Source organism: Salminus brasiliensis, chromosome 7 (genome assembly GCF_030463535.1).
Source record: "Salminus brasiliensis chromosome 7, fSalBra1.hap2, whole genome shotgun sequence".
Lineage (NCBI taxonomy): Eukaryota > Metazoa > Chordata > Actinopteri > Characiformes > Bryconidae > Salminus > Salminus brasiliensis.
The window spans coordinates 43,330,006-43,462,761 of NC_132884.1; the positions used below are offsets into that span (position 1 = coordinate 43,330,006).

At 43.1% G+C, this 132,756-nt stretch overlaps 4 protein-coding genes across 9 annotated transcripts; 2 read left to right on the forward strand and 2 right to left on the reverse strand.

Moving 5' to 3' along the window:
- The first annotated feature begins 19,185 nt into the window (after nt 1–19,185).
- Nucleotides 19,186–32,934, forward strand: psmf1 (proteasome inhibitor subunit 1). The gene is made up of 7 exons (XM_072683234.1): nt 19,186–19,400; nt 22,429–22,581; nt 22,672–22,754; nt 23,394–23,582; nt 30,898–30,951; nt 31,869–32,027; nt 32,562–32,934. Exons 1-7 carry the CDS (start codon nt 19,272–19,274, stop codon nt 32,611–32,613), a joined length of 819 nt encoding a protein of 272 aa, XP_072539335.1. The 5' UTR covers nt 19,186–19,271; the 3' UTR covers nt 32,614–32,934.
- A 17,879-nt stretch (nt 32,935–50,813) lies between these two features.
- tmem74b (transmembrane protein 74B) lies at nt 50,814–56,336 on the reverse strand. 2 transcript variants are annotated; one of them, XM_072684939.1, is made up of 3 exons: nt 56,171–56,336; nt 56,016–56,085; nt 50,814–55,582 (listed from the first exon to the last, which is right to left on the reverse strand). In XM_072684939.1, the coding sequence occupies exon 3, from the start codon at nt 55,518–55,520 to the stop codon at nt 54,870–54,872; it is 651 nt and encodes a 216-aa protein (XP_072541040.1). In that variant the 5' UTR covers nt 55,521–55,582; nt 56,016–56,085; nt 56,171–56,336; the 3' UTR covers nt 50,814–54,869. The 2 variants fall into 2 exon arrangements, with proteins under 2 accessions (XP_072541040.1, XP_072541041.1); XM_072684940.1 differs by lacking the exon at nt 56,016–56,085.
- Nucleotides 56,337–59,292: 2,956 nt separating this feature from the next.
- On the forward strand, nt 59,293–63,536 carry blcap (bladder cancer associated protein). Of its 2 annotated transcripts, none has more exons than XM_072683235.1 (2): nt 59,293–59,399; nt 62,525–63,536. In XM_072683235.1, exon 2 carries the CDS (start codon nt 62,665–62,667, stop codon nt 62,926–62,928), a length of 264 nt encoding a protein of 87 aa, XP_072539336.1. In that variant the 5' UTR covers nt 59,293–59,399; nt 62,525–62,664; the 3' UTR covers nt 62,929–63,536. The 2 variants fall into 2 exon arrangements, with proteins under 2 accessions (XP_072539336.1, XP_072539337.1); XM_072683236.1 differs by having other exon boundaries at nt 59,298–59,390.
- A 2,258-nt stretch (nt 63,537–65,794) lies between these two features.
- On the reverse strand, nt 65,795–116,839 carry ripor3 (RIPOR family member 3). 4 transcript variants are annotated; one of them, XM_072684944.1, is made up of 23 exons: nt 116,631–116,839; nt 100,174–100,282; nt 95,465–95,608; nt 94,986–95,064; nt 94,852–94,875; nt 94,709–94,762; nt 94,387–94,531; nt 90,927–90,995; nt 90,563–90,606; nt 89,607–89,732; nt 87,135–87,280; nt 82,562–82,691; nt 82,017–82,229; nt 80,514–80,912; nt 79,425–79,570; nt 75,263–75,461; nt 74,072–74,201; nt 71,521–71,682; nt 71,034–71,192; nt 70,038–70,240; nt 68,727–68,810; nt 67,379–67,469; nt 65,795–66,207 (listed from the first exon to the last, which is right to left on the reverse strand). In XM_072684944.1, the coding sequence occupies exons 2-23, from the start codon at nt 100,269–100,271 to the stop codon at nt 66,107–66,109; spliced, it is 2,946 nt and encodes a 981-aa protein (XP_072541045.1). In that variant the 5' UTR covers nt 100,272–100,282; nt 116,631–116,839; the 3' UTR covers nt 65,795–66,106. The 4 variants fall into 4 exon arrangements, with proteins under 4 accessions (XP_072541045.1, XP_072541044.1, XP_072541043.1 ...); XM_072684943.1 differs by lacking the exons at nt 94,387–94,531; nt 94,709–94,762; nt 94,852–94,875; ... (2 more) ...; nt 100,174–100,282; nt 116,631–116,839 and having other exon boundaries at nt 71,034–71,195; nt 90,927–90,986; XM_072684942.1 differs by lacking the exons at nt 94,387–94,531; nt 94,709–94,762; nt 94,852–94,875; ... (2 more) ...; nt 100,174–100,282; nt 116,631–116,839 and having other exon boundaries at nt 82,562–82,724; nt 90,927–90,986.
- Between the last annotated feature and the right edge of the window lie 15,917 nt (nt 116,840–132,756).

The following is a 132,756-nucleotide window of genomic DNA, read 5'->3' on the forward strand; positions in this document are numbered from 1 at the left end:
CCCTCAGCATCACAGCCCCAAACACTCCAACACACTACCGTCTTCACCAGGGGTACTATAGTGTCAAGGGTTTCCTGTGGTATCCAAGGTTTTTATGGTTTCCAGGGTCTCTGTGGTTTCTTTATTAGTGGTATCCAGGATTCTGTTATACTGGGTCTCTGTTGTTGTTTTTTTGTTGTTGTTTCTGTGTTTCTATGGTATCAAGGGTTTCTGTGGTATACTGGGTCTCTGTGGTTTGTTTGTTTCTGTGGTATACATGGTGTCTGTGGTATCCAGAGGTTCTGAGGTATACTGGGTTTCTGTGGTTTCTTTGTTTTAGTGGTATCCATGGTGTCTGTGGTACACAGAGGTTCTGTGGTATCTGTGACCCTGTGGTATCCAAGGTTTCTATGGTTTCCAGGGTCTCTGTGGTTTCTATATTAGTGGTATATTAGCTTTCTCTTTCTCTTTCCCCACATCACTTGGTGGTGGCTGGTTGTGCATGTGTCAGTCCTCATCCTCGCAGTGTTGAGAGCATTACATGTGTTAGGGGTTGGGTAATTGGCTATCGCTGTCTAATATTAGGAAGGACAATTGGGTAAAAATGTAGGCCGGATGCTTCGCAGCGAGATGCAGAAGAAAGCAAATCATCCGAACACTGGAGAGAAAAGATTACAGGAATTATGGGAAGATTTATTCTGTTATACTGGGTCTCTGTGGGGTTTTTTGTTTCTGTGTTTCTATGGTATCAAGGGTTTCTGTGGTATACTGGGTCTCTGTGGTGGATAAGATAAGTAGAGAGAGAGTTTTATCTGATGCTCACTCTCCCATTTAACACTGCTGAGGTAGAAGCCTAGTCCTGTAGCTGTCTTAAAAATGACTGAACTGTGTTAATGAGTGTCAGGTGGTTGCTGTGGTACCTCATGTGGTTGGTTAAGTGTTACTATTGTTTTATATCATCTGTCCACAAGAAGGGTGGACAAACCTTTGCACTCATTCATTTTTAAATCCAGTCTGGAGTCTCCTCTTGAAGAACTTCCCCAGCTCCCAGCCTGGATTCTCCTCCATCCACACCACAAACCCACTGTACACACATGCATGTGAGGCCGTGGGAGAAGAACAGTGTCCAGCTGATGTATGATCCACCTTCTAAATCAGTCAAATCTGACTGGAACCCACTTTCGTAACGCAAACGCTTGAAGAACAGAATCGCAGCCCAGACGAGCAGACAAATGTGACATTTGCGGATGTGAAGGCCTGAACCTGGCCGGCGTCCGGTGAGCGCTCGGAGCGTGTTCAGGGGAGAGTTAAAGGCACCCATGTGCTCATGACAACCCGTTAAATGCGCACCAGATGCGGCGCTGCGCTGTGCGAGACTTTGGCCGCTCAGTGGCACGCCATGCGGCCTGCGCCACCCGTGTCTGCTCAATGTAGCCCAGGCGCCCCACGAGCCTTCTTAGCCACTGCTCCATTCCACGCCCCTCCAACATAAGCACCCCCACGCCAAACCAGTCCCAAAGCCAGCTCCAGCTCTGTCGTAAATGCCAGGGGACTTACGGCCCTGCTGCTTCCAGTTTGTTGACTTGTCTCTGGTTTTCCTTCAGGCCTCTGTGGGGCGTTTCGGCGAGAAAGGGGGCAGCCGAGCTGTTTTTGCCTGGGTTTTGTGTGTGTGTGTGTGTGTGTGTGAGTGTGTGTGCGTGTATGTGTGTGTGTGTATGGGTGTGTGTGCGTACTTGGAGAAAGAGAGATTCAGTGTCGAGCTCAGAGGCTGTGATGTTTTATAGCAGCACTGTACTGAGTACTGGTGTTCACTGTAGGTGGCCTTTAGAAGTGGTTTTGGAAGATTCCCTAAAGTAGTGTAAATAGCCCTGTACCACCAGAGCTCTGAAGTCGTGGAGTCATCCTGTGGCAAACATCATGCCTGTTTTGGGAATTCCAGGTCTCTGCGGTTTTATCAAGTCCATCCAAAACTATCACGATCCAAGGCCAGGAAAAGGTTTCAGCTTCAGATTCGTAAATAAATAATAAAATAAGAAATACATTAACAATCTAGTTATGGATTCTCAATTAAATGATTAAATCATTTCTGGAAATTTGGTATCCACACCATGGCCGTGAATTTCTTAGTGCCCCCCAAAATTACCGTAAAGGGTTGAAGAGATATGGCTACATTGCGAGAGGCATACCGTCTCAAACTTTGGCCGCAGAATATACGGTATTAGCGGGGCTGGGGAGTAGCGTCAGCTGCACAGGTAGATTTACCTGTACAATCTTATCCACTTTTACATCAATCATTCAATAAATGTTAGACCTTCAGTCTGACAATTACACACGTTTTGACTGCTGAGAATCAGGAGAGAGGGGCTGTTAGCATTAGCTTAATTACTAGCATTATAACAGCCTGTTCCCCACAGAACACGCTCAAGTCTGTCTGACCGAACGCCCACTGATAAGCGTTTAGCCAAGAATGACTTGGTTTTTGGATCTGTAGCCAATCGCTAAGCTAGTCTTTTCTTAGCTAACTCAACGACAAATCAGCTGCTGTTGACTGACTGACACGAGTACTGATGTGTTTGGACCTGTAGTCAGCTAGCTCAGCTTAAAGAGGTTGGCTAGCTAACAGGTTAAACAGCGGTTAGTGTTCCAGCTAACTGAGGCTCAGGGAATGTCGAGGGAAAGGTCTTCAAAGGTTCAGGCACATCTCACTGAATAGTTCTGTTCCAGGTTTGCTTGCTCTCCCTTTCATTGGTGTAGCTAAACTTGAAAACTACAGTAAAACACCCGTTTCCCCACCTTAAACGCACACCCACAACCTACACCTCAAACTAAACTTAACCTGCTACACCTCAACATAACCTACTACACCTCAACCTCCACCTTAAACTAAACTTAACCTGCTACACCTAAACATAACCTACTACACCTCAAACTAAACTTAACCTGCTACACCTCAACATAACCTACTACACCTCAAACTAAACATAACCTGCTACACCTCAACATAACCTACTACACCTCAAACTAAGCCTAACCTACTACACCTAAACATAACCTACTACACCTCAAACTAAACATAACCTGCTACACCTAAACATAACCTACTACACCTCAAACTAAACCTAACCTACTACACCTTAACATAACCTACTACACCTCAACCTACACCTCAAACTAAACCTTACCTACTACACCTAAACATAACCTACTACACCTCAAACTAAACATAACCTGCTACACCTCAACATAACCTACTACACCTCAAACTAAACTTAACCTGCTACACCTCAACATAACCTACTACACCTCAAACTAAGCCTAACCTACTACACCTCAACATAACCTACTACACCTCAAACTAAACTTAACCTACTACACCTCAACATAACCTACTACACCTCAAACTGCACCTTAAACTAAACATAACCTGCTACACCTCAACATAACATACTACACCTCAAACCAAGCCTAACCTACTACACCTCAACATAACCTACTACACCTTAAACTAAACTTAACCTACTACACCTCAACCTACACCTCAAACTAAATATAACCTGCTACACCTCAACATAACCTACTACACCTCAAACTAAACATAACCTACTACACCTCAACATAACCTACTACACCTCAAACTAAACATAACCTACTACACCTCAACATAACCTACTACCAGAACCAGGAAAAGGTTTCAACTTCAGATTCATAAATAAATAATAAAATAAGAAATACATTAATACATCTGGTTATGGATTCTCAATTAAATATGAAAAGAATGATACACACATTTTCATGTGTTCATTAGTATCATTTTGGGAAATCATGACATCATGGCTGTGCATTTCTTAGTGCCCCCTAAAAATGACCGTAAAAGGGTTGAAGAGATATGATCTCAACATAACCTACTACACCTCAATCTAAACTTAACCTACTACACCTAAACGTAACCTACTACACCTCAATCTAAACTTAACCTACTATACCTAAACGTAACCTACTACACCTCAATCTAAACTTAACCTACTATACCTAAACGTAACCTACTACACCTCAATCTAAACTTAACCTACTATACCTAAACGTAACCTACTACACCTCAATCTAAACTTAACCTACTACACCTAAACGTAACCTACTACACCTCAATCTAAACTTAACCTACTACACCTAAACGTAACCTACTACACCTCAATCTAAACATAACCTACTATACCTAAACGTAACCTACTACACCTCAATCTAAACTTAACCTACTACACCTAAACGTAACCTACTACACCTCAATCTAAACTTAACCTACTATACCTAAACGTAACCTACTACACCTCAATCTAAACTTAACCTACTATACCTAAACGTAACCTACTACACCTCAATCTAAACTTAACCTACTATACCTAAACGTAACCTACTACACCTCAATCTAAACTTAACCTACTACACCTAAACGTAACCTACTACACCTCAATCTAAACATAACCTACTATACCTAAACGTAACCTACTACACCTCAATCTAAACATAACCTACTATACCTAAACGTAACCTACTACACCTCAATCTAAACATAACCTGCTACACCTAAACATAACCTACTACACCTCAATCTAACCTACTACACCTAAACATAACCTACTACACCTCAAACTAAACCTAACCTACTACACCTTAACATAACCTACTACACCTCAACCTACACCTCAAACAAACATAACCTGCTACACCTAAACATAACCTACTACACCTTAACATAACCTACTACACCTCAACCTACACCTCAAACTAAACCTAACCTATTACACCTTAACATAACCTACTACACCTCAACTTAAACTTAACCTGCTACACCTCAACATAACCTACTACACCTCAAACTAAGCCTAACCTACTACACCTCAACATAACCTACTACACCTCAAAATAAACTTAACCTACTACACCTTAACATAACCTACTACACCTCACCCTACACCTTAAACTAAACATAACCTGCTACACCTCAACATAACCTACTACACCTCAAACTAAACTTAACCTACTACACCTCAACCTACACCTCAAACTAAACATAACCTGCTACACCTCAACATAACCTACTACACCTCAAACTAAACCTAACCTACTACACCTTAACATAACCTACTACACCTCAACCTACACCTTAAACTAAACATAACCTGCTACACCTCAACATAACCTACTACACCTCAATCTAAACATAACCAGCTACACCTAAACATAATTTAGGGTGAGGTGTAGTAGGTTTAGGTTAGGTTGAGGGGTAGTAGGTTAAGTTTAGGTTGAGGTGTAGTAGGTTAAGTTTAGGTTTAGGTGTGGTAGGTTAAGTTTAGGTTGAGGTGTAGTAGGTTACGTTTAGGTGTAGTAGGTTAAGTTTAGGTTGAGGTGTAGTAGGTTACGTTTAGGGTGAGGTGTAGTAGGTTTAGGTTAAGATGTAGTAGGTTAAGTTTAGGTTGAGGTGTAGTAGGTTAAGTTTAAGTTGAGGTGTAGTAGGTTAAGTTTAGGTGTAGTAGGTTAAGTGTAGGTTGAGGTGTAACCTACTACACCTCAAGCTAAACTTAACCTACTACACCTCAACTTAACCTACTACACCTCAACTTAAACTTAACCTGAAGTGGTGTGCAACAGGATCCGAGGAACCTTTACCCTCGGATGGATGTGTCAGCAGTGTTACCCAATCAGAAGCGAGAGGCAGGCACCCTATAGGATTCTAATAAAGGCGTCCACCAATCAGCTCGGTGTGTTTAAAGGATCACAGGTCTTTCGTGTTAGACGCTCGACTCACAGCTTTAAGTTAAACTTTGATCTTTACCTTATTAACACAATGTTTTTAATTATTATATAATCAGGAACTAAGCGTTTGATGCACATTAAGGTATTTGTGGAGCATAGATGTGTTTGTGGACTCTGTGTGCCTGAGTGTATGCATGTGTGCTAAGCAGGTATTCTGTTTACTCCAAGCAGACATTCTTCGTTTCTGGGAATCTGTAATATGGTAGGACAAATTCATGGCAGAAATGTAATGTAAACAAGCTGGTTCATATTTTGGATGGTCAGTTTTCACTTTGGGACTGTTGACAATTTTTATGGACGGCTTCTTTTATCAACTTCTTCTACATCTCAGAAATCTTTCAGCAGGAAAACTCGAGCGTTTCTCATTTCTCTCCAGAGCTTCCTACAACGACATGAAGTTCATCTCCTCTTTTCTGCTGAGGAGCGTTTAGAAGATGTCGGTTTGATGTGAAACGCTGGGTTCTAGATAAGCTCCCCCAGTCAGAGCTGGAGTTCTACAGGGGAGGTGAAGGGAAACAGACGTCTGAAGCTCTAATAAAAGCTCCTCACAGAAAGTTCTTCACCTAATGGTGATGAAGACGCTGCCTGATGCCTGAGACACTGTTCTACCAGAGTTCTGAGAAGAGTTCGGCTCTAGAACCTGCTTTTAAAATCAGATCATTAAAATGGTGGAGGGATACATGCTGCAGGGTGTAGTGCAGCTACAAAAAGTAGTCCCTAAAGAGAACTGGATTAGTTCAGATTCTCCACTATTTTACCACTATCGTCATCATCATCATCATCATCATTCCATATAAAACTCAGAAGACTCGTGTAGGTACGTTTCAATACAATGAGGCACAGTTTCACACCGGCCGCTGTTTATTGTGGTCTTCTTTGTCTGTAATGGAGATAAATGCGCTACTCTGTAATATTAACCGTAATGGGGAGTTTACTCTGCAGCCAGACGGCCTGAACTAGATTTATGGACGCATCCAGTGCGTTACTTCTTTACTGGCCTATCCACGGACACGCTATCCTCAGGTGGAGCGCAGATGTTCAAAGTACGGAAGTTTTTGCAGAAAGACGAAACACTAATGCCCGACTCAAAAGCCTGGGAGGTGGACCAGAGGTCCTGCTGGGAGAAGACTCCTCTCCGTCCCATCCTGTTTGAATTATTTCTCTCAGCAGCGGGATAAGGCGCAAATTCTTTGCTTTGACCAACGGTTGCTCTTTACCCAGAACTTACCGTGGTGGCTACCGATTGGACCTGCTGCCGAGCAGGAAGCCGTTAATCTGCTGCCCTGTAAAAGAGAAATTGATTTGATGGACAGCGTGTTTAAAGGATTCCGATATGCAGACATGAAAGAAAGAGGTCTACGAAGAGCGTTCACTGCTGAGTGGCGTGAAATGAGTTGAGGTGTGGTCCATTATGTGTACCTCTCATAAAGAATCACACGCCTCATGGATTAGTAACTTATGCGTTTTTTGGGAGGTTATATGTTCATTAATGTATCTAGCTGATGTAAATACACCGATCAGCCATAACATTAATACCACCTACTCATTTCTACACCCACAGTCCATCCTATCAGCACTACTAACCGTACAGGAGCACTGTGTAGCTCTATAAGTCCGGACCATCTCCATCTGTGTCTCTGCAGACTTCGTTATCAGCCTCCTCCTCTCATCCTGTTTGTTCTTCAGTGGTCAGGATCCCACAGAGCAGACTGTAGGATTTGGGTGGTGGGTCATTCTCAGCACTGCAGCAGTGCTACTGGACTGAGAATAGCCCATCAACCTGTCGGCAGCATCCTACAAGGTGGACCAGGTAGGAGTATCTAATAGAGTGGACAGTGAGTGGACAGACAGACACAGTGTTTAAGCCCAACACACACCAGCCCAACACTAACACAGCTTTGGCTAATTGTTTATCAGAACAGTAGCTGTGTGAGCTGGGATGGCCATATTTTGACACACAGGCATCCGTCATGGTTAGGATGTTGCAGCTGAGGGACTTATGTAGGCTTAAGTTATTGAAGTGTGTGTGTGTGTGTGTGTGTGATTATAGGAGGGAGTTACTTATCTAAATAAAATCATGAAACTATATTAATGAACATTGTGGCGTGAGGAGGCGGGAGCGCCACCCTACACCGTCTTAATGCCGTTCAGGCTAACGAGCCAGGTGATCGGCATAAAAGGTCAGGCTCAGTCACATGGGAGGTGAACTCTGAGAGAACACAGACCGAGCTTCCAGAGTCTCGCACTAAACAATATACCGTGTAGAGACCATTTAGAGCCCCACTTGGGCTGGATGAGTTTTCGTTTGGGTGGGGTGGAGGGTGTGTTTAAATAAAGGTGTGTTTGTGTCGTCTCTGCTGCCTATCAGGTCACGTCCCCAGGGGTCGTGTCACAACATTCATAAATAAACATTTAATCATTCAACAAAAGCAATAATAAATAGCTTTAATATCCTGTTTTGCTAAATCAGCTCCTTTTTACGTAATATTTTTTGGCGTTAAAATAAAAATATTAATAAATACATAAAATAATAATAAATCAGGTCAAGTCAAGCTGATCTGTGTTTATTTACATTTGGGTTCAGGCGTTTATGGTCAGTCAGCTGTGGTGGGAAGCAGTTTGACTAACTGTTGCTTTAGAAGAAGGTACATGTAGGCCGACAGAGGGTATGCACGTGACCTCACAGGTGGCGGGAGTCACTGCGGCCACGCCCACAAAGTGGCAAAAGACTAATGTGTGAATTGTGTGAACGCTGCCAACACAAAACTGAGAAAGAGCTGCTTTGAGACTGACTGTACAAACAGGAGGGGAAAAGAGAATTTCAAGTTCAAGTAAGAGAGAAAGCAAGCAAGCCTGGATGAGCCAGTCGACTAACTGAGCCGGAAAACAGTGGAAACCCTCCTATGACCGTTCTCTCCACTCTGTGTTCTCAGGTGTGAGGCGTTATGTGATCTGAGCCTCAGGTAGCTGGACGTTCCTGGCTACACATTGCTTTCCATGGACTGTTGGGTTCGCTTTCCATGAACGGGTCGTTGTTCAGTCCAGCTGCCGTTAACTTGAGCAGATAATAGCTGGTGTCAGTCCTGGTTTCCTAATGTTTACCACTCAGTCTGACATGAACGTGACGTCAGTGCATTTCCTTTATAATGGCAGGGAGAGGGCGGGGCTTAAACAGATGCTTTGAAAGCTGTAAGACTAAATTTCATTTTAAAAAAATGGAAAAAGGACATTCTCAGAAAAGAGGACATCTGGTCACCCTAGTCATTTTAGACAGTTTGTCTCCGTTCTCTGGTCGGCCTAGCATTAGCCTTTAGCCTTTTTGTTTTTTTTCTATTTTTCTGAACTAATCGTTCTGCTTAGCTTTGAATGGCTTTCTCTAGTGGGTGGGGTTTATGTAAATTACAGGGGTGTAGCTATTCAACTATGTGGATAAACACAGTTTCACATTCTAGGACACCTGTGAATGTCTTCCTCAGGCTCGTTTGCTTTTACATAAAGCAGCTTAATGTAAAGTTTTACATTAACAGTGATTTTACACTCTCCACCTGTAGCAGGGAGCTGATGAGCAAAACAGACGAATTCTCACATCATGCTGCTTTAACAAGACAGTGCGACACTGACAGTGTAATAGTAGTAATAGTAGATTTACATGGGGTGTTCCTATTTTAATGGGCTGGGAAATCTAACTTTACCTGCGGGGATCAGAGGGTTAGCTCTGTGTGTGCAGGCCAGACATCTCACGGTGGAAAGGCTTTTCTCTGAGGTGCAGAAGAAGTTCAAGTGCTTAGCTGAGATATACACACCCGAAGGTCATTCCGAAATCAGAACCATGTGCTGCACCTGGGCTGAGAGTGTGTGTGTGTGTGTGTGTGTGTGTGTGCGTGTGTGTGTGAGTGTGTGCGTGTGTAAGTGTGTGTGGTGTGTTGTAAGTGCTGAATGCCGGGGAACATTAGTTAGTCTTGAGAGTTGATCCCTCAGCTATTAAGACAATATATCTGGTGTTGATTTTGCTCAGAAGCTGCGCTTAGACGGCTGTGGCTGGGGGTCCACGGGGGTTTTAGACCTTTAATTAATTAATTAATTAATTAATTTTTGTCTGAGCATCAAACCAGAAATGACCAACAACATCAGAGCAGATATCGTTCTGTTTGTAGTCGAATTAGATATATACTGAAATTCTGGTTGTGTACAGTGACGTGAGAACACTTGGCCCGCTTGCTGAAGCGTGATTAGTTGTATATGAATGTATAATGTACATAACGCCAAAACTAAAAATCAAACACATTTAAATTTATGGCTCATTTTCATGCAGCAAATCAAATTTAAAGATGGTAGCAAAATGCATACACATGCAAGTCAATGTTATGTAATTTGCATGTCATTTAAAAGTGTGAGTGTACATTTACTGTATTTACTTTATAGTTACAAGTCTAACTGACAACATACTGTAATAAATAACACCTAAGATCCGCTAAGATCTAGCACATTACAATCATAAAAAGCCAAAAACACAACTCCAATAAAAATAATAAATAAATACATACGATAATTTGAATGATAATTTAAAAATAAAAAAACAGCTTTATTTATAATCAAATTTTACTCCCAAATTCAAAATATTATCGTTTGTTTATAAATTCAGATTTCAAAGTCTGAGTTTATGTTTTTTGCTCCTCCAATAATAAAGTTTAAAAGGTTTCTCTTAATCCATTTATGCTGTTTGTTTGACAGGTTGTCAGTTTATTTAAGGAACTGTTCTCAATTTGTGACACGTATAAAACTCTGAATGTGTAGTGGCTATACTGTACACATAATGAAAATGAAATTGGGCCTAGTGTAGAGCCCTGTGGTACACCACAAAGTACATGATCAGAATGAAAATCTCTTTATTTCCCAAAGTGTGTTACACATGCAAGGAATTTTTCTTGGAGAGAGCAACACAAGTATGACATGTAAACCCAAGAGAGAAAAGTACACTAAACAATAAACAGAATAAATAATAATAAAGTTACAAAGTACAAAAAGTGATAGAGGGATTTAAAGATCTGTACTAATACAGGTATGTATACTACATATCCTGATGTAGCCTAAGTGGATGTATATATATATATATATATATATACTAATGTGTACAGACAGTTACAGATGACGGAAACATTTACAGAAAATGAACATCTGTACAGCTGTGCAAATAATCCTAGTGAAAATGAGCAACATGTTCTGTAGCAGCACTGAGCTGCAGTGAAATAGCCTTTATATATATATATATACAGTGAGGAAAATAAGTATTTGAACATCCTGCAACTTTGCAAGTTCTCCCACTTAGAAATCATGGAGGGGTCTGAAATTTTCATCTTAGGTGCATGTCCACTGTTAGAGACGTAATTTTAAAAATAAATTCCAGAAATCACAATGTATGTATTTTAAATAATTTATTTATTATCTCCAGATGAAAGAAGAAGAACCACCAGAAGAAACCCCTCCATCTTCTTCACCTCCTGCAAAACCTCGTATTTGTCGGAATGGCTGAGCTCTTTCAGCTGTAGTTGAGTTTACAGAGAGTGAAGCTCAGGGTTTGAGCTGCTCTCCTCACTGGTTTTACAGATGAAACTGTAAGTCCTGTCCTTCTGTAACTACAGTCCCGTCCTTCTACTACAGCCAGAGGAACTGAGACAGGCCTAAGTCTGAGCTTCTGAACTAATATAAACACTGCTACTCATACTTTTGACTGCTTTCTGTAAGAACTACAGAACACATTACTGTACTTTTACTTCAGTACTTAAGTAGTGAATTTTAGAATAAACTACTCGCAGTACAATATTAATTACACACTGCATAATTTGCACACCACCCCTAATTTATGTATTATCCTCTGTCTGTACTGTGTTGTGTTGTCTGTCTGCACTTGTATTGTGTTGCATTTGTGTTCTGTATGCACTGTGTCTATGTTGCACCATGGTCCTGGAGGAACGTTGTTTGGTTTCACTGTGTACTCTGTATGTAGTTAAAATTACAGTAAAAACCCACTTGACTTTATATGTCTATTATGATCAATTGTATCAAACGTGTCACTCTGGCACAATATGACCCATTTGGAAATCTTTACTTCCACTAAGTAATGCTTGCTGCAAAAATACTAATAGCCACTAAAAAAGTACTGAAGCCCAAAGTAACTTCCAGAACTTCTAGAACTGTGGATAGCAGGATTCCACAGAGGCCAGGGTCTGAGGTTAGGTCTTAGCGTCTCTGGCGAAGCTTCAAAACGTAAATAGAAACACAATCACTGGGTTTCTATGCAGTGGTGAATAAAGAAATATAGGAGACTGTCTGTCAGATGAGCGCTTATGTGGAGTGTGACCAACAGGGTAGTTGTTTTTTGGGCTGAAAGGGGGTTAAAAAGGTAATGGGTCACAGGATCAGACAGGTGAGGGCTGTCAATATGAAATGCAGTATGGGCAACATGCCCAGGCTGGCTTAGCTTTCACATAATACGTTTCTTTCATCCCTTCATCATGCAGTAGATTTTATGGATGCATGCAACAAAAGACAGGTCAATTGGACAAATGAAATGCATTATGGTCAGTTTTGACCTGGGCAGAACATTTATTTGTAAAACATCAAAGGCACCATACTCTATGTAATGAATTCCAGAAATATTAGATGATAAAAATGGATTTGAGGAAAAACAATATTCGCCGGGTCACTAAGGATTCTTCCCGACTGTGTGGGGAAGGTTCTGGCACAGATTACTGATTACCTGTTTAAAATGTAATGGGATAAAAGGGGTTAGGTTCCTGATGATTAAAGATGTATTCTATTATTTCTGTTTTACTCGTCTCTTCAAGGTCAGATAATTAAATCCAAACTTCAGGAAGATCCACCTTAAACACATCCAGATCATTAGAACTGTGTAAACCAGGAGGGACGGATGAACAAATCTTGGCCCCCTGGAGCAAAAACCACTGTAAGGCCTCCCCTCAAGATCATGATGGTTTTTCACTAGCTCCAGCTTTGGGATGAAACTGAGATTGCCTTGTTGCTTGAATTTCCAACCCCACCTTAAAATGGTCCAGCAGTTAGATTCAGGCTCCTACATTTACATTTATGGCATTTAGCTGACGCTCTTATCCAGAGCGACTTACATGGTTGCTTGTATTACAGAGGAGGGCCAGTGTAGTGTTAGGAGTCTTGCCCAAGGACTCTTATTGGTGTAGAGCAGCGCCGAGTCACCAAGACCAGGAATCGAACCCCAGTCTCCCACGTTTTTTGGCAGCTCACTGGCAGGTAGTGGTGTTATCTGTTGCACCAAACCAACCACATAGGAGCTTTTCAGCTGAATATACTCAAACTAACAGCAGACTCTCAGTGGATCCCTCTGGAGAACTGTCAGTCAGACAGCCTGTCAGTCAGAGCAAAGCTGTGGAGAGAGAGGACTGACTGACTGGCTGTGGTTTTGGGGTCGTGTCACGGCCCAGAGAAATGAAAGCAGAAAGCAGAACAGAAAGCAGAGTTGTGGGCCAGGCCTGAGCCCCTGTGAAATGAAGACGGTAACAAGCCAAACATCGAACAGATCAAGGCCTGTACCTCCGCCTCTGCCGTCCTGCCTCTCCGTCGTCTGCATCCCCAACCTCATGCCATCGACCCCCTTCGTTCAGCCAAGGACAGAAAGCTGAGGCTGCAGTGGGCCTGGCTCAGCAACACTGGACAATGGAAGACTGGAGAAACAGGAGACTGGCCTGTAAATGTAAAGGACATTAACTGTGTTACTGGGCCTCCAGTATCTCCCTGTTTAGGTTTCTTAAGTGAGTTTTGGGGAAAAGTGCTAACAGAAGGTCTGGGTCAGATTGATGATATGTTTTATAGAGCTGAATTGATCCCACTGTCCTCCTGAACTCAACAGAATAAGAAACCCTGGAGAGCGTAAAGGAATTGTCGTAAAAATGGGTAATGGGTTTTAAGAAGACATTTGATCTTAAGAACGGTTGCTGGAGGAGGCCCATGTTCACATATCCACACATCCAGCCTCCACTGGAGCAAGTTTTAAAGAAAGCTGAAGCCCATATGTGTGTAGGAACGATGAGTCAGTGGTGACAGGTCAGACCATCAGATTCTTCCAGATGATTCTTTTAAGCACTCCGTGTTTTTGCTCTTCGTAAATGTTTGATGCACACAGTCATGTCCTGTGCGAAGAATCCATCCCAGGTCACGGCATGAGGCGTGAAGCTCAATGCTCACTATTAAAGACATTCCTCCTCCTCCTCCCAGACCCAGTCCTGCCGCTCGTTACCGCACCACACCAGGTCATGAGGCAGCGTGGGGCCAGTCTGGCTTTGACGTGAGAGTGTGCGGCTCATTTTTTATGATAATGATACATCAAGTCTGGGTTTCATTAGTGACCTGGGTGCAGTCCCTCAGACATGGTGGCCCCATTCTCACAGTGTTTTTAGGCCTGTAGCTTGGAGACCATCTCCACAACTTGCAGACTGAGCTCTGAAATCGGCTGAATCTGGTTCGTTTTCTTCTTAGTTGGAGAGACATGGAGAACGTTAGTACCTCCAGTGGTCACCTTCTACATTCCTCATCTGTCTAAATCAGTACAGGTTCAGGTTCAGGCTCAATGAGGCTGCCTCCAGGATCCCACGGCCAGTTCTTAAGATTGTTGTGGGTAAATTGCTTGATTTTCCAGCATTTGTAAAGAAAAAAAATCATACAGGCACAGTTGCAGCTAATGATACCTGATGTCTCTTTGATGTATCGTTCATACGCAGTTGTGGCCAGAAGTTTACAGACACTCATTATGGGCATGAAGGTCATGGCATTGTTGGTTTTTTAATGATTTCTTTAAGGTCTTTTGGGGGACAGAATGAGTGACATAATACATGTTTAATAGAAAAACAGGGACTTGGTGTAGAAGATTTAATATAGGGTCAAAATAGGGTCAAATGTATTCAGACAGCACAACTAATATTTGGTAAAATGTCCAGTAGGAGGTTGCACCTTGACCGGATGCTGTTGGTGTAATGTCTCCCTCTGCTGGCCTCAGTGGGGAGCTTATGGCTCAAGTCATGAGCTCTAATTAGCAAGGACTAAGCTCCACCCCTCACCTGAAACTCCAAGCACACAGGTGCTGTTGATTAGGGGACTGATTATGACTCCTCAAAAGCACCTCTGTTTGGTGAGCTCTTGGTGGAGTCACTGTGACCATACTTAACTCGCTGGCGCAACTTGGAGGGTTTGCATGTGATGTACCGGCCTACCTGTTTTTGACCTCTGCCTGATGGTGGGTTTTGCCTTAGCCCAAATAAAGACTCTCTGCACTTGCAGTCTGCCTCAACCAGAACAGTTACAGCTGGTAGCATCAGCAAGCTTCTGGTGAAATTATGGGGATATTTCATAGATATTAGACTTTCCTGGCAGAATTTAGTTCATTTAAATGTGCTGGTTTTCTGCTACGGACCTGACTTTTAAGCACAGACCACATGTTTTCAATAGGGTTGAGGTCAGGACTTTGGAAAGGCCATTCCAAAAGCTTGAGTTTACCCTGTTTTGCCCTTTTCACACCACCTCTGACGTGTTTGGGGTCACTGTACTGTTGTACACCCAACTGTGACCAAGTTTACAAACGTTAAGCTGAGGAATTCGGAGCTAGTCCTCCTTCTTCGTTATTTCACCCACTTTGGGTAGAGTACCAGTTCCACTGACAGCCCTAGAGCATGATACTACCACCACTAGGGATGCACTGATCTGATACTAGGATCGGATATCAGTCCCAATACAACAAAATTAGCTGGATCAGGTATCGGATAATTAGTCTGATCCTAATCCTGATATTCTACGCTTTATAACCCAGGATCAGAGCAACCTACAGGCATCATACACAGATCATAGCAAGCAGCAGGACTCCCCCTATCTAACCAGCATGATGCCCTCGACCCGTCATCAGCTATCAGCGAGTAATCCAGCTCGTCTTCTATGTAAGGAGAACTGAGAAGGGAGGGGCTGCTCGCGCCACTTTAGTCTCATAGACTTCAGAATAAAAGTCCTGAGCCCAGACAGCGCTGTGCCAAGGTCCAGCAGAGTTATTAATTTTAGTGACCAATAATCAGAAATCAGGTTAATTTATTTTAGTTGTTTTACAAAGTTAGTAAAGGGATGACTACCCTGATGATCAACCCTGAGGCCTTAAGTCTGGTGGTCAGTTATATGGTTTATTAATTCAGCTATGGTATCGGATCGGTATCGGGTGTTCTTGTTTCGGTATCTGTAGCATAACAGAAAAAGATGGATCGGTGCATCCCTAACCACCACCATGCTTAACAGATGATATAGTGTTCTTTAGGTTAAGCGCCTTACCACTCCTTAAGCTCAGTGGTCTCATTTGACCATTAAACGTTCCTCCAGAAGGCTTTTACTTGTTTGCGTGATTCAGCCGCAGGAGTTCTCTTGATTGCAGACTTATGTTATGGTGGGCCATGAACTGGTTCACCATCTGAACCAGTTTTCCTCCAATGGGTTATATTCCAGAGCTTCACAGGGTGGCTACACTTCACAATAACTTGTACTTGCTCCAGATGTTTGAAGCCATGGTCTTGGAATCTGCAGATGTTTAGAAACTGCTCCAAGAGACATTCCTGAATTGTGTAAATCTACGATCATCCTTCTCAGATCTGCTCTGAGCTACTTGGGCTTTCTCCTTGTTCTGTGTGTTGCTCAGTCCCATGAGTGCTGTCAACCAAACCCTTTTGATGTGGCCCAGGGCAGCTACCAGCTGCAGTCCAGCATGATCATTAGCAGGAAGTTAAATTGTGATGTGATCAAATTCGAATGTATGTCCTCATTCCTAGCGAGAAATAAAATACTTCAAATAAATCAAATAAGTAATAATATATCAATTAATCAATCAATCAATCAATAAATCTATAGTACAAAATTCACACCAGCAAGCGACAGAGTGACCAGCGACCATTCATTTTCTATGGGAGTAGACAATTAGTAGCCACGGTTTAGCCACAAGTAGCCGGCATCATGGCGACCGTGACAATCGACAAGTTGAGAACCACTGACCGGGGTGGGCAACATCATGATTGTCAGTGCCATTGGTCGGGATCCCAGGGCCCAGCTCTCCTCACCTAACCCACATCTATATCCTCTACCAAAGTTACAGTAAACCTTCACCCCCGCTATGCTCACCTGCTGTCAGTCATCATGTTCCCCTGCAGCTCGTCTTTATATTCACTTACTGATGGAAACATGTTGTCTAGAATTGAGCTTTTTGACATTTTCTTGGGTACCGTTGACCAGCTGATACCAAAGGTCAATGGTACCCAACAGCAGGAAGACGTTTGGCCCCAGAACTCGTAGAGGTTGGCAGAGGTTCACAGAGGCTTTGTAAACACTGTAAATTAACTTTGTCTATAACAAGGCCTGGGCTGGATGGCAGACGCAGCTTCTGAAATTAACTTCTGTGCAATGTGTTTTCAATGGAGTTCAAGTCAAACCAGATGGCGGTGTTATCATTCCTGCTGGTTGGGGAAAGTCAGGCGAAGCCCCATGATGGAATTGGAGGCCGCATTCTTTAATGATTTATTTCAACATGGCAAACCATTAGAGGGTGGAATTCGTGCCTATCTGTGTGTAAAATCCATGTTACTGTAAACAAGCACTGTTTTGGTTATTAGGGGTCTGTCTGCTGCCCAAACAAGACATCACAGTGGTCAACTCTGAGCTGTTGGGTTTCTGTGGTGAAGAAATGAGGCTTCACAATGGAGCTACAGAACTGAACATTAAAGAGGGAATCGGGTCGAGTCCTTCTATCAATCATCACGTCAATCATACTGATCATTTTTGTTACATGTGTCAATGCCTGTGGAGCACATGGTTCAATTCCCTTCCATTTTACAGAAATGAAGCCAAACTGTCCGCCTGCACAGTAGACTAGAGGCGGGGCCAGACTTGCATACTTATTTGGTAGACCCGCCCCTTCTCCCTGACCAAGCCTCAGTCATCTTAGCTTATCAGGAACATATACACTACATGGACAAAAGTATTGGGACACCTGCTCATTCATTGTGTCTTTTTTTGTATTTGTATTGAAGAGAGTTTCTCCTGCTTCTGTTGGAGTAACTGTCTCTACTGTCCAGAGAAGAAGACTTTCTACTAGATTTTGGAGGAGGAGCATTGCTGTGAGGATTTGATTGCATTCAGTGACAAGAGCGTTAGTGAGGTCAGGATGTTGGATGATGTTCACCACCCCACCTCATCATCCCCAACTCCCCAACTCATCCCATCCAAAAGTACTGGATGGAGCTCCTCCACCATCATTCCAGAGAACACAGTTCTTCCACTGCTCCACAGCTCCTCAATGCTGGGGGGCTTTATACCCCTCTAGCCCACGCCTGGCATTATTAGGCAGCATGGAGCCAATAGGGTCATGATGTTGATCTGCTCCAGAGAGTCCTATTCTATTGACAGTACTTCTCTACAGGGACTAGACAAGCTGTGTGTGTGCATTTGCACATCTGTGTCAGCAATGGCTGCAACCTAAAATAGCTGAATGCATTCATTAGGAGGGGTGTCCACAAATATCTGGACATGCCCAAACTTTCACTTGCCACTGTGTCATCATATAGCCCCTCCTCTGCTGAATACTGTCCTTAAAATAGCTCTAAATAAAATAGAAATATGTCACAACATGGTAAACAAACAAACAACACCTTTTATCGGTCTCTATAAGAGCATGAGAACTGTTACAACACAATTTTGGCTTTATTTATTAGTTTTATATTATCGTTATGAAACATTTTAACATTTCATGCATCATATTGTATAGAAATATGATATTAGTGCCACTGTTTCACTGTTTGAGAGCAGAAGGGTTTTAAAATCAACAATGCCATCTACAGGCTACAGCAACATTCTGTATAAGCTTAAATTGAAGTACAGACCCTTCTTTGTTTAGGGGTTTATTTTCTTATGGAACGGAAGGTTAACCCTTTAAAGGCAAGTGTATCATAATTGGGTTTTTGAGATCAGTGTGAAAGTTAAATAACTCATTATCGGAAATAATTATTCAATAAAATGAAAATAATAATAATAATAATAATAATAATAATAATAATAATCCTGCAGTGAGCAATACATAATACATTCCGGATGTATCGAATACACTACAAAATAAAAGTCATCTACGCAGCGTTATTTAATTTCTTTTTTTGCAAATAATTCGTCAGAAGATCAGAATTCCAACTGTCTGATCAATTACTTAATTATTAATTACTCAGTTTGGGTTTTAATGGGTTAAAGGTGTTTTAAGCAGCAGTGTATGACCTGTGTGTTCTCGGGGCCGTCGGAACGAAACACGCGCGGGTTGTGTGTTTCACTCCGGACTCCTTTCAGCGCTGGGACCGGAGCGCAGATGTAAACAGAACCGCTGGGAGGTGTTTTGGTTTCGGTTCTGCTGGTTCTGCTGTTTCTGCAGCGTCATGGCGGGTCTGGAGCTCTTATACAGCAGCGTGTCGAGTTCTGTAGCAGCTCCTCAGGATGCGGCTGTGTGCTTTGTGCACTGGGAGATCATAAAGAGCGGGTTCAAGTGTTTGGGGTCTGGAGACGAGGTGGGTGAAGGAGCTGCGGGGGGTCGGCACTAGACCTCCAGATCAGCTGCTGGGGGATCAGAGCAGATCTTTAATAACACTCAGTACTCTTACTGCTGCTGGAGGATCAGAGCAGATCTTTAATAACACTCAGTACTCTTACTGCTGCTGGAGGATCAGAGCAGATCTTTAATAACACTCAGTACTCTTACTGCTGCTGGAGGATCAGAGCAGATCTTTAATAACACTCAGTACTCTTACTGCTGCTGGAGGATCAGAGCAGATCTTTAATAACACTCAGTACTCTTACTGCTGCTGGAGGATCAGAGCAGATCTTTAATAACACTCAGTGCTCTTACTGCTGCTGGAGGATCAGAGCAGATCTTTAATAACACTCAGCACTCTTACTGCTGCTGGAGGATCAGAGTAGATCTTTAATAACACTCAGCGCTCTTACTGCTGCTGGAGGATCAGAGCAGATCTTTAATAACACTCAGCACTCTTACTGCTGCTGGAGGATCAGAGTAGATCTTTAATAACACTCAGTACTCTTACTGCTGCTGGAGGATCAGAGCAGATCTTTAATAACACTCAGTACTCTTACTGCTGCTGGAGGATCAGAGCAGATCTTTAATAACACTCAGTACTCTTACTGCTGCTGGAGGATCAGAGTAGATCTTTAATAACACTCAGTACTCTTACTGCTGCTGGAGGATCAGAGTAGATCTTTAATAACACTCAGTACTCTTACTGCTGCTGGAGGATCAGAGTAGATCTTTAATAACACTCAGTACTCTTACTGCTGCTGGAGGATCAGAGCAGATCTTTAATAACACTCAGCGCTCTTACTGCTGCTGGAGGATCAGAGCAGATCTTTAATAACACTCAGTGCTCTTACTGCTGCTGGAGGATCAGAGCAGATCTTTAATAACACTCAGCGCTCTTACTGCTGCTGGAGGATCAGAGCAGATCTTTAATAACACTCAGTACTCTTACTGCTGCTGGAGGATCAGAGTAGATCTTTAATAACACTCAGCACTCTTACTGCTGCTGGAGGATCAGAGCAGATCTTTAATAACACTCAGCACTCTTACTGCTGCTGGAGGATCAGAGCAGATCTTTAATAACACTCAGCACTCTTACTGCTGCTGGAGGATCAGAGCAGATCTTTAATAACACTCAGTGCTCTTACTGCTGCTGGAGGATCAGAGTAGATCTTTAATAACACTCAGTGCTCTTACTGCTGCTGGAGGATCAGAGTAGATCTTTAATAACACTCAGTACTCTTACTGCTGCTGGAGGATCAGAGTAGATCTTTAATAACACTCAGTACTCTTACTGCTGCTGGAGGATCAGAGTAGATCTTTAATAACACTCAGGACTCTTACTGCTGCTGGAGGATCAGAGTAGATCTTTAATAACACTCAGCGCTCTTACTGCTGCTGGAGGATCAGAGTAGATCTTTAATAACACTCAGTGCTCTTACTGCTGCTGGAGGATCAGAGTAGATCTTTAATAACACTCAGCGCTCTTACTGCTGCTGGAGGATCAGAGTAGATCTTTAATAACACTCAGGACTCTTACTGCTGCTGGAGGATCAGAGCAGATCTTTAATAACACTCAGCACTCTTACTGCTGCTGGAGGATCAGATCTTTAATAACACTCAGCACTCTTACTGCTGCTGGAGGATCAGATCTTTAATAACACTCAGCGCTCTTACTGCTGCTGTAGGGAGTGAAAATGATGAGCTTGCTGTTGTTTAGGTGGGTAGTGGTGTGTCCCTAAGTGTGTGTAGCACAGTGACACAGCACTGAAGGAGGACGAGCAGCACGGTTCTGTGTATTTCTGTTTATCATGTAAAAAATATGCACTAATAACATCATCCATAATTAATAACTAGTGCATAAAGTTAGCTACCAGATTCATATCAGCGTAAGCAGATATGTTCTTGTTGTATTGTACCTGGAAAGTCATGGAAAATAAACATGATATAACTATAATACTGAATAGTCCTTCAAAATAAAAAAATTAGTCCTTAAATACTTAAAGTACTTGAAATGTTGTAATGAGCTCCTGTTGTCATTTTATATTATAAAAATTAATTTTATATAATAATATAAAACAACTAAATATTCCCGAAAACAAATTATGGGATTTTTATGGGACAGACCCTTCGTTGTTTAGGGGTTTATTTTCTTATAGAACGGAAAGTTAACCCTTTAAAGGCAAGTGTATCATAATTGGGTTTTTGAGATCAGTGTGAAAGTTAAATAACTAATTATCGGAAATAATTATTCAATAAAATGAAAATAATAACAACATACATAAATTTTATAATAATAATAATAATAATAATAATAATAATCCTGCTGTGAGCAATGCATAATACATTCCAGATGTATCGAATACACTACAAAATAAGTCATCTGCGCAGCGTTATTTAATTTCTTTTTTGCAAATAATTCGTCAGAAGATCAGAATTCCAACTGTCTGATCAACCAGTTTGGGTTTTAATGGGTTAAAGGTGTTTTAAGCAGCAGTGTATGAACTGTGTGTTCTCGGGGCCGTCGGAACAAGCTGTTGATGACAGGGTTGTGGGTTCGATACCTGGGCTCTGCAAGCTGCCACTGTTGGGCCCTTGAGCAAGGCCCTTCACCCTCTCTGCACCCCGGGCACCTTAGCAAACACGGGCATGCATGCTCACTGTAAACTGTGTGTGTTTCACTGATGTGTGTGTGTGTGTGTGTGTGTGTGTGTGTGTGTGTGTGTGTGTGTGTGTGTGTGTGTGTGTGTGTGTATGTGTGTGTGTGTGCGCTTAGTGCATGGATGGGTTAAAGGCGGAAGCCAAATTCCACCTGTGTTCATCACTAATGGGGTACATGGTTGTCTTGTCTTTTGTCAAAATATTTGAGATCTTGCAAACTGGTTAGTAGAACAATGCTTGGTACCAGATTTCTTCTTATATCTTCAGGTCTGTTCGGTACTAGATAGCAGGCTGTGCTCACAGCATTCCACCGACTAAAGCTCAGATCCCTCTCAATCCTACAGCCTCGAGACGGTGAGAAGAAGTCGGAGTTACTTCCTGCAGACTGGAACGCGAGCCAGGAGCTCTACACACTGAGATACAGATCAGATGATGGCAAGTCCAACCTGCTGCTCAAGGCCATCACAGTGGACTCCACCCTGATCTTCAACTTTATGGTAATTGCTGCTTAGTATAAGAGGGCCGTACGATTCCGAGGCGTTTGCTCAAGTTTATTCCTGAGCCCTTTTCTGTCCCCTTTCTGACAGGACTCCGCTACGGACAAAGTGACAGACCTGACCATCACTGTTTCTGATTATGTGGACGAGGCCAGCCTGCGGACGTTTGAAAGGTTGGTTTTACAGGCAGTAAGATGCTGTAGTTCATCCGTAATCACTCTGTCAACATTGTGCCCTTGAGCAGGATACCTAACTCCCTAAATACCTGCTACAGCGTTAAAGCTGCAGATGTGAAAATGATGATAATGTAGATTTTAATAGTATCAGTAATGCTAGTTGGGTGATGAATCATGCTTGACACGGCAGTAAGATGCAGAGTCGGGGGTTCGGTGTGAATCTGAGCTTCACTGTAGAGAAACTGACCCACTCTGATCTCTCTACAGTGAAGGTTAGGTGTCGGTTGCCATGACTACAACACAGATACAGCCCATAGTTTATTTCCTATCCAAACCCACCAGTGCAGCTACAACACGAGTCTTCTGAGTTTTATATGGAGTGATGATGATGATGATGATGATGATGATGATGAAGGTAAAATAGTGAATAGAGAATCTGAACTAATGCAGTTCTCTTTAGGGACTACTTTCTGTAGCTGCACTACACCCTGCAGCATGTATCCCTCCACCATTTTAATGATCTGGTTCTAAAAGCAGGTTCTATAGTAGAGGTTTCTCTACTTCTCACAGAAGGTGAAGCAAATTAAAGCATAAATAAGTTATACTCGTTAACACAGAGCTCTTATCTGTCCTTAGTGTGTTTAAGAACACAGAAGACCTGGCCAAGAAGCTGAAGTCATCACTGCTGCCCGCAGCAAAGGCACAGAGTGGTGAGAAGAAAGAGAGGAGAGAGAGACCTCCAGCTGCAGACACTCGGCCCAGTCCAGACCATGATCCTCTCCGCATCCCCCCCAGAGTCCCCCCAACCGCACATCCCCCAAACTGGTGAGTGACGTGTCTTTAGTTCTTTTTGTCTTAGTGGTCTGCAGATATCTGCACAGGGGTAGTTGGTAGCTGTTGCACATTCTGGACATCTCTGTGGTCATCTGGGCAAAATTTATCAGATTGAACAAATAATATTTAAATATTTTAAAATCAACTAAATTTGCATTTTCTAAAGGAGCTACAACAGTGCCTGAAATGTGGCAAGTTCTTGTTAAGGGGTGTTTTGCTCTGGTATCCCAGGTGGTTGCTACGGTGTCACAGGTAGTTGCTATGGAGTAGAAAGGTGGTTGCTATGGAATTGCAAGGTGATTGCTATGGTGTCCGAGTTGGATGCTATTGTGTTTTAGGTTGTTGCTATGGTCTTAAAGGTGGCTTCTATGGAGTTGCTACATGGTTTCTATGGTGTCCCAAGTTGTTGCTGTGGGGTTGCTAGGTGTTTGCTATTTCCTGAAGGAGCTACAACAGTGCCTGAAATGTGGCAAATTTTTGTTAAGGGGTATTTTGCTCTGGTATCCCAGGTGGTTGCTATGGCGTTGCTAGGTGGTTGCTATGGTGTCCCAGGCCATTGCTGTGGGGTTGCTAGGTGGTTGCTATAGTGTCCCAGATGGATGTTATAGTGTCCCAGATGGTTGCTGTGGAGTTGCTAGGTGGTTGCAACGGTGTCCCAGGTGGTTGCTATGGAGTTGATAGGTGGTTGCTATGGAGTCACAGGTAGTTGCTATGGAGTTGCTAGGTGGTTGCTATGGTGTCACTGGTAGTTGCTATGGTGTCACTGGTGGTTGCTATGGAGTTGCTGGGTGGTTGCTATGGAGTTGCTAGGTAGTTCCTATTTAGGAATTTAGGAGTCCACTGACTGCATACAGTGTCCTTCCTCGAGGCAGGAGCTTTAGCATAAGCTACAAAACCAGGCCAGCCAGCGCTGCAGACCCTGAGGCCTGTCAGACCACCACAGACATGTAACTCTCACATTACAGCAGAGCGGCTCTGTCCTCTGGAGTGACTGAGCTCTATCCGGTACCTTTGGGATGAGCAGGAGTGGCAGAACTAATCATCCAACATCAGAACTGTGAGTCAAAGTCAAAGTGAGTTTGACCCGATGGAGGACACTCATTGAGGAGGACGTTAGAACTTTCTCCTCAGTCTGCATTTCATTTCACAAAATAAGGCTGGAGCAGCAGGTGTCCACATACTTTAGACATCTGGTTTATAATGCAGACATCTGCCTGATTTGATAAACTAGGTTCTTGTTGTGGCCAAAACACCTTATTAATAAGAGAAATCGGACTAGAGTGGCTAGTGATATAGCGCCCCCCTGAGTCTGAAGTGTGTACACGTTAACATGTTCAATTGGGTTACTGCTCACACACCCTACAACTGTCCAGCAACGTTGAGTGTCCGACCCACCATGATTTCACCATGATGTTGCAATAAGGTGGTAAGGCCAAAATATCGGAAACACTTGTTTATTTTTTTAGTCATTTCACTGCAGGCAGAACAGAGAGAGGTAAAGAATAAATGAAGAAAGAACAGAACTCTGCACATGTGAGCCAGGAGGGGGCAGGAGAGAGACAACAAAACCAATGTTACTATAGTGATACTCCCAAATCCACTACAATTCCCACAATGCCATGCAAATCGAGACTTTACCTGTTAAAGGTTTACAGATTAAAATTTCCAGGTGTATCTCAGGCTGGTGAAATATGACTCTGCATTATGTCTGCATCAGTCTGCGTCCACTTCGTTTATAGCTCGCCGCATCCAGTCTGTTCTCCATTTAAAAAATAAAAATTAAAAAATAAAGACCTGTTCATTCATGAATTATGGCAGAGCTTCTTGTGCTGTCATTTTTTTTATTTATACTTTACTAATAATATATAAATAAGGGTATTTTTTGTGTTACACAGATTATTCTGTAATAACATGTTCGCTGTGTGAGCATTAATGAGGGTGATATTTGTTACAGGAAATTCTTCTGGTACGTTTTCTGTGCCAGTATGTCCTCACATTATATATGACATTAATAATCTCCATTACAATAACATTTAATAGTCCAGTAAAGCCTCAAAACATTGACATGACTGATGTAGAAATCTCTCTCTCTTTTATTAATCACAGCTCTGTAAGTAAGCCCAGCCTTCAGGCTCATTATGGCTAAAAGCGTTTGACCTTGATCATTCTCCAGTTACAGCTTTCTGTGGTTTCTGGGGAGAGCTCCCATCCTCACACCGAGCTGATATCCAAACAGGGACCCACAGCCATAGTAGCCTGTGCTATCAGTTAGCACTCAGATTGTAAATAGCTTATAATGGCATTGGTGTTCTGTACTGAGGTTGTAAAGAAGACCCATCTGAGGCTCTAATAGAAATAATATGATCCAAAATAGACATGTGACCAATCACAGGGTGCTGTGAGCATCTCAGCCAGTCACAGCTCAGGATGAGTATCACGCTTTAAAATAAACTAGATTTGCATTTCCTGAAGGAGCTACAACAGTGCCTGAAATGTGACAAATTCTTGTTAAGGGGTGTTTTGCTCTGGTATCCCAGGTCGTTGCTATGGTGTTGCTAGGTGGTTGCAATTCTGTTGCTAGGTGGTTGCAGTGGTGTTGCTAGGTGGTTGCAGTGGTGTTGCTAGGTGGTTGCAGTGGTGCTGCTAGGTGGTTGATATGGTGTCACAGGTAGTTGCTTTGGAGTTGCTAGGTGGTTGCTATGGTGTCACTGGTGGTTGCTATGGAGTTGCTGTGAGCATCTCAGCCAGTAACCAGTGTGGTGTGCAATTATTATATTAAATGTTAGTATATTAAGTTGTAAACTGCTACACATACACTATATGGACAAAAGTATTGGGACAGTCATTGAATTCAGGCGTTTCATGCAGAAAAGTGACCCACTTTCCACACATCAGTGAAAGAACGGGAGGTTCTGAAGAGCTCACTGAACTCCAGCGTGGTTCTGTATGTAATAGGAGACACCGCTGCTCCAACAACAACAAGTCAGCTGGTGAAATTTCCTCCCTCCTAGATCTTCCTCCATCAGCTGTGAGTGGTGTTATTATTGAACAGTGGAAGAGTTTAGGAGGAACAGCTCACAGAGAGCAGCTCAGCCACCGAGTGTCTGTCAGACCACGTAAAGTTACAGAGCGGGGTCAGGGCCGAGTGCTGAGCTCAGAGCAGAGTGCAGAAAAGCCTCCAACTGACTCAGTAACTGCAGCAGAGCTCCAGACCTGCTGCTGCTGGTAGAGCTGCTGTTAAAGGGGGACCAGCTCCATGTTGAAACACTCTTGGGGCTTTCCCCACTGTCAAGTCAAGTTAAGTCAAATTTATTTGTATAGCTTTTTACAACTGTTGTCGTCACAAAGCAGCTTTACATAATTAGTACTTAATAAAGAACAGAGACAGAGAAGAAAGAAGGAATAACATGATGAATCAAAGACCCCCGTGAGCAAGCCAACGGCGACAGTGGCAAGGAAAAACTCCCTCAGAGCTGGAGGAAGAAACCTTGGGAGGAACCAAGGCTCACAAGGGGGACCCATCCTCCTCTGGCCAGACTGTTTTAAACATTAATGACACTGTGTGTGTTCAACTACTGTTCCTTTAAATACATGCTACCGCATAAGTAAATAAGTCACGCGACTCCGCCCAGTCCAGTCTACGACATTAAAGCAACATGGAGGAGAACTTCCACTCGCAGCCAACTGAGCAACTTCAGCAGCTTAATTAACCGTTTATTAATCGTAATCGAGGTAAAATGTTTATTAATCGCGATATTGATTTGATCGGCCGTATCACCCGGCTCCAGTGTTTCTTATTCGGGATGTGTTGAGATCAGGAGGGCAGTGTCAGACATCATCAATCTGACCTAGACTTTCTTCCAGGACTGTTCTTAACATCTCAAATATGCATATTTTTTTAATCTAAGGAAGATATTCAAGAATAAGGCCCAATGTTCAGGAATCAGTGCTGAAGTCAAGGTATCGGGATTGCTTTTAGAGTTGGGAAAACTGTAAACGATACTCTGCCATAGTAGCAATAAATCCACTGTTTTATGTTTTCATTAGTAAAATCTATAAAAGTATCCTTTGACTGCGCTTTAGTAAAGAACGATAGATATTGCAAAGTAACCATTTGGATGCTTTAATGGTTCTTCATGTTTTTAAGTAATTCTCAGCTATAATATTTGTCATGTTTAAAATGATGATGATGATGATGATTTTAAATGATTCAGTTAAAAATCTATATATTGCAATAAAGTCAAATAATAGTCATTACCACCACTACTCCAATCTACCACCACTAGGGGGCACTACCCACAGGTTTATCTTCCATTTACATTTACGACATTTACCTGACGCTCTTATTCAGAGTGACTTACAGGGTTACTCATATTACAGAGTCGGACCAATGTAGTGTTAGGAGTCTTGCCCAGGGACTCTTATTGGTGTGGCGCATCAGTTACCCAGACCTGGAATCGAACCCTAGTCTCCTACATGGTGTAGTAGCTCAGTGGCAGGTAGTGGTGTTATGTTATGCCACACCGACCAACTGAATTCTCAAATACTTCGACTAAGAACGTATGATTGTGGGTGGTGTAGTATCAAGTCAGTGGCATTCAGCCCTACTATGCGAGGATTTCAGGCTGCTCACAGTGTTGCAGAGCTGATGTGACTATAACACGATTAATAATTAATGCTCTGTGGGTTCATTTAGCCTAATTTGCATAATGCTAATCAGCTCCTAATGGCTGTGGTTAATTATTAGTAGCTGTGTTAGCGTTTTCCTTGATAAGCTGTGTATAAAGACTGGATTTGGGTGGAGGATGAAGCTCTGTGCAGTTTATTAAAGGAGGGACGATTATCGCTCCATCTGGAGGAGAGCGGAGAAGCCTCTCCTTAAGATCTCATTTTTCAGTTTCGCTCGTCAGCAGCTCCGTCTGCACTGTAATCATTGATTTGACAGCCACTTGGAGAGCCCATCACTCCACTGCTGTCATTATTCCACAGGGTCTCTCTAGGTTTCAGTTTGTAATGTTCTCAAATTAAGTAAAGTTTGCAGAAAAAGACAAACATGGTGTTATTGTGACCTGGTCCAGTGGAGCTCCTCTGTCTGACGGTGTTACGATGTGAGTGTGGGAGTGTGTCAGCTCTGCTCATGCCCCCAGTCTTATTCAATATTTACCACAGCGGCCTCTGAGATGAAGCTCACATCGCCCGCCGTGTCTATTTTTGAAAGCAGGAGGATCGTTGTGTCTGTGATGTGGATGATGATGATGATGGGACAGGGCAACGCAGAAAGCCAGGGAGTAGAAAGGGGACAGACACATGCACTATATGTCCACATATTTATGGACACCATTTCGAATGAATGCATTCAGCTACTTTAAGTTACACCCATTGCTGACACAGATGTGCAAATGCACAGACACACACACACACACCCCCCCCAGGATGAGGTGGAATCGTGATCGTCCAACATCCTGACCTCACTAATGCTCTTGTTGCTGAATGCAATCAAATCCTCACAGCAATGTTCCTTCAGAATCCAGTAGAAAGTCTTCTTCTCTGGACAGTAGAGACAGTTCCTCCAACAGAAACAGGATCAACTGTTTTAATACTCTTGACTTCAGAAGAAGCAATGAACAAGCAGGTGTCCCAATACTTTTGTCTTTTGACGCATAGACTGGAGATGTTGGAAATGTTGAATATTAAATATAAGATCGACAGGTTTAAGAGGATTGTATGGTGTGAAAGAAGGTCAGAACAAGAGATGAGCAAGACAAAGGTAAAGGTTTGAGGGGGGTAGTATATATTTCTGAGGAAGAGAGGATGGAAAGTGCTGGAAAAAGGCTCCGGAGAGAGGTGGAACGGTGTTATCCTAAAGGACATGGCAGGAGGCCAGGGAGTGTCGCACGTCTTCAGCTTCACTTTGCCGCACTGACCCAAACCCTATCAGGTTCTTAATGATGTCAGCGGTTTATCAGCACTGCTGCTGGCTCAACCTTGCAGTCAGTACGCGAGCAGCTGGGACGAGCACACTGAAGGAGAATACAGCAACACAGCCGGCATCAGCGTGGAACCGAGCTCCACCCTCTTTACCATAAGAGCACTCGCTCTGAGATAGTGCTGGAGGACTTCTTTCTAAATCTGTTGTGGCATGCAAAAGTTCAGCATGTAAATAGTTCAATAAGTAGATGATGATGATGATGATCTGATCTCCAGGAGGCAGGGTGTGAAATATGAAGCATTATATTCACATTTTTAATCAAGATTAGTGCATTGTTTTAGAAAAGAAGCACCATGCAAAAGTTTGGGCACTCCAAGAGATCTGAGCTCACAGGTCATTTTTACCAAGATTTCTTAACCTTCGTTAGAAGAGGTCTTAACATAACCTGATGCCCACAGAGCAGGAGAAGACCATAAGAACTGTAAGACTAGCTACTCTACGTTTTTACAAACAAGTCGGGTGACTAGACAGGGTGCCCAAACTTTCGCTGCGGGCTGTTTCCTTTTTTTATTTTTAAAATGTAAAAGATGAACATAAAGAAATAATAGATTTAGTTAATATAATAAATAAATGTTTCATTTTTTTACCTTTTTAATGTTCTGTTTTACTCACTGAACTGTTCACACCAATCTAATCTAATCTAATCTAATCTAATTAAATAAAAAATTAAGTCACATACCCATGAGAATATGAGACCATATGGACAAGACAAGATATATATATATATATAATATGTAAATAGTTAGACATAAAAAAATATATATGTATATATATGATCTGTGTAATTAGTATTAATTTAATTTGTTATATATTGTAATATATGCATTTTATATATTTTTATTTATTTATATTTAATATATTTATATAAATAACATCAGTACATCTGTAAATGACTGACCAACAATAGTTTTAATAATAATGTTTAATATTTAATTAAGACTTAAATATATATTTAAAAAAAATACATATTAAATATATCCTGCAGCTGTTTCTTCCATGCTGATTCCTATATCATAAATTGTGTCATTTCATGGGACAAAGCAAACCTTATAATACTCATAATAAATCTTTATTGTACTTGAAGAATCTAATGATGACATTACATAAAATAAACCACAATATACAAAACCATTGAGGGCTGAAAATCATATCAGTCAGTAAAGCACTGTGGTATGAATATGAATAATGAATATTAATGCCAGAATTGATGGTTGTAATCATGCGCAGCTCCATGAAATTTGTTTCCGTATTAAAAACTGAACGTTCCTATTTCTCAGACTCTATAAACAGTACTTGTGCTCCCTGTGTGTCTTTCAGGACCGACCCGATGGCTCCGTTCGCTGCAGGAGGGGCAGACCTCGATCCCTTTAGGTAAGACATCCATCTGCAGCTCTTCTCTTCCTGTCCTGAAGTGCTGGACTGAAGTCTCTTGCCTCCTGCTTAGTCCACGAGCTGTCGGCCGCTGACCCGGACAAGCTTAGAGTTGATTACGGTCGATCTTACTGTATTGATCCGAGAGGGGAATGGCTCTGCAATTACATTTATGGCACGTTTATCCAGAGAGACCTGCATTTAAATCCTGTTACTCAGGACGGAGAATGTAGAGCTAGGGGTCTTGGTAGGAGGCTTACCCCAGTCTGCCACAGGGAATGCGGTGGTGTTACCCACTATCAGAGACCACACCACATACTGGTGTTTCATGTTGTGGACTACAGCGACCCAGTTAAAAATAGGAATTCCACCCCTTTTAAATAGTTAAGATGTGAACAGACTAATTCAGACTGGGGGTTTGGTGTGAAACAGGTTCTAGATAAGCTCCCCCAGTCAGAGCTGGAGTTCTACAGTGGAGGTTCTAGATAAGCTCCCCCAGTCAGAGCTGTGGTTCTACAGTGGAGGTGAGGGGAAGCAGACGTCTGAAGCTCTAATAAACTGAAGCTCCTCACAGAAAGTTCTTCACCTAATGGTGATCAAGACGCTGCCTGATGCCTGAGACACTGTTCTACCAGAGTTCTGAGAAGAGTTCGGCTCTAGAACCTGCTTTTAGAACCAGATCATTAAAATGGTGGAGGGATACATGCTGCAGGGTGTAGTGCGGCTACAGAAAGTAGTCCCTAAAGAGAACTGGATTAGTTGAGATTCTCCACTATTTTACCCTCATCATCATCATCATCATCATCATCCCATATAAAACTCAGAAGACTGGTGTAGCTTCACTGGCGGGTTTGGATAAGAGATAAATTATGGGCTGTATCTGTGTTGTAGTCATGGTACCTGCACTGTCGTTCCAGTGGAAGACCCGGAGGCATGATTGTGGATCCTTTACGGGCAGGGTTCCCTCGCTCTGGCTTTGACCCCACAGGCGGAATACCTGGAGTCCTCCCTCCAGGAGCTGTGCCCCCTGGTGCCCGCTTTGACCCCTTCGGACCGGTCGGGAGAGGCAGACCTGGGTTAGTATTGTATTAATGTATCAATACTCTGCAACCGATGGAAGTTGTTGACTAGCTAGATGACTAAACCCCTGATTACACTAAACCTTCAGTGTTTCAGCAAAGCAGAGAATTTATTCCCACAATAAAGATTCATTCTCTGTCAAAGTGAGATTTTAATACACATGAGCAAAAGTAAGTCATACAACTCATTTATTAGAAATTAATTGTTGCACATGACATAACAAAAAAGTTATAATAAGCATAATAAATAATAAATAATAATAATAATAATAGTAATAATACCTATTGTCAGTTTAACTTTTTAAGTTTATGTAGCTCAAGGTGCTTCACAGTAAAGTATAATATAAAGACTTGTATGTAAAACATATTTACACAATATTTAAACATCTATAAAAAAAATGTATATAAAAATTAAGGCATAAATACAATTAAAATGTAAAATAAATAAATGATTAAAAGTAAATAAATAAGAATAGAAAGTGGAACTGATTATTTAGTGAAACTGAACCCATGGTCTTCTCTGTCTCCCAGGCCGGACCCTGATCACCTGCCTCCTCCAGGATATGATGATATGTTCATGTAGAAGACTTTGAAGCACTTCTGAAGGTTCTACTGGAGGTCCCTGTTCTTTTCCCCCCAGTGTCCCTCTTTTCTCTCTGCCCTGCAGTGAACCGAGCGTGAGCACTGTGAGTCAGGTTGGTGGAGGGATGCTGCTGGAAGAAGTGTTTTATATTCCAGACTAATGTTTTTGCTTTGAGAGGAGATTGATGACTCCAATTAACGTGTGCAGATGTCTTCAGCGCTGATTTATACCCTAATTTAGGATTCGCTGGTTTGATCCTGTTGCTATTGACTTGTTCTTGATGAGCTCAATAAACGCCTTATTTGTTGAAGAAATAAAGAAGCTGATTCCTGGTTTGCTTTAAAAGATGCTTTAAGAACTTTAACTCCTCGAGCTCCAGAGTTTTAAATTAAACACATACTGTTCCGTGCCTGGTAATTATTCAATAAGTAGTCATTATTCAGTACCTACTAATTTAGTACCTGTTAATTACTCAGTACATACTAGTTACAATCAGTAGTTATTCAGTTATTATTTATTTTTAATTGTAATTTACTCATCTTAATAAATTAAAAGTACTTTTTAAATTTAATAATTACTAATTATGCAGTATCTACTAGTTACCTCATTACTTAGTACTTACTAATTACTCACTATCCACTAAATTCCCAAATATATAGTAGTTGTTTAGTTTTTGCTAATTATTTAATAAATACTTTTTATTCAGTATCTACTAACTAATAAGTACTAATTATTTATACTCTACATAATTATTTGAAGTATGGGCCTTCCTTTGGAGTTAAAGGTTTAGTATCCAGAGGAAACTCTGTTCTTTAGAGAACCAGACTATTTTCTGTCTAAAAACCTACTAAATACTCAGTATTTGTTAATTACTGAAATAGTAGTTATTCAGTAACTACTAATTATTTAACGAATACTAATTATTCAGTATCTACTAATTATTCATTGTCTGTTAATTAGTATATACTTATTATTCAGTATCTACTAAATGTTCAATAAGTACTAATTATTTATATTCTACTGATTGTTCTCCAGAATTCTGAGAGCAGAGAAGTAAACCTGGCGTTGTGATGTTCGGGTCATGTCTGTGTTTATCTCCACTGCGGAGGTGATTTGTAGATGTGCAGTCCAGCAGCACCATAATTATTTAACCGTTTAATATCTGTGCGCCGTCTTGTTCGCAGGCCTCTTTTCTACACAAGTAATCAATTGTTGAAACAGGAGCTGCTGGGCACAGTCAGTCAGTGTTGTGAAGATCAGGGTGAGGGCTGAGTGTTATTTATGGAGAGGGCAGCAGCAGATGTAGTGGAAATCAATGCCAGTAATGGCCACTGTGAGTCACAATGCCCAGAATGTCAACTGAACAGGCTGAGCAATGGCAGCCCGAGAAATGAAGACGTTCAGGAGTGTCCTCTAGTCCCTGCTGGGTGAAACGGCTACAGTAACTGGAGGAGCGAGACATACGTCAGCAAGCTGCCTCCCTGGAGAGATGTTGGGCGGATTGGGCGGGGAGTGTTTCTTTATTTATTTAGGAGTCAGGTTACAGTAAGTACAGTAGTAATAATACAGTGGATAGGGATTAATTGTGTCCATTTCAGTCCAACCACAGCCTCTCCTTTCTAGCAGCCCATGCTCAAAAAGGTGCTGGGCTAAAAACACAACACAGCAGAACACACCCTGGTTAACCCCTTAACACTCCAGGGCTTATTACACACTGAGGTGTATTATTCTGTAGCTACAGGGACGTCTGTACATACTGGTGGGGCTGTTCTCTGGTGATGACACTTTCGGCCCGCCGGCGGTCAGTGGGCTGTTTAAGGGGGTAAATGATATGGTTTCTTTTGCAATAGTAACAAATAGTTAACCCAACCCCTGCTCTGTAGAAACCATTTAACCCCTTCCTCATCTTCAGAAAGTGACTGTTGCATCTTGACTCTTTTATTGATCCCTATTTACATTTTGCGGCACTATTGATTCCATCTGCCATTTTCTCTAAATATCCAAATCGTAAAGTGCAATTGGAGCGTGGTATAATCTCCCACAAAGAAGTACTGCCAATAGAATAGGACTCTCTGGAGCAGATAGTACACATTAACCTATTGGCTCCATGCTGCCTAATAATGCCAGGCGTGGGCTAGAGGGGTATAAAGCCCCCCAGCATTGAGGAGCTGTGGAGCAGTGGAAGAAGAGATGGAGGAGCTACATCCAGTACTTTTGGATGGGATGAGTTGGGGGTGATGAGGTGGGGGGTGATCATCATCCAACATCCTGACCTCACTAATGCTCTTAAACAAAAATAATTATTAAATGTTTAAAAAATGAACTTCATTTGAGTCCTTTTAATGGATGTGAATCTCATGATGAAACTGACTGGTGCAGAAACACCATCCACGGTTCATCCACTGGACAGTGTGTTAAACGTGAGTATTATATTGTTTATATATTATAGTGTATGCTCTGAAAGGTCAGTCTTGGACCAGCTCTATTCTCATTGATTCAGTTCACAAAGAGTCAAATCAGAGTCGATTTGTTCAGTCCGGTGGGCTCAGGGACTTCCTGCAGTCATCATTACTCCACTGCTGCACTCATGCAGTCTTGGTGTCCAGCTACAGAAATAGACTGTGTGAAGCTGGAGCTGCTCTTTGCTTCCTCTGCCAATGCACACTTGATAGTCTGCTAGACGACTCCGAGTCAGCTAATGAGATAGCACCTGCTAATAGCCCTTACCAGTGTACTGCCCTTTCCTGCCTGGACGGAGCTCTGAAGGGTAACAAGCTTTTCCAGACACTAGATTTTCTTGCTCGTTAATTTTTTTGGATGTTGTTAGAAGAATTTAGGAGTCGTAGGTTTTCTCAGAGGCTTTATTCAAGCATATGCATACGAAAAGAGAGAGAGAGGATCACAGCAAAGCCTGTATGATGTATACACCAACCTCATATACCCACTGGAGGCAGAGTGTACGTGCAAAGAGACAGGTAGGGTGGGTTCTTACTTTTGTCACTGTACTATGTGTTCTCCACATTTGACCCATCTGTGGTAGTAAACACACACACACACACACACACACACACACACACTAGTGAACTAGGGGCAGTGATTGGTGGGCAGCCAACTCCAGTGCCCGGGGAGCAGAGAGGTTGAAGGCATTTCTCAAGGGCCCACCAGTGGCAGCTTGCCGAGCCCGGCTATCGAACCCCCACCAACCCTGAGCCACCACTTTCCCACCCTGTTAGCTTAGCTTGTGACTATAGATAACTGGTAGGGCGAGATATGTGGTTTCTAAAACAGCTCTTGCACAAACAGTGCCACCATATGATGGGGTCTCACCATAAGCCGCAGTCTGTGTTCTCAGTTCACTGCGTTCTTAAAAGGAATCTATAGTTAACATAGAAAATGCCATGTACGCACTTTGGCTTATGCTCTCTATACAGTGGGCTCTATGTATAATATTTTTGTGAAGCAGCTCATTAATCTGGCTTAAAACTCACTCACCCACTCATGTTTAGCAAGATTGTCCACAAGGGGGTGCTGTTCGTACTCAAGTAGCTCTTGGTGCTTCACATAAGCGACACTGTGTGGCCTTGTTTACTCACTGTATTTTTAATATGTTCCTTAATAGGTATTGAATTATTATTAAGGATTCTTCAGCAATGAAGACAACTAAACATTTTTTTATTTTATTTTATTTTTTTTAGATTTATAAATAGATACTTTATTGATGCCGAAGGAAATGTAGCATCCAGTAGCCGTTACAGAGTTAGTACGCTGTAGGAACAGGAACAGGTACAGACAGTTTTTCCACTTTACCCAGCCTAGGAGTGGGTCACGTTCTGAAATCTCTCTTCTCTGGGTTTCCCGTCGCACATCATGAGAAACATTAGATATATTATATATATTTATTTATATTTGCATTTAATATTTCACTTAACAAAATGTCACTGCTTTGAATTGATTTGAATCCTGAAGGAAATTATATATTGATAGTTTCTTTTAAAAATCAATTACAATTACAAAAAAAAACAAACTAATCAAGATATGCTGACATTAAAAAGCTTTTACACAAATGACCAATGGAGCAGGGTGAGTGAGTCTTGGCTGCAGCACCATGTACTGGACATGTACTGAATTTCCCCACTGTGGGTCTAATAAAGGATTATCACATTTTATTATCTTATTTAACTGCACTGCAAAAACTAAAATCTTATCAAGTGAAGTCATCTTAGTCTAAACATCCAGTATTTCTCATTTGGACATTGTTGTATAGCTTTTTAAAATTTACACAATCAGACATTAGTAAAAAGACATAAAAAAACTAAGACCCCCAGTGAGCAGCCAAAGACCACCGTGCAGGAGAACCTCCCTCAGAGCTGGAGGAAGAAACCTTGGGAGAACCCAAGACTCACAAAGGGGACCCGACCTGTCCTCCTCTGATCAGAACTATTTATAAATTATTGATAAAAGTCATCAGACCATCTAAACTGATCTACTGCTCAGGTGTGCAGCATATTCATAATCATAATATAATTATCATTCTGTAGTAGAACTTCATATTGTAAAAATATCACACAATTATTTAATAAAATCTGTAATATTGAATATTAAATATTAAATCTACATGTTTTAAGTAATTTTATCTCTGTTTTTAATTCCACTAGTTTATTTTGCTTAATTAAAATCATCTGCAGATGATCTGCTGTGTGATGAGCTGAGTCCGGTGTATTTAATCAGGAAACTGAACCCTCAGGAGCAGAGTTCTACACCCCGACCTACTGTAGGTGCTGACATTTGAGACTGAATATCAGCCGACGCCAAAGAAATACAGCATTCTGCTCTCCAGTCCTTTTCTTCGCAATACCTGCAGTTTTCTTTCACCGCATCAGAGGCCTCTCTTCCACTGCGGGCCAAATGGTTACTAAAGCCGCACCATTGCTTGCCGGTGCCGATCCATTAGACCCGTTATGGTTTCTTTTTCTAGCCTAATGAAGCTGTAATCCATCTGTTAGCATGGTGTAATCTGCATGCATAAATCCCACTCGTCTCAAACCACGCCAAGGAGTAATCCAATAGTCGGACGCTGCTAATGCCGCAGTAGTAATGGTGGATGAGGCAAGTAGCCGGGCTATATTACAGCCAGTAGCCGGGCTATGCTAATGCCGCGGTAGCAATGTTGAACAAGTCCCCTGGTGATGTTAAACAAGCCCAGTAGCCTGGCTGTGCTAATGCCATGGTAGCAATCCAATAGTCGGGCTCTGCTAATGCCGCAGTAGTGATGGTGGACGAGGCCAGTAGCCGAGCTACAGTACAGCCAATGGCCGGGCTATAGTACAGCCAGTAGCTGGGCTGTGCTAACACCACGTTAGCATTGTTGGGTGAGCTCAGTAGTCAGGCTGTGATAACGCTGCAGTAGCGATGTTGGACGAGCCCGGTAGTCGTGCCGCACTAATAGCCGTGCTGATATTGGACGAGGCCTGTAGCCGACTCAAGTATGCTGAAGTTTATTATGCTACTATTATACTTATTAGACAGCCAATGGGTGAATCCATATGTCATTAAACCCTCCCACTGGACGGTTCTGTGGCCCAAAGGACGGTTAGCGTACAGTGAAAAAAGCCACCAGAAGGGCTACCCACCATGCTCAGCATCATTCACGAGGCCAGAGTTTACCTTCACAAGCTGAGAGTCTGGAGTTCAGTCTAATGGAGTGATGGACATGATCGTCAGGGCAGCACCGCGGGAGATGTATGTCAGCGCTGAGTAATGTGTCCTACATCCATCAGTGTGCACATCACCACGACAGCTGTCTGCACCCAGCAGATACTTCACTGCACTGGAGGGGATAGAGGAGAGTCCGTCCCATCAGACAGGACAGTCCTCTCAGATTTCTGTGCTGGACCTGCAGTGACCACCCTCCACTCTACATTAACGAGTAAAGCTCATTAAGCAGTGATGCTCTGTGTGTCCAAATGTTTGTGGACACCCCTTTTAATGAATGCATTCAGTTACTTAAAACTGCACATATTGCTGACACAGATGTGCAAATGCACATACACAGCTTGTCTAGTCCCTGTCGAGAAAGTACTGCCAATAGAATAGGACTAATACCAGGCGTGGGCTAGAGGGGTATAAAGCCCCCCAGAATTGAGCTTCCAGTGTTCTCTGGAATGATGGTGGTGGAGCTCCATCAGGAACTTTTGATGGGATAAGTTGGGGAGTTGGAAATGTGGGGTGGTGATCATCATCCAACATCCTGACTTTACTAATGCTAGTCACTGAATGCAATCAAATTTTCACAGCAATGCTCTTGCTCCAAAATCTTGTACTGGACTGTCGAGACAGTTACTTTTACGTTTTTAATAGCCTTGATTTGAGAAGAAATAATGAATGAGCAGGTGTCCCAATACTTTTGTCCAAATAGTCTTATAACTAATTACTGTAATTGTGAATGTCTGTTTGTGAGAAATGTGTAAAACCCAAGCAATCCTCCTCTGCCTCCTTCCATCCTCACTACTTCTTCAAGGGGACAGTCAAGTATATCCTGACCAGCTGCCTCAGTGTCTGTTGTGGGAACTGCAGTGTTGCAGACCACAGAACCCTGTAGTGGATTGTAATGACAGCTGAGAAGACCTTTGAGATCTCTCTACCCACCACTGACACCACCTTCCAAAAATGCTGCGCCCGCAAGGCAACCAGCATGGTGAACGACCCCTCTCACCTTTGGAGCCTCCCATCATCTGGAACAGGATACCGGATCATCTGTTCCACCAGCAACAGAATCCCCAACAGCTTCTTCCCTGAGGTGATCAGATACCTGAACACACTGCTGCTCTCCAGCATCCAGCTGAACCCTTTCCAACATCCTCCATACACTGACCCAATTAACCACTGTTTCACACCTGCACTTCATGTGCTGCCTCTGCACCTGTCCTTAGGTACTCTGTGGCCAAAAATATGTAGACACCTGACCATTACATATATACTGGATGGACAAACGTATTGGGACACCTGCCTGCTCACTGTTTCTTCTGAAATCAAAGGTATTAAAAATAGTTTCTCCTGCTTTTGTTGGACTAGCTGTCTCTACTGACCAGAAAAGAAGACTTTCTACTAGATTCTGGAGGAGCATTGCTGTGAGGATTTGATTGCATTCAGCAACAAGAGCATTACTTCATCCTCATCTCCTCAACTCATTCCAAAAGTACTGGATGGAGCTCCTCCACCATCATTCCAGAGAACACAGTTCTTCCATTGCTCCACAGCTCAATGCTGGGGGGCTTTATACCCCTCTAGCCCACGCCTCGCATTAGGCAGCATGGTGTCAATAGCTTCAAGATGGTGATCTGCTCCAGAGAGTCCTATTCTATTGGCAGTACTTCTTCTCTACAGGTACTAGACAAGCTGTGTGTGTGTGCATTTGCACATTTTTGTCAGCAATGGGTGCAACTTAAAGTAGTTGAATACATTCATTAGAAGGGGTGTCCACAAACTTTAGAACACATGGTTGCTTCAGTATTTTGGCCAGATGCTCTGCTGTGTTCTCAGGGCTGAAGAGCAGAAGATGGATTTTGCTGATGTTTCTGTCGGACTTTCATACGGACCTCTCAGACTGAACCTGGCAGGAGTCGTAGGCAATAATCCAAGCTGTCTGCTCGTATTTTAGGCAAACACACACGACTCTAGTTAAACGTCTCTTCACAGATTTGTGAGGCGCTGCCATCTGGAACGTCACTGTCCCGTCCCCCTGGCGTGCCGCGTGCTGAAGGTGACTTTGCGGGTTTTTATAGCGCAGACTTCTTCCTTATCAGCTAAAGAGCAGCTGTGTGGGGATGCAGACCTTGTGCAGATCTGCACAGTATGGAGAAAATATCACTGCGATTCTGATGAGTGAGATGCCATACACTGTTTGCTATAATAAGTGATTGCCTTCATGTGTGAAAACATCCTCATAATGCTCCCATAATGCTCAGGGTGCTCCCAGCAACCATGAACTGGGCCGTAACACTACAGTGTACTGTACTGTAGGGGAGGACTGGTCATGACCCAACACACAGTAAACATTTTGAATGCAGTTAAACTGGTTCCAGTAGACTGTGCTGTTGGCCATCTTCTCATAGATGTTCCCATAGCAACATCGACTACCAATTTTCCCACCAATCAGACAATGACCCGCCCCCACATGGGCTTTAATAAAGAATGATTCATTTCTGTACCATAACAGTGTGTGATGTCTGAGGTGTGTGTAGAATTCACTCGAGTTCATCTCTATATTATTTGTATACCATACTGTAGATGTGATGGTGGGTCAGTCAGGAGTGTACTGTAGATGTGATGGTGGGTCAGTCAGGAGTGTACTGTAGATGTGATGGTGGGTCAGGAGTGTACTGTAGATGTGATGGTGGGTCAGTCAGGAGTGTACTGTAGATGAGATGGTGGGTCAGGAGTGTACTGTAGATGTGATGGTGGGTCAGTCAGGAGTGTACTGTAGATGAGATGGTGGGTCAGGAGTGTACTGTAGATGTGATGGTGGGTCAGTCAGGAGTGTACTGTAGATGTGATGGTGGGTCAGGAGTGTACTGTAGATGTGATGGTGGGTCAGTCAGGAGTGTACTGTAGATGTGATGGTGGGTCAGGAGCGTACTGTGGATGTGATGATGGGTCAGTCAGGAGTGTACTGTAGATGTGATGGTGGGTCAGCCAGGAGCGTACTGTAGATGTGATGGTGGGTCAGTCAGGAGTGTACTGTAGATATGATGGTGGGTCAGAAGTGTACTGTAGATGTGATGGTGGGTCAGGAGTGTACTGTAGATGTGATGGTGGGTCAGAAGCGTACTGTAGATGTGATGGTGGGTCAGTCAGGAGTGTACTGTAGATATGATGGTGGGTCAGGAGTGTACTGTAGATGTGATGGTGGGTCAGTCAGGAGTGTACTGTAGATGTGATGGTGGGTCAGTGAGGAGAGTACTGTAGATGTGATGGTGTGTCCATCAGGAGCGTACTGTAGATGTGATGGTGGGTCAGTCAGGAGAGTACTGTAGATGTGATGGTGGTCAGGAGTGTACTGTAGATGTGATGGTGGGTCAGTCAGGAGCGTACTGTAGATGTGATGGTGGGTCAGTCAGGAGCGTACTGTAGATGTGATGGTGGGTCAGTCAGGAGCGTACTGAAGATGTGATTGTGGGTCAGTCAGGAGTGTACTGTAGATGTGATGGTGGGTCAGGAGTGTACTGTAGATGTGATGGTGGGTCAGTCAGGAGCGTACTGTGGATGTGATGGTGGGTCAGGAGCGTACTGTAGATGTGATGGTGGGTCAGTCAGGAGCGTACTGTAGATGTGATGGTGGGTCAGTCAGGAGTGTACTGTAGATATGATGGTGGGTCAGAAGTGTACTGTAGATGTGACGGTAGGTCAGGAGCGTACTGTGGATGTAATGGTGGGTCAGGAGCGTACTGTAGATGTGATGATGGGTCAGTCAGGAGTGTACTGTAGATGTGATGGTGGGTCAGTCAGGAGCGTACTGTAGATGTGATGGTGGGTCAGTCAGGAGTGTACTGTAGATATGATGGTGGGTCAGAAGTGTACTGTAGATGTGATGGTGGGTCAGGAGTGTACTGTAGATGTGATGGTGGGTCAGGAGCGTACTGTAGATTTGATGATGGGTCAGTCAGGAGTGTACTGTAGATGTGATGGTGGGTCAGTCAGGAGTGTACTGTAGATATGATGGTGGGTCAGGAGTGTACTGTAGATGTGATGGTGGGTCAGTCAGGAGTGTACTGTAGATGTGATGGTGGGTCAGTGAGGAGAGTACTGTAGATGTGATGGTGTGTCCATCAGGAGCGTACTGTAGATGTGATGGTGGGTCAGTCAGGAGAGTACTGTAGATGTGATGGTGGTCAGGAGTGTACTGTAGATGTGATGGTGGGTCAGTCAGGAGCGTACTGTAGATGTGATTGTGGGTCAGTCAGGAGTGTACTGTAGATGTGATGGTGGGTCAGGAGTGTACTGTGGATGTGATGGTGGGTCAGGAGCGTACTGTAGATGTGATTATGGGTCAGTCAGGAGTGTACTGTAGATGTGATGGTGGGTCAGTCAGGAGCGTACTGTAGATGTGATGGTGGGTCAGTCAGGAGTGTACTGTAGATATGGTGGTGGGTCAGAAGTGTACTGTAGATGTGATGGTGGGTCAGTCAGGAGTGTACTGTAGATGTGATGGTGTGTCCATCAGGAACGTACTGTAGATGTGATGGTGGGTCAGTGAGGAGAGTACTGTAGATGTGATTATGGGTCAGTCAGGAGTGTACTGTAGATGTGATGGTGGGTCAGTCAGGAGCGTACTGTAGATGTGATGGTGGGTCAGTCAGGAGTGTACTGTAGATATGATGGTGGGTCAGAAGTGTACTGTAGATGTGATGGTGGGTCAGTCAGGAGTGTACTGTAGATGTGATGGTGGGTCAGTCAGGAGAGTACTGTAGATGTGATGGTGGTCAGGAGTGTACTGTAGATGTGATGGTGGGTCAGTCAGGAGTGTACTGTAGATGTGATGGTGGGTCAGGAGTGTACTGTAGATGTGATGGTGGGTCAGTCAGGAGTGTACTGTAGATGTGACGGTGGGTCAGGAGCGTACTGTGGATGTGATGGTGGGTCAGGAGCGTACTGTAGATGTGATGATGGGTCAGTCAGGAGTGTACTGTAGATGTGATGGTGGGTCAGTCAGGAGCGTACTGTAGATGTGATGGTGGGTCAGTCAGGAGTGTACTGTAGATATGATGGTGGGTCAGAAGTGTACTGTAGATGTGATGGTGGGTCAGGAGTGTACTGTAGATGAGATGGTGGGTCAGGAGTGTACTGTAGATGTGATGGTGGGTCAGGAGCGTACTGTAGATTTGATGATGGGTCAGTCAGGAGTGTACTGTAGATGTGATGGTGGGTCAGTCAGGAGTGTACTGTAGATGTGATGGTGGGTCAGAAGTGTACTGTAGATGTGATGGTGGGTCAGTCAGGAGTGTACTGTAGATGTGATGGTGGATCAGTCAGGAGTGTACTGTAGATGTGATGGTGGGTCAGGAGTGTGGTGAATGTTGCTATGGTATTCCAGGTGGTTGCATAGTTAGTTGTTCGGGTGTTGCTAAATTATGTGTCTTATGGGTGTTTGTGTGTTTTGCAGATTTTTGCTTTGGTTGGGTGTTAGATCTGATTGTACTCACTAATAGGCTTTGCCATTGTTTGCAGCATAAATGTAGGCCGCAGTCTCCCAACACTAAAACTCTCAGCTTAAATAAACAAAAGAATCAATCAGTCCAATTAAAAACAACAACAGCAACAAAAGATTTATTTCACTCAAAGGATTATAAAACCAAGCCGTTACATTTCCCCCAAACGTACAGGTTACAGACCCCATAAACTCACGACGAACAACACGGTACACATGCAGCGCCAACACCTCTGCTCACGACTGCGCTCAGTCTGAGACAAAGCAAAAGTGACAAACCAATAAAACAACAGTCAGTGGCACTTGCAGGTACTGTATACACCACCGAGCTTCTGCAGGACTAGAGCGACGTCACTTCTGCTAAAGTGCCTTCGCGTCCACACCAGACTCTCAGAGAATATTCACAGATTAGCAGCAGCATGAAGTTACAGTTTGCCCATAGGTACGTTGAGAATAGGTGAATAGGTGTACGGCTCTGTACGTTTGCATGTGTGTTTTTGTTTGTATTAAACCTAAATTAGGACGTTTTCATCTCTGCACCCTTAAATTAGCCTTTCCTCGCTGTAATACAGGCTATTATATCATGCATACTTTGGGAGTGATAACTTTCGTACGGTTGCAGACATCCAGACATCCGGACCGATGCACGGCTCATTGCAGTGTGTGTCTGGCTCTAGCACGCTCAAGCTACTTTTGAAGCCCTTCATGTGCTGTGGTAGAGCTAGAAACGGTATTTGGGCTTAGTCAGCATGCAGGGCTCAGTTGTTTGCTGTTATGCTACTGATAATTAAGACTTTGGGAAAATCAACAGGGATGCTTCACCAACCCCCTACACAGCTGACAGTGATGGCCAATCAGCATGATCACATTTTTGTACATTATGCTAACAGGCCATTGCTATTTTACACGTATACTCAACAAAGGTAGGTGTAAGGGTACCCAGCCCTGCTCAGGCTGGGAAGCAGTTCAGACCCTAATCCATCACCCCTAACACTCCTGACACCTAAACAGTGTCTCTACTCCCAAACTGTGCTACACCCTTTCACAATACACCTACACTGATGCAACAATGATATATTGCCTAATATTTTTAGATCATTTTGCAAATAATAAATAAATAAGACTATGTAATATATTTAATATGTTTGCAGACATTTTTACTTATTTTAAGTAATTCTAGGACAGTTTACATTACAGATGCTTCCACTTGAGTTACGGAATAATGCTTAAAATACAGAATTATCTTTTAAACCCCAATTATTAACCCAGTTTATCAATGTCCAGGAGGACCATCCCACACACCCAAAGAGAGAGAGAGAGAGGACAATTATGCTGTCTGGGCCTCCTGGACACTGACGGATGGCTGTGGCATCACCGTATATTGAACTGGCGACTTACAGGGTCTGTAAGTGCAGACGCTGTCAATGGGAGGTTGAAGGTTCAAGCCAGGGGTAAGCTTTTGCATTTGACTGAATTTCACTGCTTAATTTATTTCTGTATTAACTGTATATTAATATATTTCTATTTATTTCTATATTATTATTTTTAAATATATATTGTTTATAATTTTAGTCCATTTTTCTACCCAATTTGGAAGGCCAGTTATGCAAGTCCCCAACTAGAGCTGGGCAATATGATGATATTTGATCATATTGTGATAAATTTTGTTATGGTGATAACAGTATACTTTTCTGATCATATGGAGGAGACTGTTAGTGTTAATAAACACTGATCAGCTGCAGGTTTCATTACTAATTAACCCAGTCTAATTAGTGTAATTAGACTGGGTTCATTAGATGAAGAGCAGCAGATGTTATAGAGTATAAATCACTGTATTCAGTACAGGAGAGGATCTGAATAGTAGTTTATAAGAATCTGTCGCTACTGAAGTTTTTAGTCTGTGATTATATGTATGGTGATAAATATCATGTATCGCGAATAAATATGGTGATATAGTATTTTTATCGTATTGCCCAGCCCTAACCCCAACACTAGGAGGGTTTAGTCTCCTTGAATATACATGAAGCCAGCCACTGCCTCTTTTCCAACTAGGCAGCCAGCGCACTCGGAGGAAAGACACCGACGCTGACCAGCATCACACCAGTGATCATCAAATAATAGTGGCAAGGCCTTAGTCCACTGGACCACTCAGAACCCCCTATATATATAATTTTTTAATAATTTTATAAATGTTTTTTTTTTTTTTTAAGTCTAATGCAAAAGTTTGGACATCACTGAGTTTCTTCCCACTTCAGACCCAGTTTTTATTAGAATGCTGGCAGTAAAATGTAACCTGTAAAATTGGCCGTAACTTTTAAATACGTCACATTTTGTTTTCATTTCTCTTAGGTGCGTTAGTTTATCAGTCTAATTGGTAATAGCATATTAAAATGTACAGAACTGTGACATTAACCACACATGGAATTACAACAGGGGTGCACAAACTTTTGCATATGACTGTTATATTCTTAAAATGAGGAACAATTAGATATTTAGACTTTTTTAAATTCCTTATTTTAAATCTGAAAGGCCACCTCGGATCTGAGCACCTGCCCACTGCCCTCTATTAGAAATGAGTTGTGAATCAAAGGCTTTTCCAGTCCTGAGTGCAGATAGCTGACCGTCTACTGAGTGGACGATGCTGCCCACAGAGATGGACCGGAGGATTTCTTAATATCACTGTATATCCAGTGCTGCTCGAGTGCGTTCGTATGTTTGTATGGTCTGGTCTGGAGCTGAGTGGGTGAAGGGTGTCAGTCTACAGTAATTGAGGTTATAAGGTCAGTGTGCTCAGGATCGGTGCATTATAGAAACATCCTTCTAGCCTCTATAGTCTCTATAATACAACATTCAGTAAACAGAATTCTGATTAACAACAACATTCGACTGCTGCTCCTCTTCTACTTTCACATTACAATCAATATTACAGCCATCTGCCAGTTCATCCATCACAGATACCTTTTCATTACAGCCGGGCAAAGCAGTGAAATAAGATTGTGGACAGGGGGGCAAAGATAAATCTAGTAATTACACATACACCAATTCACTGAATCAATACAGCCCCCAGTGATACGTCAAGCAGTGCAAGTTAATATCAGAAGAATTCTTCAAGGGTAATAAATCAGGATTACATTATACTCCGATTACATTACAGCGGTTTTATAAATCTTACTCCACCAAGTAGAAAGTCTGACGTTAACAATCTGTACATTCACACAATATTTATAGTTCTAGTACTGCCATATGACGTTAAAATAATCCACCTACAAAATACGACCCTGTGGAGAACTGTCGGAGGCCATATTTTGCTGATAAAGCTTTGAATATTCTTTAAAATGCTCTTTAAATAACTGCACCCACTACGTATTGCTCTGTGCTCACGGGTGCCAACGGGAACAGAACTGACTTTCAGCTTTTAAAGGACAATTCCACCAGTTTTCCACCATTTTCTGCATAATTAAACTGACTCTGGAAGCAGACTAATAAGAAAAGCTCCTCACAGAAAGTTCTTCACCTAATGGTGATGAAGACGCTGCCTGATGCCTGAGACACTGTTCTACTCTAGAACCTGCTTTTAAAATCAGATCATTAAAATGGTGGAGGGATACATGCTGCAGGGTGTAGTGCAGCTACAGAAAGTAGTCCCTAAAGAGAACTGCATTAGTTGAGATTCTCTATTCACTATTTTACCATCATCATCATCATCATCATCACTCCATATAAAACTCAGAAGACTCGTGTAGCTGCACTGGTGGGTTTGAATAGGAGATTATTAGACATTATGGGCTGTATCTGTATTGTAGTCATGGCGACATATTCACCTCCATTGTACAGAGATCAAAGTGGGTCAGTTTCTCTACAGTGAAGTTCAGTGCAGTCTCCTCTGCAGCCGGTAATGAGAAACTTCCTCAGGGTCACATGATCAGACAGACTCATACCGATACCAGCACAGGGCTTATTTGAGCCTCCCTAAGCAAATACGCCAGGCCGTATTGTGGAAATATTGTATGATTGACCTCGCCTGACCTTCTAAGAGTTTGGAAAAAAATAAAATTCACACTATAATTTTAATAAATGAACAGTAAGTGTGTCTCTGTAGAGGATGTGACTTATTTACAGTCACAGCATCAACTATTCATAACGTCTGATCAAACTATTGCACTATAGCATTATATATAGAGTAGCTTTTCTCATGTCCAGCTGTCCATATTTCCTCAAACTAACCACAAGCAGTCATGAGACACTCTGGAAGTCTGAAAATCTGAAGGTCAGTTCTGTTCCCGTCGCAGAATAAACCATTAAATTCTTCAACATCTGGAACTGAAGGATTAGCGTCTGACTGAGAGCTCTACAGCACCTATAGTTTATTATTATTACTCATCAGAGCTGATGATCCGCTGTTCTAAATGTTCCATGTTCAGCATCTTACATTCCACACACTACATGTCCAAAAGTATGTGGACACCTGCCGTTCCTGCATTTCTTCAGAAATCAACGGTATTAATAAAGAGTTTGCACCCTGTTCTACTCTTCCAGGAGAGCTTTACACTGGATGCTGGAACATTACTGTAAGGAGGATTTGAGTGAATTCAGCCCCACAAGACTGAGAGCATCAGTGAGGGCAGGTTCTGAAGGTCCTCAAAGGTACTGGATGGAGCACCACCATCTTTCCAGAGAAAACAGTTCCACTGAATGCTGAGGGGGGGCTTTATACCTCTCTAGCCTATGCTGGTGTCTAGGTGTCTGGATACTTTTGGACATGTTGTGTAATAAATAGCTATATGCTTATGTGCTTCTCAAATTGCGATTAAGTCCCAGCTTCAAAACAGTTCCAGTGCTTCCTGCACACCTTCCTGAACGTCTAGTGTTGATCACTTTCCACTGACTCTGGACTCTGGTTCTGGTATCATCTCTCCTGTGTGTCTAGCAGTTGCCTTATCGCAGTTCCCAGAATTCCTCCTCTACTGCAAACAACCCTGCTGTGCTTCTGGCTAAAATAGGAACTGCTTCAACCTGACTGAAGGTACAGCGCAGCCAGGTGTTCCAGCTGTTCTCCACAGAACCTCAGGTGTGCAGTAGAGTCTCCGTTAATAAAGCCATGAGCTGAACAACTGTCTCCAAGCTGGTGATGATGGTATTCTCTACAGCAGAGCTGCCCAAAGCACGGCCAGAACTGACCAACGAGGACGTTTGATTTGGCCCACCAGAAAGTCATCCTAACCCACATCTCGCTCGCAACATATTTTATGCAGTTTATACAGTTGCGTGCAAAAGTTTGTGCACCCTCTAAATCAATTTCTATTCATTTACTGGATTTAACCACTTAAACTTAAATAATAAACCGTGGCAAAAGGAGCCAAATTTCATGTTTTTCTTTCCAGATTAAATTTAAATTCAGAAAATAAACAGTAAGTGTGTATTAAAGCATACAGAAGTGTGTCTCTCTAGAGGATGTGACTTACTCACAACAATGCAATTCAAGACTGCTCAAACCTTTGCATACAACTATATACACCAATCAGCCATAACATTAGAACCACCTGTCTTATATCGTCTATGTCCCCTTTGTGCTCCCAAAACAGCTCTGACACGTCAAGATCTCTGAAGGTGCCCTGTGGTATCTGGACACCTTCAGACATAAAAGGCAGATCCTTTAAGTCCTGTAAGGTGGGGCCTTCATGACCAACTATACATTTGACAGATAATCTGCAATGCATTCACCAATCAGCCATAACATTAAAACCACCTTTGTGCTGGAAAAAAACAGGCATGGTCCTCCATGGGACCCCTATGAGCATCAATGAGCATTTGGCACCCAAGAGCCTTTTGTCGGTTCACTGGTTGTCCTTCTTCCACTTTTGGTAGGTGGTGCTGACCACTGCATACCGAAAACAACCCAGAAGACCTGCTTGCTGATGTTCTGGAGATGTTCTAGAGATGTTCCGACCCAGTCATTGTCTAGAACATCACAGTTTGGTATCTCAGATTTGTACGCTTGTCCATTTTTCCTTTTACCATCAAGAACTGACTGTTTACTCGTTGCCTGATATGTAGATCCACCTCTTAACAGGAGCCACTGGACCCAGATCATCAATGCTGTTCACGTCAACTGTCTGGTTTTAATGTTATGGCTGATAGAAGGTGTATATAACGTTTGTTTAATGCTTTTACGTTTTTGTAACAAAATACTTTCATTCGAGATGCATGTTTAGATCACCTTCTGCACAATATGGACAATGAAAATATGGGATATTGGACCCCACAAAATTGCACTGGACCCCAAATCAGTGCATCACTCACTGCAATCCCAAATACTGCGCTTTGGCCTCCTGGGATAAACGGTTTGGGCTCCCCTGCTCTGAAGAATACCAGTTAGAGTCTCCCTTCCCTATTGAGTATTTGCTATCGTGTACAGGGTGAGTTCTGTACTATAACACCAACATCGCTGGAGGTGGAGCATTGTTCGGAGTGCAGGTTACTACTGTGACTGAGATTATTTCAGTGTATATTTCAATATGATACAATATAATATCATGATTTCAAGTTATTCCTCTTGACTGCACCAGTGTGTATACCTATAAAAGCTGGATTTCTGGATATGACAACGTATAAAGCAGTAATTGCAGTAGTCTATATTCATACGCAGTACTGTACATGGTAAAGGCTTCCATGACACAAACTAAACCTCACAGTTTACAAAGAAGCAAGTCCAATCCCGCTGCGTTCACAATATACATAGACATACAGTTTAAGGCATGTTGTAGGCTATCCTTGGACGATAATAATGTTTTTTTTTATACATACAGCTTTCACATATTTTCTTTTATAAGGTTTTAGATTAAAGAGACGCCGTTTCAAGTTTTATAAAGAAGCTAACGGCGTTTTGTTTTGCAGCATGTTGCGATACACTACGTCTTTATCGAGGTTGACTATTGTGCTTCCCATCAGTACGTTCATTTGTCCGTATTATAGACCCCCCCCCCCCCCCCCCCCTCGCTCTCTCTGATTTTATTATCCTTCATCTTCTATGCTGATGTACATTAATGCTAACCCTACAGGATGTTCAGTAGTGAATCAGCACTGGCATTACAGTGCAGTCTGAGGCTGTGTTCAGAATCGCTCCCATTCAGAGAAATATACAGTGCTCTATAGTGGTGTTCAAATTAACTCTCGTGACCCTGACCCCCTTTATAGTTTCAAAGACCCTCAATGCAGTGTGAACTGCAGAAAACACAGTAATGCAGTGCAGAGTGTTTATCTTTCACTGGCATTTTAAACACATTAAAGGGTCCATTTCACAAAAAACAGCCATCTCTATATAAATATATAATAAAACAATATATATATATAATAAAAAATCTAGATTCTTGTTTTTGTGATGTCACAAAAACCGACATCACTCCACAGCAGTTTAGCCCCTCCCACTCACACTGAAGTTATAAGGGGTGTTTCAGCCCGGAATGCTTTTGGAATGAGGAAGTCAGCCAATCAGAACAGAGCTCATTTATGTTTATCAGTCTTAAAGACACAGTCTGTTTATTCTAAATGATGAAGAACGGTGGGAAACTGTCATGTTTTAAAGAATATTTATGAATTATGTTTTTGGTCCAGAACCCCATGTATATATGATGCAAGTGGAACTCAGGCCGGGTGTGTCATTAGTCCCGGAAATTCACTACAAGCACTACATTTCCCATAATGCTTTTTTGTTTTTAAGCAAAGCAAAGCAAAGCAAAAATAAATCATGTTATCAGGTAATAATATTGGGCAAGCAGAGGGGTACAGCTGTGCCCCTTTAAATTCTGTGTGTGTCCCCCAGTACAACAACTAATCTAGAAGCCCTCCTGGCAGCGCTCGGGGATTTAAAGCACTGGTCAGCCTACAGAGCAGCCTGAAACCCCAAATCCTCATGTGTAATTACTATTAAAATAACCACTTTCTAACCTCGCATTAATCTTTTCATTTATTAAACATTTAATAATTAAACCAGCTGTTTTTTTGCCTTTAAGACTGGTGTATGTAAATGGTCTCCTTTCTTATTTTGGTTGGCATGTGTTGTGGCTTTTTCTTAAAGCAGTCTAGGCAACTTCTGTGTGAATGGACAGGGCTAAACTGCTGCATACCTCAAAATGACTAATAATATAGTACTATATTAGAGTTTATGGTGCGTTTAAGAACGTTAGCCACATTTATACACTATATAAAACTGTAACATTTCAGAAAAGCAAATAAATATGGGTTTTAAATGATATGGACCCTTTAGGAGGAGGTGACACGCATTCGTTTTCACCTCTACATTAATGTGTGCTGCTTTTCTAACCTTCAAAATCGCTCCCTTTTAGTGAACCGTGTTCGAAATCCTCAATAATGAGTGTTTCAGTCGTTCCATTCTGCAGTCAGTTCACACTACATAGTGAATAAAGAACGAGGGAGCTAGTGAACCATTCCAAACACAGCACAGGCGTTAGCTGCGCCGTGCCGCGCCCTATTAGATACAGTAAATAGTGCACTATATAGTGTCAGCCTTGTTATAGTGTTTCAGTCCTCAACAGTGAACCCTTCCATCCTCCCGTCGGTTCACTGCCCAGCAAAAGCCACGGGCGCCTGAGCAGCACAGCGAGGGCCCGTCACTTTTAGAACAGAGGGAGAAAATGTAATCTCTTACTACGAAACTTCGTCCGGTAAAAATAACTGTCCTGAAACAAACGTATTTTGCTGACGTGTTTTCAATATTCTGAATTTTCCCTTTCAAATAACACAGCATAGACCAGCATAACTGGTCACCAGCAAAACCAGCATGACCTGAATACTGGTGTACTGAATCAGTACCAGACCAGAATAAAACCATCTCACACCAGCATGGAAGTCAATTTTGGGTTATTCTGATCCGAATGCTGTTCTGATGCTGGTCTGGTGGTCAAAGCAGGAATTCATGCTGGTCAAACCCATCTAGGGGTTCCTTGGTCACAGACCTGTTTTCTTGAGATTTTCACCTGGACACAGCAAAATACAGCACAGTGTTTTGAATGCTGGTACTGGTCTGAACCAGCACCAGTCCAGATCAGATCAGCTAAAACCAGATTAGACCAACTTACAATAGGGTTAATGTACAGAACTCTGAATCTGACTGCATCACAGTTGGTCACCCAGCATGACCAGCACCAGACCACCAGCACGACCCAGCTACTGGGTTAACCAAAACAACGACCTGTCTGACCGATCGGACTTGGATCTCAGCGCCTGGTATACTGGTCTAACTCAGCGCCTGGTATACTGGTCTAACTCAGCATCTGGTATACTGGTCTAACTCAGCGCCTGGTATACTGGTCTATCTCAGCACCTGGTATACTGGTCTAACCCAGCGCCTGGTATGCTGGTCTAACCCAGCGCCTGGTATACTGGTCTAACTCAGCGCCTGGTATACTGGTCTAACCCAGCGCCTGGTATACTGGTCTATCTCAGCACCTGGTATACTGGTCTAACCCAGCGCCTGGTATGCTGGTCTAACCCAGCGCCTGGTATACTGGTCTATCTCAGCGCCTGGTATACTGGTCTAACTCAGCGCCTGGTATACTGGTATAACTCAGCATCTGGTATACTGGTCTATCTCAGCGCCTGGTATACTGGTCTAACTCAGCGCCTGGTATACTGGTCTAACCCAGCGCCTGGTATACTGGTCTATCTCAGCGCCTGGTATACTGGTCTAACTCAGCGCCTGGTATACTGGTCTAACCCAGCGCCTGGTATACTGGTCTATCTCAGCGCCTGGTATACTGGTCTAACTCAGCGCCTGGTATACTGGTCTATCTCAGCGCCTGGTATACTGGTCTAACCCAGCGCCTGGTATACTGGTCTATCTCAGCGCCTGGTATACTGGTCTAACCCAGCGCCTGGTATACTGGTATAACCCAGCGCCTGGTATACTGGTCTATCTCAGCATCTGGTATACTGGTCTAACCCAGCGCCTGGTATACTGGTCTATCTCAGCACCTGGTATACTGGTCTAACCCAGCGCCTGGTATACTGGTCTATCTCAGCATCTGGTATACTGGTCTAACTCAGCGCCTGGTATACTGGTCTATCTCAGCATCTGGTATACTGGTCTAACCCAGCGCCTGGTATACTGGTCTATCTCAGCGCCTGGTATACTGGTCTAACCCAGCGCCTGGTATACTGGTCTAACTCAGCGCCTGGTATACTGGTCTAACCCAGCGCCTGGTATACTGGTCTAACCCAGCGCCTGGTATACTGGTATAACTCAGCATCTGGTATACTGGTCTATCTCAGCGCCTGGTATACTGGTCTAACTCAGCATCTGGTATACTGGTCTATCTCAGCGCCTGGTATACTGGTCTAACTCAGCGCCTGGTATACTGGTCTAACCCAGCGCCTGGTATACTGGTCTAACCCAGCGCCTGGTATACTGGTCTAACTCAGCGCCTGGTATACTGGTCTAACTCAGCGCCTGGTATACTGGTCGACCAGTAATTCATGGTGTGATCCAGGCAGAATTTCATGCCGGTCTACTTTTGGCTTTCCTACAAAAACACAAACAGCATAAACCGCCAGTGTGTTCTGAATACTGGTATACTGGTCTAACCCAGCGCCTGGTATACTGGTCTATCTCAGCATCATCCAGCTCAGACCAGTATAGAGGTCAGATTTCTCTTCAGGGTTTCCTGTTTTGAAACACGGTCTGTCCAGCAATTAATGCTGGTCTATGCTGTGTTTTGGTACACGGGCCATCCAGCACGACCAGCACCAGACCAGCTCAAACCAGCATGGAATTCGTGATGGTCTGAACTGTTTTGTACAGGTCATTATAGGTCAAAATAATGGCCGATCTTATTGATATCTGTATTTATATATGACATATACTGGGATACTGCTCTACATCTGCATGGATTTGTAATTCTGCCCAAAACGAGGAACTATTTTCTCTCAATTCATTCAAACTCAGGCGCCCATAACCAAACCCCCCAGTGAGTGCTCACACCAGGGTCACCAGAACCACCCCGTTAATCCAGGTCCAGGAACCGTGCTGCTACCACTTCTACTGGCTGTGTGGTCCGGCCTGCGCCGCCTCGCACTCCACCAGCGTGTCCCTCCCGTCTCCCTCCGCCAGCTGCCTCATCCTCATGTTTATCGAGCCGTACGACTTCATGGCTCTCCCCGAGCCGGCCAGAGTCCTCCGCCGGTGCAGCTCCCCCCGGCAGATGGAGGCCATGAGCAGCACGGACAGCAGCATCCCGCCCAGCGTGAGCAACCCGAGCCCGGCGATGATGCACTGGTCGAGGTGCGCGCCCAGGCGCGCGTACCACATCTCCAGCTTCTCCATCTGGCGCGCGCTCACCTGCTCGGGGTTCACGCGCGCCTCCCTCGGGATGGTGTAGGCGACCACCACCAGCAGGATGCCGCTGACTAGCAGCACGAGCGCGCACACGAAGCCGTAGTCCACGGGCTGGGGTTGGGGCTGGTGCACGAGCTCGAGCTCCAGCTCCAGCTCGGGTTCGGGTCGGGGCTCGTGCATGAGCTCGGGTTCGGGTTGGGGCTTGGGCTGGTGCTTGCGCCTTTCCTCCTCATCCTCCTCGTCCTCTTCTTCCCCCACGAAGGTGGCGTTGTCGATGCCCGCGGCGTGGCGGCCATGTCGCGCGCCTCCGTCCCGGCCCAGCTCGCGGAGCTCCACGGCGTTCACGCGCTCCATCCACGCTCAGCCCGCGTGCTCATGTCGAAGCGAATAAATAAACAAATAAACAGTAAACAAGCCTGGGAAGACACGAGAGCACGTTATTGCGCTATGGCATGCACGGTAGTTGCATGCTTTAGAGTGAGATGGATTGAAATTTGCATAAATAAATAAAATTGTAAATAATTAAAATGCATGGAAATGTTGCTTAAGGGTGCAGAACACCGTGCAGAACAATGCCAGACCACAACATCACAGAAATGCACGCGAATAAGGCTGATTTGGGCTCGGTGTTTTAATTTGTCCGGTCCACCTTAAATGATGCAGCAGTTGCATCCAGGTGCCAGAGCCGCTAGAATGGGACCGCTGTAGCATTTAAGGTGGAACGGAAAAATCGAATTTCAGCCGGACAAATTAAGACGATTCGCTGCAAATTAAGACTCCAAACCTTCAGTATATGCTCTACATTCACCCCACAGTTATTTCCACACCACAGCAACAAAAAAAACCCACCTTTTCCTCCCACCTTCCACTCCAACTCTAGCATATGCAATATACACGGTCCGTCCACGCTGCCCTATCCCTGTAACACACACACACACAGCAACCCGTTAGGCTGGGAGACCATCCCTGATCTAACACTCGTTGTAGATTAAGGTCATCATCACCTGATCAACCGGGCCAGCCTCACATCGCCATGTCCATCAGCCACTTAAAGGCGTCGTGACCTTGTTCGGGGCTACTCCTCGTCCTGCTGTAGCCTCAGCATCATGCATGCTACCACAACAACCCACAGAAGCTCTCGATGGGAGTTTAGTGCCTACCTTCAGAGAGCATCGTGAGGGATGCAGGGGAGGGGGTCTCAGGGGGTACCACTAGCCATGCGCAGATTCAAATGCTAAAGCAAAGCTGCAGCAGTGATACTTAAAGGGCCATGCGTGTGCACCAAAACCTCACATTTCCTAACCTTTTAGATTTACAGTGGGTTCACAGTCCAAACTGTTCATATGTTCAGAAAAGCCGGCCTTAAAAACAGGGTGCAGTTTGTGACCTCAACATTTGATGTCATATTTAAAAAGCTTAAAGCTAGAAAGTGAGGCATTTTTGTTGACATGCGATGAGAAAATGCTATTTCTTAAATAAATAATAAACTACTTAAACTCATTTTTCATCAATACATCACATATCTGTATTGGAAAATCCAAAATATTACCAAATAAATTATGTTTTTAAGCTTCAAATCTTATTATTTATTATTTTCAGGATTGTGTGTGTCTCATTTATATAAGATATACTTAATAAAAATAAACACCTTATTTTTGTCATTTATTTATTTATTTTTGCTAACTTGTTTTGTCTATAAATAACGTACTTACTTTAAAGCAGCATTATGCGAGAATTGAAGTGCCTTGCTCTTGGGCTCCCCCTACACTTAGGAGGTGCACTAGCACACATGCATTTCTGGACAAGGTGAGTGTCTGAAGGTGTAGAAGTATGTGGACTGAGGCGGTAGAATAATGCTACAGGATTTTACACTAATATGGTTATGCAGCGTTATTTATTTGTGTCTGTCTTAATGGTGCAGAAACTAAATTCAGTCTGAACAGCCCAATCTGAATTAAGTCTGAAGAGCCAGAATTGAATTCAGTCTGAATGGTCAGATCTGAATTCAGTCTGAAGAGACAGAATTTAATGTAGTCTGAACTGTCAGATCTGAATTCAGTATAAAGAGCCAAATCTGAACAGTCAGATCTGAATGCAGTCTGAAGAGACAGAATTTAATTTAGTCTAAAAAACAGATCTAAATTCAGTCTGAACAGTCAGATCTGAATTCAGTATGAAGAGCCAAATCTGAGTTCTGTCTGAATAGCCAGATCTGAATTTAGTCTGAAGAGCCAAATCTGAGATCAGTCTGAACAGTCAGGTCTAAATTCAGTATAAAGAGTCGAAAAAAAGTCTGAAAAAACAGATCTGAATTCAGTCTGAACAGTTAGATCTGAATTTAGGTCTGAAGAGCCAAATCTGAATTCAGTCTGAAGAGCCAAATCTAAATTCAGTCTGAACAGTTAGATCTGAATTTAGTCTGAAGAGCCAAATCTAAATTCAGTCTGAACAGTTGGATCTGAATTCAGTCTGAAGAGCCAAATCTGAATTCAGTCTGAACAGTTAGATCTGAATTCAGTCTGAACAGCTGGATCTGAATTCAGTCTGAACAGCTGGATCTGAATTCAGTCTGAACAGCTGGATCTGAATTCAGTCTGAAGAGCCAAATCTGAATTCAGTCTGAACAGTTAGATCTGAATTCAGTCTGAACAGTTAGATCTGAGTTGTCTGTGATGTAATGGACCTGAAGCGTCTCCCAGAGGGAAGCGGATCAGTGCCGATACCTTTCATGCTCTTCTGAAGGCTAGTGTCTACCTATAGTGTGTACCTAATAAACTGACAGCCCGATCTACAACCTACAGCTGTGAAGGGATCAGCAGAGTAGAACCTCTATAGGCTCATAGTGCTCGCCAAACATCCAGCACTATGGCAACAGACACTTTTGGTCTTCCCTTTCAAAGCCTATTCACTGGCCCAGACGGCTCCCAGACGGCTCCCAGACTGCTCACTCGTCTGCTCTGCGTCCCATTGTCCCGCTCAATCTCGTCTCCTTTAAAACGGTGAAGGTGTGCGCTCGCTCCATCTCAAGTGCCGAGCATCTCACAAAGATGATGGGATTGCCATGGAAACCGAGGAGAATCGAGATCAAGGACGTGTCTTGTATTATGGATATAGCTGAGAGCTCAGACACAGATGTTCCCTCAGCCACCTGTTCTTCTCCTGTGTAAACTGGGAGCGGCCCACGTCTCACAGTGACTCATCTGCATACAGAACAGAGAACGGCTGACCAACCTTTCAGTCACACTATATGTCCAAATGTTTGCGGACAGCTACTTTAAGTCCACAAATGCACACACACACACACACACAGCTTGTCTAGTCCCTGTAGAGAAGAAGTACTGCCAATAGAATAGGACTCTCTGGAGCAGATCAACATATTGAACCTATTGGCTCCATGCTGCCTAATAATGCCAGGGGTGGGCTAGAGGGGTATAAAGCCCCCCAGCATTGAGCTGTGATCTCTGGCCTCTGCCTTTAACCCATCTGTACAGTGAACACACACACACACACACACAGTCTGGAGCGGTGGGCAGTGCCTAGAGAGGGTAAAAGGCCTTGCTTAAGGGCCCCACAGTGGCAGCTTGAGCCGAGCCTGGGTATCGAACCTACAACCCTGTCATCAATAGCCCAGAGCTTTAACAGCTGAGCCACCACCACCACCACCCATCCATCCAAAAAATCCAAAAACAATGTCCTAAAATTATAATAACATTAATATATTATATATAAATTATATAATAAATACATGCATTAAATTAAATTATATATTTATATCATTACTATATCATTTTAAACGTATCAGCACTGTTATTGGATCGAAAAGAAAACCGGTATCGCCAATTCCTGCCATAAACACAAGCCGGCTACCTCCCAAATCCTCCTCGCTCCCTACATAGTGCACTAGTCTGCTCTATAAACCTACACCATCTCCACCCAAACTACAGCGCGATGTTTACTACAAGCCACAATTGCTTCACTTGAAACGACTGACTCCCTTAATACACAATGTGGCTGTCCCAAATCGCCCAAATCGCACGACTTACCTAGTGCACTATGTAGGGAGCAGAGCAAAGAGTGATTTGGGATTGAGCCTCTGAGAATTTGAGTCAGGCGTTGAAGACAGGAGCTGGTCCTGACTGTTGGCTCAATGTACGCAAGCAGAAGTGGGAGCTAATGGAGTCGGTGTGTGCGTGTTTATGTGAGAGAGCCGAGTCTGAATCTGAAGTATGACAGGTCTGCTCATTTCGTTTGACTTTATTGGCTTGTTCGGACACATCGTTTGGTTTCCGTGGCTCTAGTTTTGTGCCGTCCGGCGCAGTAGTTTAACCGTAATAGCCGAGTTGCTAACGTTAGCCGCGGAGCTAACGGAAGGGGGGTGTTTTAATCACCGTGAAGGTTGGGTAGGGTTTGGTTAACGTGTTAAAGACGTTTAGACAGGCTGTTGGTGTGTAGGCTGGTGTTTGGGTTGGTTATTTTGTTATATTGGGGTTAAATATTAGTTTAATCAGCGCGGATGACGAAGCTGGAGCTGCCTTTATCGAATTGTCCGTTCCACCTTAAATGGTGCAGCAGTTCCATTCTGGCGCCTCAGGCGCCAGAATGGAACTGCTGCACCATTTAAGGTGGAACGGACAATTCGGAATAGCATGGCAAATAAGGATCAAATTTCACTGTAAATACAAGGCCACGAACTAAAAATAGCCAGACACGCTTCACAACATCCTAAAATAACATTTCCAGACAAATTAACAGCTTTTATTATCATTTATTACTATTATTCTGAAGACTACCTAGCTATATAACACACACCTGCACTTCTACTCCTCCTCTCTACCAGAGCTCCAATATAAATAGTATTATTGATTCTTTAAATTACAAATAAAGGACATCTGAATATCAATATAATAATAATAATAATAATACAGAAAAAATATGCAATGCAATGCAATATCTGATCTTAGCCAATTCTGATCGTCCACCCCTAACAGGTCCTAAAAATGTGCCGCAGGGTAAAAACAGCCGGACCCCCTTCACAACCTCCAGAAATAAAATAGCCATGCACGTTAAAGAGGCCTGACACATGACCTCCCTCGGTTGTGTGTGGAACGGTTGTATCCGGCTCCAGCGCTGTCAACGTGATCAGAGGGTCGCTGGTTCGAATCCCGGGCGTGCCGAGGCCCCGTGTGCCGGGGTCGTGACCAACCTATCCCCTCCCGGACGCATCCGATCCCCTCTGTTGTCTTATTATAAAAGGACCATTTAGGACCCAATGCGTTAGCCAGCCGATTTAGTATTACAATGTTGTTGTTATTATTATTATTGTTTTTTTATAGCTTTATTATTTTATTTGAATCCCAATTATTTTACGATTGATTATTACTATTATTCTGAACACTAGCAAGCTATATAACACACACATGCACTTCTACTACTAGTATTATTGATTCTTTAAATTACAAAAAAACTAGAAATCATAAAATTAAATCTAAATATCAATAATATTATAAAAACAATATCTGATCTTAGCCAATTTTGATCGTCCACCCCTAACATGTCCTAAAAATGTGCAGCAGATCAGAGGGTCGCTGGTTCGAATCCCGGGCGTGCTGCTAGCCATCGGCAGCCGAGGCCCTGAGAGAGCACAATCGCCTTACTCTGGGTAGATGGCGTTTGCCAGCCGATTTAGCATTACAATGTTATTATTATTAATTATTATTATTATTATTATTATTGATTTTTTTTTATTGCTTTATTCTTTTATTTGGATCCCAATTATCAGCTGATCTTGCACAAGGTTAGCTCGATAGCAGATAGCATTGCTTTATCCATATTAAAATTCTCAGTAATGATCAGTAAATATCTTTCCTTAAAGTTTAATCTGGCATATAAATACGACAGCAGTGTGAAGGTGGGCAATTAATCATGTGCGTGATTTTAGGGGTTGTAAAATGTACATGTTGGGTAATTGGCAGTTAAAAAATTTGATAAGTTGAAGTATGATGATGTTTATTATTATTATTAATAATAATAATAATAATACGTCTTAAAAGACACTGAATAGTGTCTTAAAAACAGTGCACCACTAGGGATGCACCGATACCAGATTTTCAACTATCTGCTGAGGCAGAGTACAGATACCCATACCAACACTGACTAAAATACTTATAATACAGATGGTTATAAGATAAGATTATATATATATATATATATATATATATATATACACGCACACACACACACAGATACTACTGGAAAAAATATAAATAAACCCTGATATTTAGTGTTCCACTTTTTATATCTGATCCCTAATAAGATCTAATAAGCTTGAAGGAACAGCATTTACAGGTTGAGGAGCTGCACATTTGAAACGTTTCACATTAAATTGCCACAGTGCAGAAACACATGCCGGTATTTGCAGCTTGATCAGCTTTTTAATGACTAAAATTCACATTTCAGCACAAAAGAAAAGAGCAGTTTAGAGACAAAACAGTGCAGCAGTTTCACATTCAGGTTCTCGGCTCTGTGTAAAAAGGTGCTAAACTTCAGTGTTTCCTTTAAACGAGCTGCTAAAACTTCAGGTTTCAGAGAAAAACAAAAACCAGAGAAAGTGCTGTAAATGTAAAAGTTCCATTAAATGGTAATAACTATGTATGACTGGTTGTATAAACCTTCGGTTTCAGAATAAAGTCTACAGACAAAAATATTCAATGTAAAAACAACAAGTAGGCCGTCAGAAAGCTTGGTGGTATCTTTGCTCTCTATTGCCGATGCTGGTGCTGTGTGTAAGTGCCGGTATTGGTATCGGTGCATCACTGAAATCAGTCCAGTTTGTAGCCGTTTTAGGTTAGAATTTAAGTAAAATGACTGATTGCTGTGGTTTCCTGTGAACACTGAGGTATTCTCTGCTGCAGAATAGTGCCCTGCAAGTGCAGAGTGTTTTAAGAGGATTGATTAGGCCTATATTTTAATATTACAATAAATATTTGAACAATAATTTAATAATTTAACATTCACACACAACAGTTTTAGAATAATCAATTAGTCGACAGATTAAGCGAATTTTTAAAAAATAAATATATGCTAGATTAATTGAGAAAGGAATAATGGTTAGGTGCAGCCCTAGTAGAAAGATTATGGCACGTATGAATAAATTGTTGTTTTATTAGTAAATATCTTTAATGTCTTTTTGTGATGTTGATTTCTTATCTTTTTTTTTTTTAATAATTATTGATTATGTAAAACTGCTTTGTTGTAAAAGCTAAACAAATAATTTGAGTAAGTAATTACAAATGGTCATATTTGTGTAGCTGTCTCCAGTATAGTTGATTGACAGTTGTCTGTCTTTCCCTCTCTTTAAGGTCTGACCTGAATTTGGACGCCCCGTCTGATCCTGCTGAGCTCCACCAGTGGTCGGTGTGTTGCCGACCATCGCTTTTGGATCTGAACTGATACCAGCCCACCTCCAACCCCCCCCCACACACACACACACACAGAGACAATGTACTGCCTCCAGTGGTTACTTCCGGTCCTCCTGATCCCCAAACCGCTGAACCCGGCCCTGTGGTTCAACCACTCGATGTTCATGGGCTTCTACTTGCTGAGCTTCCTTCTGGAGAGGAAGCCGTGTACCATTTGTGCCTTAGTGTTCCTGGCGGCGTTGTTTCTGATCTGCTACAGCTGCTGGGGGAACTGCTTTCTCTACCACTGCCACGATTCTCCACTGCCAGACTCCGCACACGATCCCAACATAGTGGGCACCTAGACTCTGTTGCCAGATCCTCCCAAAAAAAAGAAAGTCCTCCTAATGAAATTCGCACGCATACTCCGGACAATCTCTGTCTAGACTGTGAACGAATGAAAAAACCCACCTAAAATGCTGGGAAACAAACCCGAGACGAGAACCTCACTGCGGCCCTGCTATAAATTATCACATGAACTGCCCTCTCACTCTGACCTCACTCTCTGTTCTGCGGGTGAGGCGTCTCACTTTGGGTTACGGGATCCGAAACTTGCATGGGTTGCTTCTGGGGATGTTCTCTGTTGTGTTCATTCTGCACAACCTTTGTTTTAATTTCTGGATGCTGAGCGATTCCAAAGGGTAGATGATGATAATGTGTATGTGTGTGTGTGCGCGCGCGCTCAGGTGTGTGTATGGGTTTGTATTGTTTGTTTCTGTTCACGTGTTGACGATCAGTATGAATACAAAGGTCTGAAGCGACTTCTTCGATAGCGAGTGTCCAGATTGAGCTTGCTCCAGAGTGACCGTGCAGAAAAGAAGCTGAAACAGAGGAGTTCCACTTTTTCGCAGCTCAGTTTGTTCAAATGCTGTTGCAACTTTTAATTCAATAAAGTTCATAATGAGCAAAATCACCTCCCACGGTAGAGGCGGGCTCTCTGATTGTGGCTCGGGTAGGTCTGAGATTAGTGCATGCAGATGTGGCAGCAGATGTGGTTTTAGCACAAGACCATAGGGCTTGACCTCTTAATGTCTTTTAAAACACCCTGAGGGTTTCAGGTTTTGTAAAAATGGCTCTCCGTAGTATGACCAGTGTTCCGGGTGCAGCTTTTTTAAAAATATAGTATTTATTAAAATTTTGGGAAAAATAAAAGGGGAATCAACATTTTGAAAATAGCTGCTTAATTAAACATTAAGAGTATTTTGCAGAGGAATGCTCCTTATCATTCTCACATTTTGCTGATCCAGTAGTTTTCCTTCTGAGGGTGGTGTTGGGGTGTATTTTCTGGTTCAGATTTTTTTAACTGAATTATTGAGAAATGAAAATTTTTTTGTGTGTTAAAGGGAATTTGGGAGATTGATCTCTGACCTCAGCTTCAGTCGATCAGACATGTTTGGTGCACTTCTTCAGTTTACAGAAGGAGAGGCTCGGCTAATATTGGTAAACACAGGACTTCACCTGCCACCAATCTTATCTCATCTCGCTGTAGACACGCCTCCAACACCGCCCGTCTCTCAGAGCCGTCTGTCCTCCAGATCTTCATTAGCTGGTAGGTGGATGTGGTTTAGGAGACGGTGGGACTTACTTTAGTCTATAAACCCAAACAGGACCGGAACCACAGAGCTGAGGAACGCTGGAGGAACCGGAACCACCTTTACCAGTGTGTGGTGTCACTCCGCAGAAGCCCCTCACAGTCTTGTTTGATAGAGGAACCGTACTGATGATGATGATGATGGTGGTGATCTAATTTTATTTTATAGGTTTAAATAAACTAGTTTAAGTTAAAAAAAAATAGAAGATGAAGTAAAACCTTAAAACCTAAATCCAGTGTTGGTGAGCAGTACCAAGACCAATGACTGCATTTGGGCTCAATGATCAATGATGGCACTTTGATTTTTTTCTTTGAACTGCTCCTTTAAATACACCATATAGACAAAAGTATTGGGACACCTGCTCATTCACTACTTTTTTCTGAAATCGAGTATTAAGAGTTGATCCTGCTTTTGTTGGAGTAACTGTCTCTACTCTCCAGAGAGGACAGTTTGGAGGAGCATTGCTGTGAGGATTTGCTTGCATTCAAAGACAAGAAGATGTCAAGTGAGGTCACCCCACCTCATCATCCCCAACTCATCCCATTCAAAAGTACTGGATGGAGCTCCACCACCATCATTCCAGAGAACACAGTTCTTCCACTGCTCCACAGCTCCTCAATGCTGGGGGCTTCATACCCCTCTAGCTCATGCCTGGTATTATTAGGCAGCATGGTGCCAATAGGGTCATGTTGATCTGCTCCAGAAAGTCCTATTCTATTGGCAGTACTTCTTCTCTATAGGGACGTTTGCATGTCTCAACAATGGAGGCAACTTAAAGTAACAATACATTCATTAGAAGGGGTGTCCACAAATATTTGGACATATAGTGTATCAAAATACCTTCCTTAATGTTCAGTTCTCATGGTCAGTGTAGGCCTTATGGGTAGTGTAGTGTGACTCGGCTCAACATGAATTCAGGCTAAAGGTCAAGCGTGCCACAATATCAGCTTTCAGGCCTCACCCAGCTTCACATTCTTCACCCCCCCCCCCCCCAACATTGGTCATACTGGTCCACTCCAGCTTTCTTAACTCAGGACAGGACACCTATTTTCTGTATATGTCCATAAGTATTCAGACACCTCTTTTACTTTACAGCTACTTTAAAGTGCCCATACAGTATGTAGAATCTCAATAGAAAAGCACTGACCAATAGAAAGGCATGCTCCGGAGCGGCTGTGAGTACATGACTAGAGTGGGCTAGTGGGGGTATAAAGCCCCCCAGCATTAGAACTGCTTTCTCAGCCACCCAGTACCCAGAACTCATCACCCAGCATCAGAACCTGACCTCACAGATGCTCTAGTGTGGCCGAATACAATCCAATCCTTCCCAGTGCCCCTAGTGTAACGCCGTCCTAGAAGAGTAGAGGCTGTTACTGCAGTAAAGGGGGAAGATCTCCTGGCTAATGCCCTTCACTTCTGAAGGAACGCTGGAGGAACTGCTGTGTACATGCATGTAGGCTCGTGGTGTGGGAAACCGGCCCACTCCCATTCCATTTTCCATGGTGGTCTGTTGGTGGTCCGAACTTCAGTCAGGAAAAGCATCAATATAACAAAAACAATTTCACCCTGTTGATCTACACACTATTTACATTTATTGGCAATATATTCATTCCATGTTTACATTTATTAATGGATGAAATATAGAATATAATTTCCATAAATATTACACTTCAAAGAGTTTTATACAAAAATCAGGAACTGCATAAAACAAGACTCGACTCTTAAAGGCACCACACGCCACATCCTCCTGACTCTTACTAAGCGCTGTAGGGTATATGAGTCACTCAGTGTTGGAGTGACGTTCATAATCATTTTTTTATTACTGGCTCAGGTCTCTCAATATCTTCTGATGGGGGGGGGGGGGTTAAACACTGGCCGAGTGCTGTGTCCTCTAGAAGATGGTGATTTCTGTGTCCAGGTTCTTGTAAACCTCCTCCTGTAACTCACTGCAGATCCGGTCCATTCGCTGGAAGGCCGAGTGTCCTTTTTTACCTGTGGACAGAAGACCGTACAGTTCGAGTTATAGAGGGGTAGAGAATACCTGAGAGATTGTACTGTGGTACTGTACTTAAGTATCATTGCTTTATTTACTGTAAGTATTATTTTGGAAGGTTTGCAGTAGTGGTGCTGTTAGTGAATACTTTAGTACACTGAGAATTCTGAGCTTTACATCATTACAGTCTTTTCTGTACTAGTACTTAGTCACGGTGTCCCCTTGTTTTAATAACATCATTCTGTCAGGAACAGAACAATGAAAGGATGGATGAATGAACAGATATACTGATATGGATATGGATGGCTGGGTGAATGGATAGACTAATGGACAGACATGGATAGATGGAAAGACATGGATGGATGTATGAATGGACAGATATAGATATGGATGGACGGATGAATGGACAGATATAGATATGGATGGACGGATGAATGGATGAATGGACAGATATAGATATGGATGAATGGATGAATGGACTAATGAACAGACATGGATGGACGGATGAATGGACAGATATAGATATGGATGGACGGATGAATGGATGAATGGACAGATATAGATATGGATGAATGGATGAATGGAGTTTATTTGATCTGGCTTTTGAGACAATTCTACAACTGGCTGATAAAGTAACATGGGGGGCAATAACTTTTTAACACCGGGTCAGCTGTGCTAGATAACTGTTACCTTTTTATATTTAAAGTATTTGGAAAACCTGCTCATTTCACTTCTGAAATCAAGGCTATTAAAAAAGAGCTGATCAGAGAAGAAGACTTTCTACTAGATTTGTTGGATAATGACCCCCAACTTTCCAACCCAACCCAACCCTAGATGTTGGAACATTGCTGTGGGGAGGATTTAATTGCATTCAGGCTCTTGAGAGTGAAAGCACCAGAGCATCAGTGAGGTCTGGTTCTGATGTTGGATTATCATTTCTGTCACTTTGAAAGTACTGGATGGAGCTCCAACACCATCATTCCAGAGAGCACAGTTCTTCCACTGCTCCACAGCTCCTCAATGCTGGGGGGCTTTACCCACCTCTAGACCTGTTCTATTGGTCAACTACTAAATCTTAACGTTCCTCATAGGAGGTGTCTGCGAACCTTTTGACAGACTGTATAGTTGTATAGATAGCCTCAGACACACAGAAAAAGTGTCCATAGTTACCGAATGAAAGTACGGTCTCTCTGGCGGCGTTCCTTAAATCTTCGTCTGCAGACCTCCACAGCTCAGCCACCTGCTCCGCGCTCTCCGTCGCCTAGGAGACAGATTACACCCCTTAATCTCAGCTCATCCACCCTGTATCAACCCTAATCTGGGGTAATCTGTGGATAATCCAGATGTGCCTAGACTGAGCCATCTGGTCCTTATTCCTTGTAGATGATTCATACTTTCTGATCTTTCTGGGAATAAGGAAGCAGACTGAGACCCAGAGGCTGCAGCTGTCATTTTAACCTCTCATCCAGTGTAAGATCTAAAGGCAGACATGCTGAAGTCTGAACGAGTCCGTACAGGCTGTGATATCTGGGCAATCTGCAGCATTTTCTTTCATAACACCTCCACAGGGAGTCACACACTGATGAGGAAACGCTGCAACATTGTGAAAGCGGGTGAGAGATCATAAAATAAGTCTTTCACAACATTCATGTTCTGTTATTACCACACTGTGACACCAAGATAAAGGGAGCTATTTTCAACTGTAAATTATTCATAACAGATCAACACTGCTTATAAATAAAACACTGCGCTGAAAAGACTACTTTCACTTCATAGGAAGACATGAATCCCTACTGGTTCCTGTAGAACATTTCAGAATGAAGCTCTAATATCATTAATATCCAGTAAGAAGTTCTAATATCATTAATATCCAGTAAGAAGTTCTAATAACATTAATATCCAGTATGAAGCTCTAATAACATTAATATCCAGTATGAAGCTCTAATAACATTAATATCCAGTATGAAGTTCTAATAACATTAATATCCAGTATGAAGCTCTAACATTAATATCCAGTATGAAGCTCTAATATCATTAATATCCAGTATGATAGTCTAATAACAGTAATATCCAGTATGAAGTTCTAATAACATTAATATCCAGTATGAAGCTCTAATAAGTATGAAGCTCTAACAGCACTAATATCCAATATGAAGCTCTAATAACATTAATATCCAGTATGAATTTCTAATATCATTAATATCCAGTATAAAGCTCTAATAACATTAATATCCAGTATGAAGCTCTAATATCATTAATATCCAGTATGAAGCTCTAATAACATTAATATCCAGTATGAAGCTCTAATATCATTAATATCCAGTATGAATTTCTAATATCATTAATATCCAGTATGAAGCTCTAATAACATTAATATCCAGTATGAAGTTCTAATAACATTAATATCCAGTATGAATGTGAGTGAGTGAATATTAATATGGGGATGTTTGCTGATGATGGTTTGTTGTTGTGATGAACTGTGCTGTTCAATAATCACCTAAAAAACACTGAAACTTACCTTTAAACATTTCAGTGCCAAGCAAGCCTGTCTCTGCAGCTGGGTGTCATTCTCTCTCAACAGCCACGTATAGTGAACCAACGCCTGTAAAGGTCAGTACATCAGTGGTCAGTGTTCTAAAGCCGAAGTCAAGCGCCCTGAGTGAACCCCTCCCTCTATAGGCCTGCCCCACAAAACATTCAGATTCTTTTATTAAAAATAAAAATAAGCAGAGAACTACACCAATTCAAAATTACACACAGAATCAAGACTCATACGTACTCGGAAGAATCAAGAAGGACGGTAGAAACAAAATCCAGTATATGTCATCGCTGTGCTGCAAAATCCTTGTATCTGCATTTCTACTGTTTTCCACGTTTTCCACAGAATTTCATGATCAGGACCAATAGAAAAGCTCCAAAATGACTCTGAATATTTTATTTTTTCCATTGAAAGTGTTTTCTTCTCCTGTAAAGCTGCGTTTTTTGGCTTTTTTATGTGACATTAACATAAGAAAATTAAATTATGACATATTTAGCCTGTTGCTAATATCTCCCAGTATTGTTTTGATGGAATATCATCAATTATATCATCCTGCCCTCCTCCTTGTCTCGTACTTCCCAGTGGGAGACTTTCCCAGGCAGTAGCCCAAGCCTGGACTGGTCAGTAGGAAGTTCCGGAAGTTCCCTGTTTGGCCGGTCGTGTGAGGGCTGGCCTTTTTCCCCCAACCACAGCATTAAATAACCTATATCTAGCACTCATTAAAAGTATCTAGCACTCATTAAAAGTATCTAGCACTCATTAAAAGTATCTGTCACATGTTAAAAGTATCTAGCACTCGTTAAAAGTATCTAGCACTTGTTAAAAGTGTCTAGCACTCATTAAAAGTATCTAGCACTCATTTAAAGTATCTAGCACTCATTAAAAGTATCTGTCACATGTTAAAAGTATCTAGCACTCGTTAAAAGTATCTAGCACTTGTTAAAAGTGTCTAGCACTCATTAAAAGTGTCTAGCACTCATTAAAAGTATCTAGCACTCATTAAAAGTGTCTAGCACTCGTTAAAAGTGTCTAGCACTCGTTAAAAGTATCTAGCACTCATTAAAAGTATCTAGCACTCGTTAAAAGTGTCTAGCACTCGTTAAAAGTGTCTAGCAAAAGTATCTAGGCTTCACTGGTGGATGCCGCAAAGTATGCTCAGATACCAGAGCATTCTGCAGGTGATGATGAGAAACACCCCCCCCGGGAAAGATGGCTCTGCCCATGCCGCTCATTCCTAAATCCAACCCTGGGAACCTACAGAGGCTTTGGGGTAGATGATTCATTCATTACCTTTGACCTGAAGGACCTGAAGCCTGAGGCCCTGCAGAGACAGGACGTGGCCGTCGCCGCAACCTTGTGATTGGCATCTGTCAGTAGCTTGGCCAGGAGCTGTAGGGTTCGGCCCATTGGCTGCAGCTCCGAGATCTTCCTCCCTTTCAGCTTCTTCAGAGCCCGCCTCCTTTTGGGGCTCTCGAGGCAGGACAGCAAGTAAACTGGGAATAGACACACACACACACACATCCGTCCTTAACATTAACCAATGATCCAGACCAGAAGAACCACTTAATCGAGTGAACAGTGAAGGAAGATGCTAAAACTGTGTCTCTTGGTCCCTTTTTTACAGCCTGTTTACCACCCTGTTATTTAACCTCAGAATTAAACTCTTATGTTTTGGAGAACTTGGTTATTGGTTAAGGTCCCAGGCAACAACCCCAGAACCCTGTTATTATAACATAGTAATAAACACTGTAATGATTCCTGAGGCTTACTGCAAAGCTCTTAGAGAAATGTGCTTTACGCAAGCTGAAGATATTATAGTCAGTTAGCTTTTGGCCCTGCCCCCACTCACTTCCCCGGGTCCAAAAGTCTTACCAGTAAATAAAAATAGCCAATCTTCGAGTTAAGCTCCAGTCTGGATCAGCTAAAGTACGGACCCCCATTTGCCTGCCTGGCTTTCGGTTCAGTTCTTGACATGCCGAGTTCACGCTCCTCTTCTGCGGTCCTCTTCTCTGTTTCATAAGCTTTGACTAGAGCCTCTTTAGTGGGCGGGGTTTATATACGTAATCAAGACTGTGATGTAACAGTTTTGGGGGTTCGGAATTGGCCTGTTTTACTGCTCTGTTCTTCAGTTCTGCTGGATGTACAGCAGTTTCTCACTCACATGCCTGAACTCTCACTATTCAACCACATGGCTTGATGTTCTCGAGACCCTCACTAATTGGTCAATCCTCTGCCTTAATGCTTTGCTGCATTTACTGAAGGCACCGTGCCGCTATGTTCACTCACCTTCTCTGGAGAGGTGAGAGATGTGCTCTCCGAAGTCGGTCAGCGTCCAGCGGCTGAGGTAGACCTGTAGCTGAAACACACTCACTCTCTCCAACGCACTCAATGCCAGTGGCACCATCCTGCAGCTGGACTGGACCTGCAGCAACAGCTGACTGAAGACTGCTGGAGGAAACACAGGCTGGTTAGTCTGAAACAAACACCTTGCAGAATACAGACCCAACCTGACCTTACTGAAGGACGGATAGCATGGAACTCATTTACATATCTCCACCTATTCAGCCTACCACTGTTTAGCCCCACCCACTCACACTGCAGCTCTCAGGAGCGTTAGAATGAGACACAGTACCGGACAGCCTATCAAAACCGAGCTCATTTACATATCCAGTGCTTGTGAACTATGGCTGTTTCTGGGATGTAAAACCACTCAGACATCACAACTGGAGCTCAGTTTTGTTTTTAAGGTTCCGGGTTTAAAGAACAGGAGAACCTGTGTCAGTCTGGCCCGGCAGCTTGGCTTTCACTTTGTGGATGAAGCGCTTGCGCAGGGTCCTGAGGAACGAGTCAGCGGTGCAGCAGAAAGCCGAGTCACTCCCGCAGCACTCCTCCCAAAACCTCTGAACGTTCCTCAGCTTTGGAACTCCAGACAACACTGCGAGAAAGTCAGGTGAGAACATTGTGAGCCTGCGGTATTTACACTGTGTCCATTTAGACAGATTACAGGAAGAACTTCGTAAACACTGATGTTTCTTCCTAAATACTGAGTTTTCTTATTTTAGATGTTCCCTCAAGTACAAAACTGCATTTCCATCCAGACGCATCACCGTATGATCCTGCATTACTCTGAGTACCCAGAATAGCCATTACCCTCAGTGATACGCTACACCAGCTGAAATACGATCACTCATCTGAGACTCTATGAGCCAATTGATCATCGGATGCAATCTGTCAATGCTTCAGGAGGAAGCGCGCTGGCAAAATTACAGCTGACCTCTCTCATCGTGGTACATCACCTCTTCCGGACACTTCCTATAAACCTAATTTATAAACTTAATCTATAACCCTAATCTATAAACCTAATTTATAAACCTAATCTATAAACCTAACCTATAAACCTAATCTATAAACCCTAATCTATAAACCTAACCTATAAACCCTAATCTATAAACACTAATCTATAAACCTAATCTATAAACCAAACCTATAAACCTAATCTATAAACCATAATCTATAAACACTAATCTATAAACCTAATCTATAAACCCTAATCTATAAACCTAACCTATAAACCTAACCCATAAACCTAATCTATAAACCTTAATCTATAAACCTAATCTATAAACCCTAATCTATAAACCTAACCTATAAACCTAATCTATAAACACTAATCTATAAACCTAATCTATAAACCCTAATCTATAAACCTAACCTATAAACCCTAATCTATAAACCTAACCTATAAACCCTAATCTATAAACCCTAATCTATAAACACTAATCTATAAACCTAATCTACAGTATAAACCCTAATCTATAAACCTAATCTATAAACCCTAATCTATAAACACTAATCTATAAACCTAATCTATAAACCTAATCTATAAACCCTAATCTATAAACACTAATCTATAAACCTAATCTATAAACCCTAATCTATAAACCCTAATCTATAAACACTAATCTATAAACCTAATCTATAAACCCTAATCTATAAACCTAACCTATAAACCTAATCTATAAACCCTAATCTATAAACCTAACCTATAAACCTAACCCATAAACCTAATCTATAAACACTAATCTATAAACCTAACCCATAAACCTAATCTATAAACCTAATCTACAGTATAAACCCTAATCTATAACTGAACTGTAGCCAACCAAGTAAAATTCCTTGTATGTGTAACAAACTTATAAAAAAAGATTCTAGTTCTGATTCTGGTTCTGATTCTGGTTCTGGTTCTGGTTCTGGTTCTGATTTCCCCTTCCCTGCATATTCACACAATTGTCTGTGTACAACTGCATTCATGTCACACACCTGTATCACACCATTCCAGACCTTATTGAGACCCATTAGGTTTGGTCCATGGGTTTCACGTTGCCCCCACACATAGATGCCCACCAGGTTCAGTCATGGGCCAAGGAGGGGTTAAACATGGGCCCCATCTGGGTTGTACACTGCATACAGGGCCTAGACGGTATGATTAAGGTGGGCTGTAAATATGTGACCTATTTGAGAAGTCCAACTGGGTCCCAATAACAAAGTCTGTACAAACCTCTCAGAGCCCATGCCCACCTGAAACCCACCTAGCCTCACGTTCAACCCATGTGAGCCCCACATGAGCTTGCTGCCTGGGTTTGAACATTAAGTATATATTCGCCAATACTGTCCTGAACTCAGTCCACCCTTAGAAAAGATAAGGATGGTGGTTAGCAGGTTTGCCTCTCAGCGCTGGGGTCTTGGGTTCAAGTCCCTATCTGGGTCTGAGTGGGTTTCCAGTCCAAACATGTGCAGATGTAGAAATTGCTCTGGTGAGTGTGTAGTATATGTGTGAGTGTGTGTCTGTATGCCCAGATTTGGATAGGCACTCTGCCCTGGGTAAACCCCCTAGTGCTCAATGCACTCCAACAAAACAAGCTGAAGAAACAAGCTGAATAAGCTGGTGTCCAAATACTTTTGTCCATGAAGTTTTTCTACATGTTCTATTAATGCTACACCATGGAGAATGTCTCCACCTTTGAGTTAGGACTGATACAGCTTTATTCTCCAGCTTCTGTGGGACATGCTTGCCAACTTCAATCAGCTACTCCTTCTTGTCTTACTTTCAGAGCCGTTGTAGGCCGCCCTGCATGCACGAGGCAGTCCTCTTTCATGAACGTCTTAGTTACGGCTTCATGCCGGATCACCTGCTCGGTTTCAGAGAGCATACCCATCAAATCTGACCCTGATCTAATCTCCGCTGTAGGAGTTCACTGCCTCTCTAGGGTGTTCGAGAAGAAGACTTGCCCCCGAGGCAGAGCCAACACCAGTCAGACACTTACGCTCGGATGCTGAGATGGCGTCAGTCTTCTGATTTATCAAAGCGTCGATTTTTTCAAGCACCTCCGTTTGACGTGACAGCTCCTCCAGAATGTCCTGCCGGACGTGCTCCGAATCAGACAGCCTCAGAGCCTGAGGAGTCATAAAACAGGGTGAGCTTCATGTTCATGAGAGGGGTTCAACACCAACCAGGGTGTTGTCCATTTTTCACTTTCATCACCTTCAAGAGCTGACCGTTCAGTGTCTTAGCACATATCTTAGATGATCAAGCGAGCATCACACTGAACACTCTCTCTCTCGACCAGTTAGGATGATTGTGACACCAAGACACTTTGGGAAATTCTGTTAACTTTGTGAACCCTGATGTTCAATGAACTGGTCAGGCTGATATTACTTAATTAATAAATAATAATAATAATAATAATAATAATAATAATAATTGTATAGCCAATATCAATAAATATAATCAAATATTGCTTTATTGTCCACCTGAATCCCTTCCCTTCTACTTAAAAACACAAATGCAGAGGGCCCCGGGTGGTCCAGAGGCCTAAGTATGTCACTGTGATCAGAGGGCCGCTGGTTCATATCCCGATCACGCTGCTAGTCATCGGCAGCCAGGGCCCCGAGAGAGCACAATTGGCCTTGCTCTCTCTAGGGTGGGTAGATGGCCCTATCCCCCCACAGTGATGGCCCTATCCCCCCACAGTGATGGCGCTAGCCGGTGCGTCTGAGCCGGGTACACAGCGCTTTCCTCCAGATGCGTTGGTTGCCTGGTGACGCTGTAGAAAAGAGGTGTGGCTGGCTGAGCATGTGTTGGAGGGGGCGTGATGGGGGGGTATACATACGGGTTGGATAATTGGCGATCTAAATTGGGGTGAAAACAGGTTAAAAAAAGACCCACAATTGTAGTATTGATATGTCCAAAAGTATCTGGACACCTGTTTCTCCAGTGGTTCCTCCAAAATCAAGAGTATTAAAAGGGAGCTTTTCCCTCATTACCCTCTTTTCTCTTCTGTATTTACACTAGATGTTGGAACATTGCTGTGAGGATGATTTGACTGCATTCAGCCCCCTGGAGCTTCAGTGAGGTCCGAAACTAATTCTGATTAGTGTTTACATGAACCAAACACCACTCTTAGAAGAGCTGTTGCCCACAGTGCAAAAAAAAAAAAAAAGGCAAGCCTTCTCACCCTCAGTAGTGCAATGCAGAGGTTGAGGTGGACCTCCAGGGCTTGGTCCAGAGTGTACTCCCCTGTGCTGAGTGGGCTCCTGTCCTCACTCCCCACTGTTTGTGCCCCCTGTCCGGTTTCCTGGCACTCTGTGGACAGGGCAGTGTCCTGAGCCATCGCTCCCTGGGTTTTCACAGTGTTCTCTTTCAGCAAACCCATCCTGGAAGAGGGAACAGCACATTAAAGGTTCCAAATAAAGTATGTGGACACCTGGTCCTCCAGCATTTCTTCTGAGGGTCAAATCAAGGGTATTAGCCGGGTGTTTGTCCACCTTTGCTGCAGTAACAGCAACTCTACTCTTCTGGGAAGACTTTACAATAGGTGTTGGGACATTGCTGTGAGAGGGATTTAATTGCATTCAGCCCCACAAGAGCATCAGTGAAGTCAGGTACTGATGTTGGATGATCAGTTCTGTCACTCCAGCTCATCCCAAAGATATTACTAACAGCACTTTATACTCTGATATATTTATATAATATCATAAAATATATTTAGATACTCTTTAATGCTTTTTACTCTAGCCCACATTTGGGATTGGGCATGGTGACCATAGGGCCGTGGGCTCATGGAGAGTCCAGTTCTGTTGGTCAGTGCTTTGCTATGGAGATATTTTACATAATAGGAGCACCCTGAGTACTTTTGGACAGATGATATATATATATATAAAACTACGTCAGTGCTATATATATATGTATATATATATATATATATATAGTCCAGTGGTCTCTCTGAGAGGATCCAGCAGCAACCATAGGGCTGCTAATTTACATATACTGCATTTAGCTGACACTCTTATCCAGAAGATACATATATTACAGGTGGGCCAATGTAGTGTCAGGAGTCTTGCCCAAGGACTCTTGCAAAGTCACCCAGACCGGGAATTGAACCCTGGTCTCCCACATGGTGTGGTAGCTCACTGTGCACCACACCAACCGCTGTTAATGTCACTGAAACAAGCAGAACAGCTACTGAGAGCAAACATGCAGACATGGAGGCATCAAAACGGCAAACTCGGCCTTCATCTGCTCATTCACCCACCCACTGTCCAACCAAACAAACCGACTAAATGTAAACCTGCAATGTTTAGATTCATCCGCTCTGAAAGGAGAGCGCACCACAATGCACATTTTAAAAGTAAGCCATGTCAGTGCAATTACACAATCTCACCAGAGGGGTCTCTAAATCCCAGAATCACCGAAACCTGCGGACTGCCGCTTTAAACAGGTTTTAAATTCACTGAATTAAACTGTAATGTAATAAACTCTTACAGCACAGATAAGCACACACTTATTGAGAAGAGATGTATTCAGTAAAATATACAGTATGATTATATACAGCATGACTGTAAACAATCAGCAGGAGTTCTGATCCACTTCTATGAGGTTTAAGCCAGTGTGTCTTCTCTTCATAACAATAAGTTGAGTAAAGGTGTGGACACTTCTTGTATTTGTAACATTTGATGAATTTTGTATTTTTAAAAATACATTTCAAATGTATTAAAATGAAATATTTAATTAACTGAACTATCCAGCCCTGCTCATATACTGCAGGTATTGATTATAATTCTTTATAAATTCATATCCAGACCAGACTGACTGATTGCCGTACAGAGGTGCATGGGTTTACATGTGGTTTGCACAGATGGACTCAGTGCCCTTGACGAAAATCAATAAACAGCACCTCCATTTTAGACCAGAAGGGGGCGCTTTAGTGCTGCGCTGCACTGCACAGTGACAAAGCAACACACCCATAACTGTAGCCAGACCAGCTGGACTGGAGTAGATCTATTTGTATCACATGATTTTTAAAAGAAGGAGAGAGACCCTTTATATGGCCTGTTGCATCAAACTGGTTAAAATGCATGTATGTGGACAAAAGTATGTGGACACCTGCTCATTCATTGTGTCTTCATTTTGTATTTGTATTGAAGAGAGTTGATTCTGCTTCTGTTGGAGTAACTGTCTCTACTGTCCAGAGAAGAAGACTTTCTACTAGATTTTGGAGGAATTGCTGTGAGGATTTGATTGCATTCAGCGACAACTGTCACAACATACAGTGAGGCGCTCCCCCTGATGTTTTGGTTCTGATCCTGGACTGTTTTACTGTTGCTCACAACCAGCAGGTGGCGCCAGCAAGCAGCATTTCAGGCTTCTAAACAGTGAATCTTTTTTTTCAATCAATCAGTTCAGCTGCTCCAATGAAGGCCTCATATCATTGTCCTTATCTTGGAGCACCTTTGGTAGGTACTGACCATCGCACACCGGGAACACCCCACCAGACCTGCCCGATGTTTTGGAGATGTTCTGACCAGACAGTCGACTAGATCAAAGTTGCTCTAGATCATCAGTGATATTCACTTCAACTGTCAGTGGTTTTAATCTTATGGCTGATTCATCTAGGGCTTACATTTTTGAGCAACTCCTGTAAATCCTTAGTACTGAACTGAGAATGATTCACTGACTCAATGAATCACTATTTGACTCACTTACTCATTCACTTAATGACTTACTACCTGGTTCACTCACTGAATCGCTATCTGACTCACTTAGGCACTCATTAAATGACTCCCTCATGCACTGACTGAGTCACTCACTCATTTACTTATACACTATATGTCCAAATGTTTGTGGACACCTCTTCTAATTCTAACAATGTTTCACCCATTGCTGACACATATGAGCAAATGCACACACACACACACAGCTTGTCTAGTCCCTGTAGAGAAGTACTGCCAATAGAATAGGACTCTCTGCAGGAGCAGATCATCATCATGAACCCATTGGCATCTTTGCAGAACCTCTATTTGAAGAGCAAATGCTCAACATGCTGAAGCTGAAGTACTTTTCCACTGCAGCTCTACAGGCCAACCATGTGGCCGTGTTTGTTTTCTCCAAGTGCTGAGAGATCTGGCGTTATCGTACACAAGCTGAAGTGTATCTGAGTTTAGTGAACACACAGACTGTATTTTTATGCCCTCTTGGCTCTCGCTGAAATGCAGCTAAATGGAAACAGATCAGATTTTGTTTTTGTCGAGCTGCATTATTTACTTACGGGATTTGGAACTCTGAAGAAATCACAGCAATGAGGTCACATAAAGCTTTGGCACACACACTGTATAAAACAGCCCGTACTGATAGGACAGCCGTCCGACGACTGGACTAAAGTCTCCTGTCCCAGAAGAATTCAGCCTCACTGGTTTTGACCTCATGGTAAAATTCTTGTCAGAAAGAATTAACTTCCACTTTGGACTCTTTAGAGAACCTTTCAATTCAACGGCTCACTTAGTAAGTGACTCGCTCTCTGATTCATTCACTGACTCACTCACTTACTGACTAACTAACTAACTGACTCACTCAATTACTCAATTATTCGCTTCATGACTTACTAACTGATTTATTAACTGGCTCACTTACTCACTCATTCTCCAAAAGACTCTCTAACCCAATGACGTAATGACTAATGCAATGACTGACTGACTGTCTGACTGACTCACTCTGAATCAATCACTCATGCTTCACTAAATAACTCACCCACTGATGCTGACTCACTCATCCCCTGACTCAGTCATTTACTGTCTTACTTACTGACTCACTCACTCACTCTTTGACACACTCACTTACTTGTTTACTAACTTACTGACTTACTGATTCACTGATTCACTGTCTTAATCACTGACTCATTTGCTCAACTCTGACCCACTATTTACATTAACTGACTTATTCACTCACTTACTCACTGACTCACTCCCCCCTTGACTTACTGATTCACTGATTCACTGACTCATTTGCTCAACTCTGACCCACTATTTACATTAACTGGCTCACTCACTCACTTACTCACTGACTTACTCATTTGTTTACTCGTTTGCTGGCTCAGTCAATCCCCGGCTCACTCACTTACGTTTAGCAAGTGGAACATTCTCCACAAGGGGGAGCACTAGCATATGTGCGAGTGTGAGATGGGATGTGCGAGTGTGAAGGAGCCTAGAGAACCTGCACACAATGTAAAGGTTCTACACCAATGCAGCTCATTCTTTAACCCAATTTAAGAACCATTAAAAAACCCTTCACAGAAGAGACGGAGCAGGTAAAGCTGCATCACACTAATCACACCTGAGACATACCTGGAGTCCCTGAGCCTGACGCTGCCCATGCAGGAGACGTCGTCTGCGATAAAGTCTGAGGACAAGAAGTCAAAGCTACCCAGCACTTCTTCTTCCTCTACAGCGAGAGTCTCTCTGGAGGAGGTCTGGAGGGGGAAGAGGTCCCTCTGAGATGGAGGTTAGGGAGCGTCAATGAGAAACAAACAGGAGATCAGTAACTGAACTGCTGTTTATACAAACACATTTCTCAAACTGGCAGGGTAGGTTTAGGGTTGGGTTTAGCGTTAGACTGAATATAATGTTGTTTTAGATTGAAATATTACAGATTAGATTTTGGGTTCAATCTAGAGAGTCAATTATAAAAAATCAGACCAGATGGACGGATGGTTGGTTGGATGGACGAATGGGTTAATGGATTGGAATAATGGACGGATGGACAGATGAATGAATAGATGAATAGATGGATGAATGGATAGTTGGATTGATTGAAGGACAAATGGGTGGATGAATGAATATGGATAGAGATATTCATCCATATCCATTAGATAGATGGATGGATAAATCAATAGATGGATGAATTAATGGATAGTTGGACTGATTGATAGATAGATGGATGGATAGCTGGATGGATGATTTGATAGTTGGATTTATTGAAGGACAAATGGATGAATGAATGAAGAGACGGCTGGATAGATAGATAGATAGATAGATAGATAGACAGATAGACAGATAGATAGATAGATAACAGATGGATGAATTGATGAATGGATGGATAGATGGATAGATGGATGGATGAATCAACAGATGGATGGGTGGCTGAATGGATAGTTGAATTGATTGATAGCTGGATGGATGGATGATGGATGTATGGATGAATTTATGAATGGACAGATGGACGGCTGGATGGATAAATGGATATATGGATTGATGAATGAATCAATGGATGTAAACTGGTTTTGAAACTGGTTCATCTTCTCATTTCTATCACTTCCAGCTTTTCTCCCAGTAAAATTCCCAGTACTTTGGCTGAAGAATGCAGACTGATTAAATGTTAACGTGACTTGTTAGCTGTAACTTAGTGACCCGTTCCCACCTCACGGATGATCTCACCTTCAGGTCCTGACTGAGTTGTTGGGTTTGCAGATCCAGACGTTTCAGCTCAGCCTCAGTGCAGCTCATCTCCTGCAACGTGGCGTCCAGTTCTGCTAGCGCCAAGCTAGCTTTCATAGCCGCTGCTTTCCTTTGGGAATACCCCACAACCCTCACTGGAACCTGGGGGTTCTCCTTCACTTCTGGCTCTACTGTGGGCTCCTCCTCCTCCACCTGGACTTCATCAGACTCCGTTCTTTCCTCTGCCTCCACTTCCAGGTTGGTGGCTGCTTCACCATTTTGTCTGAGGATATCTGGAGTGCTGTAGCGCTGGAAGAGGAAAATAGACTCACGCTTGCTGCCTCCTGGACTGGGGGAGCTGGTCTCCGGCTCTGAAGGCCATTCTCCACTCTCGTCCCCCTGTGGGTTCACAGTGGAGGGAAATCTCAGGTTATTTTCACTGACAATGTTCAAGATTCAGCCCTACAGATAGACAGTATGGACTGATGAATGGATGGACTGAGGGATGGACTGAGGGATGGACTGATGGATGGACTGATGGATGGATGGACTGAGGGATGGACTGATGGATGGACTGATAAATGGATGGACTGATGGATGGATAGATGGACTGATGGATGGACTGATGGATGGATGGACTGATGGATGGATGGATGGACTGATGGATGGATGAATGGATGGATGGACTGATGAAAGGATGGACTGATGGATGGATGGATTGATGCTGGATGGACTGATGGATGGATGGGCTGATGGATGGAAGGATGGACTGATGAATGGATGGACTGATGAAAGGATGGACTGATGGATGGGTGGATTGATGGCTGGATGGACTGATGGATGGATAGATTGACTGATGGATGGATAGATTGACTGATGGATGGATTGATGGATGGACTGATGGGTGGATTGATGGCTGAATGGACTGATGGATGGATGGATTGACTGATGGATGGATTGATGGCTGGATAGACTGATGGATGGATGGATTGATGTCTGGATGGACTGATGGATGGATGGACTGATGGATGGATGGATTGATGGCTGGATGGACTGATGGATGGATAGATTGACTGATGGATGGATGGATTGACTGATGGATGGATTGATGGATGGATGGATTGACTGATGGATGGATTGATGGATGGATGGATTGACTGATGGATGGATTGATGGATTTATGGATGGACTGATGGATGGACTGATGGATGGATTGATGGATGGACTGATGGATGGACTGATGGAGGGATGAATGGATGTCTGGATGGACAGATGGGAGGATGAATGATTTTCTGGATGTATGTCTGTAATGTATGTCTGGATGAATGTCTTGATGGATGGATGAATGGACTGGTGGCTGGATTGACTGATAGATGGATTAATGAATGGGTTGATGGATGGATGGAAGATGTATAGATGGACTGATGGATGGACTAATGGATGGATAGACTGATGGAGGGATGAATGGATGCCTGTGTGGACCGTTGATGTACTAATCTCTACCTCTCCCAGTGGTGTCTTTGGAAAGTCTTCATCCACTGACTGAGTGTCTGCAGGAGTGTCAGGAGTGACTGGGGGACAACTGGCTCTATCATAGGCCGGTGGAGTGAGTGCCTGGGCGGAGTCAGACAGGTAGCTCAGCAGGGATACACCCCTGGACTCCCGGGAGCCAATGGAGAAAGAGCCATCCACATCTTGGAGTTGCCGCATCATAGACTGCAGCACAGTGGAGACAGACAGCGTGGTGAGTGCAAGAAGTATCACTGAAATTTATGACTTTCACTGAGATCTTCCCTGCAAAGTGTCCACATATTTTATTAAACTGTATTTAATTAACACTAGATGCATTTTAATCAATTTCATAACTGTGTAAAACAAAACTGTCAGAACTTGTTAATTAATTTTTACAGTTAAAATTCTAAACAGCCAATCTTCAGAAACCAGTGCAAAACATCTCTGATTAATTGTTTTATGGGATCTTTGTGCTGAACATTAGCGAAGCATTCGAATGGAAACCCAGCTGATGAGGGTGTGACTCACTAACTCACCAAAAAGTACTTCTCAGTGAAGCTGGGGGTGTTTGGAGGGGTCCAGCTGTAGACCGATCCCTTCCTGCTGTGGACTGACTGTCGGCTAGCAGACGACATAACAGGCTTCACCTCACCGCTGTCAAAAGGGCTGCAGATACAAACAGAGAAACCGAGAAGACAGCTGAGTGGAGAAGAAGAGGAGGAAGAAGAAGAAGATGGGCAGTATGAAGATATTAATCATCATCATGACAAATTCCATCAGAAAACTGAAGAAATGCACTGATCACAATAAAGGCTGATTCAGGCCAATTAGAGAGAGCCAGCACACGGTAACGGCATTAACCTGGCATAGAAACAAACAGCTGACTGAATAGCAATGTATTATTCTGCTCAATTATTCATTTATTTTTCAACAGATTTTAAATCTATTAATGTCTCATACACTTATTATTATACACAGTTTATACTGCTATTATTATTATTATTATTATTATAATTATTAATAATAATAATAATAATGTATTTATATATTTATTTATTTATTTGTAGTAATAAGAACCATTATTTTTACTAATTAATGAATTCCTATATATATATATATATATAATTGATAAAATAATAATAAAAATACAAACTGATATATCATTGTAATTAATATGTTTTTATAATTATATCAAATTGTATATTGATATTTCTATTAATTTAATGAATTATTGTAAAAAAAAAAAAGAAAATAGTTGTAAAAAATATCTAATCTATTAGCTATTATTTGTAGTATTATTATTGCATCAATGTTTTATTATTATTATTTTTTTGTTGTTGTTCTTTTTATGGTAACTTTTTTAACCCTTGTGTAATGATGTAATGTAATGATGCGCTGTAGCACACTGGAAATGAGGACAATCCTCAACTGAGGTTGAATTAATGGTGGGCATTATCTGTCTATAAGCATCTCTGTTTAAAATGTTCGGCTTAGAATTTCCCTCCTGTTCCTTCATTAATACATTTTACAAAAGTTCAAATTAAAAGTCATCGCTCTCAGATGTCCTGCTCCTTTTAATCTGCTGCTGATTTACAAACAAAGTACAGGATAAATGAGTAAATCCTGAACATCAGTACCTATTATTTTGGCTGTATTGTCCAGCTTTAGTGGGCGTATGTAGAGGAGCTCCTTAACTTCAGCAGTCTAATGAATCTACAGTAAATAGAGGCAGACTCAGCTTATTAGCAGTAGCTCGAGGCTGCAGTCCTGACTCTCACCATTAGAAACAGAACATTACCTACGTAAACAGAGGAAGGTCCTGTGCAGCTGTGAGGTGCTGTTGCGTGTGTACGAGGGGTTGAGGGTAAATTGGGAGCACTACTATGGTTTGGAGCTGGTTTTGAATGTCACTGAATCCACCCAGAGGCCAGAGCTAATCTAAACCTGGACTTTCCTCAGTCTCTAGTTTCCTGCAGTTGAGGCGCAGTGAGGCACTGAGTCAGGGCGAGTCAGCACTGGGGAGATTTTGGGTAACTGTACTGTCTTACCCTTAACCCCAAAAAGGTCTGCACTTCGGCCCACAATTCCTCACTCCACTCCACTCCACACACTAGTATTATACTGTAGTAGATCCTGAACGATTCATAGTGGATACTGAATCATTCAGAGGGAATGCTTAATAATTCAAAGCAGATACTGAATTATTCAGAATAGTGAATGTTAAGTAATTCATACTGTATTCGAGATAATAATATCCTTAATAATAAATAAATTAATTAATTAATTAATCAAGTCTTCATAGTGAATACTTACTAATTCATAGTAGATACAATGCAGAGTGAATATTTAATAATTCACAGTGGATGTTAAGTAATTCATACTGTATTCGGGATAATTATTAGCAGATACCGAATAATGTAGAGTGGATACTAAATAATTTATTGTGAATACTAAATAATTCATCACAGATACTGAATAATTCAGAGTAGATACTAAATACTTTTAGTGGATACTGAATAATTCATCATGGATATGAAATAATGCAGAGGGAAAACCTAATAATTCACAGCGGAGGCTAAATCTTTCAGAATAGGATGCTGAATCATTCACAGTGGATGTTAAGTAATTCATACTGTACTCAGGATAATTCATAGTGGATACTGAATAATGCAGAGAGGATACTAAATAATTCATAGTGGATACTAAACAATTCAAAGTAGATACTGAATATTTTAGTGGATACTGAATACTTCATTGTGGATATTAAATAATGCGGACATTGAATAATTCACAGTGGATAGTAGGTAATTAATAGTGTATATGGAATAATTCATAGTTGATGCTGAATAATGCAGAGTGCATACTAAATCATTTATTATATTATAAAAGAAACATATTGAAACATTGGTGCTTCTTATTGTTTTTAAACTGAATAAACTGAATAAACTGAATAAAGAGTAAAGGTCCTGTCTGGCTAATAATTACAAAACTGTACAAGATTTATTAAACTTCATTAAGTTCAGGATGATCTTAAGATTAATAACTAAACATATTCACCAGCTAAAGATTTATATTAACTGATACACTATATAGACAAAAGTATTGGGACACCTGTTCATTCATTGCTTCTTCTGAAATTAAGGGTATTAAAAGAGCTGATCCTGCTTTTGTTGGAGTAACTGTCTCTACTGTCCAGAGATGAAGACTTTCTACTAGATTTTGGAGGAGGAGCATTGCTGTGAGGATTTGATTGCATTCAGTGACAAGAGCGTTACTGAGGTCAGGATGTTGGATGATGATCACCACCCCACCTCATCATCCTTAACTCCCCACCTCATCCCATCCAAAAGTACTGGATGGAGCTCCACCACCATCATTCCAGAGAACACAGTTCTTCCACTGCTCCACAGCTCCTCAATGCTGGGGGGCTTTATACCCCTCTAGCCCACGCCTGGTATTATTAGGCAGCATGGAGCCAATAGTGTGATGTTGATCTGCTCCAGAGAGTCCTATTCTATTGGCGTTACTTCTCCACAGGACTAAAGTAGCTGAATGCCTTCACTAGAAGTGGTGTCCATAAACATTTGGACATATAGACTGAAGGGCTGAGATATTCTACAGGCCTGTAAGATGTGTTTAATTTAGTGAAGCTGTAAAGAGGGGCCATGAAGCCCCTCCACCTGGCCTGGGAGAGAGAGAGAGAGAGAGAGAGGGTCTCCTGACTTTTCTTCTGTGATCAGCTGTTCTTCCACAGCTGGCATGTGTTAGCTCTGAAGTGCTTCACATACAGTGTGTGTGTGTGTGTGTGTGTGTGTGTGAGACACTAGGGATTTTCTGTGCATGTTTCTGCTCAATTACAGAATAACGGCTCTGAAATCTGCCTCAGAACACATTCCTCAGAGCGCTGATGGCCTTCTCCAGCTGTGAGACGTTCCTGAGCATTTCAGACTCTACTGCAGGATCAGGACCTTCAGCCGTGTGAACTGAGCCGCCGCCGGCAAACATGCTTCAAACACACTTTCAGAAACTGTCTTACATCAGCCGGCTACGCTGTTACGGAGCGACATAATCAGAACCACGTTTCTCCATTCGTCCACATCCATGCAGGTACTGCCCTGCTGAAAATCACCACTGAGAACCACAGCACAAACAGCACAAACTTCAGGGCTTTATTATTATAAATTATTATAAATTTTGTTTAATTCTGGGACTGATAGTTTGATATGAAAGGAGATGACCTGTTAGATATGCTCTTAAGAATGTTTATTAGTTTTGGTAAATTAGTAAATATTTATGCATTAATGTTCATTAACATAACTAGGGATGCATAAATCTTTTTTTGTTATGCTACAGATACCGATACAAGGACTTTGCTTATCGGTCGATACCCGATACCGATCCAAAACCATAGTTAAATTAATAAACTTAAGGGACTTAAAGCCTCAGGGTTGATGTAATCATCCCTTTACTAACTTTGTAAAACTAACTAAAATAAACGAACCTGATTTCTGTCTATTAGTCACTAAAATTAATACCTGTGCTGGACCTCGGCACAGTGCTGTCTGGGCTCAGGACTTTTATTCTGAATTCTGAAGTCTATGAGACTAAAGCGGCGCGAGCAGCCCCTCCGTTCTCAGTTCTCCTTACATAGAAGATGAGCTGGATTACTCGCTGATAAACATAACTGCATGCACCCTCACACACACACACACACTGCTGCAGTCCTACAACTTAGGCCCACTCGAAGCCCCCTGACCACAAAAAATCCTAACCATGGTGGACCCTTGTGTGTCTCCAGTGTCCTCTTTTTTAAAAAAACTATGTATGGTCACTTTACAATACGCATAACTTGCCCTTTGTAGTCTATAGCAGAAAAAACTGCTGAATATTAATACAGCCATTCCTGAGTCTCCTCAAAGCTGCTCAGGCTGGTTCCACTGTAACCGAGCTCATGCTAAATAAATTACAGCATCTGAAAGAACCCTGATATATGAGCATGGGTGCGCACAGCCGTCCCCGAGCAGCACAGGCGTCTCCAGCCTTTCTTATAAACATGTGTTATATGTGCGGTGGATGTGTTATAACACGCAGGTATGCGGGCCCACTTACTTCCAGACCACCTCCAGCTGTAGCTTGATGGTTCCCAGCTCTGTAATGTCAACAACCATCAGCTGCGGACGCGACATGAAGAAGTCCGCACTCTTACACGTTACCATGCCCACCAGGATGGAGCTCAGCCCCTTCACTTCTGTTACCTACAGGAGGGCACAAGATGCATGAGATTAGTGAGGGGCGAGCAAAAAGTAAACAAAGCCCATGTGTTGTTGGAGCAACGTGCAGGACGAGTGCGGTCTAATCAGGAGCATGATTAGACCCACTTTACTGCGGCACGTCCCCCAGTCAAATGTTGCAGCGCCCCACTAAAATCACAGCGGTAAAAAGTCCAGAACTATAGACACTGCATTTCCCAAAATGCCCCAGTGTCTCTCCAAAAGCTTGAGGAGTTTTCACTTTATCACTTTCAATTTAGCTGAGTCTGCAGACTATGATCAGCATAAAGTGCCTACAGCAATGTGAAGGACTAGTGGCAGCTTGACAGCTGTGATTGGCCGTTGAGGTTATTTCACAATAGTGATTCTGAATGCTCTCAAAGTTCAGATATTAGCACTGTGTTTAAATATATATATATATATATATATATATATATATATATATATATATACACACTTCAAACTCCACTATGGTGAAGACCAAAGAGCTGTTGAAGGACACCAGAAACAGAACTGTAGACCTGCACCAGGCTGGAAGACTGAATCTGCAATAGGCAGCAGCTTGGTGTGAAGAAATCTACTGTGGAGCAATAATCAGAAAATGGGAGACCTACAAGACCACTGCTAATCTCCCTCCATCAGGGGCTCCACGCAAGATCTCAGCCCGTGGGGTCAAAATGATCACAAGAATGGTGAGCAAAAATCCCAGAACCACATGGGGGGACCTAGTGAATGACCTGCAGAAAGCTGGACCAACGTTACAAAGGCTACCGTCAGTAACACACTACACCGCCAGTGACTCAGATCTTGCAGTGCCATATCATATGACACATATAGGATTAGTATATAAAGGCATTCCATATATTTTAGTATATATCAAATATCTTTATATGACTATATATATATATATATATATAGTCATATACATATATATACATATATATATTCTACTTGTGTCTCCATTTTTGCTGCCTTTCACTTTTCTATATAATGTGAATCTGGCAGTTGTTTCATGATGAATAGACCAATAGAAACGCTCTATATATATATTTAAATATATTCTTTGAAAATAATTTGCCATATATATCACATATGCTTCATCATAGGACAAATATAGGATTAGTATATAAAGGCATTCCATATATTTTAGTATATATCAAATATCTTTGTATGACCATATATCAGATTTCTCAGGATGTGTGAGAATCCGCAGAGCAGAATGTGAATGCGGGACGTTTCTGACATTGACATTAAAGGTCTAACAGCTTACTGAGGCTGTAATTTGTTGCCTACAAACATCATCATAAACTATCATGGTTAGTTTAAAGGAATACTGTGGTCAAAAATGCCGACACCAGCCAGAGTGAATAAAAAAATGAATGGCAGCGGTTTGAATTAAGCATCTGAGACTATGAGAATTGCTGGCGTTTAGCACTGCTAGCATTTCTGAGTGAAGGATTCCCTGAACCCCCCCTCAAACACTCAGCCAGGCTGGTTATTCCTGTAGGTGGACAGATTTAGTGTGGATTACTGGTCTTTCTTGGCTTCTCCCGTGGGATTTCCTTTGCCCGGCTTCTCCAAAAGAAATTAATTGTTACCAACGGCTTAACTATTCAGACTGATATCGTTTATCATTTGTCGTTTATTGCTTTTAGGACTCAGGCCTCTGTCCAACATAGAAGCTCGGCCCCGTGCGCCTTACAAAGAATATCCTGACTATTTGACTGAGCGCACTGCCAAGCTCCATAAAAGAGAAGCAGACTATAACTAACCTGGGCTGGTTTCCCAAAAGCATTGTAGCAGAATGGTAGAGCGAGCATCACACTGAACACTCTCTCTACAAATTAAGATGACCTTAAAACGATGCTGCTTCTGGGAAACCTGGCTTTGAGTGGTCCATCGGCCGTGAGGGCAGACAGACGCACGCCGCCGTGATTTAGATTCACCTATGATTGCTGAAATTCAGGGCTGGCTCGTGTTTCGGATGGCAGGCTTGTGTTCTTTATGGAGAACAGGGGAGATAAATGGATGGTCCTCACTGTAAGAACTTTCCAGCTGCAGTTCCAGCAGTGGAATCTATATTAAACAGTAAATCCCTTCATTATGGGCCTCAGCCTCTGCCAGAGGGAGCCGCAGACCTCCGCCAGATCTCTCACTCTCAGGACTCTGCTGTCGTACGAAACCTGACGCCAGCCAGCGCGAACAAAAGGGACCTTCTGTCATCGTCGCCCCCTACGGGTGGCCTTCAGAGGACGCAGTGTTTGAACAGGTGTGTGTGCACGAGTGTGTTGGTGAATGAGTCCTTGATCACCTTGATCTCAAAGTTCTCATGGATGTGAGGGAGGAAGACCATCTCCTCTTCATCCCACAGCTGTCTGTCATCAGTCTGGATCCGCCCCCTGATTCTCCACCGCTGGCGGCCCAACCGGATCAACACCTACACACACACACAGTGTGAAATGGAACATGTTGGATGTTAGATTTTACGGCATGCAGATTTTTTACACTATATGGCCATAAGTTTGTGGACATCTGCTCCTCCAGCGTTCCTTCTAAAATCAAGGATATTAGCTATAAGCTTGCCCCGCTTTGCCCAGACGTATTAGATGGAGCACGACCATCATTCCAGAGAACACAGTTCCTTCACTGGGAACTCCACAGCTCAATGCTGGGGGGCTTAATACTCCTCTAGCCCACGCCTGGCATTAGGCAGCATGGTGCCAATAGGTTCATGATGTTGATCTGCTCCAGAGAGTCCTATTCTATTGACAGTACTTCTTCTCTACAGGGACTAGACAAGCTGTGTGTGTGCATTTGCACATCTGTGTTAGCAAGTGGTGCAACTTAAAGTAGCTGAATGCATTTATTAGAAGGCAGGACAGTAGAGACAGTTACTCTTTTTAATACCCTTGATTTAAAAAACACAGTAAATTAGGGGGTTGTCCCAATACTTTTTTTTCTTTCATGTTGTGTATGCTTTCTATGCTAGCATGCCTGAGGGGTCCTATATTCTCGATACAACAAGGGGGGGAGGGGGAGGTCATTGGAAATCTGGCCTTAAACATACAGTATAATCCAAATATTTCTGAAATATGGGTTTTCACTAATTCATCTTGGCATGAAAGAGCCCCAACTGCATTTCTCCTGCTCGAACAGCTGAAGCTGCTGCTGCTGCTGCTGCTATCAAGTGCAGTTTCCATTCATCTGTGGGCTAAAAGCTAAAACTCACCCAGAACCAGAGCTCCTACACAGAGTGCACTCACTTACCTCATACTGATCCCCGGGGCAAAGGCGAGCGAAGCCTATCAACCCTGCCAGGAGAGAGACAGAGAGAGAGAGAGAGAGAGAGAGAGAGAGACAGAGAGAGAGAGAGAGAGAGAGAGAGAGAGAGAGAGAGAGAGAGAGAGAGAGAAAGAGACAGAGAGAGAGACAGAGAGAGAGAGAGAGAGAGAGAGAGAGAGGAGAGACAGAGAGAGAGAGAGAGACAGAGAGAGAGAGAGAGAGAGAGAGAGAGAGAAAGAGAAAGAGAGAGAGAGAGAGAGAGAGAGAAAGAGAGAGAGAGGGAGAGAGAGATTATTTTAAAGGTGTTTGTATAAAATGACCGAATGTAAGACAGAAAGGTGATCTGTACCTTTCATTTTGATTTGCAGTTCACCCAGAAGAATCTCCAGCTCACCCTCCATTGCACACATATCCTGTACACACACAAACACACAGATACTAAATATTTGAGATTATTTTCTCACATATTGGTTAAATTACATGTTTCTAGCAAGAAACTCATCTGAGATCAGTGACTGCAGCCTCTTATTCCACACTGTTTTCCTGCATGTATTTAACGTTCGACCAATTTTAACTGGCTAGCTTGCGGACATACTTGTCTGGCTAGTAAAAAGAGCATATACACTTACTGGTAATATTGGGTCATCTGGTTTTGACATTACACACTCTAATCAGTGAGGGAAAAAATTTAATTTTCTGATTTTTTATTGCAGCAATTTCATAGAGAAAAAACACCCTTGATTTTAGAAGATACAATGAATGAGCAGGTGTCCCAATACTTTTGTCCATATAGTGTCTCAATCTCAATTAGAGTACCCTACTCCAAAATTGTGTTATAGGTATATCCATCACAATTTAATGATGAACTGTATTTTTTAGGTCACTTTGAGACCTGCATGAAGTGATCTCAGTTTTGACTCAGTCTAAATTAATCCTAGTCTTGGTTTTGACTCAGTCTTTAAGTGGTCTGGTCTTAGTTTTGACTCAGCATCGAAGTACCCTGGTCTTAGTCTTGATATAGTCACAATGTATTCCGGTCTCAGTCTTGACTCAGTCTTGAAGTGGTCTGGTCTCAGTCTTGATTCAGTCTCAATGAATCCCAGTCTTGGTCTTGATTCAGTCTCAAAGTGGTCTGGTCTCAGTCTTGACTCAGTCTCAATGAATCCTAGTCTTGGTCTTTACTTAGTCTTGAAGTGGTCTGGTCTCAGTCTTGATTCAGTCTCAATGAATCCCTAGTCTTGGTCTTAATTCAGTACAGATGAATAATGATGCAAAACACACTGTAAAAGCTCCCAAGAGCGTCTGAAAGCAAAGAAATGGAAAATAAAATCAACAGCAACTGAAGGCGGCTGCAGTAAAGGCCTGGCGAAGCAGCTCAAGGAAGAAAACTGATTTCACTGTCTCTCGCTGGTTCTCACTGTCTCTCACTCTCTCTCTCTCACTGTTTCTCACTGTCTCTCACTCTCTCTCACTGTCTCTCGTTGTCTTTCACTGTTTCTCGCTGTCTCTCACTGTCTCTCACTCTCTCTCACTGTCTCTTGCTGTCTCTCACTCTCTCTCACTGTCTCTCACTCTCTCTCACTCTCTCTCACTGTCTCTCACTGTCTCTCGCTGTCTCTCACTGTCTCTCACTGTCTCTCGCTGTCTCTCACTCTCTCTCACTGTCTCTCGCTGTCTCTCGCTGTCTCTCACTCTCTCTCACTGTCTCTTGCTGTCTCTCACTCTCTCTCACTCTCTCTCACTGTCTCTCACTCTCTCTCACTCTCTCTCACTGTCTCTCACTGTCTCTCGCTGTCTCTCACTCTCTCTCACTGTCTCTCGCTGTCTCTCGCTGTCTCTCACTCTCTCTCACTGTCTCTCGCTGTCTCTCACTCTCTCTCACTGTCTCTCACTGTCTCTCACTGTTTCTCACTGTCTCTCGCTGTCTCTCACTCTCTCTCAACTGTCTCTCGCTGTCCCTCACTCTCTCTCACTGTCTCTCGCTGTCTTTCACTGTTTCTCGCTGTCTCTCACTCTCTCTCACTGTCTCTCGCTGTCTTTCACTGTTTCTCGCTGTCTCTCACTCTCTCTCACTGTCTCTCACTCTCTCTCACTGTCTCTCACTCTCTCTCACTGTTTCTCGCTGTCTCCTCGCTGTTTCTCACTCTCTCTCACTGTCTCTCACACTCTCTCACTGTCTCTCACTCTCTCTTGCTGTCTCTCGCTGTCCTCTCACTCTCTCTTGCTGTCTCTCACTGTCTCTCACTGTCTCTTAGTGTCCTCTCGCGGTCTCGCGCTGTCTCTCGCTGTCTCTCACTGTTTCTTACTGTTTCTCGCGGTCTCTCGCTGTCTCTCGGGTTTTGGTGCTCTAACACATCTGAGGCTGACAGACAGTCAACCTGGCGAACACGTGTCTGACTGCAGACACAAGCAGTTGCTGTTTGTTTTCTTTGTGTGTGTTTAAATGAATGACTCTGGCTTCAAATGACCTGTATCCTTAACCGCTATGCTAGCAGCTGCAGCGGCGCGGTGTATCCTCTGCCTGCACAGCGTTCCTGAGGATCTGTTAAGATTGAAAAGACAGATTCTAAAACATCTGACCGCTGTCTGTTATAGCCCAGCTCTGAACAGCCACCTAGAGAGCAACCGTGAAGCTGTTTAGAGTCAAGCAGCCCTTCAACTGCATGTTCATTCATACACAACTGAATGACTAAATATAGACTTCTCCACAATGTGTCCTGGTTTCAGTCTTGACTCAGTCTCAGTGTGTCCCGTATTTAGTCTTGACTCAGTACTGAAGTGTCCTAGTCTTGGTCTTAACTCAGTCTTAAAGTAGTCTGGTTTCAGTCTTGACTCAGTCTCAGTGTGTCCTTGTTCTGGTCTTGACTCAGTCCTCAGTGTGTCCTAGAGTTGGTCTTTACTTAGTCTCAAATGGTCCTAGTCTTGGTTTTGACTCAGTCTCAATGAATCCCTAGTCTTGGTCCTGACTCAGTCTTGAAGTAGTCTGGTCCCAGTCTTGACTTGAATTCAGTCTCAATGAATTCTATCTTGGTCTTGATTTAGTCTAAAAGTGTTCTGATCTCAGTCGTGACTAAGTCTGAAAGTGTCCTAGTCTTGGTCTTGGCTTGGACTAATTGTGCACTGGTCTCAGCGTTGACTAAGTCTCAGAGTGTCTTGGTCTTGTCTCTAATGGTCTCAACTACAATGTAGCTTATGAAAGTAGGTAAGAAAGCCGGTAAAATTCGTTTTTCCTCATTTTTTTTGTTTAGACTATTACAGTAATTATACATAAATAATATTGCTGTAAAATAATATTTAGGAAATAATTGTTGAGAAAACTAGCAATTATTTTGACATGAAAAAAGAAAGAAAATGTGCATTTTAATATTGGAACATAAAACATTATTTCACACAAATACTATATATATAATCAAAATATTGAGAAAATAAGCCTTTTTATGATATTCAGTCAATCAATCATTCAGTAAATCTCTAAAGAATTTATGTTTTGTTAAAATAATGAAAAAATCAGCTATTATGTTGAAATACAAATTTAATGAAAATGTTGAAAGGGTTGCAGCAGGGAGGAGTCCTCACCTCCTCACTCTCCCTCCTAAACCGACAGCTTTGTTTTATGGGTGTCAGTAAATTGACTGAGTAATAAACCCCACACGCTGCCGGGGTTAAACTGTGTGAATAATAGTGAGGGAGAAAAGCTGCAAAGTTTGCAATTCCTGCAGTAAAGGTGGAGGTGAACCTGCTCCCCTTGTGCCACTGCTCAGCTGCCTCCATCCAGAATTAGAGTGTAGCACGTGTGTCCGTACCTCCAGGGCTGTGTCTGTGGTTGCGGCTGAGCTCCAGCAGACTCTCTCTGGACGCTCGTGAGGACGGCGAGAGGGAGAACGCTCGCTTCATGTTGACTGCTCCCTGACAGAGTCGCCATTGGATGCAATACGTCTCGTATAACTCATCCACCTGCAACCGACCATCACCCGTCAACACTGAGAGACACTGACCAGTCATACATATCTCTCCTAATCCCCCGCTGCTCTGCTGCTCTGCTGACCTTACACTATAGAAACACACCAAAGAGTAAACTGACCAACGGGCTGAATACTGAATGAATGAATATTAGACATTAGACAGCATTACCTTACTAATATGGAACTCCAGCCGGCGTATGTATCTTTCCAAAGCTCTTATCTCCTGTTGGGGGAAAGCAGAAATGTACTGACCCACTGGATTCAAACTGGGAGACAACCAGAACCATTTAATACAACCAAAATTCAACATACCTTCTCCAGGTCATAGAAAAAAGCCTAGAAGACAAAGATGAAATGTATTAAATGCTGCTCTGCTACAGAGAGCTGATATTAGTGGTGTAAGAGCTACTGAAACAGAGCCCACAGGGAGTAGAGCACTGACTCACCAGCCTGGAGTTCCTCTTAGTGTCTCTCTGCTGGGATGAGAGGAAGTCCAGCTCCGTCTGATGGCCTTCTAGATACTCCCTAAGATTAACAAGGTTGTTAATATTGTCAATTATATGTAAAATACATCTTATAGGTTTACCTAAAGTAGGTAGACTAGGTTTACCAAGTGGTTCTTCTATGGCGTCAATCAAAGAGCCCTTTGTCGCACCTTTATTTTTAAGAGTGTATCTGTTCATGACTTAAACACTTTACCATGAAGTGTAGACCACCACCCTACAGCCCAGCACCACAGGGGGGGAGAAAGGGGCAACACCTCCTCAGCTGGCATTATCTGTCCCCTTGGCTTTGTGTAACCTGTACTTTTAAACTGAGCTACTGGGAATGACATGGGTTTATTGTCCTACTCAGGTCTGCTTCTCCTGAACTCCTGAACCAAAAGATCTAGACACAGAGGTTCAATATCATGATGAGGACGTACTTGAGCCCTTTCCGTAAGGCCTGGAAGATTCTGTCCACCTGCTCAGGCTGCTGTCCCCAACCGCCAACCATCCGAGAAGAAGAGATCCTGGGAGACTTTCCTGCCAGAGCTTTGGTGCGTAGAGAACCACGAGCTGAAGACAGTCTTCGAGACGAGAGAGGAGGAGAGAGGAGAAGAGAAGAGAGGAGAAGAGAGGAGAAGAGTGGAGAATAGAGGAGAGGAGAAGAGAGGAGAAGAGAGAAGAGAAGAGAATAGAGGAGAGGAGAAGAGAGGAGAAGAGAGGAGAAGAGAAGAGAAGAGAAGAGAGGAGAAGAGAGGAGAAGAGAAGAGAAGAGAGGAGAGGAGAAGAGAAGAGAAGAGAAGAGAAGAGAGGAGAAGAGAGGAGAAGAGAGGAGAAGAGAGAAGAGAGGAGAAGAGAGGAGAAGAGAAGAGAAGAGAGGAGAGGAGAAGAGAGGAGAGGAGAAGAGAAGAGAAGAGAGGAGAAGAGAGGAGAAGAGAAGAGAGGAGAAGAGAAGAGGAGAGAAGAGAAGCGAAAAGAAGAGAGGAGAAGAGAGGAGAAGAGAGGAGAAGAGAGGAGAGAGGAGAAGAGAGGAGAAAGGAGGAGAGGAGAGGAGAGAAGTGTGTGTTATGGTTAGTTATTTTCTGTTGTTTTCCAGAAACGAGAACCCTGTTGTCTCTGACATCATCAGTAAAATCTCCAAACTGCTCTAAATCTATCTGGTCCAGCCCGGCCTGTCAGGAGATGTGTGCAGCGAGTGAAGAGCTCAGCGACTCCACAACATAAATAAACTCCTCTCTGCAGGAAATGCATTCCTCAGTGCGGCTCTGGGGGGGTCAGTCGATGACACCGGCTCTCACACTCGGAGCCTGATTTACATGCTGCCTCTCAGTGATGTCGATGTTATTGATGTTCTGTTACGCTGAGGCCCCTGAGGAACCTTACAGACATGCAACCTCTCTGTTTGGGAGAAAGGAACCTCTGTACCTCCAGGCACGTATAGATACACTATATGTCCAAAAGTTTGTGGACACCCTTGATAATGAATGCATTCAGCTACTTTAAGTTCCATTGCTGAAACACAGATGTGCAAATGCACACACACAGCTGGTCTAGGCTCTGTAGAGAAGTATTGACAGTAGAATAGATTAACAAACATGAACCTATTGGCATCATGCTGCCTAATGCCAGGCGTGGGCTGGAGGGGTATAAAGCCCCCCAGCATTGAGCTGTGGAGCAGTGGAAGAACTGTGTTCTCTGGAATGATGGTGGTGGAGCTCCATCCAGTACTAGGGTAGTGGATGAGGTGGGTGATGATATAGTATATGTAAAGGAAGACACACAGGCGTCCACCGTGGTTAGGAGGTTGTGGTCAGGAGTCTTTAAGTCGGCCTATATTGGAGGAACCTAGCAATGTGGGTGTAGGAGGGTGGGAGGGGCTTAACTACCTTTAAAAACATACAGCTACATTAGTAAATAAACTTATTTACCAGGAGGGTAAGGACTCGACACTTGTCTCCTCTGATATGTATGAGGCCAGCCACCACCTGTTTTCCATCGTCGGGCAGCCGCAGCCACTAACAGAAGCCTGTTTCGGCCAACATCAGTTTAATAGTGATGAGGGGAGAGAGCGCCATCTACCCACCCAGAGCAACACTGGCAAAGCGGCATAGCTTGGGATTCGAACTTGCACCCCCCCCCCCCCGGGCCATTAGTGGCAGTGCATAGGAGATCGAGACCACCTACTCTTAAGGGTCTCTGTGCGGTTGATCAATGTAGGGTGAAAGTTAACTGATTGACCTGGACTAAAAGGTGCAGGTGTGGAAATGCCTGTATTTGCTGGCCCTGGGCCCTGATTAGTAACTGAGGAATGAACCTGCTGATGGAGCAATACTGTGAGATACTAATGATAAATCATTAAATACATTTATATACACAACTACACACACACACACACACACACAAACTTACTCACACGCAGCTGCAACTTACATAAGCGGTCAGTGGTCAGACCGGACTGTGACCCTAAGGAGTTCAACCTCGGCATCATCTCCAGACTCTCGTCTAGGAATAGTTCTGTTACTGCTGTTGTGTAACACTGACATTTTTGGCCATAAAGAATAAGGCTTTGTTCTCAGAAACAGGTTTACGCCCTTAAATTAGGCTCCGTCCCCCTCAAACATGTTGTTCTGTTGTAATGAGGTGGGACATGCTTTACAGAATGCTGGTCACTTTGTGAGTGTGTTGACCGCAGAGTGAGATAGAGGAGAGTTTCTAAAACCCTGTTCACTTCTGTACATCCAGAAAATCCAGATCAGACCCAGATTATCCAGGGTATCCAGCGTTTCTGTGGTATCCAGTGTTTCTGTGGTATCCAGGGTATCCAGCGTTTCTGTGGTATCCAGTGTTTCTGTGGTATCCAGGGTATCCAGTGTTTCTGTGGTATCCAGGGTATCCAGCGTTTCTGTGGTATCCAGTGTTTCTGTGGTATCCAGGGTATCCAGTGTTTCTGTGGTATCCAGTGTTTCTGTGGTATCCAGGGTATCCAGTGTTTCTGTGGTATCCAGTGTTTCTGTGGTATCCAGGGTATCCAGGGTATTCAGTGTTTCTGTGGTATCCAGGGTATCCAGCGTTTCTGTGGTATCCAGTGTTTCTGTGGTATCCAGTGTTTCTGTGGTATCCAGGGTATCCAGCGTTTCTGTGGTATCCAGAGTATCCAGGGTTACTGTGGTATCCAGTGTTTCTGTGGTATTCAGTGTTTCTGTGGTATCCAGGGTATCCAGCGTTTCTGTGGTAACCGGTGTTTCTGTGGTATCCAGGGTATCCAGTGTTTCTGTGGTATCCAGGGTATCCAGTGTTTCTGTGGTATCCAGGTTACCCAGCGTTTCTGTGGTATCCAGAGTATCCAGGGTTACTGTGGTATCCAGTGTTTCTGTGGTATCTGTGTTACTATGGTATCCAGTGTTACTGTGGTATCCAGTGTTTCTGTGGTATCTGTGTTACTATGGTATCCAGTGTTTCTGTGGTATCCAGCATTTCTGTGGTATCCAACGTGTCTGTGGTATCTGTGTTACTATGGTATCCAGTGTTTCTGTGGTATCTGTGTTACTATGGTATCCAGTGTTTCTGTGCTATCTGTGTTTCTGTGGTATCCAATGTTTCTGTGGTATCCAGTGTTTCTGTGGTATCCAGTGTTTCTGTGGTACACAGTGTTTCTGTGGTATCTGTGTTACTATGGTATCCAATGTTTCTGTGGTACACAGTGTTTCTGTGGTATCTGTGTTTCTGTGGTACACAGTGTTTCTGTGGTACACAGTGTTTCTGTGGTATCCATGGTTTCTGTGGTATCCAATGTTTCTGTGGTATCTGTGTTTCTGTGGTATCCAATGTTTCTGTGGTATCTGTGTTACTATGGTATCCAATGTTTCTGTGGTATCTGTGTTACTATGGTATCCAATGTTTCTGTGGTACACAGTGTTTCTGTGGTATCTGTGTTTCTGTGGTATCCATGGTTTCTGTGGTATCCAATGTTTCTGTGGTATCTGTGTTTCTGTGGTATCCAATGTTTCTGTGGTATCCAGTGTTTCTGTGGTATCCAGTGTTTCTGTGGTACACAGTGTTTCTGTGGTATCTGTGTTACTATGGTATCCAATGTTTCTGTGGTACACAGTGTTTCTGTGGTATCTGTGTTTCTGTGGTACACAGTGTTTCTGTGGTATCCATGGTTTCTGTGGTATCCAATGTTTCTGTGGTATCTGTGTTTCTGTGGTATCCAATGTTTCTGTGGTATCTGTGTTACTATGGTATCCAATGTTTCTGTGGTACACAGTGTTTCTGTGGTATCTGTGTTTCTGTGGTACACAGTGTTTCTGTGGTACACAGTGTTTCTGTGGTATCCATGGTTTCTGTGGTATCCAATGTTTCTGTGGTATCTGTGTTTCTGTGGTATCCAATGTTTCTGTGGTATCTGTGTTACTATGGTATCCAATGTTTCTGTGGTACACAGTGTTTCTGTGGTATCTGTGTTTCTGTGGTACACAGTGTTTCTGTGGTATCCATGGTTTCTGTGGTATCTGTGTTTCTGTGGTATCTGTGTTTCTGTGGTACACAGTGTTTCTGTGGTATCCATGGTTTCTGTGGTATCCAATGTTTCTGTGGTATCTGTGTTTCTGTGGTACACAGTGTTTCTGTGGTATCCATGGTTTCTGTGGTATCCATGGTTTCTGTGGTATTCAATGTGTTTCTGTGGAATCCAGTGTTTTGGTTGTCATTCATATATAGGACCATATGGGTGTGCAGGTTTTTCAATGGGGTTTAGCGCTGTATTCCTGAAAGTTCTAGCGCCCACTGTTGGTCTCACAGGGAACTAGATTTAGAGTTCAAGCTTCGACTGTTTCGTTCTTGTTTACTTTAATCTGCTGATTAAAGAACCTTTCAGGAGTGTAGAGCTGCACATTGTCCACATTGCAGTGACCCTCACATTCTTACTTCAGTGTGAATGAACATGAGAATATTCTTACTGCTGCAGATACAAGTAATTCAATGGGTCACAGACCATAACCACACACACACACACACAAATGCTGTGCAGAGGAAGAACAGTTGACAGATGTGAAAACCATCTGAAGTCTCTGAGCACATCTTCATTTACTCACTCACACACACACACACACACACACACACACACACACACACACACACACACACTTACCTGCGTCGGCTGCTGAGTGTGTTGACTCCAGTGAAGGAGCGACTCCTCTGCACCATGCCACCTTCTGATGGACAATCGAATCGCAACTTCACAGACATCCCCTCTCCACCTAAAACACACACACACACACACACGGTCACACACTGACCTAACTCAATACTTTAAGTTGCACCCATTGCTGACACAGATGTGCAAATGCACACATACACAAGTTTGTCTAGTTCCTGTAGAGAAGAAGTACTGCCAAAAGAATAGAACTCTCTGGAGCAGATCAACATCATGGCAACATATTGGCTCCATGCTGCCTAATAATGCCAGGCGTGGGCTAGAGGGGTATAAAGCCCCCCAGCATTGAGGAGCTGTGGAGCAGTGGAAGAACTGTGTTCTCTGGAATGATGGTGGTGGAGCTTCATCCAGTACTTTTGGATGAGTTGGGGAGTTGGGGATGATGAGGTGGGGTGCTGATCATCATCATCCAACATCCTGACCTCACTAACACTCTTGCCACTGAATGCAATCAAATCCTCACAGCAATGGGCAATAGAGACAGTTACTCCAACAAAAACAGGATCGACTCTTATAATACTCTTAATTCCAGAAAAAACAATAAATAAGTCCCATACTTTCCATAACATACCCATATAGATTAGACACACCAATCAGCCATAATATTAGGACCGGAACAAAAAACATTGATTATCTATTCATGTTCTAGACAATGACTGGGTCAGAACATCTCCAGAACATCAGGCAGGTCTTGTGGGGTGTTCCTGGTATGCAGTGGCCAGTACCACCTACCAAAAATGTGAAGGACAACCGGTGAACCGCTGACAGGGACATGGTGCTTTGTGCCAGATGCCACAGGACACCTTCAGAGGTCTTTTGGAGTCTATACAGTATTATGCAGTGGTACTAATGTTATGGCCGATCTCTGTACATCCAGGTGGGTACATATCCAGACCTTCCACCCATTCATACCCATCCTCATATATATCCACCTATATACATCCGAACCCAGACCATCTATACCCACTAATACTATACCATTCCACACCTGTCCCTATTTAGACCCCCCCCCCATACCACCCATACCCTGTGGCTCAGTTTTGCAGTTTTTGTGTCCATATAAATATTGAAATGACCCGTCTCTGATTATATACGAGGTTTTAGAGTGGTGATATATATCAGGACAGACAATAACCACAACATGATGAACCACAGCAGCGTCTCTCCCTTTTTACTCTGTCCTCTGGAGGCACGTCTGGATCCAATCTTTAACCTCCTAAACAAGCTCAATCATTTCTTTGTCCCATGTACACACACACACACACACACTCATTCCTCAGGGTCATCATGTCCTCTGAATGCCATGCTCCACCTTTTCTCTCTGTCTTTTCTCATAATTTCTTCCATTTCCAGAGCGTCCACAACCCCCATACCCCCATCTCTCTCATTTAGTACTACAAGGCTTATGTAGCTAACAAATAATGGACACTTATGTACACCAATTAGCTGCTATGCTGCTAATTGCAAGCCTAAATCATCACACATTCTCCCCAGACTCAGTAATCTCTACTAAACTTGCTTGTGTGCTTTCTGACAGTGTATGACTGTAATAATTAGGATTTAACCTAAAGCACTATAAGTCTGTGTGTCAAAAGTATGTGGACACATCCCTTCTTCACCACCATTTCCTCCGAAATCAAGATTATTCATAAGGAGATTGCCCTCCAGCTACATCCTCTACACTAGACACTAGATGGTGGAACATTGCTGTAAAAAGAGGATTGATTGCATTCAGCCTTTAAATCTTTGCAACCACTCCAGAGAAGCACACAGACTAATGCTAGTGGGGGGCTTTTATACCCCTCTAGTCCACGCCTGGCATTGGGCACGGTGACCTCATCGCTGCTGTAGAGCGTCCAGTGCTTTTCTATGGAGCTTATATAAATCTAAAACTAGCAGAATCCTCACATTAGAAGGGGTGTCTGGATAGTTTTGGACAGATTGTGCATTGCACAGATGTTCCTGATGGCATGTGCAGGCCTGGTATATGTCTTTAAAACTTGTTAAAGGGCCGCTGTGGCACACAGGAGAGAGAGAGTGAGCGAGAGACAGAGGAGGAAAACAGGGCCGATGAAAGGAGGCGAGGGACAGATTTTAATGGAGAATGCAGAAGTGACTCTCCGTCTCTCTCTCCAGAGCAATAACTCTTCTTCTGTTTCCTACAAGAGGAAGAAGAGGAGCTCACGGGACACTCATCAGAGGCAGGGGGGTGTTGGGGGGGGCGGTCATGTGATAACAGGTTTCACCATTCACAGTAAACCACCTGCATTAAACGAACTCCTACAGAGTTCATCTGAGCCCGGCCTGCTTCCATACAGCGCTGTGGAGCTGACGGAGCTCAGACAGCAGAATTCAGGACATAGCACCAGTTTCTAAAATCAGACTGAATTCTAATCTGATCTACTTTTTAAAATCTATAGTGTTTAATATCTTACAGTCCAGTCTGACTGACCTCCCTGACCATTCAGCTCCCAGCTCCCAGCTCCTTTAGCTACAACTCTGCAGTCTGATCACTTAGCATGTTAGCATTAGCCTCCTCCTGGGTTCTGAATGTCCCGTTCAGAGCTGGTTTAGAACCAGAGAAAGGAGTGAGGTTCTCCCGCTGGTAGAACCGAGCATTTTCACCATAGTCTGGTTTCTGACCAGGCAGAATTCACGTTCCCAAATTGAGATAATGGAATAAATTGCTGTCTTGTTGCTGCTGCATCACGTTTACAGCGAGGCTAACTGAGCTAACGCTAAGCTAAAGTTCACCTCTTCCCCGAACTTTCCGCTCCACCTTAAATAAGGCAGCAGTGCCGCTCTGCTGCTGAGATGTGCGCACTGTATCTGCGGCACTATTTAAGGTGGAATGGAGAGTTAGCATTAGAACCAGCTTTAGCTGTGGTTTTAGCTGCTAACTGGTAAGATGGCCGCTCTGCTCCGTTCAGATGAAGCTCTGATTTGTTCTCCTCACTGAAATAATGTCACAGATGAACAGAGGAACTCTGTCTTGGGTCCTTTTTTTTAAAACACTGAGAGGTTCGTCTGCAGCAGCTGAGGATCATGTCTGTTAGTGGCGCCTAGAGGTCATCAGATGACCCTGCTACAGGAAGCCTAATGACATGAAGTGGATCAGATCAATTAAAATATTCCTGCACCAGCCAACAGCCAGGAATGTACCAATCCAAACTGATGGATCAATACATCCCTATCAGTTAGAGCTCGGCCTTCAGTTCAGACCAGAAAACCCATCTCTATGATAGTGCTAATTTCTGCTCTACGACCTTTGAGTAGTGTGAAGCGAACATTTCTGGCCAGTCTACATTAAATGCATCATTTAATGCTTGATATGTAAGTAAACAGATTCAGACTCATTCAGACTGGGGGTTTGGGGTGAAACTGGTTCTAGATAACCTCCCTCAGTCAGAGCTGTGGTTCTACAGTGGAGGTGAAGGGGAGCAGACGTCTGAAGCTCTAATAAAAGCTCCTCACAGAAAGTTCTTCACCTAATGGTGATGAAGACGCTGCCTGATGCCTGAGACACGGTTCTACCAGAGTTCTGAGAAGAGTTCGGCTCTAGAACCTGCTTTTAAAATCAGATCATTAAAATGGTGGAGGGATACATGCTGCAGGGTGTAGTGCGGCTACAGAAAGTAGTCCCTAAAGAGAACTGGATTAGTTGAGATTCTCTATTCACTATTTTACCATCATCATCATCATCATCATCATTCCATATAAAACTCAGAAGACTCGTGTAGCTGCACTGGTTGGTTTGGATAGGAAATCAATTATGGGCTTTATCTGTGTTGTTGTAGTCATGGCAACCGACGCCTGCTTCCATTCACCTCCACTGTAGAGAGATCAGAGGGGGTCAGTTTCTCTACAGTGAAGCTCAGTTTCACACCGGACCCTAAATCTAGTGTCAAGCCCTCCCAAAACAACAGAGGCCATTACTGCAGTGAAAATGGGACAGGTTGGTGAGCTGTGCCACACACAGACAAGAGCGCAGAATAGGATGTGCATCTTGTTAGTCTGAAATGTGAGGGTTTACCTCAAATCACTCGAAAAGCATACAGCCTCAATTCCCTCCACACGCAAAACAAGCATTCACATCAATCATGGCCTGGTCTTGGTTCCACTCTGATTTACTGTGGCCTGAACCAGAGCTGCAATTAGCTCTAACCATATGTGTTTAGGGAGGTTTGAACGCCCCCCCCCCCCCCCCCCTTAAGCCTCACTAAACACAGTCCACATTACTAAAGGAACAAGCTGGGTGGGTATGTGGACAAGTGCTAATAGCAGTGATTCATTATGGAGCTGGAGATGTAAACACTCGGGTCAGAGGACACAGCTCAGTGTTTTTAATCTGATCACATGCAAAGTAATCTGAGCTTGGGAGGTCATTATAACGGCCTAACACTTCTTACATAATCCAAAATACAGCAGAACAAAGGCAGGCCAGCGTGGAACTGATCATCTGAAAGCATCTAGCAACAAAATGACTTACTAAGTTATAAGTTATAGGTCTCTTTTTATAGTTTAAGTCTCTTTTTCTCCTAATTAGATTCTGCCAATTAACCCACCCGTTCGTAGCTCCCCCTAGCTCTAGCAAAGCTCCGACACTAGGAGGATAAGGGCTTAACACACGTCTCCTCCGATACATTAGAGGCCAGAGACCACTTCTTTTCGATTGCCAGGAAGCCGACACGCTCTGAGGAAAGTGCCGGGTCCCAAGCTCCACTGCACCAGCTAACATATGCCTATATCTAAAAACATCGCTTTTAGAGTTATGAGGGGAGGGAGCGCCATCTACCCACCTGGAGAGAGTGGTCTCTCTCAGGCTCTGGCTACTGATGGCACAGTGGCATGGCTCAGGATTTGAACTTGTGACCCCTGGGCCATAGAGTCGGTGAGGCACTCGAAGCCGTGTGTAAACATTGTAAAACGCTCCCTCTCTGTTCAATGTGGAAATTAAGCTGACTGTTTTGAATCCGCTGTGATGTCACAAAAACGACACATTTACATTCAGCCATACTTTGATTTATTCAGGCTGACGTTTTAGTCAAGACTGACTTTTGGGAGGAATAGAAGGCAGTCAATCAAAACCATCATAAAATACACTGTGTTTAATTTAAAGGAATAAAAAGGTTGAAAATGGTCAAGTAAAATGAGTGATGACAGTTTTTGTATAAATCTAAAAAACAACAACAGAAAAAGAAACCAAGGAACAGAAAACAGACAATGAAAAGCAGAACACAGCCCTAAACTGGCCTGCATTTCATTTGACCAAAGTGATTAACATTTCTCGGGCCATGGCACAGAGTGGAATTCAGCTGAAGCATCTGAGTCAGGATGCAAACAGCATGAAATAAAGCCATTTGTGATTGGTGAAATCACAAACATTAAAATATGGGTACTGTATCCCAATCTAACTCAATTGAAGAGCAGAAACTGTACTATAGTGAAAGTATGGTACTGTATCCCAATCTAACTCAATTAAAGAGCTGAAACTGTACTATAGTGAAAGTATGGTACTGTATCCCAATCTAACTCAATTAAAGAGCTGAAACTGTACTATAGTGAAAGTATGGTACTGTATCCCAATCTAACTCAATTAAAGAGCTGAAACTGTACTATAGTGAAAGTATGGTACTGTATCCCAATCTAACTAAATTAAAGAGCAGAAACTGTACTATAGTGAAAGTATGGTACTGTATCTCAATCTAACTCAATTAAAGAGCTGAAACTGTACTATAGTGAAAGTATGGTACTGTATCCCAATCTAACTCAATTAAAGAGCTGAAACTGTACTATAGTGAAAGTATGGTACTGTATCCCAATCTAACTCAATTAAAGAGCTGAAACTGTACTATAGTGAAAGTATGGTACTGTATCCCAATCTAACTAAATTAAAGAGCAGAAACTGTACTATAGTGAAAGTATGGTACTGTATCTCAATCTAACTCAATTAAAGAGCTGAAACTGTACTATAGTGAAAGTATGGTACTGTCTCCCAATCTAACTCAATTAAAGAGCTGAAACTGTACTATAGTGAAAGTATGGTACTGTATCCCAATCTAACTCAATTAAAAGAGCTGAAACTGTACTATAGTGAAAGTATTGTACTGTATCCCAATCTAACTCAATTAAAAGAGCTGAAACTGTACTATAGTGAAAGTATTGTACTGTATTACATCTGTTATTTACATATGGGGGCATATTCAGACAGTAACATAGGGAATTCCTTAAATGTCTAATCCTTGATGATTAAACCCTCATGAGTGACTCATGCGAGCTCAGGAAGAGACAGAACACAAGTAAACAAGTAAAAGACTTAAATTACATCTTTCCTCTGAGGCCGCTGACACGAGAAAGGCCGTGCACATGGCGTGCATTGCTAGCTCTTCAGCCTAGCATTGCACACATTGTCTTAATAAACATATCACCATGCTTCTTCGCTGACTGTATCGCGAGGAGCTCGTCACAAGGCCTCAGCTCTCGCGTGTTTGCACTTGGCTGTGCGTATTGTGTGAAAGAGGCTAACACAAACAACATCTGATGGACTAAAGATAACCTAAATCTGGATGTGATGCGAGCGTCCACCCCAGGAGCACAACCCTCTCGATGGGATGTGCAATACGACTTAAGAGGGCGGGCCAAGCGAAATATTAGCACAGGGATCATGTCCAGCATGAGAGGCCGCTGTAAGAAAATGTTTTTTCCCCCTTGTTTTTTGGCAGAGTGTAGAAAAACAGAAGGGGAGGGATATCACTGATTTGTTAGCTGTGATTTAGAGCCGTGTGTTTGCTGTGAGATCCAACAAAGAAGGGGGAAATTGGCACATTCCTTGCATTACAACCTCATGGCATAATCAGATGTGTGTGAGTGTTGACAATTATTGATAACATAACCACTAAAAAGGGCGAATATTCCCGGGAAGAACAAGGCAGCACATTGATCATTTTCACAGGGGGCTAATGGGCTAGAAACCACAGAGACTGAGCCATAAGGCCAGGAGAGACAAATATCTGGTCGAGGGAAACTGCTGTGTAATGTTGAGCCTGCAAGCCCATTTATCTATCTATCTATCTGTCTATCTATCTGTCTATCTGTCTATCAATCTATCTGTCTATCTATCTATCTGCCTATCTGTCTATCAGTCTGTCTGTCTGTCTGTCTGTCTATCTATCTATCTATCTATCTATCAGTCTGTCTGTCTGTCTATCTATCTATCTATCTATCTATCTATCTATCTATCTATCTATCTGTCTGTCTGTCTGTCTGTCTATCTATCTGTCAGTCTGTCTGTCTGTCTATCTATCAGTCTGTCTGTCTATCTATCTATCAGTCTGTCTGTCTGTCTGTCTATCTATCTATTAGTCTGTCTGTCTATCTATCTATCTATCTATCTATCAGTCTGTCTGTCTGTCTGTCTGTCTATCTATCTATCTATCTGTCTGTCTGTTTGTCTGTCTGTCTGTCTATCTATCTATCTATCTATCTGTCTGTCTGTCTGTCTGTCTATCTATCTATCTATCAGTCTGTCTGTCTATCTATCTATCTATCTATCTATCTATCTGTCTGTCTGTCTGTCTATCTATCTATCTGTCTGTCTATCTATCTATCTATCTGTCTATCTGTCTATCTGTCTATCAGTCTGTCTGTCTGTCTGTCTATCTATCTATCAGTCTGTCTGTCTATCTATCTATCTGTCTGTCTGTTTGTCTATCTATCTGTCAGTCTGTCTGTCTGTCTATCTATCAGTCTGTCTGTCTGTCTGTCTGTCTATCTATCAGTCTGTCTGTCTGTCTATCTATCAGTCTGTCTATCTATCTATCTATTTGTCTGTCTGTCTGTCTATCTATCTATCTGTCTGTCTGTCTGTCTTTCTATCTATCTATCTGTCAGTCTGTCTGTCTGTCTGTCTGTCTGTCTATCTATCTATCAGTCTGTCTGTCTGTCTATCTATCTATCAGTCTGTCTGTCTATCTATCTATCAGTCTGTCTGTCTGTCTATCTATCTATCTATCTATCTATCTATCTATCTATCTATCAGTCTGTCTGTCTGTCTATCAGTCTGTCTGTCTATCTATCAGTCTGTCTGTCTGTCTATCTATCTATCTATCTATCTATCTATCTATCTATCTATCTATCAGTCTGTCTGTCTGTCTGTCTGTCTATCTATCAGTCTGTCTGTCTGTCTATATATCAGTCTGTCTGTCTATCTATCTATCAATAAATCTATATCTATACATATACATCTTAATCTATCTATAAATCAATCATACTATATATATATATATCTGTCTATCTGTCTTGCCGTGTATTGCCATACATGATGGCACGTGACTCACATCTGGAGTTACAGACTGTGAAGATTGGTTGAGATATTCGTCTCGGCCTCTTGCCATCTCTAGCTGGTGAATTCATGTATACGTTAATAAGTTTGTGTGAACTGGCCAATGGACACTCAGACACTCGTCTTCTGCCTCTCGCCATTCATAAACTTTTGTTCAGACACTGCACTGCTTTAGTGAAGCTATGACTCTGAAACCTGTTCTAAGCACCAGAATATTTGGCCACATTATAGAGAGAGAAGAGATTGCTCTGAACATTTGGTTAATAAGCAAGTGTCTTCAAAGGCTAATTTAAGATCTAAAAAATCGAGAAAATGGCCTTATGGACTCCAGTGGGGTTAAACTCAAATGATTAATGAACTTAACTGGTTTCAGCCAATCAGCTTCCTCAGTTTCCTCAAACCAGTTCAGGTGACTCATCAGGTTTTACAGTGCAGGAGGGTGAATCTCCCCACTGTGGGACTAATAAAGGATTATCTTATCTTAATAGAGTGGTCAGTGAGTGGACACAGTGTTTAACAGTCCAGCAGCACTGCTCAGCCAGATCCACTCATACCAGCACAACACACACTAACACTCTCACACACCCACCACCACCAGGCCAGTCAGAGTCACTGCAGTGCTGATATTCAGAATTTTGGACTCTGAAACAAAGAAATTAGTCTGAAGTGCAGACTGGATCTGGATCATACTGAATGTACATACATTTCATATGTTATTAATTCTGCTTGTGATGGTAATTACATGGTAATTACGTATTTATGTGAGCAATACTGAAAAATACCTGTAATCTATCAGACTTTTGAAGTATAGAGGCTCCTCACTGAGCTCACACTGCTCATCCCCAGGTGAAGTATGTCTGAGTCTGAAGGTAATTATTTAAAGCCAGATGTGTTTAGGGCTCCAACACGGATCGTTCTCATGATTGATTAGGTCTCCTCGCCTTACTGCTCACAGGAGGACTGAGTGGGGAGAGAGAGAACAGGGGAGAGTCAGTCTTGAATGAACTCTGCCTCCCTCACAGTCAGTCTCTCAGGACACCTCTCGAACCCTTTTTCCACCAAGTTTCCAAATTTGCTCCAGAATTCATTTAGAGTGGGTGGGGTTTGGTCTGAATCTGCTCTGTTCTAGATAAGCTCCACCAGTCAGATCTGTTCTACAGTGGAGGTGAAGGAAAGCAGACGTCTGAAGCTCTAATAAACTGAAGCTCCTCACAAAAAGTTCTTCACCTAATGGTGATGAAGACGCTGCCTGATGCCTGAGACACGGTTCTACCAGAGTTCTGAGAAGAGTTCGGCTCTAGAACCTGCTTTTAAAATCAGATCATTAAAATGGTGGAGGGATACATGCTGCAGGGTGTAGTGCGGCTACAGAAAGTAGTCCCTAAAGAAAACTGGATAAATTGAGTGGTTCTGTATTGGACAGCACAACTCAAAGAACCCTTTAACCAGACACAGAACCAATCCGGTTCTTTGAGTTGTGCTGTCCAATGGAGAAATAAAAGCTCTAGCGAAAGTTCAGTTCCAGGAGACTCCAATGCAGCATCACCGTTCTTCAGCCAATCACCAGCTGCCACTTGTGTTAAGAAGTCCTCTAATTGCCCTCGTTCCTCCTTATCGCCACCAGTTTGGTCCCAACGAATGCCCGGGGGTAGGCCCCGCCCCCTGCCTCAAAGTTTGGCAGGATCCGCGAGAGTCCCGATGGCGCAAGCCCTGGGCTGATGACATGGCCTACGCCAAAGACGACCAACAGCTCTAACTTATTCACAATTGTTCCATCTCATTCATTATCAAGAATAAATTCAGGATTTACTGCCTCATGTCTTCAGAGTCTTCTGGTAGAACCACTGAATTAATACAGGTATACAAGGAAACGGATTTTTAACGAACAACAGCGCAAAACAAACTAGACATATCATATATTAGGCAGAAATTTAGGTGGAGCTCCCCTGTAACACAATAAAATGCTTGAGAAGGTTGAAGGGATGATGTAATATTAGCTAGAACAGATCATCTGAGCTGTAGAACGGTTTGGTGGATCAGTCTGGCAGAGCTGGCGGAGTGCATTAGTACGCTAATGGAACGGTATCAAATGCTAAAGAAACTCTGTGGAGCAGCTAAACGGAGTTGTGTGGGAGGAGCACACACATTCATCACACACACACACACACACACACACACACACACACATTCACAATGCACTTGGCTAGCCGACACTTGGATGACAGCAACATTTTTTAAAGCAAAAAATATTGAAAAACCCTGTAGAGAGAAAGTGAGAGAGAGAGAGAGAGCAACATACAGTGGTGGCTCAGCGGTTAGAGCGCCGGGATATCGATAACAGGGTTGTGGGTTCGATTCCCGGGCTCGGCAAGCTGCCACTGTTGGGTCCTTGAGCAAGGCCCTTTACCCTCTCTGCTCCCCGGGCGCTGGAGTTGGCTGCCCACCGCTCTGGGTGTGTGTGTGTACTCACTGCCCCTAACACATGTGTGTGTGTGAGTGTGTGTTCACTACCAGATGGGTTAAATGCGGAGGACACATTTCGCTGTACAGTCCACACTGTACAGTGACGAATACGTGCACCTTTATCCTTTATACAGCGAGAGTGTGAGAGAGAGAGAGACATACCAGCATTAAGCAATCAAATTCTCACAGCAATGCTCCTCCAAAATCTAGTAAAAACACTATCTCCCTGGACAGTAGAGACAGTTACTCCAATGAGCAGGCGTCCCAATACTTTTGTCCCTATACTGTAGAATATGAGGCTCCTTTTAAAGTGTAGATAAGAAAGACAAGGTGTTCCAGAGCAGCGCAGCTATCTTAGCTTTCCCCCCATAATCAAGCGCTACAGACGTAGGAGCCCCGGTCAGCAAGGTCAGCACCTTTTACTGTAAATCTGTCGCTGGTCTTCTTAATCCTCTAATTTTGGGCGGTAGTAAAGAGCTGGTTCGACGGCGGAGTGCTCACGGGGTGTGTTTACATTTGGAGAAAGTTGCAGCACACTGTTAAATATGATGGAGGGTCCATAATATCACAGCCAGCGTCTCGTGGGGGTAGTTAGGTGACGATTGCTCTGCTCAAATAATGGTCAAAAGAGTATGAGGCAATTTTATGGGCCAGGTGCACCCAACAGTGCTAGACGTGTTCCCTCATGGGGTTCCCATACATCTACACGGAGATGCCTCCATACATCGCCACCAGAGCTGCACAGCAACTCACTCCATTCACTTTACCTCCACTTTAATTCCTCTGATTTGAGTGTTTTTCATTTTTAATAATGCACTCTAAGCCAAAAGGGTTCTATACAATCATAAGAAGGGTTCTTTGAGAATAGTGGAACCCTTAAACCCTTGGTGCTTCATAGAACTACTCATTTATAAATGCTCTTTAAAAAAACTTTTTAATCGTTCATGAAAATCTAAAGAACATGCTTTAGTGGTTCTTTACCTGGCTATATGGTTCTATAAAGAACCCTTCTCTTCTCAACCCTTGGAGAACCTATTTTTTATAGGTAAAAGCTACAAAAAAGTACTGCAGGAATCACAATCTTTGGGAAGGAATTGTGAAGGCTGCAGGTTAAGAGTCCAGATACAGCTGCTGGTTGCCTGCAGCCGTGTTAGACTTTCTGCAGGATTTATAAAAAATCACATATTCCATAAATATCCCTTCTGATTAAACTAGGGGGTTAATAAACTAGGCAAAGGTAGGCAGCAACCCAGAGCCCCAGTGAGCCCAGGGCCCAAGTAATCCCAAGGCCCCAGGACCATACAAACTACATATATACTGATGCCAGAAGGGAACAATGACTCCAGTGACATGCTACAGTGGAGCAGTTTAGCACCTCGTCTATGACCTAATACAGTCCATGCATAAAGTCTCACTAGTCTCACTGTCGCTATGGGGAGTGGGGACCTGGGCTACTCACTCCTGGGCTGGTGCTGCTGTCTATTTTAAGTGTTTTGAATAATAAATGTTGGTTATTAAAGTCGTGCTGTTGTTTTATATTGTCTTTTTTTCCTTTTTTAACAGAAATGTTGCCACTGTCTTTTTTTTGTGAAGTGTTTTAAATTAGCCCCATTTTTGGCTCAGAAACCATGAAAGCTGTAAACTCCTCTATTAATTATAGTATTTATTGCAAATAACCAGCACCATAACCCCCCACCCCCCAACCCCCCAGCACCACCTCCTCCCTGTCCAGTCTTCGCTACTGGAGGATTCCATGTGTTGTTTCTTTCCCTTTTTATGAGAGGGCCTCATTCTAACGAGTGTGTGTGTGTGTGTGTGTGTGTGTGTGTGTGTGTGTGTGTGTGTGTGTGAGTGAATAAGAGGGTGCTGGTGCATGACTCCATAGGGGCCCATCATGATGGAGGGGTGAAGGCGAGCTTTTAACAATTACTGCCAACCTAAAAGTGATTTATGTGGCTTTTCTGACTCTCTCTCTCTCTCTCTCTCTCAAACACACACACACACACAGATCATGCTCAATATTGTATACATTACTAGAGGGTGGAAAGTCCAAATGTCCCACACACACACACACACACACACACACACACACACACACACAGTGAAACCAAGCAGACATTTTCCTTTCCAGACAACCATGAGCTCCAGGTCCTTCATCCTTCAGTGTGTGTATATACATATATATATATACATACATACATATGAGTATATATATATATATATTAGTGCTGTCAACGTTAACACACACAGTTAATCTGCTTTAATCTTCAAACATTAACATGTTCACTTTTTTCTAGCGTAAATGAACCATCTTACCAAGTTTGGCCCCAACTTCCTCCTTCCTCCCTTTTACACAACGCCGCTACCGTTGAGCTCAGAGCGTTGATTACACTTTATTAATGCTGAAATATGGATTATATTTCATAACTAACTCTCATTCTCTTACACACACACACACACACACACACTGCTGCTCCTCTCTTAGCTCTTTGCCTAATCCAGCCTAATGACTGATCATCCATTTATGTTGTTGAAGCTTTTCTCTATTAAAGCTTCTGTGTCCGAACTTCAGCGTGTCCGAGGATAAAGTCCTCTGAGCTTCACCAAGATATTATAAGAAATAAATCGACCAGTTTATTTCTTTTATTTCTTCTTCTGCCCCAAAAAAATCAACATGCTAGCATTTAAACTTGTGATTAATCACAGAATATTGTTGTGATTAACATCTTTAAACTCTATAACTGATTAACACCACTAATATATCTATACACTATATATATATACATATATATATATATATATATATATATATATATATATATATATATATATATATATAACAGTTGTTTAAGTTTTGGGGGTATTTTTCACATCTCTCAGATCAGCCTTTAGTTATTTTTCCAAAATACAAAATCTTTATTCAATCAGTTTTGAATAATAATAATAATTATATTCATTTTTCACTATTAATAATGCTTAATTTGTATTTAAGGCCCAATTTATACACAACACATGAACTAAACGACTTCCTGCCCCACATTATTGACTGTCTGCACCTCCTGATTCAGACCTACTACTTGGTAAATTGCACAGAATCTCTATTTGCTGTAGAATATTTAATTTCAATATATATATATATATATATATATATATATATATATATATATATATATGTCTGTTCCAGTGTTCAGATCAACTGCTACCTTACCTGTGATATAAAACCTTAAAAATCATAAAATCTGTAAACAGTTTTAATAAAGCTATGTGACCTGCACCCAGTGATGTCACTTCCTCTGGTAGGAAAGATGTGGGAGTCTCTCTTTCTTTTGTATAAAATGTTGAGGATAAATCATCAGTGTATTAATTATTGATCAGGTGTATTATTGGGATATTGAGGGAATCCCCCAGTCAGTTCTTAATAAACTGTAATGGATAAAAAGAATCTATAAAGTTCAGTGTTTTGAAGAGTCATATGGAATCTATGGAGTTTAGGCACAAAATGGTAGAAAATGTGAACTCTGTTACTGGTTTTACTGGTTTAAACAGTGTCTGTGTCTGTGTTACCTTCTGGCTCTCTCCTTTTAACTACACGTTTAACTCTCTCTCTTTACCTTCTCTGAGTAAATGGTCATCCAGCTCAACCTGCTGTAAGACTGTCTGCTGGGGTCCCCTCTACCTGCGTCAGACCAGCTGCCACCCACCACCACTACCCACGCCAGACCAGCGGCACACCCTCCTACCACTGCTACCTGTCTAATGACCATGTTAAACCTAAATGGACTCGTAACTATCTGCCACTATCAATATCACCACTATTACCCATCATTCCTCTTACCTTACTCTGACCATCACTGCCATGACTCAGAGCAGTTCAAAAGTTTAGGTGGTTCTGTGACTTTGATCAATAATTTATAAATAGTTCTGATCAGAGGAGGACGGGTCGGTCCCCCTTGTGAGTCTTGGTTCCTCCCAAGGTTTCTTCCTCCAGCTCTGAGGGAGGTTCTCCTGCAGTGTCTTCATTGGCTGCTCACTGGGGGTCTTAGATTTTGTCTTTTTATGTTACTGATTGTGTAAAGCTGCTTTGTGACGACAACAGTTGTAAAAAGCTCTACAAATAAATGTGACTTGACTTGACTGTCTGAGGGGTCAAATCCTCCTGTACCCGCAATGCTAGAATGGGCCAACTGCACAGCTTCATACTGGGATGAAATTAAATGAACACAGAGGGCAGATTTCTTCGCTTTATCAACAGTATCGTTTGCCGTAGTCTTCAGGGTACATGTGGAGTTGTCCTCAGACTGTGAGAGTTGTTGCCCTCAGGCCATGTGGAGGCCAGCAGCGCCACCCGCTATACACTAAAGCAACATTTTCCCCGGAGAACATTCGAATGCAATTTAAAACCCAACACATTCCTGCAGAAACTCTTAAGACCATCCCCTCCTCATGCACCCAGCATCAGCCATCAACACACACAAACTCCAACCGTGCCTGCGTGTAAACAAACCAGGAGCAGGGCTCCTTTCTAAATAAGCACTTTTCATCTCTGTGGCGAACCCACGACCACTTCCAAATACCAGAGGGGCTTCAGCACCCAGAAGAAAGGCCCATGAAACATTCAATTAGGGATTATATGAAGTTATTTCAGTAGAGCTGTGGTTCAGTCCCTGTTGTCTCTCCTCTCTTCTGTCCTTCTGTTCCGCCTTAATACAGCTTTAATCCCACAACTGTAGACAGCCACAGTCTCACTTACATCCTTATTAGCTGTGAAGGGATGTTTCTGTAGCGTGAGAATTCGGTAAACCACATGCAGAGAGTAGACAAAATAACAGAAACACCACATGAATTACTTTTGTAGGTTTGTGAGTCTACCCCACCTGTCTGGCCCATTCTTCAGTGGAGAGAGACCACCATGGCCGCTACCGTGAGGACAGTGGTCCCCTGCCTGATACAGATACACACATTTACAGATATATAAGATACCAAACATCTCGTGGCTGATCGACTGCAACTAGGGTCAGGTACACTACATGGACAAAAGTATTGGGACACCTGCTCATTCCATGTTTCTTCTGAAATCAGGGGTATTAAAAAACCTTGATCCTGCTTTCGTTGGAGTAACTGTCTCTACTGTCCAGGGTGGAAAGCTTTTTACAAGATTTTGGAGTAGGACCATTGCTGTGAAGATTTGATTGCATTCAGTAAGAAAAGCGTTAGTGAGGTCAAGATGTTGGATGATGATCACCACCCCACCTTACCATCCCCAACTCTCCAACTCATTCCAAAAGTACTGGATGGAGCTCCACCACCATCATTCCAGAGAACACAGTTCTTCCACTGCTCCACAGCTCAATGCTGGGGGGGGCTTTATTCCCCTCTACTAGACCACGCCTGGCATTATTAGGCAGCATGCAGCCAATAGATTTATGTTTAGTGTCTACTGCAGAGGATCCTATTCTATTGGGAGTACTTCTCTACAGGGACTAGACACGTGTCATCAGTGTCAGCAATGGGTGCAACGTACAGTAACAAAGGGGTGTCCACAAACATTTGGACAGATAAAAAGTGTTTAATTATGAGGAATATTAACTGGCGTGTTCTGTTTCTGATCATTCGGATGTTTGTTTTCCGAAAGGGGTATCCTCTCCTCTATCTCCTGGCCTTCGTCCACCTTCCTTCGAACACCTTGGCTTCGGCGATTGTTCTCTTGGCTCCATGTTTGATGTGCAAATCCCTCCTTTCTTCCACGCTTCCTGCGCCGCTCGGCTTTGTTTTGCTTGCGTAAATGAATAAAGCACGGCAGAGACGGAGGGTGGGGGAGCGCGAGTTCATCGGGGGTGGGAGGGTATTGGATATGTGGGTATCTCAGCAGGGTGTACCACCACCGAAGTCCAAGGAGGAGATGTTACACAAACACACCCTCACTTCTCTCACTCTCTCTCTCTTCTGCTCTCTCTCTCTCTCTCTCTCTCTCTTTCTCTCTCTCCTTCTTTCTTTCGTCCCATCTTCCAAAACACATGCCAGACCTTTCAGATGAACACCACCTCTGACCCTCTTCCACTTTGTCCACGCATAATTAATATATAAACAGTGTGGAAACCCAACCTCAGATCTGATTAACATACAGGAAACAGAAGAACACTTTGCTCTCCAGTGTTAGGTTTGTACATTTGGTGACCCCTGGTGAGCCCTAACATTCACTACTGGGAGATCTTCCAAATAAATCGCAGTATAGCTTAAGACAGCAGTGAGAATTGGTATTTAAAAAGGTCATTATTAAGTTAGTTATGGACTGACACACAATTATCTTTATTGCTTAGAGCTGCTTCAACCTACCAAGCAACATAAGTGGCTGCGTAGAGTCATGTGGCCACCAGGGGGAGCCTGACATTGTTTATTTATGATTGTTTATGAACGTTCTTCTCATTTAAGTCATTTTCGGACCCTAAAAAGCTACCTAGAGCTCCCCCTATCACATGATGCTAGCTCTGGGAGGGTGAGGGCTGCCATTAGTCTTCCTCTGAGACATGTCGCTAACGCAACACTGGAGCTTAACACGCTTGGAGGAGAATGCTAACTGCTAATCTATTAACATCTGTTACATCAGCCACCAGACACCCATGCTGGCTACCATCACCCACGCTGAGTCACTACCAGTCTCGCAAACGAACCAGGGGTGTGTTCAGCAAGGGAAAAGCTGCTCAGCTGGGAGCTTCTCATTACCCCATCCATCAGTTGTGCAGCATTTGATTGAATCTGAGCAGAATGTAGAGCTCTATACACTTCAGAATTCTTCCTGCTACTTCTAACAGCAGAACATCATCAACCAACACCAGTGACCTAGTCCCATAGGCAGCCAAACATGCCCATGCTATAGTAGTGCCTCCACCATGTTTGACAGGTATGTGTATTGGTAACTCTGTATTTACAGTGCCTATAAAGCCCCAGCCAACATGCTCATGTGGGGCTCACATAGGTGGAATGTGGGCTAGGTGGGTTCCAGGTGAGCATGGGCTCTGAGTGGGTTTGCACAGGTGTTATTACTGGAACCACCCAGTTGAGCTTCCCAAATGGACCCCATTGTTACAGCTCCAGGAATGGAAGGTATATGGCAAATGTGTAAATCTGCCCAAAGCAGGCCTGAGTGACCTTGCAAGAAGGACACTAGCGAGGGAGGCCACCTAGGACTACTCTGAAGGAGTTAAATGAATGCTGCCACCTCCATGCTTCACGGTGGGGGTAGGGGCTAGTCTGATGGCCAAAAAGCTTCATTTTAGTCTCATCTGACCAAAGAACTTTCCTCCAGTTGAGCTTGGAGTCTCCCACATAGGTTTAGTTCTCTCTGCTGCTCTTCCTTAAAGCTCTGACTGTTGAAGAACCCAGGCAACAGCAGTCGTATGGAGAATCTCTCCAATTTCTATTTTTATTTTATTTATTTTCAAATAAGGTGGACTTCAAATACATTAAATTGCCATAGCGGGGAAATTATTAAACATTAAAATGACCCTACTGAAACTGAAAAGCAGTTTACCGCCATTGAAGCATAGATGATATACCACCTGTCACTCTCCTGACCTCCCTGATCCAATACAATTTACATGCACATGCACACATACACTACCCACCCCCCACCTCCCCCTGCACCCCCACCCCCCTGCAACCTCTGGAACCCATAAACTAAGAATGCCCTACTTTGTTTCTCTGACAGGACTACAGGGGACCATATGCTGCAGAAAAAGCGTGACCATATTTTGGAATTCCAGGCCTGTGACCACCCCCCGTCCCCCCCTACCCCCCCTGCCCCCAATCTTTGGCTGTAAAACTCTGACTGCATATGTTTGACCGACTCAAGCCTATAGAAGTAATGCTGTCGGCTAATTCGGCTCCTGGCTGCACTTCTGAACAGTGTCAGAACCGGCCTCAGGACAGCGGGAAGGACAGAACAGTGTAGCAGACAGTCGTACAAGTCAAGAGATATTTCACTCACCTGGGATCTGACACACCCCAGATACACCATACACACTTCACACACATCACACACGTTACACACTCAGCTAGTTCTGCTTCTCCTCACTTATGGGTTAAAGTCTCAAAACCTGTCAAATACAGCACATATACATACATACACTGCATGCCCAAAAGTTTGGACATGCAGTGGAGGGGTTAGAACACCCCTTCTAATGAATGCATTTAGCTACTGTAATTTGCACCCGTTGCTGACACAGATGTGCAAATGCACACACACACACAGCTTGTCTAGTCCCTGTAGAGAAGTACTGCCAATAGAATAGGACTCCCTGGAGCAGATCAACATCATGAACCTATTGGCACCTATTGGAACCAGCATTGAGCTGTGGAGCAGTGGAAGAACTGTGTTCTCTGCAATGATGGTGGTGGAGGAGCTCCATCCAGTACTTTTGCATAGGATGAGTTGGGGATGATGAGGTGGGGTGGTGATGATCATCACCCAACATCCTGACCTCACTTCAGCTCTTGTCACTGATCAGCTCTTTTAATACCGATGGAACAGTGAATGAGCAGGTGTCCCAATACCATCCAGGAGGAAACACAGCGTCCGAATATTTATGGCCCTGAACATTCATGGAAAACACCCTCCTGTTATTCTGCCTATACTTTAAAAGTGGTGTTTAGAGGGTGTTTGTGAGTGTGTGCTGGAGGTGCCGGACACATTCATGGCTAATCGGCTTGCTTCTCCCCAGTGCTATCTGTAACACCACACCAGTTCAGTTTTAGGGTTTGACTGAGTGTGTAGGAGGCAGATAACGTCTTTCTCTCTCAAACACACTCACACTCACACTCACACACAGCACATAAACAGGATGGAAGTGTGTGATGTCTGAGACTCTAATTGAGTTGGAATGTGAAAAACTACCTCCAGGCCTCACTTGCTGCCATGTCAGATTTGTGCTCAGTGCTCTGTAGTCTGTTGACGACTCTAAAGTCAGTCTTGGAAAGTGCTTTCTAATAATGCTTAATCACGAGTCTACAGAGGTGTCCTGCTGCTGCTGTTATGTGTGATGAAAATTAGGCTTTTATTAATGAAGAAGCTTCCTGAGTCGCTCGGTTAGGAGTGAAATGACATCTAAGAAGTCTGACTGTTGATTTGACTGAGGAGCTTCTGTGCTTCTCACTGACAGTACTACCATCTCACAGTGACTTAAACTAAGCTAAAATACAATTAGATTCTTTCAAATAACACAAATCGAAGTCATTTCACTCCTGGGATCAATAAAGTATTTTTGATCTGATCTGATTCATTATATTATTATTATACTGTATAAGACTGGGGTCCAGTTAGAAATCCCCACTTGTCAATGTCCTGAAGCCAAGGTCCTTCATTATGCATTATGATCCAGTGCCACTGTCAGCCCCTCGATATCGCACCCTCCCCCGGGGCGATTCTGAGCCGCCGCCCACAGGTTCAAACACACAAGTTCATGTGTGTTTGGTTCAGTTCGTTTGTGTTCATTGTTTTGTTCATGAGTTACACCTGGGACTGGGGGATATTTAAGGAGCCTCGACACCGCCATTCGGTGCTGAGAATTGTACGTACTGGAGCCTCCAGGACGCCCTGAGGTTCTGAGTTGGTTTTAGGTGTGCTTAGGATGGCTCAGGATTCACCCAAGTTCAGGAGTCGGTCTCCCGGCTACTCATGGGTCAAGCGAGGCTCGTTCGCTTTCTGTTTGGATGATTAAGGTACCCATGCTCCAGTAAGGCGACCCACGCTCTCAGCGGTGCACTGTAGTTCCAGGTTTGGTCGGCCTTGCCGGTCTAGCGGCTGGTTCCCCAGCCCCCCTCGTTTTGTTTACGTTAACCCCCCCCTCCCCATCACCCAGGTGCTGCCTGTAGGGTTTAGTTCTAGCCCCCCTCTCCTGTCATTCTCCCCTTTTAGTTCCTGCTCAGCTTCCAACTCCTCCCAGTCCCAGGTTTTGTTCTGTTTGCCATTTCGTTTGTCAGGTTTGAGTTTTATTGATCACTGTTGGTCACGGTTTGCTCTATTTTGCCTCACTTGCCCCCTTCTTGTTATCAGCTTTTGTTAATAAATCTGCTTGCTTTGAATCCATCTCTGCGAGTGTTCATCCCATCTTGGTCTGTCCTAGCACGCCATGACAGTCATATCCGGTTTATTGAAGTAGCCTAGTAGTTAAATCAGCATTCTATGGATCAACAACCTAATATTAAGTTAAATCAATTCAATAAATCAAGTTCAATTACAATTCAATTCATTTACACAATATTTATCATTGGTTCTCACACTAAATTGGATAAATTATAAGTAATAAATGCACAACATAGATGATCTTTTCTCATTTTAAGTAAACTTGAAAAATACATTTTGCTTGTAAAAATGTGCATCTTAAAATCATAAAGCACTTATAAACTTTTCTCATAGTCCCGCTCCACATTATTGCTTTTAATAATGACCACAGAGCCTTACTGCTGTAGAACTGCCCACAGGAAGAGCAAACCTGTCCGAGTCCAGTCTGAATTAAAAGCTTGATTTCGCTCCACTTTTCTCTTTTCAGAGCCGCCGTGACAATTAATGTTCCTCTGACTGGCTTTCTTCTCAGATAATAATGCACAGATCTGATTGGCTGAGTAGCACCATGTGTGATATTTACAAACGTATGCGATTGGTCTGTGAGTTTACTGTGCCGCTAAAACTGCTTCATCGCTTCAAATAAAAACAATAATAAAAAGCACTCATTAAACAGCTCAATAAATATCATTAAATAAGTCATTATCATTAAATAAATTTAATTATCATTAAATAAGTCACAATTAAACAGTTCTCAATAGTTTATCAGCTATAGGTCCAGATCTGGATTGCTTAGCAGTATCACTTCTGCATACAATTATTTTGACCCTAAAGAAAGACATTTTACATGTGAAGATATTCACACATCTGTGTGCAATGGTTGCAACCTAAAGTAGATTTTAGAAGGGGTGTCCACAAACATTTGTGTGTATGTTTCTAGGCTAGTGTAAGTCCTGGCTGAGCTGAGCTGAGCTGAGCTTGACTAGATCATGTGGTCCAGGCTGATACTGTCTGGACTAATAGAGGTGGATTTGAATACGTAAACTCTGTAGACTCTGAGCATTACTAGCGCCCCTAGTGGATACTTTTTATCCTGTTTAATGTGAGTGAGTAAATGAGCGAGTGAGTTACAACACAGGTTCAGGAGGTGCATTGTATCTAAAACTGGCCTTTCCAGTTGAGGTACAGTGACTGGGATTCATTTCAATGTCTCCCAGATTCATCACTGATTCATCACTGATTTATCACTGATTTATCACTGTGGAAATTCCCAACAACTCACCCACATTCTGAGCGATTAGTTATGTCAAGTCTGAATTCCAGCAGGACTGTGTTTTAACCACTCCCAGACAGCGAACACATACGGCAAATTAAATTACAGCTGACTGTAGGCTGTTCTCAGGCATGGATGAATCACCCATCCAACACAGTTCTCCTGGTCAAAGGGGGTAGGAAAGGTCAAACGTCCACTGCTGGCAACCTTTAGCCTACTTAACATTAGTCTGTTTTTGCTTGAAGACGGTGCAATCTACTCCATATGCAGGTATGCGCTGGATTATGCCATTAGGATTAGCTTTAACACTGTCCAAAAGTATCCAGACACCTATTATAATGAGTGAGTTCAACTAGTATAGTCTCCAGCAAAACAGTGAGCAACAGAACAGGAGCAGTGTTCCAGGATCTAGTGTAAAGCCTCCTCAGAAGAGTAGAAGCTGTTAATAGGGTATTCCAGCACATCTGTGTCTGTGTTTCAATGGGAATCAGTATTGTTTCTTTTTCTGAAATATTAGGCTTCACACACAAGGCCCTCCTGGTACGAGTGTCTAACTAACTAGGCAATTGTGCTGAGAAATAAACAGTCTGGCCAGATGGTCAAGATGGTCAGATGGTTTCGCAGCTTTACCAGCATTATAAACATAACCAGGGTAGTTAACCTGTATGACAGAGCTGGGTGACCATCATGACCATACCTACCAACCATCGTGACCATGCTCTTCAACCACTGTGACCATACTGTCAACCATTGTGACCACGCTCATCAACTATCATGACCACGCTCATCAACCATCATGACCACGCTCATCAACTATCATGACCACACTGTAAACCATCATGACCACGCTCATCAACTATCATGACCACACTGTAAACCATCATGACCACGCTCATCAACCATCATGACCACGCTCATCAACCATCATGACCACACTGTAAACCATCATGACCACGCTCATCAACCATCATGACCACGCTCATCAACTATCATGACCACGCTCATCAACCATCATGACCACGCTCATCAACCATCATGACCACACTGTAAACCATCATGACCACGCTCATCAACCATCATGACCACGCTCATCAACCATCATGACCACACTGTAAACCATCATGACCACGCTCATCAACTATCATGACCACACTGTAAACCATCATGACCACGCTCATCAACCATCATGACCACGCTCACCAACCATCATGACCACGCTCATCAACCATCATGACCACGCTCATCAACCATCATGACCACACTGTAAACCATTATGACCACGCTCATCAACCATCATGACCACGCTCATCAACCATCATGACAATGCTCATCAACTATCATGACCACACTGTAAACCATCATGACCACGCTCATCAACCATCATGACCACGCTCATCAACCATCATGACCACGCTCATCAACCATCATGACCACACTGTAAACCATCATGACCACGCTCATCAACTATCATGACCACACTGTAAACCATCATGACCACGCTCATCAACCATCATGACCACGCTCATTAACCATCATGACCACGCTCATCAACTATCATGACCACGCTCATCAACCATCATGACAACGCTCATCAACTATTATGACCACACTGTAAACCATCATGACCACGCTCATCAACCATCATGACCACGCTCATCAACCATCATGACCACGCTCATCAACCATCATGACCACACTGTAAACCATCATGACCACGCTCATCAACCATCATGACCACACTGTAAACCATCATGACCACGCTCATCAACTATCATGACCACGCTCATCAACCATCATGACCACGCTCATCAACTATCATGACCACACTGTAAACCATCATGACCACGCTCATCAACCATCATGACCACACTCATCAACCATCATGACCACACTGTAAACCATCATGACCACGCTCATCAACCATCATGACCACGCTCATCAACTATCATGACCACACTGTAAACCATCATGACCACGCTCATCAACCATCATGACCACACTGTAAACCATCATGACCACACTGTAAACCATCATGACCACGCTCATCAACCATCATGACCACGCTCATCAACTATCATGACCACACTGTAAACCATCATGACCACGCTCATCAACCATCATGACCACACTCATCAACCATCATGACCACACTGTAAACCATCATGACCACACTGTAAACCATCATGACCACACTCATCAACCATCATGACCACGCTCATCAACCATCATGACCACGCTCATCAACTATCATGACCACACTGTAAACCATCATGACCACACTGTAAACCATCATGACCACACTCATCAACCATCATGACCACGCTCATCAACCATCATGACCACGCTCATCAACTATCATGACCACACTGTAAACCATCATGACCACACTGTAAACCATCATGACCACACTCATCAACCATCATGACCACGCTCATCAACCATCATGACCACGCTCATCAACTATCATGACCACACTGTAAACCATCATGACCACACTGTAAACCATCATGACCACACTCATCAACCATCATGACCACGCTCATCAACCATCATGACCACGCTCATCAACTATCATGACCACACTGTAAACCATCATGACCACGCTCATCAACCATCATGACCACACTCATCAACCATCATGACCACGCTCATCAACTATCATGACCACACTGTAAACCATCATGACCACACTGTAAACCATCATGACCACACTCATCAACCATCATGACCACGCTCATCAACCATCATGACCACGCTCATCAACTATCATGACCACACTGTAAACCATCATGACCACGCTCATCAACCATCATGACCACACTCATCAACCATCATGACCACACTGTAAACCATCATGACCACACTGTAAACCATCATGACCACGCTCATCAACCATCATGACCACGCTCATCAACTATCATGACCACGCTCATCAACCATCATGACCACGCTCATCAACCATCATGACCACACTGTAAACCATCATGACCACGCTCATCAACCATCATGACCACGCTCATCAACCATCATGACCACGCTCATCAACCATCATGACCACACTGTAAACCATCATGACCACGCTCATCAACCATCATGACCACACTGTAAACCATCATGACCATGCTCATCAACCATCATGACCACGCTCATCAACTATCATGACCACGCTCATCAACCATCATGACCACGCTCATCAACCATCATGACCACACTGTAAACCATCATGACCACGCTCATCAACCATCATGACCACGCTCATCAACCATCATGACCACGCTCATCAACCATCATAACCACACTGTAAACCATCATGACCATGCTCATCAACCATCATGACCACACTGTAAACCATCATGACCACGCTCATCAACCATCATGACCACGCTCATCAACTATCATGACCACACTGTAAACCATCATGACCACGCTCATCAACCATCATGACCACACTCATCAACCATTATGACCACACTGTAAACCATCATGACCACGCTCATCAACCATCATGACCACGCTCATCAACCATCATGACCACGCTCATCAACCATCATGACCACACTGTAAACCATTATGACCATACTTGACAACCATCATGACCACACTCATAAACCATAGTGACCATGCTCATCAACCTTCATGTCCATGCTCATCAACCATAATGACCACACTGTAAACCATCTAGTCCATCAAACTATAATAGACATAAAGCTGGCCGATACCGAAGCTGGTTAACCAATCTGGTATGTTTTGGCCTGGATGTCCAGCTTTTTTTTACCACCTTGACCATCAAAGACCAGTTTCAACCCTCTGAAACCAGCAGCCAGCAATAGGTCAAGGTCTTGAGCTGAATTCTCCAGTAAGGATATCTTGCTAGGCGTGATCAGGAGAGCCAATCACAATACACCCACAGTTTCAGACTCCACTACACCGCTGCCTAAACCGTGTGATACGCGGGACTCACTTCTACATTGACTTACTTCTGAGTGTAGAAGTGGAAAACTGTGAGATGGTTTAAGCTCACAGTCCAGCATTGTCTCACTGGAGGCATACCGTCCACAGAGTCCAGATCTTTCACAAGCATCTTGATGCAAGAAGACAAGTCTATAACATTTCGCATCAGTTATCGGCTCATTTCCCTCCATGCATGTCCTCCTGAGGACGCCGGTGTTTGCATTCGGAGACGCAGATTCTTTTGCGGGGTGTTTTTCCTGATTCCGTTGGGAAAGTAGGGGAAAAAACAGAGAGATAGAAAGATGGAGAGATAGAGGGAAAGAGGGGATAGAGTTCTCACACTGAGCATCAGAGTCCCGGCCTTTTCTCTGTAGCTCGCTTTTTCAAGCCTCATGTTTCTCTGCAGAGTCATGTATTGTGGAATTCGGTTTCAGTTTCCCACTGAGAGGCATATAGCAGGGAGAGAGAGAGAGAGAGAGAGAGAGAGAGAGGTGCACTCCAGTAACGTTCTGATGGATCTGAGCTTCCCAGAGTGTTTTCAAATGCTGACACTTTCTCCTCTACTCCAGTCTGGCAGTGAGGACAGGAGGAGTCTACTGTCTCCTCTACTGTTCAGTCATTTACTCTTATCTCCTAAAGCTCTTCTCTGGGTTTGGGCTGATGGTGTTGTGTTGGTTCAGCTCCTGGAGCTGCTGCTTTACCGTAGATCACTCCTCTCACTCTGGAGCTGCTTAACTGTAGATCACTCCTCTCACTCTGAAGCTGCTGCTTTACCATAGATCACTCCTCTCAATCTGGAGCTGCTGCTTTACTGTAGATCACTCCTCTCACTCTGGAGCTGCTGCTTTACCGTAGATCACTCCTCTCACTCTGGAGCTGCTGCTTTACTGTAGATCACTCCTCTCACTCTGGAGCTGCTGATTTACTGTAGATCACTCCTCTCACTCTGGAGCTGCTTAACTGTAGATCACTCCTCTCACTCTAGAGCTGCTTTACTGTAGATCACTCCTCTCACTCTAGAGCTGCTGCTTTACTGTAGATCACTCCTCTCACTCCGGAGCTGCTGCTTAACTGTAGATCACTCCTCTCACTCTGAAGCTGCTGCTTTACTGTAGATCACTCCTCTTACTCTGGAGCTGCTGCTTTACTGTAGATCACTCCTCTCAATCTGGAGCTGCTGCTTTACTGTAGATCACTCCTCTCACTCTGGAGCTGCTGCTTTACCGTAGATCACTCCTCTCACTCTGGAGCTGCTTAACTGTAGATCACTCCTCTCACTCTGAAGCTGCTGCTTTACTGTAGATCACTCCTCTCACTCTGGAGCTGCTGCTTTACTGTAGATCACTCCTCTCACTCTGGAGCTGCTGATTTACTGTAGATCACTCCTCTCACTCTGAAGCTGCTTTACTGTAGATCACTCCTCTCACTCTAGAGCTGCTTTACTGTAGATCACTCCTCTCACTCTAGAGCCGCTGCTTTACTGTAGATCACTCCTCTCACTCTAGAGCTGCTGCTTTACTGTAGATCACTCCTCTCACTCTGGAGCTGCTGCTTTACTGTAGATCACTCCTCTCACTCTGGAGCTGCTGATTTACTGTAGATCACTCCTCTCACTCTGAAGCTGCTTTACTGTAGATCGCTCCTCTCACTCTAGAGCTGCTTTACTGTAGATCACTCCTCTCACTCTAGAGCTGCTGCTTTACTGTAGATCACTCCTCTCACTCTAGAGCTGCTTTACTGTAGATCACTCCTCTCACTCTGGAGCTGCTGCTTTACTGTAGATCACTCCTCTCACTCTGGAGCTGCTGATTTACTGTAGATCACTCCTCTCACTCTAGAGCTGCTTTACTGTAGATCACTCCTCTCACTCTGAACCATAGAGGGATGCCACCATTGAGTCAAATGAGTCAAATAACCCTTTTCAGTACTATATAGAACTACATAGAACTAGGGTTGTATCTGTATGAGATTCATATCATGGGTTTATATGGCATCACAGTATACAGTATATTTTTACAATTCTTCCTTTAGTCCCACAGTATACCTAAAGCCAGTATACAGCTGCAGCCCTGCATAGATCCCAGTTTCCCAAAAGCATCTTGGTGTCAGGATCATGATCATCATAATGGTAATGAATTATTGAGAGAGAGAGTTCAGAGTGATGCTCACTCGACCATCTAAAAATCATCGTCTGCTAAGATGCTTTTGAGAAACCTGGACTCGAACCCTCTTCGCTTATCCAGCCCATCAAGTTTTTTCTGAGCTGCTACTTTTCTTCCAGTGTTCGTTGGAGATACTTTCAGGGTTGTAGAGTAATGGCAGATGGAAGGATGTGATTGGTTGTTAGATTGTGAAGCTGAAGAGTGTAAATTGAAAAGCATGAGCGCTGTCTCTGAGACCTGCCTGGGCTTTTTTACACAAGCGCTGGTTTGAATTAAAGCATGACCGAGAGCTCCGTTAGAGGTCATCCGTCATCTTGCAGAAACTACGCTGCTGCACACGTCAGCAGTGTGTTTGGTCGCTGCCACGGCACCAGAGAAAGCTCCAAGATCCTCCCTTTTCCATCCAGAAAATCTCAGATTCAAACCTTGCTCTAATTTATTTTCTACGTCTGCATGTCTGCACGTCTGCGCTGTGGGAAACAGGAAACAGTAAACACCAAGCGCCTACCTTAACACCACAACCACAAGTGAGATGGTGAGAAACCTCCCAAACAAATATCAACCGGTGAAGATGGAAGACGGTTGGCCAGTTTATTGATGAGCTGCTAGGCAAGGATAAAGATGCCTGATAAAGAACTATGATTGGACAGGTTCCTGCTTGTAAACATGTAGAATAGATTACTGTACTGATTATCTGCAGTGATCAGATTATTACATACAGAAATCTGATACATGCATAGTGCCCTTCATAATGTCCGGGACAGAGACACACTGTTCCTTGATAAGCCCCTCCCATTTCAACTGTTAATGTGATTAAAGTCCACATTCCAGACTTCACTTTGAGGTTATCTAATAATTTTTGGCTCCACCATTTATGGTATTTACATTTATATTTACAGCATTTAGCAAACACTCTTATCCAGAGCGACTTACAAAGTTACTCGTGTTACAGAGGCGAGCCAAGGTAGTGTTAGGGGTCTTGCCCAAGGACTCTTATTGGTGTAGCGCAGCACAGTCACCCAGACCGGGAATCAAACCCCAGTCTCCCACATGGTGTGGTAGCTCAGTGGCAGGTAGTGGTGTTATCTGTTGCGCCACACCAACCACCTCACACCACACCAACCACCTCATACAATAGTCTTGCCCAAGGTCTCTTATTGGCATAGGCACCAACACTGGGAATTGAACCCTGGTCTCCCACATGGTGTAATGGCTCACTGGCAGCTTGTGGTTTTATCTGTTGCGCCACACCAACCACCGAAAATTGGTGGAAATTGTTGAAAGTGTTGAAATTACAACACTTTCGTTCAACTGTGGGGTCATTGCTATCTTGCTGAAGCCTAGTGAGTTTGGAGGCATTTACTGGAATTTGAGTACTTACAGTTGAAAGCAGTTGAAGAAGTTTACAGACACTTTATAAAAAGATACGTATGCTTTTTTTCTCACTGTCTGACATGAATTTAGAATAAACTTAATAAAATTAACATTATTTTTAATGCTAAATGTCAGAATAATGAGAGAGGGGGTTTGTAAGGCAATTTTAATTACTTTCTTTAAAGTCAACAGCTGAAATACACTAAGATTACTATGCCTTTAAACAATTGGGGACTGCCCATATGATGATGTCATGTCTTCGGAAGCTTCTGATTGAGGTTTATTGGCAACATCTGAGCTAATTAGAGACACACCTGTGGACGTATTTGAAGGCACACCTGAAACACACTCTTCTGTGTGTAACATCATGGGAAAGTGGAAAGAAATCAGCCGAGAGATCAGGAAGAGAACAGTGGACCTGCACAAGTCCGGCTCCTCCTCGGGTGCAATTTCCAGATGCCTGAAGGCACCTCGTTCATCTGTACTTACAATCATACGCAAGTACAAACAGGACGGGACTGTCCAGCCATCACACCGCTCCGGAAGCAGACCGAAATGTGCCCAAATCAACCCAAGAACAAAAGCTAAAGACCTTGTGAAGATGCTGGACGAAGCTGGTAAGCCTGAGAACACCATCCCACCTGTGAAACATGGGGGCGGCAGCATCATGTTTGTGGGGTTGTTTTGCTGCAGGGACGGGTGCACTTCACAGAACAGACGGCATCATGAGGAAAGAGCTTTACTCAAATACTGAAGCAACATCTCAAGACATCAGACAGGACGTTAAAGCCTGGGCACAAATGGGCTGTACTGGTTGAGTGTGTGTGTTTACTGGTATAACTGTACTGGTTGAGCGTGGGTTTACTGGTGTAAATGTACTGGTTGAGTGTGTGTGTACTGGTGTAGCTGTACTGGTTGAGTGTGTGGGTTTACTGGTGTAAATGTACTGGTTGAGTGTGTGTGTACTGGTGTAGCTGTACTGGTTGAGTGTGTGTGTTTACTGGTGTAACTGTACTGGTTGAGTGTGTGTGTGTACTGGTGTAACTGTACTGGTTGAGCGTGTGTTTACTGGTGTGACTGTACTGGTTGAGTGTGTGTGTACTGGTGTAACTGTACTGGTTGAGTGTGTGTGTACTGGTGTAACTGTACTGGTTGAGTGTGTGTGTGTGTACTGGTGTAGCTGTACTGGTTGAGTGTGTGTGTACTGGTGTAACTGTACTGGTTGAGTGTGTGTGTACTGGTGTAGCTGTACTGGTTGAGTGTGTGTTTACTGGTATAACTGTACTGGTTGAGCGTGGGTTTACTGGTGTAAATGTACTGGTTGAGTGTGTGTTTACTGGTGTGACTGTACTGGTTGCGTGTGTGTGTGTACTGGTGTAACTGTACTGGTTGAGTGTGTGTGTGAACTGGTGTAGCTGTACTGGTTGAGTGTGTGTGTACTGGTGTAGCTGTACTGGTTGAGTGTGTGTTTACTGGTGTAACTGTACTGGTTGAGTGTGTGTGTACTGGTGTAACTGTACTGGTTGAGTGTGTGTGTACTGGTGTAGCTGTACTGGTTGAGTGTGTGTGTACTGGTGTAACTGTACTGGTTGAGTGTGTGTGTACTGGTGTAGCGGCACTGGTTGAGTGTGTGTGTACTGGTGTAACTGTACTGGTTGAGTGTGTGTGTACTGGTGTAGCGGCACTGGTTGAGTGTGTGTTTACTGGTGTGAACTGTGATCTGAGTTCAGTTCTGCACTTTTTCCACTTGTTTCAGAGTCAGAAATCATTCATTCATCATCAGGCTCTTGTTTTCATAACTGTAAGTTTTAAGGGTTAAAGTCAGATTCCTCTCTCCTGAGTCACCCGGAGAACGAGTCCCCCTCTTGGCTCCTCTCAGTGATTCTTCCTCGTGTTCTCGCTCAGCTGGGGCCCCAGATAACTGTAAGGCTGCTTTTTTACAGGAACTTAAAACTACCATGAAAACCTGCAGCCCGGTATTTAGGTCCTATTCAAGGTTTATGGAGGCGGTTCTCAGTGGGGAACATGTACAGTATGTGAACCTGAGTGACAGCCAACCAAACTCCATGTGTAAATGAGATCATACACATTAATGGCCAACACTCAGCACCTGTCCGGGCCAAAATGGACAAAAGGTCTTAGAATCAGAGCCGCAGAACAGCAACAAATAAACAATAAAGTAAATAAATAAACAATATCTGCTGGAATTAAATACAATGTCTCTCCTCGATCTGTAACTGTGTCTAATCTGATTGGCCGATCGGCAGAACCGTCTCTCCTCAGTCTATGTCTATGTGTAATCTCAAACTCAATAACTACACTATAATGACAAAAGTATTGGGACACCTGCTCACTCGAGGTATTAAAAGAGCTGATCCTGCTTCTGTTGGAGTAACTGTCTCTACTGTCCAGAAAAGAAGACTTTCTACTAGATTCTGGAGGAACATTGCTGTGAGGATTTGATTGCATTCAGCAACAAGAGTGTTAGTGAGGTCAGGATGTTGGATGATGATCACCACCCCATCTCATCATCTCCAACTCATCCCAAAAGTACTGGATGGAGCTCCTCCACCATCATTCCAGAGAACACAGTTCTTCCACTGCTCCACAGCTCAATGCTGGGGGGCTTTGTACCCCTCTACTAGCCCAGCCTGGCATTAGGCAGCATCCTATTCTGGCAGAGTCCTATTCTATTGGCAGTACTTCTCTACCGGAACTAGACAAGATGTGTGTGTGTGCCTTTGCACAACTTCAAGAAGCTGAATGCATTCATTAGAAGGGTGTCCACAAATATTTGGACATTTAGTGTACCAGATAATATGTTAACTACAAGCCTAGGCCCTGGCCCCATGTTAACATGCTAACCATGACCTAACATGGAAACCATACGCCTTAG

Bases quoted from the DNA above. Each gene is read 5' to 3' on its own strand.
- psmf1 (XM_072683234.1), top strand. From the start codon at position 19,272: ATGGCGGGTCTGGAGCTCTTATACAGCAGCGTGTCGAGTTCTGTAGCA. The intron at 22,755-23,393 runs GTTGGTTTTACA...ATCTGTCCTTAG, and splicing joins AGCCTGCGGACGTTTGAAAG to TGTGTTTAAGAACACAGAAG. The intron at 30,952-31,868 runs GTAAGACATCCA...CTGTCGTTCCAG, and splicing joins GCAGACCTCGATCCCTTTAG to TGGAAGACCCGGAGGCATGA.
- tmem74b (XM_072684940.1), bottom strand. From the start codon at position 55,520: ATGGAGCGCGTGAACGCCGTGGAGCTCCGCGAGCTGGGCCGGGACGGA.
- blcap (XM_072683235.1), top strand. From the start codon at position 62,665: ATGTACTGCCTCCAGTGGTTACTTCCGGTCCTCCTGATCCCCAAACCG.
- ripor3 (XM_072684944.1), bottom strand. From the start codon at position 100,271: ATGTCTGTGAAGTTGCGATTCGATTGTCCATCAGAAGGTGGCATGGTG. The intron at 90,996-94,386 runs CTGGAGGTACGG...TGTTTGTGTGTG, and splicing joins CCGCAACCACAGACACAGCC to TACAGGATATGTGTGCAATG. The intron at 71,193-71,520 runs GTTCTCCTGTTC...TTCCTCCAGCAG, and splicing joins GCCGGGCCAGACTGACACAG to TCTTCAGTCAGCTGTTGCTG.